The sequence below is a fragment of the Rattus norvegicus genome, chromosome 10 (genome assembly GCF_021556685.1).
Source record: "Rattus norvegicus strain SHRSP/BbbUtx chromosome 10, alternate assembly SHRSP_T2T, whole genome shotgun sequence".
Taxonomy (NCBI): domain Eukaryota; kingdom Metazoa; phylum Chordata; class Mammalia; order Rodentia; family Muridae; genus Rattus; species Rattus norvegicus.
Window position 1 is genome coordinate 22,673,531 of NC_141543.1, and position 143,155 is coordinate 22,816,685.

Consider the following 143,155-nt stretch of genomic DNA (forward strand, 5'->3'; position numbering starts at 1 on the left):
CATTCAGTTGACCGACACAGGAGAGACAGGAAAAGGTCTCCGAACGACGGAAGGCCATTGAGGGATATTGCTCCTCCTCTGGAAGCAGCTCTTCTGCAGGGATGCCACCAGGACTTTCTCCCTTCCTCCATTTAATTTGGTTCTGGATGGGCGTCATTCTCCGTTTATAAATATAGAAACCAAGACTCAGAATTAAGTCCTTTGCCTAAGGTTACAGAGTAGACAGTGAGCAGGGGCTACTTTCAGTCATTAGTGGGGAGCTCCTCCCCTACCCTCACCCCAACACCAAGACAGATCCAAATGGGAAAAACTGACACGTTCATAGGCTGGTGCCAAGCCTACCCATCGACTGTCCCCACAGGTCCACATTGAAGCTGATGCTTCTCTGTCCAGTCACAGGGAGTTGCAGCATGGTAAAGTGAATGAGGAGAGGCCACACAGTCAGAGAGAAGAGGCAGGCTGATTCTTTTTTTTTTTTTTTTCCGGAGCTGGGGACCGAACCCAGGGCCTTGCGCTTCCTAGGTAAGCGCTCTACCACTGAGCTAAATCCCCAACCCCCGCAGGCTGGTTCTTATCGCCCTGCACTGCCTCCACAGTTGCTTCTAAGCACACCTGGAATGGGGAAGCACTCAGGCCAGTGAGGCCTCTCCTACAGTTGACATCTACTGACTCACACTGTCCCGGGCCCTCAACAGCTAAGCCTCCAGTGCCAGCTGCTCACCTTCCAAGGCAGCAGGAGCCCATCTGGTTCCACCCCGCTCACCAGGGCATTCTCACTGCCTGGATTGGGACCTGCGGACGCTATACTTTTGCTCACTCTCTCTGAACAAGTGGACCATAGGGTAAGTCTCCTGTGGCACTTGGAGAGAGCTTTCTTTCAGCTGGGGCTCCAACCGATCCATGCCTCTAGGCGTCTCTCAAGACCCACCTGGCAGGATTCTCTAAGGTTCTGATGCCAGATTCTGAAACACACAGCACATGGGCCATGTGACCTAAGAATCACCGTGTTGGGAAGGGAAAACCAGAGAGTGGATGACTCATAGGAGGGGAAAGGTCTGGGTGTTCTGCCCCTTCTGCTTCGCAAGGGAATGCCACCAAGTCAGGCATGGTACCAACTGTACTGAAATTGCCTTGAAGGCTCATCTGAGAAGAGAATGCCTGGCTCCCCTACAGTCAAGTGGCTGCTGGTTCCTGCTCTCTGTGCCCCTGCTAGGAAGGAAAGAGAGCAGAACTCCACAGAGACCAGCAGACATCTGACTTCAGTGCCCAACCATGCCACTGTATTTGTATAAAAAGGTCTCTTTGAAGAGTTTGGGTAGAGAAGGGTATAATGAATGGCCTTGCAAAAACAAAAACAAAACAACAACAACGAAAAGGAAAAATTGCACTTGGTGTGTAGTTTGAAAAGGCAGCAGCTGTAACATTTTATGATTCAATGCAAAAAGTATGTCGAGGTCCTCAGCTGAATAAGTAAAATAAACAAATTTTTTTTTTCTTTCTGTGGCTGTTCTGAGAGGTAGGGAGGGCAGTGTTATCTGAAGATTTCTTTTAGGATCGTTGCTCAAAGGGATGTAAAAACGCCCTTTAAAAATAACGTGTCCCGAATTTCCAGAAGAATCTAGGCAGAACGCAAGTGCTAAGAGAGGCCAAAGCGGACGTTGCTGGGCAAAGACACATGGTGGCCAGTAAAACACCTCCCCTTGCAAAGAGGAAGAAACCGCAGAATGTTCCTGACTCGGCACCCCTGCGGAGTGGTGCAATGTTTATGTTTGTGTGTCCAACTCGGTGGTGTTGGCAGCAGGCTCACCGCCTACCCCGTAGTCATGGAGTTTTGGGGAAGGACACAGACATCGTTGGGGTCTTCCCAGGTGTGATGGGTACAGTTTGTTCCACAGAGTGGAGGATTCAAAGCTCTCAGTCCTGAGTCATTGGTGTGCTCAGCTTCTGTTCAGTAGAGTTGAAGAGCTAGGCATTAGTGAGGCGGGGACAGGAGGGTCTCTGTGAGTTCAAGGCCAGCCAGGGCTAAACAGCAAGACCTCTCTCAAACAAAACAAAAGAAAGTTGTGTTGGGGGGCAGAGGAGCAGTGGCTGGCAGCATCTTCTGATGCCTCGCGACGACAACGTGCTTGACGGTCCCTGGGCGGCGCTGTGGAGCTCTATCCAAGTCCCCCCCCCCCCCCCCCCCCGAAAATGTCAAACCTGGGCTCCACACCCGAATTTGCAACCCTCCTCCCTTTGCTCCAAGTAAGTCCTCTAGGGACCATCGTAGTTAAGATAACACTTCGGTGTGGGGGTTGTGGGGGGAGCTAACTGGAGACACTCCTTTGTCAGCGTAAAACTTTTAAAGTGAGATTCAAGAAGGACGTCTGGACTCTCGCTGTTTGTCCTCAGTATAGCCAGAGGGTTATAGACCGAGTTGGTCATCTCTCACTATCCACTTCCCTTTCCCGCTCTGCTCGCCGCGCCCACCACCCCAGCAGCCAGAGCGGGGCCAACTGAGACCGTGATCCCAGGAGTGGCCGCGCGCTCGTTAGAGACCCGGGCAGGGGAGCAGGGCAGGTGTCCCCGGGCGCGTCCTCAGGCCGAGCCTTCTGGCCACCCCGGCTGGCAGCGCGCCGTCCTGCCTGCGAGCTCGGAGGGCAGGAGGGTGGGGGCCCGGCCCGGAGCCAGCGCTCAAAGCCGACCCGCTCCCAGGCCGATGACGTCTTTGCTTTTGGCTTTGGTGGCGCCAAGCCCGGCAGGGCGGGTGACGTCACCACCCGGTCACGTGTCCGCCATTCAAACAAACAAACCGTTCCCCCCCTCCTCCTGTGCCGCGCCCGGGACCGCCCCCAAGAGGCCACATAAAACCGCGCTCCTCGGAACCAGCGCGCAGCAAAGGACTGGCGGGCGGGACGCGCGGTGAAGCCAGATTAGGATCAGCGAGCACTTGAGGACTTAGGGCCACAAAAAACCGCACAAGATCGACAGACTATTTCTGGAGAGCTGCAGAACGGGCACGCTGGGGTCGCTGGTGCTGGCCATGGTGATGGAGGTGGGCATCCTGGACGCCGGGGGGCTGCGCGCGCTGCTGCGAGAGCGCGCCGCTCAGTGCCTGCTTCTGGATTGTCGCTCCTTCTTCGCCTTCAACGCCGGCCACATCGTGGGCTCAGTGAACGTGCGCTTCAGCACCATCGTGCGGCGCCGCGCCAAGGGCGCCATGGGCCTGGAGCATATCGTGCCGAACACCGAACTGCGCGGCCGCCTGCTGGCCGGAGCCTATCACGCCGTAGTGCTGCTGGACGAACGCAGCGCCGCCCTGGACGGCGCCAAGCGCGACGGCACCCTGGCCCTGGCCGCGGGCGCGCTCTGCCGAGAAGCGCGCTCCACTCAAGTCTTCTTCCTCCAAGGTACGCGCAGGACTTCTGCCATCAGCTAAGGAAGGGGGGCGTCCCACCTGGAGTGTGAGAGCGCCTGTGTCCAGGGGCTTGTCACTGGCTTTGTTTGACTCCGGGAACAAAGACTTCCTAAACCTTCCTTGTAAACTCGCAGCCCCTGGTGGGTGGGTGACTTGTCTCCAGGTACTGCGTCGGCGGCGGCGTTAATGGGAAAATATGTACCTTTGTATTCTCAGGAGGATATGAAGCGTTTTCGGCTTCCTGCCCTGAGCTGTGCAGCAAACAGTCCACCCCCATGGGGCTCAGCCTCCCGCTGAGTACTAGTGTGCCTGACAGTGCAGAATCCGGATGCAGCTCCTGTAGCACCCCTCTCTACGACCAGGTTAGTAGGAGTCCGGGGTCTACGAGAGGCTGGGAGGTGGCAGAACTGGCAGAGCTCTGGGAAGCTTGTGCCAGGGAGAATAGAGAAAGCGGCTGTAGCTTTATTTATACTAGCGGGGACACGAGGATCTTCATTTCACCATGAAGCAATTGGATGGAGCTGAATTCTCCCAGTTGCTGGCACGGAAGAGCTTGTTGGCTCTGTCCCGGCCAACCGGCTCGATTCTTTACTATTATTTTCATATGTCAACAGCAGTACTGAGGTCACCGCTTTTCAGAAACTCCCTTTTTCAGTCGGGAGTTTTTGTGGGCGTGGGTCCTGGCGTGTTCACGCCGAACAAGCTTGATGAACGCTGGATTGTTTTGGATTTCAGGGGGGCCCAGTGGAGATCCTGTCCTTCCTGTACCTGGGCAGTGCTTACCATGCTTCCCGGAAAGATATGCTCGACGCCTTGGGTATCACTGCTTTGATCAACGTCTCGGCCAATTGTCCTAACCACTTTGAGGGTCACTACCAGTACAAGAGCATCCCTGTGGAGGACAACCACAAGGCAGACATCAGCTCCTGGTTCAACGAGGCGATTGACTTTATAGGTAAGTGGGATAGATGTCTGGGATCTCTGCGTTCTTCTCTACTGTAGCTGCTGAGCCCAACCTTCCTCCTCACTGAGACTTGAATAGTTGGACTGACTGTCTTGTCCAGGATTATACGTGCAGACACCCAATCTGGGTTTAAATCCCTTGCTATCCTTTGCACAGCATATGCACAGTCCCTATGATAGCATGAGGGCGTCTTTGATCGGGGCTCGGCTGTCCTCCTGAGTTTTTGAGTAAGCCATAACTTTGTTTTTCAGACTCCATCAAGGATGCTGGAGGAAGGGTGTTTGTGCACTGCCAGGCCGGCATCTCCAGGTCAGCCACCATCTGCCTTGCTTACCTCATGAGGACTAACCGAGTGAAGCTGGACGAGGCCTTTGAGTTCGTGAAGCAGAGGCGGAGTATTATCTCCCCCAACTTCAGCTTCATGGGCCAGCTGCTGCAATTTGAGTCCCAAGTACTGGCCCCTCACTGTTCTGCAGAAGCTGGGAGCCCGGCCATGGCTGTCCTTGACCGGGGCACCTCTACTACAACGGTCTTCAACTTCCCTGTCTCCATCCCTGTTCACCCCACGAACAGTGCCCTGAACTACCTTCAAAGCCCCATCACAACCTCTCCGAGCTGCTGAAGGGCCAGGGGAGGTGTGGAGTTTCACGTGCCACCGGGACGACACTCCTCCCATGGGAGGAGCAATGCAATAACTCTGGGAGAGGCTCATGTGAACTGGTCCTTATTTATTTAACACCCCCCCCCCCAACACCTCCCGAGTTCCACTGAGTTCCCAAGCAGTCATAACAATGACTTGACCGCAAGACATTTGCTGAACTCAGCCCGTTCGGGACCAATATATTGTGGGTACATCGAGCCCCTCTGACAAAACAGGGCAGAAGGGAAAGGACTCTGTTTGAGCCAGTTTCTTCCCTTGCCTGTTTTTTCTAGAAACTTCGTGCTTGACATACCTACCAGTATTAACCATTCCCGATGACATACGCGTATGAGAGTTTTACCTTATTTATTTTTGTGTGGGTGGGTGGTCTGCCCTCACAAATGTCATTGTCTACTCATAGAAGAACGAAATACCTCACTTTTTGTGTTTGCGTACTGTACTATCTTGTAAATAGACCCAGAGCAGGCTTTCAGCACTGATGGACGAAGCCAGTGTTGGTTGTTTGTAGCTTTTAGCTATCAACAGTTGTATGTTTGTTTATTTATGATCTGAAGTAATATATTTCTTCTTCTGAGAAGACATTTTGTTACTAGGATGACTTTTTTTTTATACAGCAGAATAAATTATGACATTTCTATTGAGTTCTCGGTGCTTTGTTTCTTTGGCGACCGCACTCTTGAGCAAGTGGCATAGTATGGGGCACTGAACCAGTGCCCCATCTTGGTTGACCCATGGGTTCCAAGGGAAGGATGCAGATGAAGCACTAGTTGCTGTCGCCCAGATCTTAGTAGGGGTCAAGGTGCAAACCTGTGTCCTTTGACAGTCACAGAAGCTACCATGTCACCTAGGGATCTTGAGTGTCTCCAGAAGCATTTGCCTGAATTACCTTCTTTTGTTAATATCTTCCTTGGGAATCGTGGACAAGATCGCCCCTCTCTGAGCTATTTGCAGAATGCCTGGATTAACGTGTTCTCAGGATTTACAGAGCATAGGAGTAGCCTGCTCTCAGAGAGGCTCAGGTGCTGTGCAGATGAGGATGGGAGGCCCGAAGTAGCTGAGCAGCTAAAGTAGGGAATTGGGAGCTGTAGTTTGCTTTCTAATTCTATGACCTCTAAACTTTGTCGCTTATCTATATCATGCGTGTGTGTGTGTGTGTGTGTGTGTGTGTGAGTGTGTGTGTGTGTGTGCCTCGAACAAGGCTTTTACATCTTTAAAAATAATGCATCAAATAAAAAGTCCATGCTCTGTATGCGTGTACATGGAAGAAATCACCTGCACTCCCTCTGCTAGTTTTTGGAGGGTTTGCACACGGACTTCTGCATAGAAACGTCGTTTTTTTTGGCAGCCGTCTCCTTCAGGTCGCTTGCTGCTCTCCGAGACTGTGTTAAAGAGACAGCAATTAAGTCACACTTGCTGTAGGGAAAACTGATTTTCACTAGTGTCAGCAGACTAACGCTGAGAAGGTATAGTTCACTACCGAGCCACAACCCGATCTGCAATATCAAATGAAATAACAGCAAAGACCTTGGGTCCCCAGTCTCTGGTTGCCTGCTCTTGGGTGCCATGCCCTTGGGTGCCTGCTCTCAGGTTACAGGCCCCTGAGTGCCTGCTCTTCTGTGGACTAAGTGCCGTGTGAAGTGGAAAAGGAAGCGACCTCGACTGGTGCCATGGTCCTCACCCAGCCCCATTGTTCAAGTCTTGACACAGAATCTGCCCTTGACCTCCCCCACTCCCCTGCCACGTGACATCCGGGTCTGAAGATCCTTGTGTTCTAAGACAGAAGAACTTGTCCAGGGCTGGCAAGCTCATATCCTTGGCTGGGTTTGGGGTGAGTGGATGAATGCTTTTCAAAACAAACAGCGTTTTTTGTTGTTGTTGTTGTTTTTTTTTTTTTATCAAGCCTAGATATTTGCCGTTGCGAGTTGTCCCCTTCGTGGAAAGGTACCACGGGGTCACTATTCCGTGGCAGATGCGGGGACTGCCTTTCCCGTGGGCCTGGGCCTCTGCTTTTTTGACTTGGCAGTCACTGGTTAAACCCAAATTAATCTCAAGTGTGAGCTAGTCAACGGAAAAGTACAGAGGCAGCCTCGGGGAGCCGCCAGTGAAAACAGTTGTGTCTCTTCACAGCCCAGACCAGGAGCAGTCCCTCTCATGGGTCACCTTTGCTTAGACGCTCCAGAAAACATCATGCTTGAGACGGAAGTCAGCATCTCAGGATTAAAAGAGACTGTTAAGACGTTTGTTTCCCAGAGACAATTGGCAGAGACACAACAATGTTTAAGACTCTTGTGACAGTCACAGCTGTCACAAGTTAAGGGGCTGCCACTGAGTTCTGGGGTCCGTTGAGGGTTTTGCCTGTGTTCACGATCTCTAACATCATGTCTGTTTTCCTGAGGAAGAGACAGGGCAGCTGAATCAGTGTCCCAGTTATTAGGTGGTCGCAGTGAAGCTTGATCCAAGATAGCTCGAGGGAGCAGCTAAACCCATGTTTTCTAGCCAGCTGTGTTCCCCACTATGCCAGACCTTTTGGGTAGGAATGCTCTACCCCTCAAGGCCTCAGTTTCCTCCTCTGTGTAACAAAGGCAATAAAAGCTGCTTCAGTGATTGGCATATTGACTGAGCTGTGGTGCAACAATTGGATCCCCTCGTCCCCAGCGAGGTCTAGTTTTCCCACCCTGTGAAATGACCGGTTTGCCCTGGATCTGAAGAGCCGGTTTCATCCTGGCTCTTTAATTCCAGGCTGTGGAAAAGGCATAGATGACGGTCCTGTGCTCTCCTGTAGTTTCCAGGCATCCATCGGATGAGACTTCAGCCCCCACCGCCTCCTCAACATCCTCTCCTTACTTTCCGGGGACTTTGCAACTCTTTGCAGCTCTCCTGTTTTGCACTAGCAGTCTCTGGCATCCACCCCCCCCCCCCCGCCTCCCATCTCAGCTTATCCAGAATGACATCATGGTGCCTACACCTTTAAGATTATATAAATCTGTGATCCCGCAATGGCCTCCATCCCCATGGTAACACTGAGGAGTTTCCCTTTTGTGAGGAAAGCTGTCATGTCACTTCCTGATGCTGACAAGTCAGTTTGGGAGATTAAAACGAAGTGGGGGGCGGGGTGCCTCTGAGAAGTGCTGGCTGCTTGGTTTCTGTTGCTGTATACAGAGGCAAACACTGTCAGCCGGCTGGCCCCGCCTGCCGTGTTGGAGCTGGCTTTCCCACACCCCCTAGCGGGGTGGATCCCAGTCACCTGGGGCTGTTTGTCTCCAAAGGCTGCATTCTGGGTAGCTGGTAGGAAGGCTGCCCACCTCTGGGGACTTTTTTTTTTCCTGGTGCTGTGCTGGGCAAGTTTGTTCAAGAACAGTCTGGTTGAGTGCAGCCTGGGCTCCCTCCTGTGTGTCAGCTCAGCGCTGGGTTTGTTCTCCGAAGAACAAAGGGTCCTCAAGGTATTGGCCTTGAGTGTTGTATTGCATAGAAGTTCTGTTCAGGAAAGTACCTTAAAACCCCCATCTTCTAATGAGTTTCTAAAACTAAGAGCCAGTCCCACTCCTTCCTCGCCTCCTTCATTGATCAACCAGGCAATAAGTATCCATGACTCCATGCCCTCTGTTTGGGGAAAGACAAAGCACTCGCTGGTAAGGGGCCCGCAAACCGGAATGTGTGTAAATAAGACTGTGGGATATGGATGGAACCATGAAGGTGGGTTAGTAATAGAGAATATTCCAGGCTAGTCAGCCTGGTTAGTCAGGCACGGGTTACTCAGAGGGGTCACCAGCCACATCGAGACCTGAATGGTGAGCTGGGAAAAGGGTTTCAGCCCAGAGGGCAGCAAAACCTGAGGCTTGAATGGTCCCTTAGTGGACAGGGCATAGTACACTTGAGTCAGTCAGACCCGTGTTTGAGTCCCAGATTTTGACAGTGGCTTGTCAAACTCTTGAAGTCTCAGTTTCCCCATCTTTTTTTTTTTGGTTCTTTTTTTTCGGAGCTGGGGACCGAACCCAGGGCCTTGCGCTTCCTAGGTAAGCGCTCTACCACTGAGCTAAATCCCCAGCCCCCAGTTTCCCCATCTTTAATGTGGTCCAATTGCCTCTTACTCTAAAGGTGGTTTTGATTCATGGCTTAACTTAATGAAAAAGCACATTATCGAGCTTGTGAGTCAGCTGGTCCCCATTCTGTCACAGCATTGATGCCCCTCCCTGAGCAGAGTGCCCTGGCAGAGGGAAGCAGGGGTGAGCTGTCCTGCTGCTGTCGTGACGCCAGCCTGCATTCACATAATGCCTGTCACTCAGCTTTGCCAGAAGAAGTGGCCTTGCTCTGAGATCACCCCGCCCTGCCCCACTGACCTAGGCCCGCTCAGAGACAGTTTCCTCATCCGTAAGAAGCACCTGAAGTGTCACCCAGCTTCCTTTCCTGTTCGACTCCTAGGTCTAACTCCCCTCCATCCTCAAGGCCAGGAACCTTGAAGTCCTGGGCTTCCTTCAGGCTGGTCTCAGAAAGTACAACTTAGAAGGCAGGTGTTTCTAAAGATGGCCCAGCGAGGGGACCTTTGAAAAGTGAATTGGTGTGATGGCTATGTTTTGATCCTCCTGAGAATGGGCTTCCCTAAAGAGTCTATGGAAGGAAGGTACCACCTGCCCCCAACTCCCAGGCCTGTCCTTGCTGTGCTCTGGACCACACCGTAAAGATGGGATTATAAATCACCACGACAACAGGCATCAGTCATTCATTCATCCCTTCAGTAAGTACGTACTAGTACTGATGGTTCTCCTTAAGCTTTCAAAGGATTAAGAAACGAGAAGGAATTCTGGGATTGATCTACCAGCTGGTATCTGACTGACCATGGAACACGTCTTTCCTCAAGGTCTCAGTCCTGGTATCTCTATAGGAGAGTCACCAGGGATTCGCTTCGGGTGGGTGCTAAGCAGACGTGGACTTGTGGAGAGTGTCACACATTAGCCCCTTTGACCGGTCCTGTTGTTAATGGCCGGTGAGAAAAAGATAGAGTATAGGAAGGCGCACTGACAGTCTCCAACTTTAACCTCTGTTCTAGGTGTTTGTCTAGATGTAGACGAAAGTACCAGTAGCTCCCTAGAAATAGTCACGCGCCTAAGAGGTGCCCAAACCCAGCAATTCCAAATGCACACCTGGGATTTGCCCCTAAGCCAGGCTCTGTCTGCAGGGCATCCTGCCTGGGACGACAGAGGCTCATGACATACTTAATTCAACAGCAAACTGAGACGGGGCTATCTTCAAAACATAAAAATCCCAAATAAACCAATCCTATCACTTCTAAAATGGCCTGTGTGGCGTGGCGTGGCATGGCTACCCTTGACCTTGCCTGAGTTGCGGAAGTAACCTGAGCTGTTTCCTGGGTTGTTCAGCCCAACTGTAAACACCCAGCTGGAAGTGAAGCTGGTCTCTGCCCCAGTTCCTGTCCCTGCAAACGTTTTTCTTCACCTTCCTTACTTTTTTTTTTAAACTTTTGGTTACTTTTGTCCTATGTTGGGCACCAGAATGTTGTGATAAATATTATTTGGGGGTTTCTATTCCACTTTGGATCATTTAATTCTCAAAGGCACAAAACCTTTATAATTATAATAATCCTTAAAGCATGAGAGCTGGGCAGATATGAACCCTCTAAGATATTTTCTCTACTTCCCATCAGTAACCCTGAGATATCGCTCACCATGTTCCGCCTGGGCTGTTCCTATTCCCACAGGTCAGCCCTCGTGGTCATGAGGACACGATCCATCTACCCATGTCCACTTCCTCCTTCCTCCTCCTCTCTCTTTCCCTCCCTAGTGGTCTCTGCCTCGGACCCCCAAGCCTTGGAATCAAAGCCCCGCCTACCTCTCTTCTGCCCAACAACAGACTGTAGGCATCTTTATGAATCAATCACAGTTTGGAGGACGAGGTTTATACTACAAAAGCTGGTATGTGTGAGGATCTGCGTGTCTTGGAACAGCCAGGTCTTGGTTTATCTTGGGATATTTAGCATTTGAATATCTAACAGCACTAGCCCACTACACAAGGATATTTCATTGAGCAAAAAATTCTGGATTTTGCTTTCTTCCTTTAATTACACTGAAGATATAGCCCACTACCTTTAGGCTGTCGTTGTCACAGTTGGGAAGTATGCTAATAACCCTACTTTCCTTCTTTCTTCTCTTAGATCTAGGGATTTACCTTTGTAAGAAATCTTACTCTAATGTGTCTCTGTAGGTTTCTATGCACATCGCTTTGACATGCCGTGCTCTGAGATCTGTCACTTAACGCTGTTTAATGTTCTGGGAAGTTCTTGTTATCGTTCTTCTATATTCTTTAGATACTAACATCGTTGTTTTATTTTACTGAGTGGCCAATAGCTCTCCTAGTCTTGCTGTGTTTCTCTCTCTCTGGAAATTAACCCAGGGCTTCGCGCATGCTAGGTGGGTGCTCGATCACTGGGCTATATCCCCAGGCTTCTTTTTTCATATTTTAAAATTTATTATTTTGAGAGAGTCTCACTAAATTTCCCAGACTGACCTTGGGCTTGTGTCTTCTGTTTCAGCCCAGCTTGCGCTCTCTCTCTCTCTCTCTCTCTCTCTCTCTCTCTCTCTCTCTCTCCATTCATCTGTCCATCTATCTATCTACCTATCTATCCATCTATCTATCCATCTATCTATCTATCTATCTATCTATCTATCTATCTATCTATCTATCTATCTATCTATCTATCTATCTAAGACAGGGTCTGTCTATGTACCTATCCTGGAACTCACAAAGATCCACCTGCCTCTGCTGACCGAATGCTAGGATTATAAGTATCCCCAGATTTGTAAAAAGTATTTATTATTGGTATGAGTGTGTGTGTGTGTGTGTGTGTGTGTGTGTGTGTGTGTTATAGGGGGAAGAGGTGGGTGTACAGGCCACACCTTTGAAGGTCAAAAGACTTTGGCTTCCAGCGGTTGAACTCAGGTCTCCAGGCTGGTGCATCGAGCCCCTTCCCCTGCCCCTCACCCCACTGCCTGTCCCTGCTTCTCAGCTGACTGAACCATCTCTCCATCCCTGTTTTTGATTTTGACCATGCTTCGTGTGTGTGTGTTTACTTTTGGCTCATGGGGTGTGAAAAATACTGGCCACCATTTGAGGCTTAGGGTGAGCCTCAAAAAACAGTGGACTTTGTCTCAGGGGTTTAAGCAGTTGGGGTAACCTTAATCCAGTCAGAGCATGAGATGACCTTGGTAACTTCGAGACGGCTTTGAGAGCCTGGGATGATCAGCTTGGTTGGAATCCGGGGAGTTAAATCGAGTTGGAGATCAGCTGAGAGCTTGGAGGGGGCTTAGCAGGCACCTCCTTGAGGAACTCTAGACTTTTATTCTTGTCTTGCTCGACATGTATGTCTCTACAAAGTGACACTTGACTTCTTAGCCTTCATTTTGTTTTCCACATTTCAAAGTTGGGAGATAATAGCTTAACTTCTTATAACCCAGTACTAGAGTTCATCCAGTTTTCCTTTTCATCAATGAGACTGTAGCAAAGGATTCGAGTTTCAAACCCCAGAAGGAATGGGATAGGGTAGGTGAACTTCAGGAGGCTCGGATCAAGAGGATATGGGCTGGGACTGCACAGCCAGGCCCTCCACACTGTGCATCTCTGAAGGGTTTTCTCTTAAGAAACAGTAACTGACTGAGGTGGCAGGTTATTTCATCTGATGTAAACATTACACATGTGTACGTGTACCAAAATACCACATGGTACCTATTAATGCACATAATTTCAGCATTTTCCGTATCATTAAAAGAAATTAGAAGCATGTACATCCAGAGAGAAACTTGCAGCATATCCGGTCACCGTCTCCTCAGAACATACCTGATCTTCTATCTAACCCACATTCAAGGACTTGGCTTCTCCTGTCCTTACTCCCTCAGGGACTCGCACCTGAACTTCCTGCCAACTCCTTGTTCCTTCAGTTCTCCTTTCAACAGCTGTGGAAAGACTGGCTACTCTTTGACTGTCACCAATTAAACTAGGCTGCTTCCCAACAATGGAAGGCCCTGTCTTTTCCTCGTCTCTCCTTTTTTCCCATGGTACCCATCACCTGACATTTGTTTAATGGTTCAGGGTCTGTGAGGACAGTGGCCACATCTCACTCACTTACCGCCCGACACCTGGTCTTACACTCCAGCCTGGCATGCTAAGGGTTCTACACACACACACACACACACACACACACACACACACACACACACACACACACACACGGTGAAGGGAGGAGCTTAAACAGGTCCCTTCCTCTCTGGGTAAGTCCTGGGCACCAGCATAGGGGAAGTGACTGTTTTGTGCTCAGCCATCTCTTTCCCTTCTACATGAGGCAATTTCCCTTGGAGACCTTCCCACAGTACTCAGTGGCATGCAAACAAAACAGAGCATCCGAAAGCACTGGTGAGCAGGAAGCAGGCGGCTTCCCTGGCCATACGGGACCTAGCTATGCTGGGGTTCTCCCACCCGGATCAGTGCTGGGTCAGGGGAGGCTTGCAGTGAGAGATCGACCTCAGGGACTTCACTCAGAGACCCTGTGTTCCACCACTTCCCCTTAGTTCCTCCCTCTTGCTCAGGAGAGAATTCCCCCCCGACTGCGGGCCTTTGCTGAGGTGGAGGGTAGTAACTGATTCACGGGGAAGTCAGCGGGGACGCTCCTGGCTCTGACTCACAACTTCTCATCTGGTAGGAAGGCTTAACATCCCACGTCGTCCTCTTGGAAATGTCCTTTGTTTAGTGGCCATTGGGGATTCTCCTCTGGCCTCCTATACGGCTCTTGGTCAACCTTCCTGGCATTCGGGACTCTTTGTCAGTTCCTCAATAAAGAGGAGAGTTGGTCTGTGTGGGTGCTGAGGGAAGGTGGTGAGAATGCCTCCCTCCCCCCCCCCCTTTTTTTTAGCTTCCACCCAAATGCTGGCTGTCACTGCGGCTGGAGGGCTGAAGGAGCATTTGGTAGAGTCTGGAGGCACCTCTGTCTACAGGGGGCACGTGCCATGCTTGTGGGGTGGGGGCAGGTGTTGGTGGTCTGCTGTGAATATTGCTGGAGACATGAGGGCAGGTACTTGACCGAGACAAGGACTCCATTCTTATCACCCACAGTTCAATCCAAAGAGCAACCCTTCCTGAGCGAGAAGTGCCATGCCTTCGGCTGGATGCTAGTGATAAAGATGGAGACACATGGGGGTGACTCTAACCTCTGGGTCTCTGCCATTAGTAAGTAGTCGAGACCACAGTGCTTCAGGGATAGGGACCCAGGGACCGAGAGTTGCCTGAGGAGAACCGACAAGAAGGATACACTGAGGAAGAGACCTGGAGACATGGCATAGGAAGGGCTTCTGGGTCCCGGAATGTGTAGAGAGTCTGAAGCCTTGGTTTTATGTAAGGAATAAGGGTTCCTGGAGTTGCTCCTGGACTCCTTCTCACCCCCACTTCTCCAGAGCCGCACCCCAGGAATTTCATGCACCTGTTCAGCTCTCTCAAAGGGTGGATCAGAGCCGTGTGTCTCTAACACTGGACACATCACAGAGTGGGCAGGTAGTGTCCTGAGAAGAAAGTTGAGCTGGTTAGTGCTGTGGTTTGCCCTGGAGTTATCTGTATTTTGATGGTAATTCCACTGCCCCAAGGACAGCTGACTAGTCACGAACTCAGAACTCTGGTGACTTCACCAACTCCCCATTGAATTTGTAAAATACAGGTGAGGGGCAGGTACAGGATAAAGGGAGGCCTGTCATTGGAGGAGAAGGAAGGATGGGTGGGAGGGAAGTTTGAAGGAAGAGGAGGAGACTGGAATGGAAAGGAGGAGAGGGGAGGAAGAGAGAGAAGCCATGGCAGAACAATATGGCGGGTGACATTAAGATTCCATGCTGTACCTTTACAGGTTGTTGCAAATGTTCTTAAGGGATGGATGGTACTGGGCTTTGTATGTTTAGGTGGGCAACTATATCTTATCAATTGGGTCAAAGATTATAGTGTTGTGTGTTCTTTTATGTGACGATTTGAGTGTAGCAAAGTGTGCGGCGGCAGGAATTGTGATGTGTTTCCGCCAAGATATCTAGCAGATATCTTGGGGCACCGTGGGCTGGACCTAGTGAGGTAAAAGACAACAATACTTTTTTTATTTTTTATATTTTTACAACAACAGATTAGGACTGTGGCCTCTGCTTCCTCTCGGGACTCTGTTAGTTGTTCTTTATACCATTTTGTCAGTGACTGAAACGATGGTGCTGCCACAGGCTTTGCTGGCCAGCCTCTTTTAGCTTATCCTTGTTTGACTTTTACTGGGAACACCTAAACAAATGTCTGTTCACCTTGGATAGGGCACTAATGACAGACCAAAGAAAGGATTTCACATACAGCTAGGTGAAACTGCTAGCTTGATTGGGGTTATTTACAGGGTATGAGAGACTCCATGGCAGTCGCATCATTGAAAAAGTATCAGTGGAATTGATAGGCAGCTAGAAAGAAAGTTTCCCTCTCCCCAGCAATTGCTGTTGCTTATATAACCTTGGGAAGGAACCTTGAGACTCTTATGAGTTTCAGGAGGTTCCTAAGCCTTGTAAGATGTACTTCCTGAAACTTAATAGAAGTCTGCCTCTTCCATTTAGGAAGAAACATTTGAGGAATTTCGTTCAATCTCCTAGCACGAACATGCACGTGTATACACACACACACACACACACACACACACACACACACACACACACACACAAAACCATGTACACTCATGGAGATTTAAAAATGTAATGTTAAGAATTCTGAGGAAATCGCTACATAACACACATCCTTATCCTCAGCAATTACCACTTTCTGAAGAGCTAGGACATGAGGGTTGTGCTCTAGCCCCAACTGTACCATTTTCTTGTTGTGTGACACTCAGCAAATCACATAACTTTTCTGGACTTCAGATTCTTAATCCTTAAATATCGAGTAGATGGGTTCACCATGGACCTTCATCATGGGCCTTCAGAGGTTGGAAAATATCCAATGCAGTTAAAATGGCCTTGTCCCCAGCCTAGAGAGAGCCATTAGGACTCACATGCCTTGGCTGTGACTGGCAGTGTCTGGCTGCTCCATGGACTGGCTCTGCTCATCTTTTCTATACGGCCTTCCTGCAGATAGTCTTAGCAAGACAGAACCTGATAGCCCAGTAGGGACATTGCTTGCCTAGCATGGTATCCAAGAGATTTGCTTCCAGTGTCATTGGCCTCTGTGTCTAACAGGGTGGAAGATATTCTTGCTGCTGTTGGCCCAACACATATACTTTCGATAGATCACGGTAAAGATGTGTCGCACTTGCAAGGGGTCTCCACAAAGAGGGCAGTGCTTTGCTTCTATCCAACAGATAGTGCCAGGAGCTGGGGCAGCAGCAATTGTGACCCATAACATGACACTGGGAATGACAACAGGACAATAAGACAGAAGGACGCTGGGTTGGTCACTGTGGACGACAGGAAACAATGAGTCTCCACAGTTTCTTATGCATCGTGACACATCCTGGAACTGTCTCTTCAAGGATGTTTGCAGGTGAAGAGCCTGGGCCAGATGTGTTTCCTACCAAGGACTAATACAGATAACTCCTTTCCCTGTAGTCCCAGGACTTGGGAGGCCAACGCAGGAGGGGCAGGAGTTAAAGAACAGCCTGGGCTATATAGCAAGATTCTATTCTAAGGAAAACCAAAACAATGGCTCTGGGTTTCTCCAATACAAATTAGGATAGGTTTGTCTCCTCAATTAAAGAGCTTCTATGGCTCAGTGGAGTAGTTCACCTGTAGAGGGTTTGGCCTAATGTTGCTTGAATCCCCAAAACTGTTAGCACAGAGAGTCTGCAGGAAGGCATTGAGGGACTCTGCCCCCAGTTTATTCTTATTGATAAGTAAAGATGCCAGCAGCCAATAACTGGGGAGACAAGACATAGGTGGGGTTTAGTTTTCCCCGGGCTTGGGACCAAGGGAAAAGAGCAGGGATCAGATAGCAGCCAGGCCTTAGAAGAGTACGCAAGAGAGAGACAGGGGTCACCTTGTCTTAGGGGAGTGTGCAGGAGAAGAGAAGGTGCCACCGTGGGTTAGTTGAATCAAAAATATGGCCATGTGGTCTGGCCATTTGGAGTTAGTAGCAGCCTAGATGAAACACAGAAACAGTGGGGTTAGGGATAGAAGGTAGAGTTTAACAGCATGGAGGGTAGGCAGCTGTCCAGCTATTGTGCTGCTTAGGGCTTATTTAAATATAAAGGGTGTGTGTGTGTGTATGTGTGTGTGTGTGTGTGTGTAGGTAGAAAGGAACCCTGCAACAGGATTTGTTAAAATATTCACACTACATTCACCCTTTTTAGCAGGGATGTGTTCAAGCCCGTCATATACAGATGTTGCTTTCTAAGACTTCCCCTTATATGAAGCGGTGAACTGTATGGGCACTATCTGAACGACACTGAAAACTATTCTATTTGTGTGTCCGTGCGTCTATGTGAGAGCACTCGGGTGCCTGTGGAGGCCAGAGGAAGGTGTTGGGTCCCTCGTGAGCCTGTTGATGCGGGTTCTGGGATCCAGACTCCAAGCTCCATGAGTGGCCAGCATGTGCCCCTGACCACAGAACTGCCTGTAGCTCTGAACTGTGTCTGTCTGTGCACTGTAAGTACCCACCCTTCCACTTACAAGAAGCCCATGACAGTGCCCCTGGCATGTGTGAATCGACAGCATCACGGAGCTCAGCTTGGGGGCATTCTTAACTGAAGTGTGGGGGACGCCACATACCATATAAGAACGTATGTAGAAGACTTCTGAGCAGGGGCGGCTAAACCGGACCCTGCACGTATGTAGTAGATGTACACCGGACCCTGTACATATTTAGCAGATGAACAGCTTGGTCTTCATGTGGGTCTCAAATGACAGGAGTATGGGCTGTCCCTGACTCTGTTGTCACCTGTGGATCTGGCTCCCCTAACTGTGCTCCCTTATTTGGCCTCAGTGGGAGAGGATGCGCCTAGTCCGCTGTGACTTAATGTGCCAGGGTGAGGTGATACCCAGGGGCGACCTCCTCTTCCTTAGAGAAGGAGAGGGGGAAGTAGAGAAGGAGCCTTGAAAGAGGGGACCAGGAGGAGAGACTATGATTGGAATATAAAGTAAATATAATAATAATAATAATAATAATAATAATAATAATAATAATAATATAAAAAATAAATAATTAAAGAGCTTACCAAGAATTAGCACACAGAAGGGAAATGTCACCCAGATAAAAGGGATTGGGTTGCTGTTAGGTCTCACCAGGTGGACACCGGTGTAGGGTGCTGACTGGATGGCTCGCAGATACACCGTTACATTGTTGCGGACTAAGTTTTGAAATGTGAGTTGTTATCCTCTCGGAACAAACAAGGATGTGGGGAGGATGTGATGGCCCAGTCTGCTTGCTGGAGTGAGAAACACTGCCTGCTACAGGAGCATGGCAGCTAAGGCCACAGCTGGGGCTTGTTATGGTTAACTTTGGGAGGAGACGATTGCTCAGAGGCAACACCAGCCTCCATCTGCACAGTCTGTCCTGAGACAGTGGCAACCTTGTTCTGAGGCTTGATCCATTAGCACAGCCTTCCTCCAAGTATGGTGTCCACCACCATGATGACTCTAAAATAACTAGGTGGTGGATGGCATGCACTGTAGGGATGCCCTGGACAGATGCAGCTGCAGTTAAGGAAGGGCTCCATTTTGTACCTCAGCTCCAGCACCGACTAAGGGGTAGCCACCTGGCTTTCTGCACGAGCCCCACGGAGATTAGGGTCTAGAGAACCTGCCCAGAACTGGAGCATGTGCTATGCACTGTGCTGTGAGTGGTCAAGTCCTTTGTCTCTCTCTGCCTTGAGAGTGCTGTGTCTTCTGCCAGCGCCTGAAACCAAAGCAGCCTCCGGCATCAGTGTGCAAATAGGGAAAGCGTGTTAGAGCATCATGCTTCTGACAAGGGCCCTATGAAACTGAGTCCTGTCATTAGTCCCAGTGACCCCCCTCGGTAACCTGGTAAAATAAAATTGCTCTCAGCAAACACATCTAGTGTCAGCTTTACAGTGTTGACAAATTTATAGTTTTATATATTTTTAAGATATCATTTATATATTTTGTTTTTTTCTTTTCTTTTTTTTTTATTAACTTGAGTATTTCTTATTTACATTTCGAGTGTTATTCCCTTTCCTGGTTTCTGGGCCAACATCCCCCTAACCCCTCCCCCTCCCCTTCTTTATGGGTGTTCCCCTCCCCATCCTCCCCCCATTGCCACCCTCCCCACAACAATCACGTTCACTGGGGGTTCAGTCTTAGCAGGACCCAGGGCTTCCCCTTACACTGGTGATCTTACTAGGATATTCAATGCTACCTATGAAGTCAGAGTCCAGGGTCAGTCCATGTATAGTCTTTAGATAGTGGCTTAGTCCCTGGAAGCTCTAGTTGCTTGGCATTGTTGTTCATATGGGGTCTCCAGCCCCTTCAAGCTTTCCAGTTCTTTTTCTGATTCCTTCAATGGGGGTCCTGTTCTCAGTTCAGTGGTTTGCTGCTGGCATTCGCCTCTGTATTTGCTGTATTCTGGCTGTGTCTCTCAGGAGAGATCTACATCCGGCTCCTGTCTGCCTGCACTTCTTTGCTTCATCCATCTTGTCTAATTGGGTGGCTGTATATGTATGGGCCACATGTGGGGCAGGCTCTGAATGGGTGTTCCTTCTGTCTCTGTTTTAATCTTTGCCTCTCTATTCCCTGCCAAGGGTATTCTTGTTCCCCCTTTTAAAGAAGGAGTGAAGCATTCACATTTTGATCATCCGTCTTGAGTTTCATTTGTTCTAGGCATCCAGGGTAATTCAAGCATTTGGGCTAATAGCCACTTATCAATGAGTGCATACCATGTGTGTTTTTCTGTGATTGGGTTACCTCACTCAGGATGATATTTTCCAGTTCCAACCATTTGCCTACGAATTTCATAAAGTCGTTGTTTTTGATAGCTGAGTAATATTCCATTGTGTAGATGTACCACATTTTCTGTATCCATTCCTCTGTTGAAGGGCATCTGGGTTCTTTCCAGCTTCTGGCTATTATAAATAAGGCTGCGATGAACATAGTGGAGCACGTGTCTTTTTTATATGTTGGGGCATCTTTTGGGTATATGCCCAAGAGAGGTATAGCTGGATCCTCAGCCAGTTCAATGTCCAATTTTCTGAGGAACCTCCAGACTGATTTCCAGAATGGTTGTACAAGTCTGCAATCCCATTTTGTTTTTTTCTTGTTTTTGTTTTTTGTGTTTTGTTTTGTTTTGAGATGAGGTTTTGTTTGTATAGCCTTGGAATTCCCTTTGTAGACCAGGCTGGCCTCAAACTCAGACACTCACCTGTCTCTGCCTCCTAAGTGCTGGGATCAAAGGTGTGCACCACCACACCTGGCTTTATTACTTTTAATAAAAACGGTTCTCAGCTGAGTGTTCATGTGAGGGCGTGTGTAAGCAAGTGCAGGTGCCCACAGGTGTCACATCTCTGTGGAGCTGGAGTTACGAGTGGTCCTGAGCCTCCTGTTATCGCTGAGGGAGCAGAACTCAGGTCCTCTTGTAAGAGCAGTAATCGCTCTTAGCCACTGAGCATCGTTCCAGCCCTTAGTTTGACATATTTTTGAGGTTTGAGAAATGCAGAATTTATTATTCCTGCCAACAAGCCTTTTTTAAAAAGGCCATATTTATACTTAAAATATCCATTCTCTGCACCCTTCCCCCCCATCTTAGCCATTCAGTGTCTCCTAGAGTTTTCTATCCTCATGCTAATACAGCATGTCCCCATGGTTGGGTGTTTTAGTCAATGCAATGTTTTAGACTAATCTACTTGCATTAGTAGATCTTTAAACACAATTTCATGGACTTAATTTCCAGAGTGCATTTAGATCCAGAATAACACTGCAGAGGGTGTGGTGGGCTCCCATATGTCCCAAGGTCCAAAGAGCCCGCCATCACTGCTTGGCAGAGAGGTGAATCTGCTGGGGGTTGACAGCTGGAGTTCATATCGGTGCTCACTCCTGTGAGTTCGCTGCCCTGGGGAGCGTAAGGGCTCTGGCTCCAGTTCCAGAGGGTACCCACAGGAACCTGAGGTGCATCTTCTCCGCTGTAGCCCCTCACCTGGCAGAGCCCATGCTCATCAGAGCCAGCACATGGTGTATGGGACCTGGAGTCCCAGTGTCACTACTCTGGGTGGCCTATATACATTAGAGAGACTGTTACAAACCAAACTGTAAAAAGGGGGTCGGGGCCATAGATCAGGGGCACAGTGCTTGATCAGAATATTTAAGGTTTAGGTTCAATACTTGGTGCCAGAAAAGGAAAAGCAGTTAAGAGCATTTACTGTTCTTTCTGAGGACCTAGGATGGATGCCCAGCAACCACATTAGGGAGCTCACAACTGCCTGCACTTTAGCTCCAGAGGATATAACGCCACCTACTGGCATCTGCGGGTACCTACATGCTCATGGTCTACACTAGCTCACACAGGCGCTCACATGCACACATAAACAAAATAAAATTATTTAACTAATAAGACTATCTTCTTAAAGGCCAGGTGGAAACTGGGTAAGGACCCACGTGGGGCACAGCCTTGGGGATGTAGACTGGAGAGCGAGGGTTACGCTCTGGGATGAATGTCGTGGGTGAGCAACTGTGGCTGGTGTATGTATATGGAAATGTGTTAAGGTCCGTGGCTAGGCGAGGAAGGTAAGGCTGTCCTGTGACTGCTCAGGCGTGAACTCGAGGCACAGCCCTGCTCTCTGAGTGGAGGAAAAGGCATGTCTGGTCTGAGGAAGCTGAGTGGAGCTTACCACCTGTGTATCCAGCCAGCTCGTCCAGAAGAGCTCTTGTTCATTTAAGGTGCTAGCTGGGGACAGGCACCTCATTAAGTGCAGGGCATCTGGGGCCCACATGGAGCGGGCCTTCCAGGGGGCAATGGAACTATTTTTAGTGGCCTGGGCTAACTCCCAAATCCTGACGACTATTTCTGGCACCAAAGATTGCCCTGAAGGATGTGGAAAATTTTTGTGTTAAGAACGTCTGGTCTCTCTGTGGCTAAGCAAGGACACTGTGCAGAGACCAGGACCGAGGGCCCAAGGGCTTCTGGGAGAAACAATAGCTCTGAGCATAAAACTGGGGCCTACTCCTGGCTGGGCTTTACCAGATCAGTCTGGTGAGGGCAACTATCTCACTGGTGTGCCAGGACTGTCCCGGGTTTAGCATCAGAGAGCCGTATTCAGGAAACCCTTTAGGGGTGGCTGGTCACCCTAGCTCTCCGTTAGTCCCTGTGTGTCTTAGAAGTTACTTTAGAACCAAGATTGATAGGTGTTTTCTCCAGGGCTCACAGTGGGTGTAGTAGGTGCTGTTACAGCTGCCATCTACAAGGAAACTGAGGCAGAGAGGAGCTCCACTGTGGGGAGGCCTGGGCTTGCTACTTCCTGCTTTTCAGGTGCCTGGGCTTCATTTTGCCCCATGGAGAAATAATGCCCTTGGTCCTAGGAAAGTCTAGATTCAGTCACTTAGTACCAAGGCCAAGTCCCCATCTCACCCCACTTGTTGGTAAAAGGTATCCTGCCAACATCTTTGGGGATGGCAGGCACCTGGCTATGAGATCCGTTCCCTGGAGTTGTCCTGAGGTTACCCTGGCAGGTGGCTTTCGGTCTCCTGCAGAGGGCAAGTAGGGTGGGCAGTCCCGGAGCCCAGCGTCCCCTACTGCCTTAGGCAGTGACAGTCCAGCGGCCCAGACGTTGGACCCAGCACTGGAACGCAGCTCCTCCGGAGGGCCATGCCTAGGGCAGGAAGGGCTGGCGCCTCCAGTTCTCACCAGCCTCAGGTCGGAAGCAGCTGAACAATAGAGTTACCCGAAGAGGAGGGGGCTGAGTTTGCACCCGAGGGACCAGGCAGGGGAGAGGGTGGGGTCCAGGATGCATGGAGATCTGGCCCTATGCCCTGGTGCTGCTCAGAGACAGTGACCCACCAGAAGAAGGGGTCTTGGTCATCATGCCTCTTTATAAGTAAACTGTATGTAACTAGACGGTGAGCGGGGGAGTTCTGTTAGATTCAGTCCTGCTTAGAAATGTGAAAGGGTGTAACAACATCGTTCTACTAACCCAGGACTTGAGGAAGCATTGGGCACCCGTGGCAGTTCTCACTCTAGAAAAATACAGCAGCATGTCACCTGAGCCTTGGCTGGGAGAACAAGAATACATCCCATCAGGGAGTCATATCACACAGGAATCCATCGGCCCCTTCCACTTCCCAACACTAGGCAGGAGCCACCACAAAGACGTGCCCCTGTCAGCAGGCATCAGATGTGGGCCCACGGGAAGGAGCTGGCGTGTGCCACAGAATTGCTGCAAGGGATGCGGTGACGACTTCAATAGAAAGGCCCCTAACAGATGAAAAGATCTTCAAGACACCTGAAGAAAGACCCCGGAATCTGTCTGGGGTTCGCCCATCTACTTTGAACTGAGTTTCCAGGTGGGATTTTTGGAGCCCAGCAGTTTGGAGACCCCTGACTTAGGGTGGGAGGGAACCAGTCAGGGCCATTGCCTCCCCTGACAGGTATGTCCTTGGCGTGTCAGGCAGTGTAGAAGGTGGAACAGAGAGGTAGGGTATCTTTTTTTACACTGAGGGTCATCTTTTTATAGTGTGTGCATTTTTTGGGTAGCCCTTCAGGATCTGACCTTTAATTCTGCCTGCCGATGTTTAAAATTAGAACTCTTGGCCAGGGCTGTTGTATTCTGCTGCCTGGGAACCAGCATAAACAACACGCACCTGCTGCCGGGACGAGGAACGTGTCCCTGATCCAGGGCAGCTGTGCACAGCTGGCCCTTGCCTTTGCTGGGGCTCAGCAGTGTGGCCCTGCCGCTTCTGATGGGCTTGGTTCCACCTGCCATGCTTCTGAGCGGATTCTCGCACACATCTGTGGGCACCTATGAGGGAATTTCTACAGGCACAGTGTCGGAGTACATCGGTTGGAGCTGGTCCTGAGAACAAGGTCAACCAGGGTTCGCAGCCAGTCAGCCAGGAATGATCTTGGCCTAGGCTTTTAATACAAGTGTGGATATGAACACAACTGGATGTTAGGGGAGAGCATCGAGAATTCCTGATGTCCAGGGAAGTGAATGAAGAGTCATTTAAGCCCTGCAATGCTAGGCATTTCCTATTGCCTCAGTGTTAGGGGGTGGAGACTTGTATCTTAGTACAGGGGATCAGAGAGGTGAAGTTTCTTCCCTCAGGGTGCATAGCTGGCAGTTGCAGAACTAAGCTTTGAGCTGAGTGAGTCGGAGCACAGAGCCATTGTCCTTTAAGTTCCACCACCCAGTAGGTGCGCGGATGGTCTGGATGGTTCCGTGCCCTCCTCTAGAGGGAGGCATTCACACCACAGCATGCAAGGTTACTGTGATGTGAGAATCGGGGGAAGACTTCTCAGAGGAGGAGGCAGCTGGGCAGGGCTCCACAGACTCAGTAAGAGTTTACTAGACAGGGTTCTGGTGGGACAAAGAATATTAAGGAAGGGGCTTCCCAGAGGAGAGGAGCCTGTTAAAGGCAAAGGGGTGGGTGACATAGGCAAAGTCTCCAGAGACCAGGGGTTCCCTATGATGTGTATAGGATAAGGGTTGGGGGACATGAGGGCTGGTTGGTAGCTACCAAGGTGGAGACACTGGAGACTCTCAAACTCACAGTATACACTCTAGTGTGTGGCAGGCAGGGAGGATTGGGCTCTGAGGCTTGCCTGTGGGGACATCCTGGCTGGTCAAGTGATCTTGGGGACAAAGGGACTATGATAAACTATGATAGAATGGTTCTTACCAAGGATGAATATGAATCCCTGAGCGCTACGCCTCCTCCATTGTGAGCAGGTCTGGCTCAGCCAGTCCGCCTGGAAGAGCTCGATGGATGTGCATGGGGTGTGAAGGGGTTGGGAGAGGACATACTGGCCTGGTTGGTTTGTTCCTGTGACAGCTGAGTGGCTCCTTTCCACTGGCCAGTTGGGTGGGGCAGGGCCATGGAGGTGGGCACTTGTTCCCTCTTGCTAGCCTGTACCCGGCCATCGGTCCCCTTTTACCTCTGAGCAGGCATGTGTTACACATAGGAGAACCACAGACCCAGTTTGCAGGCAAGAAACCTGCAGGCTTACTCAACTAACTGTGTGCAGAAGTTGGTGTTCTTTCTGCAAAGGTTCTATATAGCCTGCTCCGGAGAACGAGGAGATTGGGGCTGGCCTCACTGCCCCATTGGCTTAAGCACCTTCTATGCTTCAAGTGAAGCCAGTGCATAGAGAAAACGCCTTCTGGTCAACCTTCCCCCAAGGCTGCTTTAATAAGCACTTGTGTTTAGTGTTTGCTTTATTCCTACCTCACCACAGCAATGGAACCTTCCGGAGGTATGTTGACTAGCTTTTTGTCCACTGGACACAGGCCAGGGTCATCTGGGAAGAGGGAACCAGGATAGAAAACGTATAGCTTCTGTCAGATTGCCTTGTAGGCGAGTCTGTGGAGGCATTTTCTTGATTAAAGATCAATGGGGAAGGTCTCAGCCCACTGTGGGTGGTACCACCCCTAGGTATATAAGAAAGCAGATCGAGCAAGCCACGAGGAGCAAGCCAGTAAGCAGCCCCCTCTGTGGCTCCTGCATCAGCTCCTGCCTCCAGGTTCCCTCCTTGATGGTCCGTGAGCTGTAAGACGAAACACATTGTTCCCTCTCTAAGTTGTGGTCGGTCATCGAGTTTGTCACAGCAACAGAGACCAAACTAGGGCAAGAGGTATAAGCTCACAGAGGTATATGCACTGGCTTCACTTTAAGCAAAGAAGGTGCTTAAGCCAATGGGGCAGTGAGGCCAGTGACCCAGACTGATGCTTTCCAGACCCACAGGGCAGGGTTTGAACTGGTTTGGGGATTAAATTTTAAAAATCAAGTGTTTACTAAAAAAAAAAAAAAGGCACACAAACAAACCACAACAAACCCATGTGGTTCCTGGTAAATTTTTGTTAATTTGTACTTCACCGTTCCCCTGAAGTCTTAGGTTCATATTTGTCTCCTCATTTCAAAACTTTCACCACCATTGTCGTCGTCGTCGTCATCGTCATTTTTTTATTTTTTTATTTTTTGGTATTTAGAAGCTGGGTCTCACTATGCAAGCCTGGAACTCACTATGTAGACTAGGCTGACCTTAAACTCAGGGAGCTGCTTGCCTCTGTCTCCAGACTGAAGACATGCTCCACCAACATTTTTTTTTAAAGATTTATTTATTATATGTAAGTACACTGTAGCTGTCTTCAGACACACCAGAAGAGGACATCAGATCCCATTACAGATGGTTGTGAGCCACCATGTGGTTGCTGGGACTTGAACTCAGGACCTCAGGAAGAGCAGTCAGTGCTCTTAACCGCTGAGCCATCTCTTCAGCCCCCTCCACCAACATTTTACATCAGTTACGTTTTATACTACTGTGAACATCAGCAGCAGCAGCAGCAGCAGCAGCAGCAGCAGCAGCAGCAGCAGCAGCAGCAACGATGACAACAATAACAACGACGACGACGACAACAATGATAAAAAGCAAAAGAACTGTTAATTAAATCCTGGCCTTTGGCTGGGATAATTTCTTTCCGTTCACACTTTTATAAGAGAGATGGAGGTGGGGGAGGGAGGAGGAGAGGGAGAGGGAGAGAAATATTGATTTACTTATTTGATTTTTACATTATTGAGTGTTTCCTCTGCATGTGTGTATGTGCACCACATGTATGCCTGGTGCCAACACAGATCAGAAGAGTGTGCCGGGTCTACCAGATGGCTGTGAGGTGCCGTGTGTGTGTGTGTGTGTGTGTGTGTGTGTGTGTGTGTGTGTGTGTGTGTGTGTGTGTCACCTGCAGAGCCCTCTCTCCAGCCCCTGGGCTTGTTTCCTTAAGCTTTGAATGAATCACAATGGTAAAAATCGTCGGAAATGTTTAGCACTTGATTTAAATGCAAGTGTCAAGTGCCAACAGCCACAGTATCCACTGTCCTTTTGCTAGGAGAGAGGGACTTTCCTGCCAGCCAGTGCCCTCCTGCAGTAAGAGGATGGATGCCTCTCCTGCTCCCCTCGACTTGTCTCTTCTCTATCCAGCAGCCAGAGCTTTGAGAAAGAGAAGCTAGAGCAGACCCTGCTGCCCACCTGTGACTCCCTAAGGCTTCTGTACACAGAAGCTCAAGAAGACCCGGCCGTTCCTGAAGATGCTCCCCCGAGGCTGAATCCCAGCCTGCTCTGCTCTGGTGGTCTTCCTTGCCTCTAGCTGGCCACCATCACTGGTTCTCTTCCAGGCCCATTCCAGACACCACCCTCTCCCTAGTCCTTAGCTAGGCTGGAAGTTCTGAGTTCAGATGCTTTGGGGATGGGGGCAGGAGAATCATCCTAGGACTGTACAGAGATCAAGTCGACCCATGCAGCACAGTGTCTCCATAGAGCCTGAGCAACCCTCCTCTATTCTTTAAACCAGCTCTGCAAGACACACCACCCCTAACTCACTGCACATGTGTGGCAGATACCACACTGTATCGATGACGGAATGATGGTAAGAAAGACACATGTTTTCAGTATAGACGTAATTATTTTCGGAGGCAGCCTCTCTCACTCTTGTAGTCCAGGCTAGCCTCAAACTTGTCATCTTCCTGCCTCTACCTCCCCAGTGCTAGTATCGCAGGTATGGGCTACCTGCTTGACTCAGACACAGTTTAAAAAATCTACAGTTGACTGGGCCTGTGTGTGTAGCCACAGTGGTGCAGCCAGTGGGCAGTAACAGTGACTTTGATGTTTATTTGTCTGGGGTTCCTACATTTTTTGAGTCGTTTTGTTTTGTTTTCTACCTTCCCAAGAACTCTTTTGGGCACTTCTTCATCATTGGATGTCTGGCAATGAGGAGGCTGAGGATGCTTGCTGGTGTGTGTAAGTGTAGCCCAAGTATAGCAAGCCCATCGTCCCTGAGCAGCTGAAGGCCTCAGCTCCCCCTGCTCCTGGGTTGGCACTGAAACCTGAACACAACTGGCTGGGTTAGTCACCCTCTGTGCCTGGCAACGCTGGCAGCGAAGGCGTCTGTGCCCAAACACACCACAACAGGCCCACGTCACTAGGTTCCTGAGGCAGCCCAGGCATTTGGAGCTGGCTTTCCTGAGCAGAGAGGGGTTGAGGGAGGGGCCATGGCTGGCATGGACAGGGGGGCAAAGGGCAACGGACAGGGTCACCCAGACTGGAGACAGGCATCAGCCAGCAATATGGGGCTTCTGGGGTCCAGCATGAGTCTTGAGAAAAGCTGCCTCGCAGAATAGGCTCAAGACTGTTGAAAAACAGAAATGCCATTGGCAAACCAGAGCCACCGCTGGATTGTGAAACCAGCCTCTCTGTGGGCGCCTCCTTGGAAAGGGGGAATTCTCTAATTTCTTTCTTTTGGGTTTTATAACAGCTTCATTGAAAAAATTCACATGCCACATCATTCGCCCATGTAGAACGCAAGGTTCAGTGGGTTTCCATGTATTCACAGCTGTACTGGCCGGTCTATTGGCGATCGCTACGCTCCTCCTACACAGCCCCTGCCCACATCCCTCTCCTGGCCTTAGGCAGTGGGAATCTACCCTCCCTCTCTGGGGCTTGCCTATCCAGGACATTTCATAGAAATAAGCTTTCATAATATGGGGTCTTCAGGGGTGGGTTTCCTCAAATCTCTCTCTTGTCCAAGGTTCATACATGCTGTAGTATGTGTGGATGCTTTATTAACAATCATTATTTGTGATAGAATGGTAATATCCTATTACATGGCTGTGCACACACTGTTCCTCTCTGACTGATGCTGCCTCCGGGTTCTTTCCACTTGAGCTCCGATGAATCATGTCACCATGACCGTTCATGTTCAAGTCTTCATGTGGTTTCGTGTTCTCATTTCCCTTGGCTGCGCACCTAGGAGCCCAGTCAACTTTTAAGTTTCTTTTAAAGGGAAAAATAAGCTCCCCAAGTCAAACTATGCCCCGTGCAGAGTGGATTAAAATGCCAGCATGGTTATTGCTAGGACACGTGACCTTGGTGAAAGCAACAGCTGGGCCTGGAACATGCTAGAAGCTCAGTGAACAGAGGCCCAGACTTTCATTCTCATGTCCTCAGGGAAAGGTCCAGGGGTAGGAATGTCCTGACAGCAAATCTCTCTCCCTCACTCCTTCATTCATCCAATAGGTGCCTCAGGCTGCCGAGGGTACTTAGGTGCTGTCTGGGTGTCCTAGACACAGATGGAGAAGCCCACTCACCCCACACATCAGGAGCTCAGTCTAGAGGGGAAGACAAACATGAAACCCTTACATTGTGACCCAGAAGGAAGCAATGACATCCTTTCCCCTTACCCTGGGCATTTCCTTCTTGAAATACCTCACATGTGATGTCTCGTCCCCAGGACAAAGGGGACAGAGGGAAATGACTGTTCAGGGGACCTTGGACCTTCAAGGCCTATTCTTGGGGTTTCCTACTCTTCTCTTTTATATATTGAGGACTTAACTCACTTCTGGAGTAAAAAGCCCCGTGTCCTCTGCCCTTTATCATTGATCTATTTCCCATAGTCCCACAGTCCTCCTGAGCTCTGTCCAAGTAGAGCCGGGAGCCTAGATTGCAGAAATGAGCAAAGTTGTTCTATCTACTTTGACCTGGCAGGTAGACCACAGTGCCACTGGCAACGCAGGGCAGGGTATGGTGGGCACCAGAGACATCCTTAGGGTCCTGCATGGCGTGTGCCCCTCAGCTACTCCCAGCATGCTCTCTGGTCACAGTTGCAGTGACATCTTTTCTTTTTCTTTTTTCTATTTTTTTTATTTTTCGGAGCTGGGGACCGAACCCAGGGCCTTGCGTTTGCTAGGCAAGCGCTCTACCACTGAGCTAAATCCCCAACCCTTGACATCTTTATTTTTAAAGGCGGTGTTTACATTTATATATGTCCTCTACCAGATTCCAACTCCTCACACAGGGACACAGAGTGCTTCCCAGTCTCTCAGGACAGTCCACCGAGAGAATCCGAGGAGCCTTGCCTTTGGATGGATCAGGGACAATCGGGAGCCTTTCTATGTCACTCCGTCTTACTCACGATTTCTTATTTGAATACAGGTGCCGCACACACATGTGGGTGATTCTTAGTCACAAGTCATGTTCTGTTCCACCTAGCTTACGTGTGCAGATTCATATAATTACTTTTGCTTTCCAATGTTCAAGCTAAGGTATTTTAAGGTCAGGCGTTGGGACATGCACCTTTAATTCTAGCACACAGGAGGCCGAGGAAGGCAAGACTTTTGAGTTCAAGACCACCCTCGTGTACGTAGTGAGTTCCTGGCCCTGCCAGGTTTACCTAGTGAGAACCTGTCTCAAGAAAACAACTAACTCCAAATAAATAAACCCTGGTCCTCCTTCCTTGTGATTTGATAGTAGCTCTTGTCCAATGGGGAAAATGTATAAAAAGAAATCTAAATGCAGCTAGCTTGAGGCAGGAGCTGCTGTACACTGCAGTCTCTCCACTCATTCATCCCTGATGTCTGTCACATCATACTTTTCTCTAGGAGATGCCGTTGTCTGTGGATGTATAATGCTGTGGGAAGGGGTTGGGACTCAACAGGAGGAAGGGGTTCTAGAACATACCTTCTTCCTGGAAGAAACCTCCATTACCCTACTGTCGGGGGGGCCCCCTGAGCAGTGGTAAAGCCAGTGTTGGTGAGGCTTCTAGAGGATGGGCTGAGTCCAGTACCTGGCTGCTTTCCGGCCTGGGTATGAACAGAGGAGCAGATGTGTGAGCTCTGGTAGGAGGAAGGTTGGGCTGCCTATCCTCACACAGGTTCTAAGACAGGAATTGACTCTGCTATGTCAAGGAGGGTAGAAAAACCTGTGTGGCCTGGCGCCTCCACGGTGACTGCAGTTGGGTTGGGGTGCAAAGCAGCTAAGACCTACCTCAGCCTCCTGCCTGCCTTCTTCCCCCAGCATCTCTGAGATGCAGAAGAACTTGCCAGAGACAGCCATCCCAGCCTGAGAAGGAGTTTTCCTCAGTGAGTCACATGGAGAAGACATTAATTATGGATGGATGCTGTGAAGATTCTCATGGAGCCCCTATGACAGTCCCCACAAGTGTCATTGTCTCTACTATGGGGAAGTAGAAAGAAAGGCTTGGGACAGAGGGTGATTCTTGAGGTCTCACGGGATTAAGGACCTTTTGTGTACCATTTACAGCCCCGAACTGGGGGTAAAATGAAGTTGGGTCTGGATCCCACAGTACTTTATTGTGCGTGCACATGCGGGCACGTGTGTATGTGTGTGTGTGTGTGTGTGTGTGTGTGTGTGTGTGTGTATGCACATACATGTGTGTGAGTGACCAGGTAACTGGCCACTCTTCTCACTAGTGTACACACATGGACTTCATATGTGGCACAGAGTAAAAACATCAAAGACACCAAGTGGAGAGGCTGCTCCAGCAGTTGGCTCCTTGGAGGGACGTCCATCACTTGTCCCAGAATTCCCTGCTTCAGACTCACTAGGAACTGCTCTGTCTTCCTGGGGTCTGCCCATGAGCAGGGCTGAGTCTTGCCTCTGGGTTCTGGTGCTCTGTGTGTTTGGAATCCATGCTTACCTCTTGGTCTTGGCCCCCAGAGCTTATCCCCTCCATCTTCCTGTCAAACCCTCTCTATCCCTTCCTTCAGCCCTCAGTTCTAAACCATGAGCGGCCCTGACTCCCTGCTCTCCTCTCCACACTTGCCACATCCCCACCACTGTCTCCACCAGTAAAATGGAGAGATTTGGCCAGGTGGAAACTAAAGATAGGCCATCCTGGGCTACTGAAGATAGGCCATCCTGGGCTACTGAAGATAGGCCATCCTGGGCTACTGAAGATAGGCCATCCTGGGCTACTGAAGATAGGCCATCCTGGGCTACTAAAGATAGGCCATCCTGGGCTACTGAAGATAGGCCATCCTGGGCTACTGAAGATAGGCCATCCTGGGCTACTGAAGATAGGCCATCCTGGGCTACTGAAGATAGGCCATCCTGGGCTACTGAAGATAGGCCATCCTGGGCTACTGAAGATAGGCAACCCTGAACTCCAGGCCCTTCGGTTGTCAGAGATGATCTTCTAGGCGTTAGGCCATTTGAAGACTTATGTCTGTCTGCCTTTGAGAGTTGGAGCCCCTAGGACAGATGTGTGGAGCCTTTTGTGGTCAACAGAGGTTGAACCCCCCTCTTTCACTGGACAGTCTCCCTGGATCTGCAGTGCTGTCCCTTTCTGAAGGATGCAGGGGGAAGGGTACTTTCCAGAATGAGACCTTCTAATGTGGGGTTGGGATAAGACCACTGAGAACTTAGACCCATGAGGAAAATAGATACTTTTCCCAATACAGCCTTTGGGGTGGGGGATTGTCAGGAATAGGATCCTGGTCTTGACCTGACAACCCTTTGGTGTCAGGGAAGCTGGAGTCTACTGTGGGGACGGAGAAAGAGGGCAGACTGTTCCCAGCAGGGGTGAGGAGCATCTGTGTGTCCCATGGACTCAGGGCCATTTGACTGAATTGGTGCAGCTCATCGGGGATAGAACCAGAGGTCCTTGGTCTGCAGCTCCCTAACTCTGAAGTAGCCCTTACTGCACTAGACAACCTGGGTACCCAACACTGGCCCCCACCACTGTGTGTTCCTTCCTCAGTGTCAGTTCTCACAGTATGGTTCCCACATCACCAGCAGTGTTGTCACCCCAGGGCCCTCCTCAAGCCCAACTGACTCAGGAACTCTAAAGCGGGCCTGGTGTTCTGCGTTCAATCTTGGGTATTCTCAATACTTCCGGGATAAAGTGGGAGGCTCCTGACAAGCTTTGGAGGCCTTCCCCGCTGGCCCTGTGTCGTGTTTTCCCATCTGATACTGCTGGGATGCATGCCTTGGACCTGTTGCCTGGCATCCCTCCGGGTCAGCAGCCAGGGCAGACTCTATGCAGAATGCTCAGACAGTCGGAGGCTCAAAGGCTGGCCTCACTCTGGCTGTGTGAACCTCAACCCACTGAACCTCTATGCCCTCCATTCTCCAGGGAGGGCGGCCATGCATCTGCTTGGGTAGCTGTGAGGATGGCATGAGATCACCTGTGCAAGCTCACGCCGGGTCCGGGCAAACTCCTGGGGACAGGGCTTCAGAAGTCTGCGTCTCTCTGTTTTTAAAGGGAAACTCATTTATTACCTAACATATACGGTGAGGCACTCCCATAAATTAGCCTGCTGATAGGGTTGGGGATTTAACTCAGAGGTAGAGCGCTTGCCTAGCAAGCGCAAGGCCCTGGGTTCGATCCCCAGCTCCGAAAAAAAGAAAAAAGAGAAAAAAATTAGCCTGCTGATATTTCTATACTGAAGTGTATGAACACATAAAAGTAGAAGAAATAGGCTGTCAGCGACAAGCCCCACCAAGTCCCCCCGGACTTTATTCAGAAGGCAAGGGGGAGCTATGGAAGACTTTAAGACAGGGACGAGGCATGGTTTGGTGAATTCTATAAATGATGCCCAGATTCATGCATATCTCAGAATCCCCTGGGAGGCGGGTTAAACACATGCTGCTCCCTAACTCCATGATTGCTTGCACCCAATAAACCTGGTAAACGAGGTGTGGCCACACCCCCCACTTTACAGAAGACAGAATAGCTGGTGCTCAAGGAGACAGGACTTCACTGATAGTGAACAGTCAGGCCAGGGACCTCACCAAGGCCCTAGGGTGAAGTCAGTCAGGAACCTTTAAGTTTTCTAGGAACATTGGGAAAAGATCTGTGGTTGAGACACCCAGCCGCTTGTTGGACTTAGCAGAGACCGTGGCAGAGGTAAGAGCTCTGGCCTCAGTTTCCCCAGCAGTGAATCCAGACTATCCACTGTGGTGGATGAGAGCAGAGTCTCTGTGCTAGAGGGTACAGGGGGAGCCGGCTGGCTTGGCTCTAGTCTGGGACTGTCATGTGGTGCTCCAGAATTTCCCTGCCCCACCCCCAGCCCACACCCTGGCATGTCTGGGCCTGGGCTCCGGGAAGAAGAGCAATCTTCCAGTTCGTGTTGCCCAAATATTGCACAGGCCTGTTGATGTCTCTCCATGGCAACGGCGTTCCAAGCTGGATGGGGGCGAGGGAGCAGATCTGTGTCAGACATCCCGAGGTACTGTCACCATCCCTGAGATACTGAGGGAAGCGTCTGACCCAGTGAAGCCAACACCGCCAAGTAAAACAAGGTGGCCAGGCCACAGTGGGGAGTGTGCTTGCTGCTTGCTGTTCTGTCTTTTTTTTTTTTTTTTTTTTGGTTCTTTTTTTCGGAGCTGGGGACCAGGGAGAAGTTAACACTCAGGCCTGAATGCTGTGTATTCTGCCTCAGTGAGCTGGGGGCCTGTCTGACCAGGGTCCTTATCAGTGGGACAGGGGTGTCAACCCTGGCCTTCCAAGGTGACTAGTAGGAGTGCATGGGTCATGTGGAACCAGTCTGGGTTCTGTCATTTCCCCTGATTCTTGCCTGTGCTTGACCAGGGATGCTCCAGGGCTGGTAGACTGGTGGGTAATGGCTCCTGTATAAATCCAGGGCTGTATGTCCCATGCAGCTTCCTCCTGGCCCAGAAGTCAGCGCCAGGGCAAGGAATTGGCTGAGATTCTTCTGGTCACTCCGTACAAATATTCCTTTCAAAGTACAGTGAAATTGGGTGTCGGACAACAGCCTAGTACTTAGGTGGCTTAGGCAAGAGGGTTGATCTCTGAGTCCTAGGCTAGTCTGGGCTACATAGTGAGATCCTATCACAAGCAAAACAAAACAAAACAAAACAAAACAAAACAAAAGGCACAAATTAGACCTCGGAGCATATGTGGGAAGGAGAAGATTCCAAAGCCAAAGTTCTGGATTCAAATCAACAAGTGGTGTATAACTGTGGGCGGGCTACTTCACTATCTTGGCTTCTGTCCTCCTCTCCGAAAACAGCTGACTGTTCTAGTGTAGCACAGATGGGGACCTCAGAGGCACTCTTGACACTTTCTGTCTTTCACACCCAAATGTGAGCCGTCCTGGTTTGGTGTCCTAGTTAGGGTTTCTATGGCTGTGATGAAACACCATGACCAAAAAGCAAGTTGGGGAGAAGAGAGTTTATTTGGCTTACACCTCCATGCCACTGTTCATCATCGAAGGAAGTCAGGACAGGAGCTCAGACAGGGCAGGAACCTGAAGGCAGGAGCTGATACGGAAGCCATGGAAGAGTGCTGCTCACTGACTTGCTCACTATAACTTGGTTCACCCCCTTTTCTTATAGAACCCAGGACCACTAGCTCAGCAGTGGCCCCACCCACAACGGCCTGGGCCCTCCATCAATCCCTAATTAAGAAAATGCCTCACAGCCGGATCTTATGGAAGTATTTTCCCGACTGAGGTTCCCTCAGTTCAGATCACTCTAGCTTATGTCAAGCTGACGTTAAGACTGGACGGCACACCTGGCTTTCAAATATTATCCAAGTCAACCATTTTCCCCCAAGTCAGCCCTGCTCAGAGCCACCATTGTCGCTGGAGCCATGTCATGGTCTGGCTCTCGGTGCAGTACACTTCCTTCTACTGTTGTGATTCTGTCTCACTCATGGTTGGGGCAGGGGTCGTGTGTGTGTGTGTGTGTGTGTGTGTGTGTGTGTGTGTGTGTGTGTGTGTGGCGGGGGAATCCTGTGTGGCTTCTGGTAGAAACACTTGCCCAGTCGAATCCCTGCTTTGTCTCTTACGGTCTCTTGCCCATCCTCTCAGGCCATCCCCCACCCACCCTGGCATTCCTGGTCCTGCTTTGACACCTCCCACTGGCAATTCTCTGCCTGAATGATTATTTCCAGGCACAGCTGGCTGCTCTCTCAGCTTTGCTCATCTGTGCTGAAACGCCATCTAATTGGATCTGGTACTTAAAGAGCTCCCAGTTTCCCGGGTGAGCTCCCTCACTCTCCAGTTGGCACTATGGTCCATGGGCACTTGGCTCTGAACTCCCTTGCCTCCTTTCTGCTCAAACCTAAGCCTATCTTGCCACGCTGCCCTTCGGGGCCCGCCTTCTGTTTTCCTCTCCATCCTGGCTGACTCTTGATGCTGGCATGCCGGTTGGTGACATGGTCCATGCGGTGGTCCATTAATTGAGCCCAGGTGTAGATACAGATGTTGCCAACTTGGCCAACACCAACAGTTCAGCGTGCTCCACAGCCCTCTAGATAGCCACAGGCATGGTAAACTCACTGGGGGAGGAGCCCCCTCCTATTAGCCACTCTCATTACTCAGTACTACTTCCTGTGGGGTGGAGTGGATCTTTAAATCTGGATTCAGATGAATTGTAAAAGTTTCAAGACTCAATCTATAGATGTGTGCTTCTGCCCTTTACCAGGATCTGGTACTCAGTGGGGTCCCTCCAGGACATGGTCAGGGCATTTGAATAGTTGTAGCCAGAGGTGTGGCTGGCACCCAGTGGAAAGGGCAAGGCAAGCAGTCATTCCCACATCAGAGAACTGTCTGGGTCAAAGTGAGAACAGCAACTGATTGAGAAGCCCCTGCCCAGACCAGCCTTCCTTCCGTTTGTCTGGCTTGTCTCTGCCTCTGTCTTTGTCTTTGCTATGTCTCTTCTCTCTCTCCCTGTCTCCATATCTGTTTCTCTCTCATCTCTCTGTCTTTGTCTATCCATCTCTCCGTGTCTCTGTCTTCCTGTGAATTCTGTGTCTGTATCTGTGTCTTCTCTGTATCTCTCTGTGTTTCTGTGTCTCTCTCTCAGTGTCTCTTTATTTTATCTTTCTGTCTTTCTGTTTCTGTTCATATCTGCATTCCTATCTCTGACTCTCCGTTCTACACACACACACACACACTCACACACACACACACACACACACACACACACACACACACATGTATGCCCAGATATTGGTTTCTTTGTGTGTATGTGTATATGTGGTATAGGTGTATGTGTATGTTCACACATATGTGGTCACTTGCATATGTGTGTGGGGTGTTATACGCGTGTGTGTGTGTGTGTGTGTGTGTGTGTGTGAAAGCCCATAGCTGACACCAGGTGTCTTCCTCTGTCACTGTCTGATATGGCTTGGTTGCCCTTCTCAGAGCTGGCTGGGATTTCCGTCTCTGGCCTGAGTGCTGGGATTACCGGCAGCTACCACAGCTGCCTGGCTTCTGTGCACATGCTGGCCCTCATGCTTGCATGATGTGGCATCTCCCAGCCCTTGGGATCTAACTGCCAGATCTTAGTTTCTAACTGCCTCCCAATAAGAGAAGTCTCTGTACAGCGATTTCACAACCCTTGAGAAAAGCTATAGAGAACTGTTCACCCCTCCATATTTCAGTGCCCCCCGCTCAGCCACAGTGATGCTCACATCCTGACGACATTGGACAGTCTTTTATATATGTCCACTCTGGCATTGGGACCGGGCTGGGGTCAGATGGATTTCGCCTGTCACATACCTCCTCTCTGTTTAACCTGTAGCAGCTGCTTCCTCTAACCAGCTTGTCTCAGAACCTTGACATCTCTGTGGGACACAGGCACACTGTGTGTAGCACGACCTCAGTCAGCCTTGGCCAGGTTCTGCATTTCAAGTGGGGAAGCCCCAGAAGCTTCCAACCCAAGCTCTGGGTCAGGCTGGACCTGCCCGCTTTATCCATTGTGAAGTGAGGATGGCTTCATTCGTTCCAGGGCTCATATAGACACAGACGGCTGTGTTCTAACTGTGACCCTGACATGATCGCACCCAGTACCCACTGGAGGCAAGTGAACTCGTTCCCTGCTGAAAACGGTCTGTGTGTTTCCACTCCTGCACACCTCTGGCATTTATTTCTCTGCAAGGAAGGGCTTTCTCCTCCTGTTCTTCTTCTCCTTTTTCCATTTTGTCTTGATTGGGATGACTTCATGAACTGACATTTTTTGTGTGTGTGAGTGCAGGTGTGCAGTGTGTGAAGGTCAAAGGGCAGCCCAGGTGTCGATCTCCTTGACTTCCACCTTGTTTGAGACAGGGTCTTCTGTCTTGTTTGATGCTGCATTTCCCCAAGCCACCTAGCTCACAGCTTCCAGCGACGTTCCTGTCCCCATCCTGCCTTATAGGGACATTGGGATTACAGACCCAGCTTTTACACGGGCTTGGCGGATTTGAACTCAGGTCTTCATACTTACCCACAGGAACAAGAACTTTACCCACTGTGCCATCTCCCCAGCCCCACTCACTCAATGCATAACATTGTCATTTCAATTCACGCTTCCTCAGGATGTCAGGGAGCCTTGGCTGCCTAGATGCTGCCTGTGTACCTCTCATGTTTTAGCACTTCCAGATCCCTCCTGCTTCAGCTGCAGAAACCCCAGGTCCCTAGATGGGATTGGTTGTTGTGTTGGAGAAATGGCAGCTGGAGACCCAGGTCTAACCATTAAAGCCTTGGTGGCAATTGTTGCAGGTTGAACTGGGGAAGCCTCATGCATCTGAAGATGCTTAAGTCATGAGTTCCCAGGTTTTATTTCTGGTTCAGTTGCCTTTAGATTGAGGGCTGTGTGTGTGCATGTGCATGTGCATGTGCATGTATGTGTGTGTATGTGTGTGTGTGTATGTGTGTATGTGTGTGTGTGCATGTGCATGTATAAGTGTGAATGTGTGTATGTGTATGTATTTGTGATGTGTATGCATGTGCATATATGTGTGTGCATGTGCATGTATGTGTGTGTATGTGTTTATTTGTATATGTATGTGTATATATGTGTGTCTATGTGTTTATACATGTGTGTGCATGTGTGTGTATGTGTATATATATGTGTCTATGTGTTTATACATGTGTGTGCATGTGTGTGTATGTGTTTATGCGTGTATGTATGTGTATGTGTTTGTGTGTATGTGTGTGCATGTGCATGTATAAGTGTGTATTTGTGATGTGTGTGCATGTGCATGTATGTGTGTGTATATGTGTATGTGTTTATGTGTATATGTGTGTATGTGTATATATGTGTGTCTATGTGTTTATACATGTGTGTGTGTGTGTGTGTGTGTGTGCTGTCAGGCTGTGCTGACAGGACATGGCTGTAGCATCATCAGCCACAGTAGTGACTGATGGTCACTGTAGTCAGTTGCATGCTTTGGTCAGTGACAGGCCAGGTGAGCCACCACTGCCGATTTGATCACATCTCCTAGTTATGGCCTGAACATGTGCCCATGCAGTGGAAGATTAGTCCTGAGCCTGGCACTATATACATTGTGGAACCTGTAAGAGGAAGTGCCCATGGGAGGTCGAAGGCCACCAAGATCACGTTCTTGAAGAGCCCTGTGATTCCTTGTGCTCTTGCTCCCTCTCTCTGCACTTTCTACAGCCATGTGGTGTGCTGTGTGTTCCATCACACGCTCAGTCATGCTTTCGGTCACATACTCTGTCACGTGCTCCATCATGCACTCTGCCATGTGCTCCACTCTGCCACGCACTCCCACCATGATGGATACCTCAACACAGGCTCAACCCAACACGAGCTACCTACATCTTTCCTTTTCTCAGTTTCCTTTCTCTTGCTTGCTTCTTTACCAAACTGGAAGGCTTATCTAGGTGGTGATAGCTCAGCCTGCCTCAGTGAACTCTGCCTCCAAATGCCTCATGGCACAGTAGTGCATGGGTAGACGCAGCATGGGACATGGCAGGTCTCGTTGATTGAGTTTGACACCTTTCTTAATCCCCCTCTACCCCCTCACTCCCCCTCCATCAACAGCAGCACTTCTCAACCCATGGATTCTGAACCTCTATCTCCAAAATGACTTACATTATGATCCAGAACAGTGGCAAAATCACAGACACAAAGGAGCAACACAAATAACCCTATGATCAGGGGACGCTGTAACCCGAGGAACTGTATTAAAAGGGTTGGAGCATTAGGAAGGTTGAAAGCGACTGCTCGGCAGACACAACACCTTGTGCTAGAAGTAGGGGAGGGATGGAAGTGCTGTTGGCATGCACAGGGGCTGCTTCTGCTTCAGGGCCCCTCTGTGGGCTGTGCAGAGCAGAGACATTTTGACCTCAGACCCTTCATTAAAGAATGGCAAATCCCGCAATAAGTAATCCTTTCTTTCTTGGGACAAAGGTGCAGGCTGTTGAGACTGTGAATTTATGTCCTCTTACCCCTACCGATCTCCCCCTGTTTAGATAGTTAGCCCAGGCTGGTCTTAGTCTCCTTACGTAGCTGAGGCTAACCCTGAAATCCTGTTCTTCCTGCCTTCACTTCTTGAGTCCTGAGATTCCCGCTGTGTATCACAACTCCCAGTTTCTGTGGCTCCAGGGGTCCATCCAGGGCCTTGCGCATGCTAGGCAGGCACTCTACCAAACGAGCCCACATCCCCCAGTCCCTGGTAGTACTTTTTAATGAAGAGATGAAGCCACTGGCACAATTGTCGGAAGTCAACAGTACTCACACGGAAGACATGGCATTGCCACAGTTCAGATGCAGCTGTAAATTCATGTGCCTCAGTGTCTCTGTCTGTAAAATGGAGCTACAGCTTGACAGGGCTTTTGCTTGTTTGGTTTTTTTATTTTTGTTTTTGTTTTTGTGGTGTTGTTTGTTTGTTTGTTTGTTGTTTTGGAGACAGTGTTTCTCTGTGTAGCCCTTGCTGTCCCGGAATTCGCTCAGACCTTGAACTCACAGAAATCTGCCTGACTCTGCTTCCCTGGTGCTGGGATTATGGGAGTGCAGCACACACACACACACACACACACACACACACACCCCGGCTCACACATTAGCTCATGTCTGTAGAGGCCTGAGTACCAGCTATACTCATTAATCTAAGATTTATTCTATGTATAACAGGGGTGTCTCACCTGCGTGTATGTATGTGGTTATGTGCAAACCTAGTACCTGGGGACTCAGAAGAGGCCGTCAGATCCCTTGGAACAGGAGTTAGGATGGTTGTAAACCACCATGCGGGCCATGGGAATTGAACCCAGGTCCTCTGAAAAAGCAACAAGCGGTCCTAACCACTGAGCAAACCCTTCAGTCCGACATTTTTTGGGGAATTGCCATGGATGAGATGTGGTTCCAGTTTTCCACCAGGTGGGGGCGTGACACATCCTTTTGAGTCTTGGCTTCACAGACCCAATGAATAGCAAAGGTTAAGTCTTTAAGGAGTGTCCCACGGATGCAGTGGCAAAGGTTAGCAAAGCCCTCTGACACAGGCCTGTCTTTGGCAGTGATCCTCTGCCTGGAGGTCAAGATACAGAGAGGTCAATTACTGGCCCCAGATTGCATCCCAGTCTGGATGCACTTTGAATGTTTGACTCCAGAACCTGGAAAGGCCATTTTGCAGAGAGGAATACTGAGGCCCAGACACAAAAGGAGCTGGGCAGGAATTGCAGGGGGTCTGCACTGAATCAGGGACTGATTATGGAGCCGAGGTGCTGCTGAATAAGGCAGGGTGGGGTGATACACCCTTCTTGCCTCAGAGTGGCTTCACTGGTTTAGCTGGGATAGCCTGCTCTCCTTCCTCTCCCACAGTGGGGAAATGTCCCTTCTATCTTAACATTTCCTACACAGGTGGACCACAGGTGAGAGGACTGTGGGCTAGCCTTGGAACCACAGGAACCCAGAGGGTGGGGCTAGATGCTACCCTGAGGGCTTATGCTTGGCACTGTAGGGTCTTCATAGCCACTCTGGTAGAAACAGGGTGCTCTTGTTTTACAGACAGTGACACTGAGACCCAGATCTGTCCGTTGTCCTGCTCCAAGTAACCTAATGGAGGCAGAAATAGAGTTAAAACACAGGGGCTGTAGACACCGGGGCCTTTTAGCATCCACCCCTCTTCCACAGCTCGGAAGGCCTACAGGAAGCTATTGACACCACGACTCTTTTGGCTGGAATCACCTAACAGGTAACAGGCATTGGTTAGGGGCGATCATGTGACCCAAACTGTCCAAATCAGTCATATGATAAAACACTGTCCAATCAGAGAAACTACCCAGGGGCCCCTCATATGGATGCTGGGATCTGTCTCCTGCCCTGCAAGACAGGAGTTTTATGCTCTGTAGACGCTGTGGGTGTGTGGGGAGCCTCTGTACCCAGCAGACAGTGAACCCTGTTAGTGTGCAAGCTGGGGAGGAGTGGAGCGGGCCTTTCTCTTCCTTATAGGTGCTTGCGGTCTGTAACCCCAGACTTTTGGAGTTGAGAACTTGGCCCTTTTCCCTGGGATAATCCGCATTGTATGTCTACACCCATGTTCCCTGGGTTTTGCACTGTGGATGTCTCTCACCTGCTGCCTGTGCCTCACATGCTGGCCTTTCCCTGCTGTGCAGCCATTCAGTTGAATAATGCTAAGGCAGAACTCATGGCAAACTACAAAGTGTTCCTTCCATCCCTCCACCAAGAAAGGCGGAGATGCCAGGGTTCGGACTTGGTTCTAATGCTTTGTCTTAATTTGGCTCCCAAAGTTGGGAATCTGTGTGTCCAAACGCTGAAGGTGCCTGTCCCCAGTGAGTTTTTGGTAGTCAATAAAGAGCCAATGGCCAGGGTTGGGGATTTAGCTCAGTGGTAGAGCGCTTGCCTAGCAAGCGCAAAGCCCTGGGTTCGGTCCCCAGCTCCAAAAGAAAAAAGAAAAAAAAAAAAAAGAGCCAATGGCCAATGTCTGGACAGGGTGAAAGGCAGGACCTTTAGAATTCCTGAGCAAGGGATGAAGAGAAGGAGAGAGGAGGAGAATCGCTCTGACAGGGAAGCAGAGGGAACAGACGTTAAGAGCTGCAGGATGGAGGAGGGGAGGAGGAGGAGGGAGAAGGGAGGAAGGAGGAGGGAGGAGGGAGGGGGAGGAGGGAGGGAGTAGGAGGGAGGAGAGAGGAGGGAGGAAGGAGAGAGGAGGGAGATGGAGGAGGGGGATGGAGGAAGGAGGAGAGAGGACAGAGGAAAAAGGAGGATGGAGGAGGGAGGGAGGACGGAGGACGGAGGAGGGAGGGAGGAAGAGGGAGGGAGAAGGAGGGAGGGTGGAGGAGGGAGGAGGCAGGAGGGAGGGAATAGGAGGGAGGGAGTAGGAGGGAGGAGGCAGGAGGGAGGACGGAGGAGGGAGGGAGGAGGAGGGAGGAATTCCGGGGCCATCAGCCTAGGATGGAGCCTGCTGAACAGTCACAGTGAACAAGAGGCTGGAATGTCAGCTTGTGTCTAGGAAGGTCCCTGATCTCTGTGGGCTGTGTGGAGAACCAGCCCTGGAGTGTGCAGGGTTAGCTCCATAGGCCATGCACCCCGAGCCTCTGTCCTCTCAGAGTCCCTGGCATCGCTGGCTCACTCCTGAACCACCTGCGAGCACCTGTTACTAAGTGAAGACCAGGTCACTGGGTCACCTTGATCTGGTTCCCTAACAGAGCTCCCTGTTTTCTGGCTAGGGGCTCTCAGATGAGTACCTTCCCTTCTGGAAGTGTTAGCTTCCTCACCTGCACAGAGTAGGGCCCCACCTGCTTCAAGGACCACAGAGAGGCCAAGAATGCCCCAGCAAGTGACAATCCTCTGGGCTGTGCCCACACCTTGCTTGTGTAAGGCTGGTGTCTGTGCCCATTTTCCCATGGTCCCCATTAGTTCCTGGCTGAGTCAGACCCTCGCACACTTCACCATCTTGCTCAGAGCTCCAGGGACTCCACCCTCCCTACAGCCTAGAAGACGTTCCAGGTCACATCCTAGGCCTCACTCATCTCTACTCTGCACAGGAAACATTTCTAGGACTGCTAATGTCCTGTCCCCAGCACTAACCCTACCCAGACCCAGATGGCCCCATGCAGGAGGACTTGGCCTAGGTCGCAGCTGCCATTTTTTTCCTCTGACCTTTCTGTAGGTCAAGGTCCTGGCACGGGGTCAAGTAAAGGTCTCCAGTCCACAGAGCCCTTTCTCTATACATAGAGTGTTCATCTCTGGGTAGGAATGCCTAAGTGTTATCACTGTGGGGTGCAGGGGCAGGATTAAAGGTTGATTCATGGGCGTAGAGACTCCCATGAGGGTTCAGGTGCAGTCTGGTGGGGGAGACAGCATAAAGTGCTGATTTTAGATGTTTGTCACACGGTAGAGCCTTCCATGGAGAGGTAGCAGGCTTGGTGTGGTGCGGTCGGTGGCAGTGGTGGGAGGGGATAAAAAGCATTGCTACAGGACAGTGGAGCCCAGAGGGAGAAGAATCAGCTTGCTGGGTGATCAAGGGATCCCAAGAAGCTCTGGCAAGACGACCCACAGGGCCAGAGGAAGGAGAGGGTCTCCTGATAGCGCTGAGGTTTCCAGGACACAGGGCACTAGTTACTTCCATGGGGAAGCCTTAGGTGCAAGGCTCAGGTCTGCTATTCTCTGTGACCTAGGGCGTGTCACTCCCTTCTTAGACCCCCATTTCACCCCTTAATCTACATAAGGTGGCCTCTACAGCACAGCAGAGTATGCACAGGCTAAACACTGTCTTGTCTGTCTGTCTGTCTGTCTTTCTTTTTCTGGTGTCTCACAGCCTCTGCTTTGGCTGAAGGTCCTAGTTTCCTCCTCTGAGAACCCAGTATGTGCTCATCGGTGTTTGTGGCTACATGGGCTGCGGCAAGCTGATGCACCCTTTTGTACGCATCTTGGAAAAGCATGGCACCAGCCTCCTTGAATCCCCAAGACATCACTGGCTGCCCAAAGGCTTTTGAGTATAGCACCTCTGCCTGGCTTCCCTTGCCCTTGTCCACTTCCCTGCTCCTCCATGCTTCCTGCTGGTCACCCTGTCATGCCACCACAGACAGATGCTTGCCGGGGTCGGAAATGCCGTCCTTCCTTTATCGCTTGAGCTCTCCAGGAGACTCGTCTTGTATGTTGCATACTGGTCCTCCTGATGGCGCTGAGGTTTCAGGGACACAGGGCCCTAGGTACCTCCACAGGGAAGCCTCAGGTGCAAACAAGGCTCAGGTCTGCTGTGACCTGGGGCACGGAAAAGGACCTATGTATACATGTAATACACATAGGAATTACATGAGAGAGGAAGGGAGGAAAGAGGGGATGGAGAAGGTGAGAGAGTCTGGGATGAAGAGGTCTGTGGAGAGGCAGGAGGAGGGATATTCAGGGTGAGGCTCCCTCTGTTTCTTCCCACAGGGCTGACCTGGCAGCCTTGCTTGGGGGGTGGGGGGGAGTGCAGGAAGTATGGGCCTATGGGATTAGTGGGCAGGAAATCCTCCAGGAGACATTAACTTCTAAATCTAGTTCCTCACCACCAAAGGCATGAAACTCTGTAAGGGCTTGGGGGTGTAGCTCAGGGTGGAACGCCAGCCTCAAGTCTGGAAAAAAAAAAAAATCCCACAAAATCTATAAAACATTTCTTTGAGAGCAAGTGTCTGTGTGCCAATGAGGAGCCGATGCTGCCACCTGCTGGGCACTCAAGGAACGGGCTCTTAGGGTCACTCATGGACCTCCTTCCCTGGGTCTGGACGCCAATTTAAGTTGATGCTCTGTGAGATGCACTAGGGTCTTTAAAGATGCTAGGTCTTCATCAGTAACTGGGGTGTTCCTGAATTTTGTAGCATACCAGGGAACTCGGGCTCAGTGGAAAGATGGGCGTGGCCCAGGTCGCAGGTACCCGGATTCTAATCCAGGCCTCTCTGTCTCCAACGTGTGGCTCAGTGATGTCCTAGAGGAAAATGAAGGGGAACGGAGGAAGGCAGACAGCCCAGCGAGGGCCCAGCTGACCCCAAGGCAGCCCCGCTCCTGGGCTTTTCCCTCCCAGGTGCTTGCAGTCCCAGGGGCTCTGCCTTCCTAGGGGCATTTGTGGACCCGTCCACTCCATGACATCTTTCCCCCAGTATCAAGCTTGGAAATCCAGTCTCGTAGGGTGGAGAACCTAGACAGTGCCTTTCCAGGCGTGTGGGACAGAGGAAAGCAGGACTCCAGCCTTGGGTCTCAAGCAGTTTATTACAGAAAGGAGACCAGACTCGAGCCAAGTTGCTAGAGCCCATGTGGCCAAATTTGAAACCAGACAAGAGGGTCAGACTGGAGAATGGACCAGGAGACCTTCTATGGGGTAGAGGTGGGAAGGGCCCCCCTGAAACAACCACCTGCTAGGGTCAAGGGCATGACCTAATACTATCAGGGAGTGCTTCTAATGGAAGGCACACTCCCCATGTTAGTGCGGCCTGCCCTCTGCTTTGGACTCTGCCGGTCCTCGGCTCCATCATCCTAGGCTATCTCTTTCCCTCCTTTGGCCTTCTTATCACCCCATACAATGTGGTCAGTGGTATTTCTAACTTCTTCAGACTCAACTGAAACTCAAGATCAAACGTGCACCGAGCCACAGGCGCTTAGTAGGCCCTCCGAGCATGGGACAGGAAGGGCCCCACTAACACCCAAGAGTTGCCTCCAATGCTTCTTCAAAGCTGAAAAGCAGGCCTCGTGTCGTGATGCTTCTGTAGAACTGGGGAAACTGAGTCACTGGACCAGGAAGTGCCTGAGTCCAGGCTTCAGCCTGAGTCACAGCATAAATGCTGGAAAAGCTCCTCCTCCTTCTAGGCACCCCCGGAAATACTTCATGCCTCAGTGGCTGCCTTCTCTGCCTTACCAGCCAGATACTGGCAGTAGACAAAGGAAGTCGGGGCAGGCTCCACTCCAGGAGGGGCTTGGATCTTTCTTGAAGACAAAGTTCTCCTGTGGCTCCTTCAGTGAGGAGAAGGCTCACGGCTGACGGAGGGCTTCTCTCACACCTGATGGGTACCGTTGCTCCATCTGCATTGGCGATCCCATCCTATACACGAGGGAAGTGAGACTTGCAAGGTGTCTGCCCAGGTCCTACAGCTGTGTTGTGGCAGGACATGGGTTCACCCCTGCAGCACCCCACAGAGAAAGCTGAGTGGGCTCTCACAGGTCACCTCGGCTTCCTCAGAGCAGGCTGGCTCAGAGGCTCAGCAGGAAGCCCTTCCCATCCCATCTCCTCAGAACTGGGACAAGCTTTGACGTCAGCACGTCCACATTCCTGCCCTCTAGCTCTGGGTGGGGTGTTGATTTCCTCCCTCCAATGTTGGTATCACAAACAGGAAGCTGGGTCATATGGGCAGGCCTGAGCTGAGGGCTGAGGGAGGACAGGGCCACCCTTCGCGCCAGTTCTTTATTTCTACCAGGTGATCTACACTTCTGAGAGGTTGAGGGGGAAGAATCTGTTCTAATGTCACAGCAGGCCATACCGTCCCCAGAGCTACTTGGAGGGTGTTCAGTGACTACACTACCTGTCTTGGTCCTCAGAGGGCTTCTGCTGGCCATGTTACATAGCTTCCTGCTTCTGCTGTGGACAAACAAGAACTTTGCTGACAGATTGCTGACGCAGGCTGTGGGCTTCATACAGGTCCTTGAATTCTTATCATCAGAATTTCATGTCCGTTTACAGATTACACCACCGACACACTAATTGGTTAGGCCAATTGTCTGAGCTCCCACAACTGTGGGGTTGGGTGAGGCAGGGATCTGAACTTACAGAGTGTAGCCCAGAGCTAACCAGCACAGCCTCTCCCTCTTCCTCCTCAGCTCAGCCCCCCTCAGACTATGTTCTGGAAAATGCAAGCTTGATGGCACCTGTTTTGGGTTAACTTCCCCCATGGTTCCCTACTGCCCCGGGATTCGAAAACCGAGGTCTGAGGAGTCTAGGGCCTAACCTTTGCTACTCCACATCTAGCTCGATTCCCCCTTCAGATGTACCAAGCTAGTCTGATTCCTGAATCCAACTCCTTCACCTGCCAGGACTACCTTCTGAAGAGAGGAATCTCAGGGTATAGAGGGGCAAGCTTTGGAACCGGCCACACATCTGTTTAGCCTGAAGCCTTCTATGGACGCAGAAGTTCCCAGTGTTGGGCTGCACCGGGTATAGCAGGTTTTGCCCTGGGAGTTTCCCAGGTCCCACCTGGAGGTGAGGGATTTGACCCTCATGTGTGTTCATCTTTCGAGTGTACTTCCCAAATCCCAGAGAGGGCTGATACAGTGCAGCGACTCTCGTGGCTGTCCACGCAACAGAGCATGGACCGCTTGGTCCATCTAGGCCCTAGTCTTGGGCAAGTACAGACGCTGCCACTGCTGCCCTGGCGACCACACTTTGAGAATCGGCTGGTGTGGAGGAAGCCGGGTTGCAGGGTTGGTAGTTGGACAGGGGAAGGACGGATGGAAGCCTCTAACTCTGCTGGATTCTGCCTTGCCTCAGCTTTCTTACTCTCAAATGGGAAGAACTGCGGGTGTGATAAGGACTGCAGAGCACAGGGGGGATCAGAACTCTCTTGTCACCAGCTCTTTCCACAGATGTTTGCTGAGTTAGCACTGTACCCCTTCCCCAGTTCCTATGGGTGGCATGAATGGGAGGTAGCATGGGAGGGGCCACGCCATGGCTTGCTCCCCCTGGAGGAGCTCAGTTGGCTCTCTGGTTATCAAGTGCGTTTAACCTTGAAGGAGGAGACCTCAGGAGCCTAGTTTCCCCTGATTGTAGAACCCTTTCAACTCCAAGTAGACTCTATTCCTTACCTACAGTTACTATAGTCAGAAAGCAGCACGTAACAGCAGCGTATTGGAATCTCAGACTAGCCCACTCTGCCCCACTTGGGATAAGACTCATCTCTTGGCTGAGTTCTACACTGTGAGCTGTGCTCGACAGTTACTGAGTCCCGGCATTCAGATCAACTGTGCATCCTGATAGAGCTCCGAGGCTGTGAGTTGGAAGCCTCACGGAGGGTTGTGGAGAGCTTCCTTCAAGTGGAAAGGCACAGTAGGGAAAAAGACAGTCTGAGGTTGCTAAGGTTCCTCGAGAAGAAATCCACTTGTCAAGTTTCAAAGGAGGAAAAGGAATTTCTGGCTAACCATGTCAAATTTGTAAAGGTTCTGCCCACAGTGTGTGCAGGGATGGGAAAGGGGTGCACACTTGTGCTGCAAACTCGTCAGTACAGTCAGGGCTTTCCAGCGCCACTCACTGTGGATTTTGGACTGTCACCTGCCAGAGAGGGTGCGACTGTGAAGGCAATCAGCTGGGAGATTTCCCGTGTCGCAGCGCCCTCTGGTGGGCTGAACGGTGTATGGTCTCCGTGACTCAAGGCTGTGGCAGCTAGACAGAACCGGAGAGGGTGTGTGGGGCAAGGCTTGGCAGGGAAGAGGATGGGTACACACAAGGGAGGGACAGTTTGCTCCCCCTGGAGGAGCTCAGTTGGCTTCCAGGCAACGGCCCCAGTTTAATGTACCCTGGACAGGGCCTCTCCAGGTCGGGAGAGGTTTGGAAGTGGAGGTGGCTGTTGTGGCAGAGGCAAGGGTCTTACTATGAGAGAAACTGCTGAGGAGATGAGCCAGGGCCAGTTCTGGGACCCAGTTATATGGCCATGTAGGTGAGATCTAGGTCTGAGTGTGGCTCCTTAGTTCATAGGCTGGAGCGTGTGCCCTAGCATAGCCCTGACCGAGCTGAGACCTTTGGTGTTCTGTGAGGGTCATAGAGACCCTTGATTAGCACCAATGTCAATGCCACTTGGGCTGAGTGTGTGTGAGCATGCGCACCCACCAATTATCATGTTCTTACCGATCAATGACACCTCGAAAAACCCCGGCAAAGGCCCAGGAGAAAGGATCGTAGAAACAAAGCCGCCATAGCACACAGGGAAGACTAGTTTGCTAGTGGCCTGGGACACACTGTAGCAGCAACAGAGCAGTGAATGATAACCAGTCTGTTCATTGGCTGGAAAAAAGTAACTACTGCTACATTGCTGGAGAAGTTGCAAATTGTTTCAATCTTTTGTGGAATGTTCCGGGCATACATCTCAGCCCTTTTAGACCTTTGCATTGTGTGTGTGTGTGTGTGTGTGTGTGTGTGTGTGTGTGTGTGTGTTTGTGTGTCTGTGTGTGTGTGTCTGTGTGTCTGTGTGCGAGAGAGAGACAGAGAGAGAGAGAGAGACAGAGAGACAGAGACAGAGACAGAGACAGAGTTGTATGTATGGAATATGTGTTCTGGGATATGGTCTCACCCTGTAGCTCAGGTTGGCTCAGCATCCATGATTGCCCTGCCCTAGTGCCTGGCCATCTTCGTGTGTCTTTAAACTACCAGTTCTTTTCAGGTTTTAACCTATGCAAACGGTTGAGCTACGTAGAAGGACAGCTTCAGGCATCCATATGGTGGCAGCAGCATTCTAGATGGCTGAGATGTTTTGTATACAACGATAGTGCTTATTATCAGGGATGGTGACTGAGGTATGGGGTGTCCAATGTTCGGCTACTGTGTATAATAAGAATGAATGATGAAATGATACGGCAGCGACCCAGAACACGCTGTGCAACCCGGACACCGCAGTTCCAGAGGAGGTGGAGGAGCTCACTGAAGCCCTCTCTTCGGAAGGCACTGGGGGAGTCCATCTCATCTCTTAGCTTGGCCAGCTTTCCCGGGGCTTCCAGCCTTACACCATGCTGCCTACACGGCTCACACCGTGCTGCAGGTACAACAGTTCACACCATGCTGGAGTCACAGCAACTCACACCATGCTGCAGTCAGAGCAGCTCACACCAGGCTGCAGGCATAGCAGCTCATACCATGTTGCTGACACAGTAGTTCATACCATGCTCAGCAAACCTGCCCATCTCTTCCTGCCCTCTTTACTCTCTCCCTCTTTCTTTTCTTTCTCACCTACAAACGTCCGTCACCCATGCACCATCCCCCAGTTATATACATATACACACCCTACTGACTTACATGCTCAGTCCCTCACACATGCACTCTCCCCTCAGTTACACTGACTTACACATTCCTTACCCACTTACACACCTTACTCCTTACAAACCCTAGTCTCTCATACAGAAACATACTCTGTAATCATACTCTACACACACACACACACACACACACACACACACACCCCTCATTCACACATATATATTCTTTTTTTTTTTTTTTTTCGGAGCTGGGGACCAAACCCAGGACCTTGCGCTTGCTAGGCAAGTGCTCTACCACTGAGCTAAATCCCCAACCCCACACATATATATTCTATTGTTATGGATACCCACATACATACAGCCCACAGTGTGCCCTTTGTCACCTACATGCTCCTTCCATACTCACTTTCCTTTCACACATACTAACCTTCAATTACACACTCACGACTGAACAATCTTGACCACCTTCCATACCTGCTCACGCGCTGTTACTCACCCGTACCCATAATTTACATCCTTCACTTGCTCATCCTTGATCCCCACATGAGATGTATCCCCAGGCTCTCTCTCATGCCTTCTGCTTGTAGAGCCAACACACAGCAGCCCACCTTCTCCAGGCAGGTGATCTGAGAGGTTCTTGTGAGCCCTAGCCTTCTGAGGGCTGCCTTGGAGATGTGGCATCCCTGTCTCTTAGAATGGAACGTATTTCTCCCTCACCCAGAACTGGTTTTACAAATTGCAGTCCCTTTTTTGGTTCCCTCCCCCATGTCCCTCTGATTCTGCAGCCAGGGCCATTCTGTTGTATACACAACTCAGAAACTGCCTCACCTTTGACTCCAAGTACCCACATCTCTACCAGCATTTCCTGCCCAGGACTGCAGAGGACGCACTTTCTCCCCTCCCCTTCCCACAGCTCATCTCCCCTCCCCTCCATCATTTGCTGCCCTCCCTGTCTACTCCCCTCTAAGTGGTGCACACTCTTCACTCTGCCACTGACTTCTGCCATCTCATTTGTCTGCAGATCCTCAGGCTGGATGAGCTCACCCACTTTGTCCTTTCGACTTACAACAACTGCTGCCAAGGGCAAAAGGGACCCTTCATCCATTGCTGGTGAGAATGGAAAGCAGTTCATCCATTGGGGGACCAGTACGGGGGTAATTCAAGAACCTACAAACAGACCACATGCTCTCTCACTCCAAGGAACCCCAAGTCAACACGTCACAGAGCATCGTTCACAGCAGATTGGTTCTCATGGACGGAAACTCAGTGCCCAACAACAGAAAAATGAATAAGGTTGTATGCACATAAGGAATCCCTCTCCCTCCCCCCCCTGTGTGTGTGTGTGTGTGTGTGTGTGTGTGTGTGTGTGTGTGTGTGTAGACGAGAGGTTCATGGTATAAGTCTTTCTCAGTTGTTCTTTATCTTACACTTTTGAGATGGGATCTCTCACCGGATCTGGATCCTATTTGACTAGACTGCCTTGCAGATTATAGGTATGTGCCGCCATGCCTGGTGTTTGTGTGGGTGCTGGAGATCCAAACTCAGGTTATTATGTGTATGTGGCAAGCACTTTGCCAACTGAGCCATCCCCCAGTCTCACAGTGATACATTTCAGAGAAAGAAGAGTGACTTTGTATCATTTTCAGGACAATGGATACAGCTGGAGATAACCATAGTAAGTGAATTAGTATGTTTCAGCAGAACAAATATTTCTCTCATTTGTGCTTCTAAGTTCAATGATACAAAGATGATACACGGATGGATGACACAACTGCCTGAGCTGTAAGAGCAGCCGATGGGAGGGGGAGGACTGACCAGAGGGAGGGGTGTGGGGAACAAGGTGAGGCTTGAAGTAATTATGTGATTGCATGAAAATGAACGTATGTGATCCTCTCTCAAATAATTTTTAAAAATTAAAGACACCAACAGAATCATCGGCATCTCCATCAACATTATGAAGACACTGTTCACAAAACTAGAAAAAGTAATATCCACCTGTAAATGGAAGCATAAAAGACCCAGAATGGCTAATATGATTGTGTGTTGGAGTACAATGTTATATGCATCACAAGATCTGATTTCAAATTACACTACAGAGCTATAGTAACAAAGACAACACAGCAGGACCAGACAAACAAGCAAGCAAGCAAGCAAGCAAACAAACAAAAAAACAAATAACAGACAGGTATACAGAACAGTGGAATAGAGCAGAGCCTTCACAAGAAAACCCACACAACTAAAATTGTCTTTTTTTAAAGGTGCCCAAAACACACATTACAGGGGGGAAAATACTTAAACAGGTGATGCGGGGAAACTGGATATCCCCATGTAGAAGAATGAGTCAGGATCCTCTCCTCTTGCTTTATGTAAAGACCAACACAAAGTGGATCAAATCTTTAACATAAGACCTGAAACTTTGAAACCACTAGCAGAAAACATCCCAGGACACAGTCACAGACGATGACCCTGGACTCTAGTTGGCCAGAGAATAATGAGGACTGACACGTGAGACCACATCAAATTAAAAGTTTTAGTACAGCAAGAGAAGTCCTTCCCCCAGGGAGGGGCAGCCGGCAAAATGGAGAAAGCCTTTGCTAGCTATCCGCCTGGTGGTGGACTAGTATCTAGAATACACAAAGAAGCAGAGAAACCAAACACAAAGTAACAGATAATCTAATCAATGAATGGGCAAATGAACCAAATAGACACTTTAAAAAAGAAGAGATATAACCAGGGGTGGTGGCAAATGCCTTTAATTCCAGGCAGAGAGAGGAGGGTCTCTTGAATTTGAGGTCAGCTTGGTCTACACAGTGAGACCTTGTTTAAGAAAAGAAGAAAGAGAAAAGGGGGAGGAGGAAAGGAGGAAGACAAGGAAGAGATACAGGTAGAAAATAGGAACATGAAGAAAGAGAAACCAGAATCTTTAGCCGTCAAGGAAATGCAAGCCAGAACTCCATGGGAAAGCCACCTCCTGTCTATCAGGGTGTCTACCATCAAGCCAACCAACAATACTATTGAGGCTGCGTGGCCCAGGCACTGCTCATACATTGCTCCTGGGAATGTAAGTTAGTTTAGCCACTCTGCAAATCAGTATGGAATTTTCTGTAAAGCTACAGCTGGAGTTTTCATGTGATCCATCTTTGTCACTTGAGGATATGCCCTCAAGAACCAAGGTGAGGTGCAGCAGAGGAGTCACAGGCCCATGGTACTGCAGCACAGCACTGTAACCAAGGCGTGGGCTCAGCACAGGTGCCCATCAGTGGATGCGTATGGATAAAGTATGTTGTTTTGGAGCATGTGTATGTGAGTGCATGCCTTTAAATCTCAGCACTCAGGAGGCAGAGACAGGTGGATCTCTGTGAGTTGGAGGCCAGCCTGGTCTACAGAGTGAGTTCCAGGACAGCCAGGACTGCACAAAGAAACCCTGTCTAGAAAAGCAAAAACAAATTGCTAAATAAACAAAACAATAGAAAGCATGTAAGAGAGAAAGAATATAAGTTGTAAGAGTGATGTGTGAGGGCTGGAGAGATGGCTCAATGGTTAAGAGCACTGACTGCTCTTCCAAAGGTCCTGAGTTCAAATCCCAGCAACCACATGGTGGCTCACAATCATCTGTAACTAGATCTGATGCCCTCTTCTGGTGTGACTGACAACTACAGTGTACTTATAAATAATAAATTAATTAATTAAAAAAAAGAGTGATATGTGAGCTGACATAGGGGCTCAGGTCTGTGATTCCAGCCCATGGGTGAGGACATTGAGGTGGGCAGACTGTTGCAATTTTTTTTTTTTGGTTCTTTTTTTTGGAGCTGGGGACCGAACCCAGGGCCTTGCGCTTCCTAGGCAAGCGCTCTACCACTGAGCTAAATCCCCAATCCCAGACTGTTGCAATTTTGAAGTTAGTCTGGGTTGCATAGTGCATTCCAGGGTAACCTGGGTTACAGAGTATCTTGCCTCAAGAAACCAAACCAAGAGCTGAAGAGATGGCTGAGCCCCTTGCTATTCTTGCAGAGGACCCACATTTGGTTCCCAGCACGTCCATGGGAGCTTACATTTATCTGTAACTCCAGTTCCAAGGGTTCTAATACCCTCTTCTGGCCTCTTCAGGCATGTCCATTGCACTTACATGCACATGGAAAAAACATACACATAGGAAAAAAAAACCAAAACACACACATAGAAAAAACAAAAAAACAAAGAAAACCAACCAATTGGCTAATTAGCCAATAACAACCAAACCAAGTTCACTAAGGAAGAAAAGGATAAAAACTAGAAAGAAGACAGTGGAGTCTTACTCAATTATCAATAATAACAAAACATGTCCCTTCCAGTCAAATAGGTGGGACCAAAGAGGCCAACCCAGAAGATAGCCATCACATGCTCTAGTTACTTTTCTCACTGCAACAAAATATCCAACAGAGGCAACAGTAGGAAGGAAGGGTTTATTTTGGCTCACAGTCTGAGGATGCAGTCCATCATGGCGGGAGAGTGGGAGGACAAGAGCAGCTCTAAGTTGTGGCTGCAGGAGTGTGAGGCAGCTGGTGACAATTTTTGCAGCTGGCAAGCAGAGAAAGTTGAATGCTGGTGACCCATCCCCACTTCCTTTTTATTCAATTGAGTCGCCTGCCTCTAGCCCTTAGGAAATGCCTTGCAAGCTTAGATGGGTCTCTAAATTCAGTTAAGTGTCTAGGAAACACCCTCACAGACACAACCAGAGGTGTGTGTCCTAGGTGATTTGAAGTCCATTTCAGTCTGGAATAAGGGTAACCATTCTAGCTGATGTGTTTTCTCTCATATGCAGCATCGAGAAGAAGAAACAGAAACAGAAGCCAGGCTGTTTGGAAGAAGAAAGGAACTACCAGTGTGGAGGAAGGAATCCATGGGTGATGACACTCGCACCGTCACAGTACTGAGAACCAGGTGTAGGCCTGCAAGGTTTAAGAGAGAACACATACTCAGGTCATTCACATTACGAGAATGCCAAAGTTTTACTGAGGTTCACAGGATATACACCCCAAGCCTACAGTGTGGAAGCACAGTGGAAAAATGAGTTTACATTCTCAGCAGGAAAACAGAAACTGAAACCAAAAGCTGACATCAAAGATGTTAGTGCCCAGGTGTCCCTCCCCCACCCCCATGGCCAAACAGAAAGGCCAGGGTGTTCCTTCAAAAGAACAAAGGCTTTCACATGCATCAGCAAGGCTCAGCAGGGGTAAACATTGTCAAAACCAAGAGGGTCTGATAAGTTCCCCTTTATTAATTTTTAAAATAGCATCTGTTTTAGGACACTTGGGGGAGCAAACTCCTGCCTGTCTCTGGGAAACTTTGCCAGTCTTAAAGCCCCTGTCTTAGGTGGGAATTGGTCCCAAAGAGTTGCCAATCTTTGGCTAACTAATTGTTGTAAAAAGGCTTAGTCAGATTTGGGCAGAGGGATTGTCTCCTGCCGAGGAGAGCAACACCTGCTTAGCTGCTGCCCAGGACTGTGCATGTGATAAGAAGCAAATGCTGTGGCATTGAGGGCTAACACCAAGGGCCATAACAAGCTATTCCTGTAAAAGCACTGACTGTTGATTTAAATTTAGAATTCTCAATTGTCAGCAACTTTTCCTGAAAGTTTATCCACTGTGCTTGTCTTAACATCAGATTGGGAGAGGGCAATCCTAGACACTGTAGCCACAGTGGCTGCAGCAGCAATGGCTGCTACAATAGCAGCGATGATGTCAAAGTCTCTCTCATGATGGTTCAGGATCATCGGACCCTCTCCTGAACAACCAGCAGAAAACGGAACCATGCTTGAGATCCGCACAACCAGGGCAGAGTTCCCTGGTCCCCAACAACTTCACATAGATGGCACTCCTGTGAAGAATAGACAACACTATCTCCAGCATTAGCCCCATACAAGTAATACCAAGATCATCAATCTATTGTTCCAAATGTATAAATCTTCTTGAATACTCAAAACATTAACATTTTTGCTAAATGAATAACAAAAAGTAACTGTCTTAACTTCTTTGGTATAGCTACAGGAGGAGAAGGGAGCAAGCTGGGTAGGTCTCATAGGCATCATAGTTTTGTTAATTTCTCTTAAATCTTATAATAATTTCCACTTTCTAACAAAAATGGGTGTATTTTCAAGGGGAAGTGGAAGGAACAATATCCTGTGCTAATTGATGAGCTGTCTCCAATTTTTCCTTGGACAGGGGCCACTGTGGAATCCACACCTGATCATTTAACTTCCAGGTGATGGGCAAAGGTTTAATGCAAGGAGGCTTATTAACAGTGACCCTTAGGATAAATTTCCCAAGTCTGTTTTATCATTTTAATGTTAATTATTTTTAATGTTTAATTATTTTTAGCTTTTTATTTACACTAGAAGGTTTGTCTTGTAAATTTTTGTCTAATCCTCTCCCTGGGACGAAGCCTCGTTTCTTCATCGTGTTTTGTATAGGCAGAGTTGTTGGCACAGCTCTCCTATCATGGAGTACATCTCGTCCCCACAAGTTGGTAGGTATTTGTTCTAAAACAAAAGGCAGAAACCACCCCTCACGTCCTTCCTCATCTCTCCATGTAAGAATATTGTTGCTTTTTTTTTTTTTTTGAGGAACTGTAGCTGTCCCCGCTCCTTGTAAAGTACATAACAACTAATGACCTTTTTAGTTGCTTCTCCTGTTAAAGCAATTGCAACAAGAAAGTCTGAAAAAAGTGTCAATAGTCACAAATAAATATTTTAATTTTCCCAAACCAGAAATGAGTAACATCTATTTTCCATAATAAGGTATAAGTCCTTGAGGATTAACACTATTATGTGATACAGGAAGAAATTGAGGACACTGAGGACTTGTATTTACAAATTATTGTCTCCCGCTATTACTGTTTTGATGCTATAAAGAATGAGATTGTCTAATTGTTCCTATGTAAGGCCCAAAATTTGCCTGGTATATAAATCTATTGTGGCATTGCCCTCACTAAGGAGTCCAGGCAATCCAGTCTGAGTTCTTAAATGGTCTAAAAAAGGAACACTGCATTCTCTTAAATCAGTTATATTAGCATAAATAATTGTAAAATTTGAGGCTTAGCAGTATCTAAAAAGGAAAAATTTTAATCAATTGTAAACCATGAGCTACACATAGGCTATCAGTATACAAATTGAAAGCTTGATCTGATAGACATGGTGGGTGGGGGGGCTGGAGAGATAGCTCAGTGGTTAAGAGCACTGACTGCTCTTCCAGAGGTCCTGAGTTCAAATCCCAGGAACCACATGGTGGATCACAACCACCTGTAATGGGATCTGATGCCCTCTTCTGGTGTGTCTCACATACATTAAAAACAGTGGCTACAGCATGTAATTCAATAATCTGTGCTGAAGCAAGGGGAAACTCAAGAGACTAAACATGTGATACAATTATATGTTACCTTCTCATTAGATGAACTATCTATAAATACAGTTAAGTACATTCTCTATGGGCTACATGCGTAAATTTACAGGAAATACAAAAGCATGCATAGAGGAAAATGATCAATTTTGCCTGAAAAGTTTGTATATATAATAGGCCAAATATCAGTATTATGTAATAACCAATTATGTAGTAACCAATTTAATTGCTGTTTGGAATAAGGTATGTTCATGAGGTTCTTTTTCAAAATACTTCCATGGCTCTATCCTACAATTCTGTATTAGTACAATAGCAGCTTCGTAACAGGACGCTAAAACTTTTACTTGGAGAGGAAAAATGAGTTCATATTAATGATCTTTTTTGCCAAGAGACTACTGTGGGTATAAATAACCAACAATTGATCATAGTCTCTATAATTAATGTATCTCGATTGACACATAGCTTTCTTTACTTTCTGTTAAGCTATTCAGTCCCTCCTCAGTTAATTGCCTAGAGGAATAGAATTTGCATCTCCCTTGGGGATATCAAACAAAGGCTTAAGTCCTCCGGTGGTGAACTTAAGGTGAGGTCTTAGCCGATTAACATATCTTAGAAGCCTTAAAAAATAATTTAAAGTAAACTATCTTGGGGCTGGGGATTTAGCTCAGTGGTAGAGCCCTTACCTAGGAATCGCAAGGCCCTGGGTTCGGTCCCCAGCTCCGAAAAAAAGAACCAAAAAAAAAAAAAATGTAAACTATCTTTTTTTACTTGAATTTTCTGTGCCACAATTTATTTAGGATATAACTGATGTCTCAAATATTATAAAGGATATTATCTTTGAATCTTTTCTAGAACAACGACAACTCCCCAAACTTTAAAAGCTCGTTGTATAAGAGTGAAGGCTTGTAGTAAAACTCCTTCAGAGGGACCAGCTAATAAAATGTCTATATAATGAATAATGTACACTGGAAGATTCAAAGTCCTAACTTCTTGTATTGAAGCAGCAACAAAATTTTTACATAATGTAGGGCCATCAGCCATTCCTTTGTAAAACTTTCCAATGATATCACTTCATGGGCTCTCCAAAATTATAAGCAAGCCCACTAAACAAAAACCTTTTACAACCACTAGAATGTAAAGAATAAAAACAATCTTTTAAATCTATAATAATTCTACATGTATTTCTTGAAATAGCAGTTGGAGTAAGCAAACCGGGCTGGAATGCTCTCACAAATTTCATGGCCTCATCAACCCTTCGTAAATCCTCCAACAAGCTCCACCTGTTTGATTTTTTTCTTAATTACAAATATGTGTGAGTTAAAATCCTGAGCCTGTCTGTGATTGAACTGCAAACTGTAGCCAATGCAACACTGGCAATTTTTAACCACAATCTTCACGTTTTCCTTGTAACACCAGAGCACAACCACAACTTTGGAAAGCAAAACTCAACCTCCAACAAACAGTCTAGTCTCTAAAATCCAGTCTCTCCAAAATACCACCTCTCAGGCGACAAAGTTTGACTGCCAATACCTGCATACGAACGCACGATGATGCAGGCTCTAATACCTCAAAAGAAAGACATTGTTCTAAATTATTTTATAAGTCTGGTTTCTAGGGTAAGTATTACATAAAAACATCTCAATTTAGACCTGTTTCCCTGGGTTGGCTCATGCCACGTGTTGTCTAGAATGACTCCATCTGAATTACCAGTTTTAAGCCAACTTTCCGTTACCAATGTTACAAATTTTCAACCACACCCAATAACTTAAAAGCCAATTAAGACATGTAGAGCATATCTATACATTTAAAACTAATCAGAAACAAAAAATGAAGTGGTTATACATATCTTTAATAGACCAAACACAATTTTTACTTTTTCTAGTTATAATTTTAAGAGAAACACCTTGTCATCTGCTAAATCCAATAATTACAGTCAGATTTTTTTAAAGAGAAACAGCCATCAGCTCCTTTACCACAGAAGCTGAGAAGTTGCTGGAGCCTTTAAGATCAGCTCCTGCAGGCGCTCAGCCCCTGGGGGAACGTCTCCAGCTGACCTAGGCTTCTAGCTACAGGTGCGGGGCTCTGAAAGCCAATTGAAACTGCTTTTTAATTATTTGTTTCTTTCTTGAAATGAGTTAAAACTAAATCAAGGGGTAAACAACCAGCATTTAAAGTTTTAACCATTTTTTTTCTTTTAAACATGAAATACAAAACATTCAAGCAACAAAAAGCAAAAAGCAGACATAAACTGATAGACATGGACAGCTTGGTGTATCAAGGACAGACAATGGACAAAGAGGGAGAGAACTAGATGGTGTCCCACCAAAGGGACCCAGATATCCTACCTAAAGGACCCACATATCCTACGTAAAGGACCCAGAACCAGAAATAAACATTTCCCTAATAGGAGCCAGCAAGGAGGCAGGACGTCTCCGACTGCCTTCTGTCCCTAGGAGAGATCTGAAAAAGCTTAAGCTCGTTTTACCTTCTCCTTTGCCAAAGCATCTCCAGAGATGAGTCTGGGAGGACTGTTTTTCTCAAACCCATTCTCTCCCATTGAAGGGTTAAAATTTCTAAAAGTTAGTCATGAACAAAGCCCAGACATGCCTGAGAGAATTTGAGATAGGGCTCACTGGCCCGACTATCAACTCCCAAGGACACTGGCCATCTGGAGCCACCCCCTCCCCTTCCTTCACTCCCTGAGGATGGGTCATCCCCCTGCTGCAGTGAGATGAGTTGCCCTGCCCACATTGCTGAGATGCTAGATTACACGTATGCTTTGTTGATGTAACTCCGTGCCAAAAGTAACTGTGCACCCTTTGTATTAGCCAATTATGTGTATTCACACGAAACCCCTGGTTTTCCCTATATAAGCTCCTGCCTAGAGAGGCTCAGGGCTTGACTCAATCTCCTGTGTGAGATACGTGTCAGCCCGAGATCTCGTAATTAAAACTGCCTCTTGTTGATTACATCAAGACCGGCTTCTCGTGTTTCCTGGGGGTACCTCAACCCGTGACTGGAGCGAGAGTCTCCCCAAGTCTGGGGGTCTTTCACCATGTCTAGGGTATAAACTGTCTCTAGTCAGGGTCCAAAGACTAAAAGCATCTATGAAAATTGACTTTGCTTCTCTAGATTTTAGCATAACTCTAAAAGAACACATACACAAAACCACTTTATCATTACCCTGTCCTTTTTTTTTTTTTTAAAACAAGGTTTACTCACTGCTAGCCCAAATCTTTATTTTCTTTTGCACATGCTTTCAATTCCCGCCATGTCCTTCTGTATCCTGCTTACTGGGTCTCTAACTTCATGGCCCATTTACCCAATACGATCCTTCTGATTCGATGGCCAGCTCCTGGAACGACCTGGTCAGGGATTCCTCACTACCTGATCTCGGTGGCCTTCAAGGTTTAAGAGAAAACACATACTTGGGTCATTCGTGTTACGAGAATGCCTAAGCTTTACTGAGGTTCACAGAATATATATCCCAAGCCCACGGAGTGGAAGCACAATGGAAAAATGAGTTTACATTCTCAGCAGGAAGACAGAAACCGAAACCAAAAGCTGACATCAAAGATGTTTGTGTCCAGGTGTTACCCCCCATGGCCAAACAGAAAGACCAGGATGTTCCTTCAAAAGAACAAAGGCCTTCACATGCATCAACAAGGCTCAGCAGGGGGTAAACACTGTCAAACCCAAGAGGGTCCAACACATGGGGGCTTTAGGGGTGAGCACAGTGTGTGCTGTGTATGCACATAAAAATGTCACAACGAAATCCAGCATTCGACACAGGCCCCAGATGTCAACAAAACCAGCAGACCCTCAACTCTCAAAGCATAATAGCTTGTCAGCTGAGCATTAGTTGTTGGGAACAGTTTGGGAACGCCCAAATGTCTTTGGGGGATGGGGGTGACTCCCACTTGTCTCTGTCTTTAGGGTTCTGAGTGCACTTATTGGGAGGAGCCATGTATCTTAAATATTTGATACTACATGGAAGGTCACTGTGTTGACTCTCATTATCTCCAACACCAGTGTCTTCTGTCATTATGGTCAATCAGTCAGTCATACAGGAAACCTCCGAACACCATGGATCTCCAACCACCACCCGTTTCTCCTTTCAGCAACCCAGGAGAGAATGTGTTTCCATCTTTGTCCCCTCACCCCCAGTCGCTCTGCAGGACACTTGGGCATCAAGTCCAGCTATTAGCTCCCCAGAGCCCTTGCCATTGCCGGTTCCCCAACCCCATCTCCCTCAGCAGCAGCATCTTCAATACAGGCTTCTTCACTCTCATGTCTCCTGGATGCCACGCAGTCTGCTTGATCTCTCAATCACGAGGCTCCTTTTGTCACGAGCTCCCATCTGTCTGTCTGTCTGTCTGCCCTTTTTTGGATCTGACACAATCCATGAATTTTTGAATTTATTTATTTTATATATGTGAGCACACCGTCGCTCTCTTCAGACACACCAGACGAGGGCATCAGATCCCATTACAGATGGTTGTGAGCCACCATGTGGTGGCTGAGAATTGAACTCAGGACCTCTGGAAGAGCAGTCAGTGCTCTTAACCACTGAGCCATCTCTCCAGCCCACAATCCATGATTATTAAATACCTATCACAAATTGTTGCCCTCACCTGTGTATCTTGGCTGTAAAACTTTCCTGGCTCCAGACCATAGAAAGAATGAGTGTCCCATGGGTGTCTCATGGTTCTCTGCCACCCCCAGGCTACTGGCATGGCCATCTACTCAGGGTCTCAGGTTGGACATTTAGGGCTCATAGTTGAGTCCTTCCCCATGCAATCCTCCCAGCCCATTTTGTTATTTCTGCCTCAGAACACAAATTCCTAGCTATTATCTGAGTGTCTGCACCCTCCACATGGCCTCACATTCTGAAATTCAAACCCCCAAGGAAAGAGGATATTATGCAGACTTTGTCTGCTGCTTCTGCTGTGAAAGTGGAGCCTTCAAGAATGGGAATTAATGTTCGATTCAATGCTTTATTAAAGGGAAAGGAACACATGGGGAGCGTTCCCTACGCCCTCTAGCATGTCAGGGCACACAAAAGGGTCTGCAGGCAACTCAGTCTTGGACTTCCTAACCCCAGAGCTGCAAGAAATAAACTCCTCTCTTGGTAAGCCACACAGGGCAGAGCGCACTCCCTCACTCTCAGTCTTGCTGGGGGATGGGGGTGGTGTTAGTCACAGGACTCTGGAAGACACTGAAATCCTAGATGCTCACATACCTTTTACAAACAGCGAGGGATTTGTGTATGCTCTATGTACATCCTCCTGGATATCAGCTCCTCTTCGCGGATTCTTCCCCAATACAATGTAAACGCTTTGCAAACAATCGAGAGACTATATTCTTTAGGGAATAACCCGATAAGGAAAAGAAAAGGGAGGGGTCTTTAAATGCTAAGCATAGGTGTGAACCAACTTAATCAGAGCAGCCAGAAGTGACTGACCTTTCTTCTGCCTACTCGTGCCTGTTAACTCTGCTCCGAGTGCAGCCTTTGAACCTCTGTCGTGGACCCCAGGAGTCTTCAATGAAGATGGACCAGGTGCTGGGCACAAAATGTAGACGAGACCCACCTGTCCCTGCCTTCCATCTTCTAATGGGGTAGGCTTGAAAGACCCAGTGACAGAAGGGAAAGGTTGTGAAGGGACACAAGGCTGCTGGCGTGGTCATGAGGTGACTCTGAAACAGCTGTGCTTAGACTGAGGTGTTAATACAAATGGTGCAGGCTACACCCCGAGATCTTCCGGTTTAGTTTAGGAAATCTGGCAAGGATGACAAGTCTAGGAGTTTCTATAATTTGCTTCAAATGTGAAGAAATCCCCTTCTATTGCTAGGTGGACAATGATTTAGGAAGGACTCAGAGGACACAAGCAGCACAGTTAGGCCAAGCCATGTGCTCAGCCCTCAGCCTGCATGGGTGAGTCACCAGGCAGGATTGGGAGGCGGCGTCCCTGAGAACACTGAGTGAGACTTTGAATTTGTGTTTACTGTGGCAATCGAAAGTGTGGGAAGTAAAACTGTAGATAAGGAGGGAACTACCATGCGAGCATTCCAGGATGGCTTAAGGTATACAGGCAGGTGTGTCAACGCTGTCCTGACCTCTTGGCATCCCCAGGTGTCCTGGGGTGGCTCTCCCTCCAGGAGCCTAGGGGCACTTGTCCTATGCAGACCAAGAATATAAAAGAGCTATTCACACTTGGGGTAGTTATCGAATGGGAGCTAACACAGGGGCATTGATGACAACTCTCTTCCCTTCCTGGATTCAGGAGGGTGCACACTAAAAGGCAGGAACTATGTGTCAGGGCTTCTCAAGGAGAGAACGCTTACAAAGCTGTGCTCTAGGTGTCCCAGTCTGAGACGCTGTCCCCTGCCCTCCTCAGCGGAATCAGACCCCCAGACCTCCAGAGAAAATTAAGCAGTGTTGACATGGTGTACTTCTCAGTCACTGTGAAGGGACCCGACATCCAACTTCTCCCATCCTTAGAGACTTCTGGACTCAGCAAATTCTCTCCCTTAGGCCCAGGTAGCATGTCTCCCATGGTCTCCCCCACAGAATCCTCGCAGAGTGGAGGGAGGAGCGGGACAGGGACAGGTGGTAGAGCCTGTGCTCTCACGTCACAGGGCCGGAAGTCCGTTTCTGTGATGATGTGACGTCCTTCTTGGATCTCACCCCAGTCTCTGTCTTCCTCACCTACCGTGTAGTCATCTATTAAGCTGAGGAGATGATTGTGTGGTACCTACTGAGTGCCAGCACTGTTTGCACATCAGAGGCCTCGGCAGCAAATTAACTATGGTCCTTGCTCCTGAGGAGCAGGAGCCACATGATTACAGGTTAACCAGGCCTGATGGGGTGGGTAGGCTGGAGCCTGCCAGGGAGACCTTCCAGAAGTCACATGGGAATGGGGGTAAGGGAAGTGAGCGAGTGGGGGTGATCCAAGTAGTAAGCATCTCTCTCTCTCTCTCTCTCTCTCTCTCTCTCTCTCTCTCTCTCTCTCTGTGTGTGTGTGTGTGTGTGTGTGTGTGTGTGTGTGTGTGTGTCTGATTCTCTCTGTGTCTGTCTCTCTGTGTGTTGGTATGTCTATGTCTGGTGTCTGTGTTTCTCTGTGTATATGTGTGTCTGTCTGTGTGTCTATCTCTGTCTCTGTCTCTCTGTCTGTCTCTCCCCCCACCCCCAACACCCCCGTGTGTGTGTGTGTGTGTGTGTGTGTGTGTGTGTGTGTGTGTGTGTGTGCCTGGAATGGGTGAGGACATTCCAAACTGAGAGGAGCATGTGGGCAAACAGGTACGACTCTTGATCCACAAAACTCCTGCATGGCATGAACTTCTTTCTGTGGCTTACTTCCTGTTCTGAGATCCCCTTCCACCAGGGTTCTCTCCCTCTTCACAAGGTCACAGCTAAGGGCTCAGTCCAAAGTGTTGATGAGAAGCCTGCACAGAACCAGGAGCCCATTTCTTACGACATCTGTTGCCATGGCAATTCAGACTAGTGGTCCCTACCCACCCATGCACACACACACTTCCTATTTGCGCCCTGCCCTGGGGCATCTTTCCGTGGCACTGAGAGGGAGCGATTCCAGGTAAGGAGGAAATGACAGCCTTTAGCACTGCAGTAGTGGCTCACTCCAGGTGGGCACAGTGAGATGCAGCCTGGTCCAGCCGAGGGGGAGTACAAGGGAGGTCGGGACTCAGCACATCGGGCTACAGAACTTGAATGTCCTGTGCACAGGAGACTAGATTTGACCTTGACTCCAGAAGTAGCTGTCCACACTTCAAAAATGGCCCAAAGCCATAGGGAGCACTGTGTACTCAGTTCTCACAGCCCCTGCCTTCTTTCTTACCTGTGAAATGGGGGCTCAGGCTCCTTCCCACCATTGGGGACTCTCACAATTTCACTGTGGCCAGACCATGCATTGAGAGGTGGTCTAAGTGCCTTACTGTTCTGCTGCTGAAGAAGCCAAGGACAGGAGGTGCCATGGCTGCCGGTATCATGTAGACTCCAGAACCAGGCTCTCACCTACACCCCAGGGTATGCTTCTGCTTCTCTGTGGACCAGTGGGGATGGGTGACGGGGATTCTCCTCCTTTAAGTTGATGGACTGTCTTAGCATTGGCAGGCCACAGCTCAGGAGGAGGCCTCTCTTATGGGTCAGAGCCTTTTCTTGTTTAGGTTAGAGGGGAGGGCAATACAAAGGAACTATTTAAAAGGAAGTGTTCCAAAGCTATGCCCAGGGGCTTCAACCTCTTCTCCAAAGCAATTTTTTCTTATATTCTCCTTTTTTGGGGGTGTGTGTGGCTGGGTAGAGCCTGCCTCTGGGGCTTTGCATAGGCCGTGCCATCTGTCTGGCACACCCTTCCTCCTTGTCTCTCTGTGGACCAACTGCTCACACTCCAAGAAGCACTTCGAGGCCCCTCTGGAAGCTTCCTGTGACTCACTCAGGTGAGGTCAGGGCTCCCTCTACGTCCTACGCTTGTCCCAGCCACAGCACTATCTTCTCTGGTAATATTTGTTTCATCTGTCCTCGCCCTGAAGATAGAATGCCGTTTCGAGAGCTAAGCCGTTGTATGTGGTCCTGGAGATGGACCCTCGGACCTCACACAGATTAGGCAAGTGTACTTGTGAGCCACACTTCTTTACAAGAGATCCCTTGTTAGCCGTGTCTTCATCCCCGTCTAGAACCTTCTCAACTCTTATCCAGGTGCATTAAGAATGCATTTCTTCCTTTATTTTTTTTAAGATTTATTTATTTATTTTATGAGTATACACCAGAAAAGGGCATCAGATCTCATTGCAGATGGCTGTGAGCCACCATGTGGTTGCTGGGATTTGAACTCAGGGCCTCTGGAAGAGCAGTCAGTGCTCTTAACCACTGAGCCACCTCTCTAGCCCGCATTTCTTTATTTTATCAGGGTGTTGGGGATCAAATTCGGGGCTTCCTGTGTGCTGAGCACATCGCTTCCCAGAGCTGCATCGCCACCTCTGTTTATCTACTTTATTTTGGTTTTTAATTAATATAATATTTATTTTAGCAACATCATATCACACAGATGCTTTTGTGACTTTTTTTTCTTGCTTGGTGTGTCTGTTCTGTGAGTGAATCTCAGACCTGTCACTGAAATGTTGGAGACAGAGGCCCTTGTCCTGATGTTTGGAGGATATGGTGTAGGCTTTAATTTTTCAAAACCTACTTTTAATGCTGGTTCTTAAATGCTTTAAACCTCCCTTCTACCACACTGCCCACTAGAGGTAGAGGAAAAGAAAGGTTATTAGGATAAGGAGAAAGTGGACCTGTTAGAAATGGTTCTTTGGGGCAAATCTCATCTGTGTTGTCAGGAAATCAGCAGATCAGTTCACCGGTCAGCAACGGCAGATCGATCCACTCACAAACACTTCACAGATACACCAGCAGTCCAGTTCAGTAGCGTTAGAACAGCACAACCAAGCAGGAACAGCCAGGCCTCAGCGGCACGAGTCAGCAGGAGAACCAGGACCACCAGGGACGTCAGGAGAAGTTCTTGTCTGTGCCTCTCTCAATGAACTGAAGATATGCCATTAGACAAGAGACCAAGCAGCATTGCACAAATAGGTCTACAAACAAGCGCGTGTCACTCCATTGGGTCCTATTTAGGCTCCACGGGTTTTGCCTCGACATGTGAGTCTGTCTTAGCAGAGCTCCGAGTGAGTCTGTATCAGCTGATATCACTCTGCCAATTAGCCCAGAGTACACGGAAGCAGCAATAAGCCACCAGTACACCCCCAGAAGTTTTCCGGAGTGTTTCTCTCTATGGGGTCCCAACAAACAATGATAAGGCATACCAATACCAATACCAATACCATCCAGTACCATCCACTGTCTGCTGGGTCCTTCTTAACAGCATGAGTCCTTGGTCACGTTTGCTTTAGTGAAATGTTCGTTCACGAGTCTGCCTTAGCGAAACATCCTCTCCCCTGTGTCTGCTTCAAAACATTCCTTCAGGTGTCTGCCCCGGTAAAACACCATCTGACACAACTCACTTTCCAAAGAAACCAGAAGCTTCCGCTTCAATATGGCCTAACTGCCCAAGGGCCACTGTGTCCCTGAGAGGGCAGGCTGGCATTATTGCTGCTGCCACCGTTCAGTCTGGCTCCGGGTGGGGCTTTGCAGCCCCATTCTAATTGGTGTTAGCCATGCCTGCTGGGCTCCAATTATCGCCCTGAAAAGTAATTGGCTTTACGACCCAGAGACTTGCCGCACATTAGACCGGGCCTCTGAGTCACTGGGTCACGAATTCCTCAAGTTCTGCGACATTCATATTCCAGTAGCTAAAGCTATACTTTCAGTACCCTTTCTCTGACTATGTCTGTGCTCCCATGGCGTCTTCAAGGTTCCTGGCCTAGGTTGGCTAGATGAATTCAAGTGCGCCTGAGACAGTGGTCTGAGGCAAGGGTCAGGTGCAAGACTCACCTCCTGGTCCTTCAGGGTGTGGTAATCCTGGGGTCTCAGCTCCTCCAGTAGGCTCCCACCACTGTGCTAGGCCATCCAAAAACAGCCCCAATGTCACCCTGACAGTTCCATATCCTGTTAACACCAGCCTGCAAAGTCAACCACCGGGTTTCCACTTTCCTGGTTTCTGGGTGTCACCTGGAGGGTGCTGGGTCGGGTGGAAGTGAATCGACGGGAGGGGCAGCTTATGTGAGTTGGAGGGGTGCCACACTCCATCATGACCACTAGGCGGCGATGATGTTCCATCTTCCCAAAACAGCCCCAGTTGCTTCTCTTCGAAAAGCCAAAACCCCTTCCAACTTCAACTTTATGACTTTCTGGAGGCCTACGTGTGGGCTGTCCCTGAGGAGGAAGCCTGCTTAAGAGCCACCACGGAAATGGCATCCGGGGACATTGCCCCAGCCACAGCGGTGTGCCAACCTGCTGACCTCTGCTCCTTGGCCAGGCAGCCCCTTTCTGCTGGTGGGGCTCAGGACAGCATCTCTGCTGGCCGACAGCTGCCTACCTCTAGTACCTGGCTTTTCTGAAACCTCAGAAGAGAGTAACCTGAGCCTAGGCCTCTGAGTAGCTGCTACAGCAGCTAAAACAACGCCCCTGTGGAAAGGTATACCCGTTTGTCAGGGGACAGCCAAAGGGGGCCCAAGTGGAGGTGAGATTGGCACAGAGAGGGAGGAGTCTGAGAGGGAGCCGGAGGAGGGGCGGGAGGTGGTCTGAAGTGTTCTCTTCGAGCAACTTCAGACATCTATCCTGTGCTGGATCAGGAAACCTTCCCCGAGGCCCATTTCCGCCCCACTGAGGTGGGCAGGCTGTCCCTGTGGGCACTGCAGAGGCTGGAAGCAATGACTGGGTTTCAGGCAGCTCCAGCGCCTTCGCTAGGGAAGGCCTGGCCCTTCCCACGCCTCCCCTGGAATGCGAGACTGCTCCTGGGAGTTGAGCGAAGTGTGACTTTCCCTCTAGAGTCAGAAGGTTAGCCTCCCAGGCCTGGACCAGCATTCTTGACCAGGAACCAAAACAAACAAGGGGCACGGGGCCAGGGCAAGCTCGGAAGCAGGTCTGGTTAGCCCCTGTCTCAGCACTCGGTTTTCATTCCTTGTGGGAAGGAGGTGTGCTAAATTCAGAGATCCAGTTCGGTGGAGGTGGGATGGAACTCAATAGCGCCACCATGTGGTGGTAGACGGCAGGGAGCAGCTGCCTAGTCTCCTAATTAATCCATAAGAGACATCTTCTAACACACCGAGGGGGCAAATCCAAGCATTGCGCTGCAAGCACCTTCCTCGCCGCCTGCGGCATTCAGACACTCTGCGGTTCCTATCTGGGCACTGCCTTCAGTTCACTGCTTCCACCTTGGGCCATTATGATGTACGTAAGGGCTACTCAGCTAGAGCCCTGCCCTACCTATCAGGACAACAGTTCTGACAAGCCAGTTAATTTCACTGTGAAGACAGGCTGGGTAGCATATACATTGTGGACACTTAGAAGAATGTGCAGTTTAAGCTGTGGGTCATTTATTGACAGAATGTTCCAAGGTTAATTGTGGGTAAACCATAGAAAGAAAATCAGGATAAAAGAAAGTCCTATACTTAGCATTGACTATGTGATGTCACTGTGTCACAAGGTGGGAGATTCCTCTCTCTCTTCAGAGATCCAACAAGGCCCAGAGAGGGAAGGGGTCTCACTCAGCAGCAGGCCTGGACCGGTCTCTGTATTCATGCTCCCTCACCCACGGTGCTGGATCTCATCGGACCCCCAGAGCCCCTGTGCTAGCTCACAAGAGTCACAGGCTGTATGCACACCTGAGAAGATGGACTTTAGGGAGGGGCCACCGTGCACAGACGGCTCCAGGGTGCAGTCATGTGCAGAGTGATTTTTGAGATGCTGGCGAGGGTCTCAGTCAGGAGGTGAGTGGAGCAGTGTGTGGGTTTCGAGCCTGTGGAGCAACCCTGGAGCTGACCCTGTGCTGAGGGTAATGGGCCTCAGGTAAAGTCTGTGGAAAGATGTCTAGGCCTAGGCAGGCCACATCTGGGACAGCAGGCAGAGAAGGGAACTGGGGCTGGTACCTCCTTTCAGAGGTTTCTGGAGGCTTCTCTCTGGGTATATTTAATAGTCAAGATCAAGTTCTGTTTCCAGAGCTGGATGCCTGGAATACTTGAGTTTTCCACATCCTCATGTAGGAGCCAAAACAATGTCCAAGACCAGGCTGAACCTCTAAGAAGCCTATGTAAGATCCTGGCTCTGGGAGGGCATAAGGGTACCCCGTGGTCCAGATATGGCCTTTGCTGCTCTTTACCCATCTGTGTTCCAAACTGATCAGGGGTCTTTTTTCTTGTCTTTTTCTCCCTTCTCTTCCCCCACCTCTTCACTCCCTTCCTGTCTACTGGAGATTTATCCACAGATCAGCTGGGTTGTAACAAAAGAGCCAGCCTACCTCACAGCTCACCCGGAGCACCTGCCCTCTTCCCCACCCCCTCCCCCTCCTCTCCCCCCTCCCCCCTCCTTCTCCTCTTCCATACAGGGCCAGAACACCTGGGGAGGTGGGTGAGGATTGTGATGAAATTCCTTTGAAAAATGCATTTGCCTTGGAAAAATCACAGGGATTAGATGCTGGGGCAGAATGATGAAGCCAGAGGGACTTTGGCTACACAGTAAGGCAGAGAATTCCTGGTGTCTTCAGTCCTGATGTTCCTTTCTATCAAATGCAAGTGACAGTGAGGCCTACTCCAGAGTTTTTGTGAGGACCTATGGATACAATGGAAGCCGTTCTCATGTAGGAAGTGCTAAATGACCTCTTATTGTTAGCTCTGTGTGCTACACGGTGTGCAGAATTGTACAGAAAGAAAGAGAAGCTGTATGCATGTAATATGGCCAAACTCAAGGTTGGCTCAGCGTCTGGCTGCAGGAGTGGTGGGGGCCAGGGTGCTGGCTTTGTACACTCGAAGAGAAATGGGACAGGGCAGGGACAAGTGTACAAGACCAGGAGAGGGGGGAACCCTGAGGACTTCTTTGTATTGTTGATAAAGTGTTGTGTTGCTTTGTAAAGTGATAAAACCACCATGACCAAAAGCAACTTGAGGGGGAAAAGAGTTGATTTCATTTTACAATGCACAGTCCACGGTGAAGGGAAATCAGGGCAGGAACCCAAGGCAGGAACCTGGAGGATGGAGCTGAACTAGAGACAGTGGAGGAACACTGCTATTGGCTTGTTCCCCATGTCTTGCTTTGTTCCACTGGTCCAGGGAGAGCACTGCTCACATCACATGTGACAGAGACTGGTTCAGGGACTGGGCTATTGGTCCATTGGGTCAAAGAAAAATTTGAGGCTTTTCTAGAAATTTCTATACAGTCACTATGCCAATATTAACCATCAACCTGGTGGGACCTAGGATTACACTGGAGATAAGACCGAAGAGATTAGTTACCGAAGTGGGAAGACTGAAGTGTGTTACCGAAGTGGCACACTGGATAAAAAGAGGAAAGCAAGAGGTGTGCTAGCATTCATCTGTTTATCTGCTTTCTGATTGGATTAGTGTGACTTGCCACCATTGTCCCTGCCACGATGGACTGGAAATTGAAGCCAATACTGGATGTTGGTACCAAGAAGTGGAGCTGTTGCCATGAGGAGCCTGACCAAGTGGCTCTTAGGCCTTTGGAAGGGTTTTTGCAGGAAGAGCATGGAAACATTAGGAACTTTGAGCTCGAGAAGCCCTTGAGAGCCTGGCAGGCTGATTTGCGAGAGTAGGGAAGTCTGGGGTTGTGAGAGAAATGCTAACAGCAGAGGCCCTGCTCATGAGGTGTCAACTTTGCTGACAACTGGGCCAGAGGCAGCTTGTATGATAGCCTGACAGAGTCTGGCTGTATTTTCCCTAAGTGCTGAGATCTTGAGCAGTTGCTAAGGTCGAGCCCCCAGAGCCCCTTCCCTATTGTCCGGGTGCAGCAGGAAGTCTCCTTACAATTGCAGCCACTTCTGCGGTGTGCACCTTGTCTGCAACTTTAAACGTACCCAAGATCTCTCCTTCAGCAAATTGGACTCGCACATATCTTTTCTTCTCCCTTTTGCTCTCCCCTCACCCGAAGTAGACCCGGATGAGAGTACTGGGCAATAACCTCGCCACGGCACGAGTGGGATCCTACCTAGGAATTGCTTGCACCAAGCAAATGACTCCCTACTCCTGATGCTGCCCGCCAAATGTTCTAAACCGTGAAATGCAATTTCATTGGCGAGGCGAGAGCCTAGACTGAAGGGGTAGCTGCCCCCGAGAGGCAAAGGCCAGTGGAAGTGGCTTCTCGGGGTCAGCATACAGACAAGATGCAGTTGTGCTGTAAGGGAGGTGGGGGGGCAAGCTCCATCCCCAGCTGGTGTCAGAGTTTTGTAGCATCATTCACACGGCAGATTTGAGGTTGAGGGGGTGGTCGTGGAGTCTTGTACTGTGTTTCCAGAGAGCTGCTGGGAAGCAGATAATGGGTGTCAGGATCGGAGTTCCTGCAAAGAGACCCCAAGAAACCATTGCATGAAACCGTGGGGGTAAAAACCCAAGCTGCAGTGAAGATGCTAGAACCATGGAAGATCCACTGAAGAATGCCGGAGTGGAGTAGAGAGGCAGCTCAAGAGGGAGTTTGGGTCTACTGCAAGGAGGGAGGCTGGGAGGGTGGGTCCGAGCAACCCCGTGGGAACACACACTTGCACCATGAGCTCCAGATGACAGGAGGAGCTGCAGGGTTTGGTCTTCGCCCTTCCGGGTTTTGCTCCTGCTTGGGTCCAGTCGTTCTTTGCTCTGTCCCAGTTTCCCCGCCCCCTTTGAAACAGGAACATTCGTTCTGTTCTATTGTGTGCTGGAAGAATAGAAGGTTTTTTAAAGTCTTATTTTATTTTTATCGGAACTCACAGCGAAGTGATTAGCTTGAGTCTCAACGAGACTTGGGCTTTTAAAAAGTGTTGTACCATGAAAGGCTACGGGGACCTTTGAGGTTGGATGGGATGTATGTCACATTGTAAGACGTCCGAGAGCATATAGGCACAATGGGGTTAAAGACCGGGGCGTAAAGAGCGTTGTTTGGGCATCAAGCTGACAAGGGATTGGGATGATTAATATTGACTTTCCACCTGACAGGGTGTAAGATCACTTAGGAGACGAAGCTTTGGACGTGCCTAGGAGAGATTTCTTAAAATTAGTTTCACTGAGCTAGGGAGATGGCATAGAAAACAAAAGAGCAAGCCAAGCACCAGCGTTCATTGCTCTCTGCTTCCTGTGTACTGCAGCCAGCCCTCGCTCACTACTTCTTCATCCCTAGACCCACGAGCTTAAAGCAAACCATTCTTTCCATAGATGCTTTCGTTGGGTATTTTGTCTCTACGATGGGGGCAGATTTCTAACACATTTACTAAGATGGTATGACACATTAGTGCCGCTGGGACCACCTTTATCGCCACAGGCAAACCTGTTTAGTGTGACACTAGCCTAGAAGAAAACACAGGCAGATGTATGAACGGCTGGGGCCAGGTATTCCTCAATGAGCTAGAATTGGCTGGTTCGCTGTGTTAAGTCAAGAAAGTTTCCTTTCCTCCTTAAGTTGGGCGCTCTCTCTCTCTCTCTCTCTCTCTCTCTCTCTCTCTCTCTCTCTCTCTCTCTCTCTCTCTTCCTCTCACCCTTGGAGTCCTTGGTCTCTTCCCCTGTAGATGAGAACCTGAAGAAGCTTTGTGGAGGGGGATCCTGTGGATGTTGTGCTTTCTGTGGCTGGGGCATTTCTCTTGCCGCCCTGTTCCTAATGCAGTGGCCCGGGTGGTCCTGACGGGGTGGGAAGAACAGGCCTGTACGCTTCCCTCACCTTCCCTATTTTATTTCTGGTGCTGTTGCAAGCCTGGCCCAGTCATCTGGGCCCTAAACCCTGGAACTACAGGAAGTCAAAGTCAACCAGTCAGCCTGGCCTTATCTCACCATGAATAAATGCAGATCTTAAACTCACATACTGGCTGCCTGGCCATTCCAATAAATTCCAGTTACTCTTGGTGGTTTCACGGAACTGGAAAGTACTTTTCACTCTAACCCAAAGATTAAATGGACAGCCAGCCATACCTGCTTGCCGCAGAAAGGCGAGAACCTCAGGCAGCAGTCACCATACAGTCACTGCTCAGTGCAGCCCACTCTGGTGAGTTTTCTGTGCTGGCTGTGATGTTTGGCCAGCAGCATTGAGCCGCCACACCGGTCAGGTCAGACCATGTGTGCGTTTTTTGTTGTCGTTGTGTTTTTTTGAGACAAGCTTTCTCTGTGTAGCCTTGGTCATCCTGAAACTCACTCTGTAGACCAGGCTGCCCTCAAACTCAGAGACCCGCCTGCCTCTGCCTCCTAGTGCTGGGATTAATGGCGTCCAGCGCCTTTCCCCAGTTCATTATATGTTTTTTTCCCCCTTGGATGACCTGGAACTTGGACTCCTCCTGTCCTCATGCCTTGTTAACATTCACACCAAGTTCCTGTTGTGAACACCTATCATTTGTTGTGCATTGCGAGTGCTGGGTTCTAGTGTCCAGAGCATCTCCAAGCATCCATCAGTCTGTCTGTCACTCCTTCACTCTCCAATATTCCTGGGGAAAGGGAATACCCACTTGACAGGACCCAGGAAAAGGCCAAGGCAGTTCCTGGGGCTGGCCAATCAGGATGCACACTGCCTCGGTCTTAGGGATTGGTTCAGGAAGGGACACCATGCAGGTCGGTTCACTTAGGGATGAAGGAAGGCAGGCTGCAGGCTGGGCAGACCGGCAGTTTTGAGACTCTGCCTGGAAAGGGAGAGAGGACAAAGGAAGGTGAGGCAGGACACAGAGCAATCTTCTCAGTGGAGATGGCTGTGCTATGCCTCTCTGACGCTCTGTTCTTCCTGCCTTAGGAACTCTGTTACTTAAAAGTCAAGGCAGCACCCTGTGTGCTGCACACTCCCCGGGTCTTGGTTTCCTGCCACAGTAACTGATGCCAACACAGCCACTATCAGAGCTCACCGTAATGAAAGATTTTTGCAATAATTTTTGCAGATATGGGATGATGTGATGAAAACAAGAGGCCATCACACAGCAGCCATAGCACAGTGGCCATCACACTAGGCATTAGGCACTAGCTATGACTCAGTTGCCATATTGTGGCCATCAGACAGTGGACATGACACAGTGGACATCATGCAGTGGACATGACACAGTGGCCATCACAGAGTGGACATCACATAGTGGATATCACGTAGTGGTCATCACAGAATGGACATCATGCAGTAGACATCACAGAGTGGATATCACACAGTGGCCATCAGAGAGTGGTCACCACAGAGTGGACATCACACAGTGGCCACCACAGAGTGGACATCATCAGTCAACATCGCGAAGTGGCCATTGGAGAGTGGTCATCAGAGAGTGGTTATCACACAGTGGCCATCACACAGTGAACATCATGCAGTACACATATTGCAGTGGAAGCAGGTAGTGGACATCAGAGAGTGGTCATTACAGTGGTCATCACATACTGGACATCACACAATGGCCATCACACAGTCGTCCTCACACTGGCCATTATACAAGGCTCTGCAGACACAGTGTTTAAAGGCTGGTAGGATTTAAAGCCCCTCCACCCCCTGCCAACATGACATTCTGTATGATTTAAAAAAACAAATACTTAAGAATTTTTTTTTGTACCAAGCCAAAGTTTTATTTGTTTTCAAACAGGAAAGTTATGTTAATATAAAACAGATAAAAACAGACAAATATCAGAACACACAACACACAAAGACCAGCGCAAACCCTTCCCAAGCTCACTCCCCAAGCTCTCAGGCCTTTAGTACAGTTCCCCAAAGAGTAGACAGTATTGGAGAGCCACAGTATTGAACCAGAAAGGACAGACATGTTTCAAAGGGTCTGTACACAGCTAGTGGGGATGGGTGGGGATGAATACTTTCAGTCCAACCGCAATCCGCAAGAGGGTCTCAGGGACTCCCTGCTGATGTCTGGAGCCCAACCGCATCTGCTAGCTTCTTGTCCACATTGAAGGGTTGCACTTTAAAGGATAAAAGTGCACACACACAGACACAGACACACACACACACTCACTTCCATAAGGCACAGACAGATTGTCATATGGGTAGTTCCATTGGGGACTTGGGTGAAACAGTGAGACACTAAAATATTAAACACTGGGAGGCTGAGTGTTCCTGAGCCGCGTCCCCAGCCAGGGCAAGATGGACAGAGCAGTTACCCCTCCCCGTGCTCCAAGGCTGCACGATGCCGTTCGCAGCTCTTGTGGACCCCCCAGAGCCTGGACGTAGCAGGGAGTTATCTCCCCAGAGACTCCCTGTAGGACCTGAAGGTGGTCATTAACTTGTGGGGTCTTGGTTGTTTGCCAAGAGCTCACCACAAAAAACACCCTTAATGTGGGTGCGGGAAGCTCTGTGGGCATTTAACTAGATGGATCCAAGGCAACAGAATGGTCAAGAAAGCCCACGTGCTCCACCCTGTCTTGTTGACGGCACCACTCAGGCATCAGGGCTGGGCGCTTGCTCTCTGTGCCCCCTTACAGCAGCTGACATCCTGAGGGCACTCAGCAAACGTTTTTAAATGACTTTGTGTCCATGTGTATGGGAGGCTACTTCACTAACCACTCCTAACCAGGCTCCTGGTCTGAGTACCTACTATGTGCTAGCATAAGCCCCAACTCCAGAGTGATCAAAACAGTTAATGATCTGGCCTCTGGCCTAAGAGCTGCCCACGGGCCTTGTCTTTTGTCCCAGTCTTCAACATCATGTCCTGATCACGAGCCAGGCTGGTGAGCGGATGTTGAACAAGTGAAAAAGTGTGTCGAAGCCTGGGCAGGACAGCTGCCCCAAGATGGTCAACCAATAAGAGGAGGAGTCCACTTAGCCCAGGAAACAACTCTTTTCCAGAAAGTTTCAGTGGACAGGGGTATGGCTGCCATGGATGGGAGGCCACTTGGCCTCCCCATCCTACTCTTGGCTTTTGAGGTTCACAGGGCACAATGGGCAGTGAGCCTGGAAACCGGGCTGGGGTGCTGCCTGAGAAGGGAGTGGCCCAAGGTCCCAGAAAGGGGTGGCCTAAAGTCTCTGTCCAAAGCATGACGCCCCAGTGCAGATGGGCAGCGAGCGCATGAGCCTTGGAGGACATCTGTCTCCTCGGGACTGTGGCCCGGAACCTTCTACACAGGTGTGGGGTTCCAGGTGAGTCTCCAGAAAGAAGACTCAGGCAGTGTTGAGCTTCCTGAGAAGTAGGGCAGGCAGGCCCAGGCTAGGTGTGGGGACTGGAATCCCAGCCCTGCCACTTCCTGTTTTGTGATCCTTAAGAGTCTCACAAGATCTCAGAGCTCACTTGCCAAACGAGAACAACGCTGTATTTCATGGACCCTAGTACCTGTGTCCCGCAGCTGACCTGGAAGCTGCATCCCAGCATCCTGAGGCTAAGGTGGGTGTGACTTTCGCAGCTGCCCATAAGATGGTGAGCCCTCTAACCAGCCAAGTCTCCGATGGGACTCAATATGGCACTAAAACCTATACACAGGGTCTTATACAAAGGTGTCTCTTTAACTCAGTGCCCAGGCACGTGAATGGTATGAAAGACACTGGCTTCTTTTCCCTCCTGCCCCTTGTTGAGATGAAACACACACACACACACACACACACACACACACACACACACACACACACACACACACACACTGCCCCTAGGGCAAATACCGGACTTTTAGAACAGAAACACCCCCCTTTGCTTTATGGGAAATAGCAAAACAGGTTAAACAGGTCTGTCCTGGTTTCTGTCCTAGTAACAGGTCACCAGGGGCAGGCCTGGTCCACCCCTGCGTCTAGGACCTCAGCTGTTGACGTCCTGGTGGTGGCTATGGGTGACCCCTGCTGCAACTCAAGGGTCTAACTGTGAGGGCAAGAAGCGAAGGAGAGCTTGTTCCCCTTCCACTGAAACTGTGGCAGTTACAGATTAGAGTCAGACAGGGCCAGTGGCTGCCCAGAAAGCCGGTCATCACCGGCGATGAGGAGGGTCTACCCAAGCCCAGCACGTGTAGAAGCTATAAGGTTGGCTGTGGAAATTGTGCTGTGATTCTCAGACTCTCACTGAGGCAAACAAGCGTTTCGGTAGCTCCTTAAAGGATTCAGCTGCACCAGGGCAGTGGTGGTGCACTCCCAGCACTCGGGAGGCAGAAGCAGGCAGATCTCTGAGTTTGAGGCCAGCCTGGTCTACAGAGTGAATTTCAGGAAAAACCAAAACGACAACAAACCAAGAAACTAAAAACAAACAAAAAAATTCACCCTAGAGTGAAAAGGTGGTCATGTGTCCTGGTGTCTCCAAGGAAAACCAAGCTCTCAGAGACTCTTGCTGAGAGAGGAAGACGGAAGCTATTCTTCCCCTCTCTTCCCTCTGTCACAGGAAGAGAGGGCCAGATTAGGAGCTGTGAGGAAAACCGTTGCTCCTGGCAAGGTGTCTCAAGCTTCCTCTAAAAAACCTGAGCAGGTCTCGCCAGTGCCCTGGCACCAGGCTTCCAAGTAGGAACAGAGAAGAGAGAGACCAAGGACTCCTCTGAAGGTACAGCTCAGGGTAGGTGGACGTACATCCAGTACAACCCACGGCTCTTCAGAAGGGAGGGGTGGCACGCACAACCACAGCATCAACAATGGCAAGCCTACAGAAACAAGTCTGACCCAGGGAGAGGGTGACAGGGCCGGGGCCAGGGAAATGCCGGCAAACAGGCCCAGGAGTGGGGAACATTTTCAGTCCTCTCCTCATGAGTAACCAGTGTAGTTAACACCATAATCACCAACAGGAAAATGAGAGGGTCAGGACAAGGACTAGAGGGGGTCTGGGTCTTCTAGCTTCTGACAGCTGGTCACCGGGACATGCCCAAAGCTTTTATTTCTACCACGGGAGATATGGTGTTGTCCCCAAGAACAGGAGGGACATCACAAAACTCCAGAGCATGTAGGGACGGGGCTGAGGTGTTCTACTGGCTGGGGATGAAGGAATCTAGATGCTAGAGCTTGGGCACCTGTCCTCAGGGCCATGGGAAGACCACTCCTAGTCTGAGTAAGAAGCAAAAGCCACTTGTTCTCTGATGTTCTCCGCCCACCTCCTCCCCTCAGCAGGAGCTGCTGCTTGGAGCTGTAAACAGTGAGTTATTTTTGCTTTCCCTTAGAAAATCTGAGTGCCACCCAGGGAGCTCTGTGTAGGTTCAGGCCTTGTGTGTTCAAAGCTAGCTCATTGCAGAAAACCAAATCCCCAGAAAGTGGACAACCATCACATTAACATTTGGGCCCAGATTGCACATTCCTTAGTGTTAAATACCCTCCAGGAGACGGATCCCTGCATAAAACACTCACACACTCTCTCTCTCTCTCACACATTCTCTGTGCTGTCTCCGCCCCCCACCCCACACACACACACACACTCAACCCAACCCCAAAGAAGCATTGCACAGACAGAGGGTACCCTTTCCCAGCTGAAGGTCACCAAGAGGCAGGTGATCTGCCAGGCAGTTCCTGAGCTGAATCCTGGGACAGGCTTTTGGGGGCAACGTATGTTTGAGACAGACGAAACAAAGCTCGCCTGGCCTCTGGCCCCCAGGGCCTCATCTCCACACCTGTCCTGCCTTGCTCATCACTGCGGAGTGGCAGACAAGAGATGGCTCCTGACCCCGGGCTCCCTGGTAGCCATGGTGTCGCCCACCTAGCAGGGGCTTCAGAAAGGTGACCTCGCTTTGGCCGAGCCAGCTGCACGGCTACGGCCTATAGATCTTGATAACATCCTTGATGGGCCGACGGCAGATAGGACAGCAGGCCCGTGCCTGCCTTCGGAGCCGCAGGCCGCAGCTGTGGCACAGGCACATGTGTCCACACGTGTAGATGACCGTGTCCACCTCGCTGTCGAAGCACACCGTGCACTCTCCATTCCTGCTGCCGGCCGGCTCGGGTGCAGAGAAGGCCGGGGACACTGGGGGACTCAGTGGGGAGCTGGGGGCTGTCACTGCCGGGAGGGAGATAGGATATCATTAGTGAAGTGACTCTCAGAAGGACTCTCTCCGGATGCAGTGTTCCCTCGGTGGCCATGGGCACAGGTCCCGTCTTGGTTTTCATTTTGAGTTTTACCCATTTTCGATAGTGCTGTTCCCACAAAGCACAAAGGGAAACTGCCTTTGGGTTTCTGATTCTCTCTATGCTCCCACTGAGCTCGGCAGAAAGGAGCAGGTGCAATGGCAAACAAAGCAGGCCTGCTTTGGCCAGCCAAAGGACCCCATGCCCTGAGGAAGTCCCGCCCCTCGGGCTGAGGGGAGGAGTCTGTGCTTCCTTACCCAGAGACGATTCTGATGCTGATGACGACTGGTTGACCCCGAAGGTCATGTCCGAATCGCTGTCATCCTGAGAGCCACTGAAGGACCCTGATGGAGTTGTGGCCTCAGGACCGGACTGTACGGTGCCTAGTAGTCAAATAGACTCTATTAGTGTATGAGAGAGGCACAGGCTAGATCCTGCTTCCCATCCCTCTGCACCCCTCCTGTCTAGCAATGGATGAGGTGACTGTCCAGGGTTCTGCCAATGTGGTGGCTGTCTGCTTTGCCTGCTCAACCTCCGTTCCTATTTAGGTGCTTTCACAGTGGTATGGCTATAGTGCCATAATAATATATTAATATATTATGTTATTATAACTATATATTAATAATATATTTTATCAATATAATACATTAGTTATGATTTATATATTATATAATACACTATTTTACACACACACACACATACACACACACATATATATATATATATGCATGGTCTGGTATAGCTTCTATTTCAAAAATAGCCTTGGGATAGGAGGTCAGACCCTTCCACCCTTTAATCACACTGTGATTCAAGGAAGGGCATATGACCCTAGCAAGGCCACCATGCTGCTGCGGTTAGAACTTTGGTAAAGGAAAGGTTCGTGCCGCTGACGGCAGCCTGACACGGGAGAAGCCTCTCTGTGGCATGGCCTAACCGAGACTGGAGCCAATAGAGGCTTATCCTGGGGGGGGGGGTGTTCATCATCGAGACCTAGCTTTTCCTGAGTCCATCTAAGAGAGTTCCAGACTTCTGAGCTACTCTGTGCTTGGGGCACTTAGAATGGGGTTTTGTCACAGCTACAGGATTGCAGACTATATGTCTCATCTTAGGAAGACAAGAAAAAAAAGAGGTGCTTCTTTTACTCTCTTTGAAGAAAGGTCAACTACCGTTGCCTACCCTACACTTGGAAAACTTGTCTCAGGCCCAAATCTTAAATTAGGTGGTTCGACAACAACACTGACCTGTAAAAAGCTCAAAATACCCTAGCCAGGCCCCTCAGACGCCTGCTTCTCCTCTGCCCCCTTCAGAGACCCAGGCTGCGGTGTTAAGGCACCCTGTGTCCACCTGCTGGGGCCATTTCATCCCATGGCAACCTCACTCTCTTCCACCCAGGAGGTTACTGACCCCAGGAGAGTGGGATCTTCCCTGCCCTTCACGGCTGTGTGACTCTTGGGTTGTGAGACCGGCCTTTCTGTGGTCTTGTCTGTAGATAGTCACGTGGGTTCACAGGCCAGCGGGAGCATCCAGGCCAACATGGCTATTTCTGCTATAAGCTGGACTCTGAGGGTGGCGCTGTGCCCTCCTGACTTCCCTGACCATGGCACTCTGTCCCCCAAACTTGGAAGGTAGCCCCTTTGCTACAGCAAAAGTCACACCATGCAGCTGTCCCTATCAGCCCGTCACATGCAGCCTGTCCTCTGCTGGCCTGGCCTACTGCTTCTGGCCTCTTCGTCTATTTCTGCTAAGAGCAAAGGTAAGAATCGTCTCAAAACAGGATGGCTCACTCTGCACGTGCGCGGCTTCTCTTGCATATGTTAGTGAATTTCCCTTGTCTTTTACATTATGCATTTTCTTAAAAAAATCCTACTAAAATAATGGGAATAAAACAAACAAACAAATAAATAATAAAGGAAATAAAAACCACACCTTCCAGGCAAGCCTTGACAGTAGCTCGCTGCTACAGAGAGCTCTTACTGGGGACCCTGGTGCACACTCACCCAGGAGACGCAGCTGACCCGCCACACCACCGCGCACAGCGAAGAAGGCCCAGAGCGCCTGCGAGGTGTCCACGCACAGCAAGCGTCCCCGCGGGCGCCCGTTCACCGCCAGCAGGACGTCGCCGCCCGGTCGCAGCGTGAAGCTGAGTGCGTCGCCTCCGCTGGGCACGGGCCCGGCGCGCGCCACCACCCAGTATTCCTTGCGGTCCAGCAGCGCAGCGGGATCGGCGGGCAGCTCGGATGGCCGCAGCGCGCCAGGATCGCAGGACGTGATGCCGAAGGCCACAGCTGCGGGCGCCGCCAGCCCCGGGCGCCCCACTTCCACGCACAGGCTCTCCCCGGGCCGCAGCGGCCGCTCGGAGAACACGAGCGTGCGGCCGCCGTCGGGGCGGGGCGCGCAGGCTAGCCTGCGGTCCGCAGACAGGCTCACGTCGGGGCCGCGCGTGGCGTGGAAGCGCAGCTCAGCGTCCAGCAGCGCGGGTGAGGAGGCGGGCCTCGCGCGTTCGCGGGCCACGCACGGGACGGCGGCGTCCGGACGGCCGAGAGCCAGGTGACCCAGCTTGGCTACCACCTGGTTATTCTCCAGCTCGTTATTATCGAAGTTGGCAGCATCGTGGCTGCCCGGAGGCGGGCAGGCGCTGAGGCGGGCCTGGCCCAGGCGCAGCGGGGTCAGCGTGTCTGCGAAGGTGCTTTCTGTGGGACAGAGGAGAGGTGTCAGGAGGCCACTGGCAACCAGGATCTCAGACCTCAGAACCAGTCCCTTAAGCCTTAAGGGCCCAGGACTCTAGTTGCCCCTGACCTCCAACATCAGATCCTGCACCCCACCCAGATCCACTGATTTCCAACCTCAGGTCTAAAATCCTGCACCCTAGATTTTCTCGGCACACTCCTGAACTCCCACACCTCATAACTTGGAGTTTACATCGCCAAGCCCTACAACCTCAGACGTGAGACTCTAGACTCCAGCTCCTTTAGATCTCTTATCTCAGACTTCAGGCCTCACTCAGACCGCAGGCGGGTCAGGCAGAACTCCACTGCCCTAAATGTAAGGCCCATCCCCCAGATGTGCCTGACTTCTGACCCTAGCTCCTTGGGCCTCACCCAATATCTTCCTGACCTCAGACTCTGGGTGCCAGGTCCTTATGGCTGCCTGGATTAAGTGCTATCTGAGCCTCCAGTCCTTGCTGCAACCAACCTTCTACTGCTTTGGAAGGGCCTTCTTTCTCTTCCATCTCCACCCTGCTTCCTCTTTTCTTCCTCCTGCTCCCCCCCCCTCCCCCGCTGTTCTTGAACTTGTGCTCTTTTGTCTTAGTGTTCCAAATCCTGGAGTTCATGTTCCATGCCCAACTTCTTGCCTCTTTTCCTTTGTCCTTTTCACTCTCTCCTTCCAGAGGTTTTAATACGTTTGCACAGCTGGGCCTTTGAGGTTCCTTTATTATTTCCCTAGTTAAAGCAAAACATCAGCCCAAGGAGCAGATCCTACACTGGGGCCCTAGCGGGCTAACCTGAGCTCATGGATCTCATTTAATACAGCAACGGACAGGCACAAACTATCCACTGCCATTTAGCATGCGAACTGAGGCACAGAGCCCAAGCTGCCTTGTCTAGATTCAGGGTTCTTCACCACAGTGCCACCAGGAACAGAAAGTACAGGACACATGACAGAACGGAGGTGAGGGAGGAAAGAGGAAGGAGGATGCCAGTGTCTGGAGTAGGAGGTGCTGTTTGCTGACAGTGGGGTACTGGGAGAACAAGAGATGGGGGAGAGTCAGGAGTCCCATCTAGCGGGCTCAGTGCAAGTCTGGGTTGTCAGAGAGAGGCAGGTAGTCAGCAGGAGGATGGAGTGCACATCTGGAAATTCTAGACTTTGCAAAAAGTCCCCCCAGGGGCTCCTGGGTTGGGAGCAAGATTAAGAGGTAGTGCAGGTTCTGAGAGGCAGGGCTCTGTGCGCGCCACTGGAGGTGCTGGTCCCCAAGGGTAGATGCATGGCCAAAGAGTAACTCAGTCCTGTGAGAACCTCAGGTTGTCAGGAAGAGAGCTTGCCTGACCACCGACTCTCTGGCTTCTGGTCTCACTAGGGTATGTTTCCTGATGCTCCGGTTGCCCTGATGGCAGCTCCCAGAGGCCCTGCCTGATCTGGTCTTTCAACCTGCACAACATGCTAAACAGACTTTTGGTGAAGCCTCGGGTATTTTGTTACAGCAGATGGAAGCACGACTAACACTGAAGCCAACAGTTCAGAGGTGGCGTTCAAGTCCTGCTGATGCTTTGAGATCAGTAGGACTGGTCTTAGATCAGTAGGACTGGTCTTAGATCAGTAGGACTGGTCTTAGATCAGTAGGACTGGTCTTAGATCAGTAGGACTGGTCTTAGATCAGTAGGACTGGTCTTAGATCAGTAGGACTGGTCTTGCTTTATGAGAGCTTGTTCAAGTCTACAGCTGTTTATACGTACGCACACACACCTATCTTCATGTTACACACACACACACACACACACACACACACACAAAACCACACCCTGGGTACCTCTAAAGGCTGAATACATATTTAAAATATGTTTATATGTACTTCAAAAACATTTTTGTTGGTTTTATGATACCTGGTGCCCACAGAAGCCAGAAGAGGGCATTGGATCCCCTTATTTGTGAGCCCCCATGTGGGCGCTAAGAATAGAACCCAGGTTCTCTGGAAGAGCAGCAAGAGCTCTTAACTGCTTGAGCAGTTCCTTCAGCCCCATGTGCACTGTTTTTGATGTGTGTTTTATGTATTCTGTCCTACACAACTTAAGAGAGTGAGTGCACCCAGCACAGAACCCAGGGCCCTCTGTCTCAGTAGTAGAGGACGTGTGGTCTTTCCGGTCAGGTACGAGATACCTTGCACGGCCTATGAGGACTGCTGCTCTGGCTTCTGCACCCGCACCCAGGTTTCCTTGAAGAGAATAACCCATCTTCACTGCTGTCACCTGAGGAGAGGGAGGTCTCTCCACCTGGCCGGCCACTACTACCCCACCCACTGCCTATAGCCACAAGTCAAGAGATGTGTGAACCATAATACATGGATGGTGCTTGAGGCCAGGAAGTCTCGAGACCTCGAAAAGCAGCTGCTGGGACATAGGACTGCCACAGCGGGTGACCCTTTGTTTGGCCCACAGGATAGCCAAGCTGAGGAGGAAGCCTGCAGAATACAGCAGAGGGAGAAATGAAGATGGCTCCCCAGGCTCCAACCTTTGCCTGGGAGAGGCTCACTGCTGTGTCCCTCTCCCCCTTAAATGATATTGAAGCAACTGAGTATTTCAGACTGTCTAGTCTGCGATGCCCTGGCTTTGGTGTGGTACCTGTTTAGTCTGACCCAGACACTGGGCAGAGGAAGGATGGGAGACCCTTTGTGCCAGGAAGAGGGATGGATCTCCTCCAGCCAGCATCTCTGGAACCCTGCAATGTTCTGGAATGCAGGTGTAAGTTAGCAGTTGTGAGCCTCAATTTCCTTATCTGCAGGGTGCACTAATCCCTCGGGCCTGGCATATGTGGTCACTAATATAACGAGATCTGAAGGAATCTAAGTGACCAGTGGGGAGGGGCAGGCACCCAATGCAAAGGGCTTCCTGAGAATCACAGCAGAGCCTGGCTGCAGGCTGTGCCACCTGAGAGAGCCTTGGGTACGCTGGGTGCTGGGAGCCAGCCCTGCTGTCATTGGCTTAGGTGCAGCCTAAACAGAGACTTTCCAGATCTCCCAGGGGACTCTGTGTACAGCCAGGGCTGAGCGAGAGCTGCAGAGCCAAATACAGACAAATCTGGCCTTGCAGACCAGGAGCCTGAATTCAGGACTGGTCACTTTTCCTTCTCAGAACCTGACTTCTCACCTCAGTGGGGAACTGTACCCTGGACCTAGCTCACCCAGTGTGGTAGCTGGATCTACTGCAGAAGGTGCAGGGCCATGTACCTCTACCAGGCCAAGAGCTGTGTGCGGCCTGTAGGGCCCTTCGACGAGTTCTGGGGCAGTGAAGGCAGTCCCAAAGATGGAGACCGTATTTCCCAGGCCTGTGGTGCCAGATGAGCTAAAGTGGGGACACACTGGAATTTTAGATAAACAAATTTGGGGATGGGGGAAGGGCAGGTATGAGCATGTCCCCACCAAACTGCCACAGGACCTACTCGTACTAAGTTTTCTGTTTTGTTTATCTTAAATTCAAATCTAAGTAGACAGTCTGGGTTTTTATTGCTGCATTTGACAGCCCCACCCCAATGCCATCTCTGGGTCTTGTTTCTCAGACTCTAGTCCATGGGTATGAGGAGAGGGGGCGATGAGGGGGTACCGGGTGTTGTTTATTAGGGGGTGGATTTCATGGCTGAGAATTTTAAAGCTATAAATCACCTCCCCAGACGTCTAGGGTACAAAGGCCAAAACACACACTGGCTGCTGTGAGCTATCCACCCCTGTGTCCCGGGGTACCTCTCTCCCCAAGCCAAGTTTTCCCAGGGATCCCTCAGGATTGCACGTTACGGCATCACCTCGGGGTTGTAGGTTACAGCGGTCATCCCACACCTGCTGCCTGTTCCAAATATTCAGTCTTGGTGGCTCGATATCCATTTATTTACTGGTATTTTTTTTTTAATTTTATTCAGTGCTAGAGATCAAAACTGGGGCCTTGCATGCTGGGAAGTGCTCTGTCATGGAGCAAGATCCACAACGGAGACGTCTTGTTATGTAGCTCTGGCTGACCCGGGACTCTTCTATGTGGATCAGGCTGCCCTTGAACTCACAGAGATCCACCTGCCTCTGCCTCTGCCCCTGCCCCTGCCTCTGCCCCTGCCCCTGCCCCTGCCTCCTGGATGCTGGGGCTAAAGGCATATAGTAACACACCAGGGTCATCTTCTTTTAATAGCCCCCCAAACCCCTCAAACATTAACTTTGGAGGAGAAAAGAAAGAAGACAGCACACAGATTATTACTAAGCCCTAGCTACTCTGGGGCATTGCCTGGGCATTTTGTGACCGAGAGAATTTCTGGGATGGTGTGTCCACCCCCAGAAATGGTAGGTCTCTAAAACCCCTTGATTTCCTCATTCTCCTTTTACTCAGATGTGACCATTTCCAACTTGCTTTCCCCCATGGGATGGGGGAAAACACCACTCAGGAGCCAGAAGCTTCCCTTGCATAAATAACCCTGGTTATTATGGTTTTGATGCTCTTTCTCACTGTGCATGGGGCTGGGGTGGAGAGATAGCTCAGTGGTTAGTAGCACTTGCTGCTCTTGCAGAGAACCAGGTTCAGTTCCCAGCATCCACGGGGTGGCTCATAACTGCCTGTAACTCCAGTTCCTGGTGATCTGACGCCCTCTTCTGGTCTCCACCACATGCACACATGTGATGTATATAGTACACACGTTCAGGCATGCCCTCATACATATGAAGAAAAAAAAGCAACACAATTGCATGCACACACAGGAAGGGAAATACGCCCATGACCCACATCTCAGACCCAGAGCTCCCCAGCGCTCGCTGTCCCATCACACGATTGTGTGATCACCTTTCTGTGCCGAGGGCATCTCATCTCAGGGATGGCTCAGAAATAAGGAAACTGAGGCTCAGGTTTGCTTTGTTACATGGTGGGCTCTGTTCCATTCTCCCTAAGAGTCACAGAATATGGTGGTAGTGGTGGCGGCGATGATGTTGATGTTGATGGTGGTGGTGGTGATGTTGATGGTGGTGGTGGTAGTGGTGGTGGTGGTAGTGATGTTGATGATGGTGGTGGTAGTGATGTTGATGATGGTGGTGGTGGTGGTGGTGATGATGATGGCGATGGTGGTGGTGGTGTGGTGATGGTTGTTGTTGGTGGTGATGGTGGTGGGGTGATGGTGGTGGTGATGATGTTGATGGTGATGGTGGTGGTGATGGTGATGGTGGTGGTGGTGGTGATGATGTTGATGGTGATGTTGATGATGATAGTGGTGGTGTGGTGTGGGTTTTCATGCATGTTTGCTGACTGAGAAAATGAGAGGGGAAGGGTCCCTGTGTCCCCTAGGTGTATCCAGACTCATTTAGTCACCAAGGCCAGCCGCCGATCTATATTTTTAAAAAATCCTGACACGCTTGTACTGTTCGCGTGTGGCTGTGGTTTCCGGTCTGCTCACAGAGATGTGGGTTGGAGAGCCAGGTGTGATTGCTCCCCAGTTCTACAGGGATAAAGGGTGGTGGGAGATTTGGGGGGCGTAGGAAAGCTGTGGTTTCTGGAACCTTCATGGAAAATCTTTAAGGGAAAAGAGTGGGTAGGGGCCTGGTTAATGCTCTAGTGAGGTCCCAGCATGGAGCAGTGCTCCTCACAATCTGATTTGCCTGAACCCAGGACGCAGGCCCTGCCCACACGAAAGCCAGCAGATCCTGGCTTTCCGCGGCTGCTCAAGGGTCCGTGCCTCAGGTCGCCCACCCCCACAGACACCATTTCCGGTAACCCTGCCAATGATCCCAGGAAGTGAGCGCTACCACGAACCTGCTTTATAGTTGAAAGGGACAGAAGCAGGGAGGGTCTAGCTCTGCAGGGAGGGTCTAGCTCTGCATCGAGGCCTCACAAACGGCCTGTGGAGAGCTGGCCCTAGGTAATAGTCTCAGAGACTCTCATGTCCCTGCCTGTACTGACCACTTAAAACTTCTGTGGCTTCTTTATTTCTGTGGAGAGAGGAGAGTCATCTCCTGGACACTAAGTCTGCCCAGTGGTGGGGTGGGGGTGGGGCCCAAAACCAGAAACCAGCCCAAACATTTAGCTATTTAAGCCATCTATCTTCCCATAGCAAACAAAGCAAGCAGGGAGGAGGTGCCTCAGTGTGGAAAGCTTCAGGCTACAGGCAGGTGGATAAATCTGTCTATCTGTCCATCCCCTCACTTTGCCCCTGTGTACTTCCGTGCAGGCAGATTACATGCAGGGGTGTGTACAGCTTCCCTTGAGAAACCCACTCTCTTCACACCTCCCAAGTCTAAGTTCGGTCGTTTCAAGTGCAGACTGCAGGCTCAACAAAGAATAAATGACTACCGTCTACTGGGGGTAGGAGAGGTCAGAGAATGGCCTCCCTAACCCACCCTGAGCCCCTTCACAGTTAGCCTGGCTCTTGCTGCTGCGTCTGACTGCCCACTGGCATAGGTTCACGAATGAGTGAGAGCCAGCAGAGACAATGCATGCTGGGATTGGGGGAGGCGCAACATGAACAAAGGAATGGAAAGAGGGAGTGAATGGATGCATAATGGTCTAAGAGTGATAAGGCTCACCGACTCTGGGGCCAGCCCACATGGGTTCCCTCCCAGTCCAATAACAAAAGTAACTCTCTAAGCCTCGGTTTCCTTTAGAAATTGGACACCGTTGCTTGTGTGAGCATCAAGACACACCAGGCAGCTGGGTGACTCAGGTGAGCCAAGCTTATTGGGCTGTGAACACTGGGGATGTGCAGGCTGTGCCAACCGACCTACCCAGCAGCTGCACCTCGTCCGTGATGCCATAGACGTCGATGAGTGCCCAGAGTGGGCCTCCCACGGCCACGCCGCAGTGGAACAGCACTGGTTCGCCATCATTGACACTATAGAAGACGCGACCGTGACGATCAGCCCAGTAGGCCAGCACCGTGTCCCGCAGCGCCAGGTTCTCCGGCAGCGCCTTGGCCCAGTATCCAGGTCGTGTGACCAGGTCGGGGCAGGCGTACTTGGGGATATCCTGTGCGCTCATGAGCGACGGGTCGTGCGCAGTGAAGCCGAAGCGCAGCGCGCCGCTCCAGCCAGGACGCACAGCCACCAGGCGCAACCGCACCTGCTCGTACAGGCGAATGGGCCGCTGCGTGAAGGTGACTCCGTTGCAGAAGCTGTTCCGTCGCGTGGCCCTGCGCGAGTGACCGTCTAGACGCACGTTCTTGCCCTTGGCCTGCGCGTGGAAGCGTGGCGCCTCGCCCAGGACCGCTCGCCTCTCCGGGCCCGGGCCGTAGCAAGGCCGGGTGGCCAGGAGGCGTGCAGGAGGGCTGGAGTCTGTGGGGAGAGAGGCGGCAGGTCAGCGCTTAGAAGTCCTGTGGCCAGGGATTGTACTAACCACTTCCATAAATTCCACCTTAGATTTGGCATGGACACATTTTAGATTCTAAAATTTAGAAAGTTCTGGGCTAAACCTAGGGAGCTCTTTCACCCCTGCCCCTAACCATGGCAAGTCACTGTACACAGATGAGCAAGTCAAAGCTTGATGCTGGGTGTGCACTAAAGAGCTCCCTCGGTTCCACATCCAGTTTATCACCACCTGGCCTGGGGTCAGATGACCTCTTCATCCTCAGCAAACTCTCCCAAGTCTAGAAGCTTCCTCCTAGGATCACCTCTGAGCTGCAGAGTGCTTGGACTCCTGAGGATCAGTGGGGACGGCTAGCTGTTTTTCTTAAAATGTATGTTCACATCGAGGTGGGGATCTGGGGAGCACACATTCCGTTGGGATCCCTATGTCAGCCGGCACTCCCAGCCTCTGGTCTCTGCAGCTGGACCACAGTGGCAACCCTGTCACACTCCCCACCTGATTTCCTGGACTGCAAGTGGGTGCAGTAAACTCCCATCGTGACTGAAAGGCAGCGTGGATCACATCCCTACATATGAGGGGACACCTAGTGTCTGTGGTGGTCCGCTGGTAACCTCACGATCTCTCTGTAGCTCCGTCCTAACCAGGATTCTGGCTTGCCCTCTTCTTTTGATGGTGATAAAATTAGCTTTTCTAGAATGTACCTTCTGGGGGATTATTTTTAGGGAGATTCTCTGAGGGGCTTCTCAGAGAACCTGGCCACTGGTAGGAGCTATCCTCCTGTCTTTTCTCATTTCACTCTGAGGGAAGCGGTAGGTGGGAGGTCAGCGCAGGGAGGAGTTCTGACTTACTATAACAGCAGAGGCCATTTTCAAAGGGACAGGGCACCGAGGGGACAGCTCCTCCTATGCTCACTCCTGCGTGCGTGTCTAGTTGACTCTAAGGCTGGCAGACTAAGGGAGAATAACAATCCGGCTCCTCTAAAACCTGAGGAGGGAAGCAGGCTTCTTCAGACAGAAGGCTCCCACCTGTGAAGACAATGCCGGACCAAGGAGCAAGACAAAGTCCCTCTTTAGGGAGACAGAGAAAAGCCTCAGGGACTGTAGTCAACCAGGTACACATCAATCAGGGGCTACCACTCCTCAGACAGCCTGCTATGCAGTGAAGAGACAACTGTCCCAAGAGACAAAGATCCCCCTCTGATGAGCTGACAGCCCAGGGACTAAAGTCTGACTACAAATGAGGTATCTGTGTTGGTGGGGTGCACTGCAGAGAGCAGTGTGCTGAGCTGGAGCCGAGACCCTGCCCTGGGGCTTTCATGGAGAGCGTCCCTGATGGGTGACTGGAGGCAGAACCCTAAAGGAAGGGAAGGAGTGAGCTATGCAGGTCTAGGGAGGATGCCAGGCTGGGGCAGCAGTGCAAAGACCCTGAGGAAAGGAAGCATCGATGCAGCTGAGCCGGTGTGGAACCGGTATGAGGAAGCCGGGGAGTAGGTTCCGGGTGAGCCCAGGGCTGGGGGAGCCGGAGGGGTGGGGACCTTATAGATCCTTGCCTTACTTTAACAGCTTTACTCTGAGGGAGCCTCATTACTGGATGCACAGAGCTGAGAGGAAGGCTACGCTGGACACTGGGGCAGGATGGGCTGGTGGGAGAGCCATTGCTTGAACAGGCCTGCTGGATCACAAGGCTTGGATGAGAGAGAGGCCAGTAGGTGGCGGGAGGGGTCAGAATCTGGGTGTGTCTTCACGGCAGAGGAGATAAAAAGATTCTAATAAAATTTCCACAGGGTGGGGGAAAACCCACAAGAGATATTTGATTTGAACGTTTAAGCAATACTCAGTGAATAGAACCCCTTTTTAACAAGGGGATTGTTTCTTTTGTGTGTATTTGAAGGGGAAGCAGAGAGAAGAGGTAGGAATAGGCTTGTGGCAAGTGCGGCCCAGGGGTGGGGCTTCCATTACACACACACACACACACACACACACACACACACACACACACACACCCGTGCCCAGTAAAGGCCCGGCTACACCAGGTCCTTGATAAAGACTAGCTGATGCCTGATAGCCTAGACCTTAGCTACACAGCCTGTTTGCAGATAGGGAAATGGGCCAGTGGAGGGGCTGCAAGCTTAGGTCAGTCCCTTCTGTGGACTCTACTAGGTTGCTCAAGTGCAGCCATGCAAATGTCAGGGCCACTATTGCTCCGGGTGGATCAGGCACAGCTTCTAGGTCTGGGTAGCAGCAAGACTGAATCCATCCATCTCCACATACCCTCCAGTCAGTCCTGTCTGCTTACTGTGGTCTTTCTTCCCCATCACTATGTCGGGTTGCTGGGGAGACCGCACTCAAATCCAGAAGCTGGGGTGTAAGCGTGGTGGTTAACCAGTACAGACCTTTCTGCTTCTCCCGCAGTCTCCCTTCCATTCTCTCAATAAAGCAGCAAGGGCCTGGGTGGGAGGGCCGAGGGAAGTTCTCACAGGAGGCCCTGGATTCACACCAGAGAGTGGCAGGCTCTGTTCCTTCCACTGCTCGTTCAAGTCTTTCATTTATCCACCCGCCCGTGCTCTCTGCAGACCCCACACAGTGACTGGCACCTCTCCAAAGGAGCATAAAGAAGGCCACCTCATGCCCCAGCACCCAGGACCGGTGACGTCCACAGAGACAAGTCTTGAAAGATCAGAGGGGAGTGCTGTGAGCAGAGCAGGAACTGGCCGCTGTGGGAAAAGAGAGGACTGTGGTAGTGGGGGACTCAGGGTGCAAGGCTGCTGCTGTGACGGTTTGTCATATGTGCCGTCAGTGCTCTGGGACTCAGCTGAATGGCCCTAAATGCCAAGCCAAGAGGCTCAGCCCGGGTGGCAGGACCCAGCAGACCAGCCTGTGGCCAGCCAGTATTGCCAGTGATAAGAACTACCAAGAACTACAGAAGTTCAGAAGATAAAGCCCTAGCAAGCAGGATGCCCAGTGTCAGCCATGAGCAGGGTCAGCATTCATAAGCAGCCTTGGGACTATGGCTTTCACCAGTGCCCAAAACTAAGGTGCCTTCGTCTGCCGAATTCTCCAGGAAGTAACAATGGTACTACAAGTCAAAGCCTTCAGAGTGGGTTGACTCCGCTTCTCTCCTGGCCCCAAGCTCTGCGCACCAGTCTGTTCATCACAGACCCCTCACCAAGCATCCCTGGAGCCCCAGAAGGTGTTTCGGGAGCCCAGTCTGGGCAGGGAGCTGGGGAGAGACATGGGGAGATGCAGCTTCTGCAACTTTCAGGCAAGTTCCCTGCAGACACCACTGTGCTTTTGGACAGTGCGCATCCAAAGGCCCCAGGCTGACATGTTTGTTTCATTTTGATTACACAGCCCAGCTTCCTTCAGGGAATGAGAGATAAACACTCTGCTTCCCGCCCCTCCTCCCACCACTACACACTGAGGCCAGAGACCCGGTGTGAGGCAAAGAAAACCAGAGTGATGGACAGGACGGAGTGCTATTGTGCTCTTAGACACTTAAGATAAAGGCCAACAGGTGTCCTGAGGTGCACCCCCAACACCTGCTTTGGTGGGCACAAGGACAGGGGACACTCAAGCTATCCGGAGAGCCAAGGCTCTGGGCACAGCAGTGGGAAACTGAATCCAGTCACTTCAACAAGGGCAACAACCGCGGTGTTACAGAAAGCTGGGGGAAGAGGCGAATCCTGTCAGCCAAAACCCACTGCCCTGTTCATCTCTGCGCTGGTCCTACCGCAACCCAATGCCCTCGACTCTGCAACCCCATGCCGGATGTTTTTATCATGCCTGTTGCTGGCTTTTAAGATGAGCCCTCACTTGTAAGATTACTGCACCCACTTCTGGTAGATAAGCAAGCTCTGGGCAGCCATAGCTCACAATGCATGGCATGGGAGGTATGGCATGAGCCACAGGTTGCCGACCTCTTCCGTGCAGCAGCTTGAGGACTCAGTCGTTTCCCAGCCTTGCTAAGGCTCTCTTGGTATATATCCCATCCTGCCGCGGCTCGAGCCTTCCTGGCATTTCATGGCGGAATGTCCCATCACGGCTGCTGAGCTACAGCCATGAGCACAGAAGTTCCCGGCTGCTGCCACCAGGACTGGATTCAGAACACCATCATCACAAGAAAGTTCAGCCTAGGATGAGGCTTCCAAATCACACTAGGACAAACCCATGTCCCTTTGCTCACACACATAGTCAAGGCCCCAGGCTGGGGAGGCCCGTCCAGGAAATGTGAGACCCAGTCTGTAGGAATTTCCAGAGGTGGGACAGAGCGGACCTCAACAGTTACCCTTGTTAACAACTTGGGGAGTCTCTGCCTGAACCTCATAGCCAGTAGTGCTGGCCCCACCCAGAGGTGTGTTTATTTCTAGAGTTCACCTAGAGGAACAATGCCTGACACGAAACCGTGGCAGATTCAGGGCTGGAGAGGGTAGATTGGGCATCTCCAACGCCCAGTCCTGGACAAGCCTGTGAATAAGCCTCCTTAGGTGGTTCCTGCTGTGTGGCTCTGGGTTCAGCCTGTGCTTTGCAGCTAATCTGCCTGAGAACCCTTGCACCTTTGCCTCTCAAATGGTGGATGACCTTGGATGACCTTAGATGCCATCCGCAAATGGTGGATGACCTTAGATCTCCACCTTGGGGTGCTTGGCAGGGATGGTGAGAATATCCACAGATGCCTCCCTAAGTTTTGTCCCTTAAGCAGAAAGGTAGCAAGTGTCACTCACGACCTCCATCAAGGTGCAACCATGGGCAAGTCCCTCCTCCAACTAGATCTCCATGTGGCTCCAGAAGGCATGGCCCTGTAGCCCGACAGCCTCAGCTCAAACCAGGGCTGTATGTTTGCTGTGTGACCTTAAACTCCACGCTTAACATCTCTGAGTCTCAGGCAGACCTAGAAGACTAGTGGAAGTCATGCCTACCTTCTGAGGTCGTTTGGTGGATGACACAAGCTCACGTGATACGCACTCAGTGCACACAGTGGATATCTGTGAGACATTCAGCCCTTTAATCAGTGTATGAGGGATACAGTTTCTCCCAGAAGGCCCATGAGTTTGGCCGGGAAATGCCACCTCAAACCCTTCTGGCTACTTCCACAGACAGGCCTGTTCTTAAGCCATCGTGTGCCAGGCACAGGTATGTTATGCTAATGGTCCCCAGTCCTCATGCCATTGACCCTTTGATCTATGTCAAGCTGAGGAGACAGTACTCGCTACCAGGCATGCTGGAAGCTTCCACAGTGCTGGTAGCAATGATAGCATTCTGGCTTCACCCAGAAGCAGAGCTTGCCCACCTTTGAAAAGAGCAAGTCCTTTTTTGGGAATCCCTGCCGAGCTCCTAAGATGTGCTGGACACAGGCCTTCACACTCTGACTGAAGCCGGAAACACCCCTGTGGAGTCACTAGCTTCCATTTCCAACAGGGAAGAGAAACTGAGGCTGTGAGGCCAGACACAGGGCCTTCCTCCTACCCGTCTATCTTCAGGACAGCTGGTTAAATGCATGGGTAAAGGGTAGTGTGGGGTCACAGGCTTCACGGAGAGCAATGAAGAGTGTACAGCCTTCTCTCCTAGAGACACCCCCGTGCCCCATGCACACAACCTGGCATTTACTTCAGAGGCTTCCTGAACCCTTGGGTCACCCATCCTTAGATTGTAGACCTTGAATGGGAAATATCTGGTTCAAGAAATGGTTGCTCACGTTCGAAAGGCAAACCAGCTCTGTGGGCAGCACAAAATACCACGGAGTGTGTGTGTGTGTGTGTGTGTGTGTGTGTGTGTGTGTGTGTGTGTGTGTGTGTGTGTGTGTAGGGCAAGCTTCAGAGATAAGAAACACACACACACCACACTCACTCACGAGGCTTCCCGCCATACCAAAGGGCAAGGACTTGGGTGCCCTTGGCAGCAGAGGAGACCGTTTCCATTGGTGGGTTTGAAGTGGTTAGAAAACTACAAACTCGCCCTGGCTCCCCTGCCAAACACAGCAACAGGCCCACAGGGGACTTTGTTCTTGGCCTCACAGGCCTGGCTGGCCAGCACCCTGGGTGGACGAGGGCCAGCCCGCGCTGGAAACTGCCACTGGCTGCCTTCTCTTTGCTCTGCAAACAGCTATCAACACTCAACAGCTGTGGGGGTCTGGGGGTCCCTCAGGGCAGCTGGGGAGAAAGTCGTGTCTGTTCTCGGGGGCCTGTGCAGTGTCACAGCCCCCTGGCTTCGAAGGGAGCCCAGGCAGAGTGTAATCTTGCTGTCCCTCCAACTGTACGGGCTGCTTGGCCAGGTTTACTTTTGATGAAAGGACTCAGGAAACGCCAGCCTTACGGGGTGGCAGCTTCGGGGTTTTTTTGGGCTCTAGAGCTGTGAAGGCCAGAGAGAATGTCCCTCGTTCCTTAGCGCATCACTTCCTCCTCCGTCTGACAGCTCCGTAGCATCCATTCTGTGCCAGTGCCTGTGTGGGATGTGGGGTACACGTCCCCATGAGTCACATAGAGGACTCCCCTGCTGTCTCCTTTCCTCTAGGAGGTAGACTTAGAGCTAAAAGCAGCAGGAAGGACGCACAGACAAACAGCACAGGGGAGGCCCATCAGACAGAAGAAGGGCTGGGAGGTGAGGTTCAAACCAGGGGACTGGCAGCAGAAAAACCCTGGAAAGGAGACTAAGCGGACTGCACTGGGAACTCTGGAGGGGCAGCAGGAAGCAAAGGAGTCAGGGGCTGCATCATAAAGGGTGTTAAAGCCCAGGCAAGAAAGCTCAGGGCTGTTCAAGGACTGGACAGTGCTCCCAGTGGAGCTCCCTCTCCACAGAGTGAGGTTCAAACTGGGAACCTTCTTTTCTCCTCTACCTGCCCAAATGGCCCAGCAGAACAAGCCTGAGAAAAGCAGCCAAGATTTTGAACATCGAGTCTAACCGCCGTGCACTCCTGCCTGGTCCAGCCCCACCCTCACCCCCTCCCCAGTGGCGTTTCTCCAGGCAGCCCTGGCAACTGCTCGCTGATAAGCTGGCTAGAGCTGCCCAGGCCTGTGTTTCCCTCTCTTTTTGCCTCGCAGACAGCCACTCCCCCAACCTGGTGCCTCAAGCAGAGGCTTTGTGCCCTGTGAGCACCTACAGGTACTCCTGAGAGTTGGGTGTTCGTGCCAACCGACACACTCAGCGTCTTGAAGGGCGGACACGGGGCAGAGGCAGGCTTCTCCGGCATACTCCCCTTCCCAGACACACACTGCCCAGCATGTCCACCGCAGGTCTCTAACATCCCAACCTGCAAGGAAGACGTACCCAAGGCCATTGTGGAACTTGGCACGGAAAGGGATTCTGGCTGGGGCAGGCAGAATGGCAGTGGAAGCCATCAATCAGCTGGTCCACAGCCTCAAAAAAGGTCACCGTTTGGCGGAACTTGGGATGAACAAAAGCAAAGTATCTAAAAAAGGAAATCAGTGACTGTGGGGGAGGGGAGCTCCAAGGGCCGGCAACCCTGAAGGGAGCTAGAAGGACACTTGCTGGAAGGCAGATCCCTGGGACCCAGGCCCACCACCCCAGACGAGGGGGCTGCTACAAGCCCCACCCAAGAAGAAGAGGGACTAGGAGAGGCAGGGGAACTGTCAAAAGCACAGCAGACTGAGGTGGGCTGACAGTGGGGTTCTGAGCAACCGGCCAAGTAAAAAGGGATCAAGATGCTGTGACCACAACCTGTGAGGAGTGTTGGAGACAACACTTAGCACATAGTAGGCCAGGGTGTGCTTAGTTCTGCACCCCAGGCTAGCTCTTCTAGTGTCTCACAGGCCTCCGGGACAGCCCCTTAAGAGGCGAAGGCCTGTGAGAGCCTCCTTCATACTGGGATCAGGCTCCCTGCAGCCAATCTATAGGTCAAAACCCATTTCACAGATGGGAAGATCAGGCCTAGAGATGGCGAGGGGCTGGCCACAGCCAGGGCAAAGGTAAACCACACTGGAGCGAAAGCCCACACTTGCTTCCATGGCACATGAAGATGTTGGGTGTGACTGGGCAACTTGGTCTTAGTCCCTCATCTCAGCAAATCTGGGTGTGCAGATTCTTTGCCTCCATGCACAAAGGCCACACTTGGAGCCCTACTGTGTGCAGGTGTCTAACTTACATCTGTCTTTCACTCCCAGAGCCATCGTCATCCTCATCTGAAAGTTGACATGGAAGAGAGGATTGAAGCTCAGAGTGGGAACCGGCTTGCCCGAGGACACACAGCTTAGAGGAGGCAGGACAGAGATGTGAACTACCCATTGCCTCCAAGCCCAGGGTTCTTTCAAGTACCTCTCTTGGAATTCTAGCCAAAGTCCAACTGTAATTGCTGCAAAACCCTGGGCCCGGCTCCAGACCTCAGTGCCCAAGTCTGACAAGATGGGGACAGAGCAAGATGGTGCGGAGCTCCCTGGTTCTTGAGAACACAGCCCCCATCTACCGGGACAGAGTCCTATGCCACAACCCAGACAAATGGAAGTTCTACTCCTTTATCTTCTGCCCTGGAGCACCAAGAACCCTGAAGGACAGGAAGCTCCCTTGAGGCCCAAGGAGTGGTTGTCTACAGTGGAAAGTTACTGAGCCCAGCTTTGGAGGCACAAGGTGGAGCGTGTGCCTCCCCATCTCATAAATCTATCATCCTGGGGGGCCAAGGGGAAGAGAGCACATGCCCAAGGGCCATAACTGTGTTATAAACTGGGTGGTGTTGAGGGTGTAAACAAAATGCCCTGGGCCCTCTGCCAGCCCACAGCCAGATGCCCCCGTCTATCCACTTCCCCAAATGGCTTACTCATTAAAGAGCTTTCCCCATCAGTGGGAGGTAAGGTCTGAGGTAGGGTGCTACTAGGCCAGTGTCATCCCTGTGAGAAGGAATGAGGAAGGATTAGGATGTTTGGCGGCTGTTCACAAACACCCGACGTTGAGCTGAACTATATAGAGGCTGGCTGATTTAGCTGGAGCGAGTGGCTTTCCATCACCTCAGTGTCCTGATCTGTGAAATGGGTCTAACTCCTGCAGACCCCTTGGGGACATAAGTGCAAGGGCAAGAGAGAAAGCATCCCTGGCTCACCAGGGAAATCCCTTCCCAAGATTCCAGAACAGACTGTCCTCCCAGGATCCATGCCACATACGGCTATGCCAAGCCACTCCAGTCACAGGCATTCCCTCACTCTTGCACCAGGGGCCCTGACTTGTGGAAGTCCTTCAGAACTAAAATCTGTCTTTCTGGACACAGCAGACCTCTGCCCACATTATCCTGCCTGTCATGTCTGAAAGTGGCTCACAGGTCCTGGAGGTCCTGAGATGCTAATGGGGACACTTCCAATGGAATGGCCTCTTCCCAGCTGTGCTGCTCAGAAAGCCCCAGGACAGTGTCTGTCTTCTGACTGGCTTTGGCAAAGGCTGGAATATATACGTCAGATATGGAGGATCCTCAGGTGGGAGCCCATAGCGAACCCACAGCCCACCTGGAGCATGCCCAGCCTACCAATCCTGCCGGTGGGATTCGGGACAACCAAGCAAAGAATGCAGAACTGCGGAGTTCACCTGCAGAGGGCACCCTCCTCAACCCAGCAGTGAGCCCTCAGGAGCAGTCCTGCCCTCCAACCCTCAGAAGCTGTGTGCCCCAGGGCAGGGGTCTATTTCTCTTAGTAAGAGTCTCTCACCAGTTACATGTGACCAACAGCGTGGCTATGTGCCAAGGGTTAAACAAGTTTGGTGTTTGGGCTGCGGGATACACATAAGCAGTTGTCATTACTCTGTGTCCCTCTCCTCTGAGAGCACCCGACCCAGGCTCACTGTGGGGCAGCCGGCTGGCTGGGTGGATTCATGACTCTAAGGCACGAGATGAACACTCTTCTGGTCCAGAGTTTAGCACACCTGGATGCTATCATTACCTCAAGGTGCCAGGAGAGGGTGCGGCTTGGAAGATCGCGCTACCTAACTGAAGGGGATACAGAACACAGATGCACAGAACCCTGGCCTTCTTGTCAGTGATAGCCAGAGTGGGGACAAGATGCTCTTGCCTGGCATCCAGCCTCTCAGCTTTGCCCACGGAGCTCGGGTTAGCCGTGGCCTGGGGTACGCAGGTTCCACTGAGCAGGCACATGCACCCCTCGAAAGAGACCAGCGTACAGCCACACCCACCTTTGTGGAGGCAGAGCCAAGGGTGCTGGGAGGGGATGTTTTGCCAAAGGCAACTGGGATATGGATGAGTCACCTTCAGAAGACAAAGAAGGTGTGTCCCAGGATGCTTAGGATGAGGACAAGGGGCAGCCACTTGATGGCCAAGGCTGCTGAGGACAGGCCTGAGGTTGAGTTGCTCACCTGCCACTTCTCAGTCACCTGACCCAGGGCAGGTTTTATTACTGCTCTGAGTCTGTCTCCTGGTCTTGCCCCTTAGTCTCTGCTCTCACTGTCAGCCTCTAGGCTTCTATTTTACACCCCCAGAGCGCAGCACTAAATACAGACAGTAAGTACAGAGTCGCCCCTTTCCACCCACGGAAGATTAAACAGCCTGGCCCTGGCCCTGATAGGGAAACTAGGGAACAAACTGCACTCTGTCTGTAAAACCCTCCTACCATCACGACCCTCCCCATCACCCCATAAGTACCGGCCCCCAAGAGCTCTGCAGTTCTGCTCCTGTCTTCTCCCCGGACCTGGGGTCTTTGACCTTGAGCACTCTGCTTTCTCCCCAGGATGAAGTACACCTCCTCCAGGAAGCCCTCCTGGAATGGCCCTCAGGTCTCTTTCTCTCACTCACCATCACTACCGTGTCATTGCTAGTGTCCTCCACCAGAGCCTGACTCCCTAAAAGCAGGCTATGGTCCCTGTCCCAGTGGACCATGCCAACCGCCCTCTCAAAAGCCACCTGCCAGCCAGTCCTTCCGGCCCCCAAAGGCAGGACTGACACCTTCTTTCCTCAGTGACAGCCAAGATCATGATGGTCTTTTGTCTTGCTTACTGCTTCCATATCCTACTCAATTCACACTGCCTGCCTGGGAGCTGTCCCTCATGTTCCCGCTTCCTGCTGAGGGTCTGGGGTGCAGTGTGGTCTCAGTCTAAGGTCTGGTGGGCTCCTGGCTTTGCCTTCACCTCCCCTGCAGCCAAGTGGCCTCCGTCCACAAAGGCTGTACCCATCAGAGATACATTTGACTTGTGACACGGACATGAGCTGACAGCCTAGCACTCAGGAAGCAGAGGACTGCTGGCTTCAGGGCCAGTCTAGATCATACAGAGTGAGAGCCTGTCTCCAAAGAGTCCTCTTGGACCGTAGAGATGGCTCCCTGGTTATGAGAGAGCCATTTCTACTCTGGCAGAGGACCAGCGTTTGGGTCCTAGCACCCAAAACGGGAGGCTTATAACTCCATATAACGTCAGCCTCAAGGGATCTGAACGTTCTTCAGACTTCTGCAGGCACTATGCATGCACGCACGCACACACGCATGTATACACACACAGGTAAATAAAACAAATCTTTAGCAAGCACTGGAGAGACTGCTCAGTGATTAAGAGCATTTGCTGTTCCTCTAGAGGACCCGAGTTTGGTTCCCAGCGTCTACATCAGTCAGTCTACAATCATGACGATTCCAGTTCCAGGGAATCTGACATCTCTGACTTCCAAGGACATCTGCACAAATGTGCATGGTCTCACACACATACGCACACACGTGATTAAAATAATAAGACATATCTTTAAAAATAATCCTTTTATAATGGGTGCACACTAGTACATGTCCTATGCTGTGTCCCTAAAGAGATTTCAGTAGTTGGAGCTGACCCAGAACAGACAGGCACTTTGGTGGCCCAGCTTGGCTTGGGGATGGGGAGCACTAAGCTGGTCCTACTCTACAGGAAGCATGCTGCCTTTCTGGTCATGACATTCAGGCCTGCACCTCATGCTGACCACATGACGGATGTTGTTGGCCACACAGCAACTAAGGCACAAAGCCACAGAAGACCCTAGAAGCAAGCAGGCACTCAGCTGGACTTCCTTTTAGAGGTAACCTCTTCCAGGAAGCCTTCCTAATCACCCACAGGGAGGGAGGGGCAGAATGAACCAGATGGGATGGAGCAGAAGGAGCCTAACTTGTCTGCCCAGAACATAGACCATTTCTCCACCATGCATCCACCCACACAGGACAGACCCCAGGTCCTCTCCCTATATCCTACAGCACAACCCTCGACATCCTTGCAGGACCTCACCAAAGGGAACTTGCCCAGGCTACATGGCAGCATGCAGGTCTCAGGGCAGGTGAAGGAGCTGCTGTGGCTTTGAGAGGCTCAGCTCAGATAGAAAAGAAAACTTCAATGGCCTGAGGGAGAAAGGGGTCTCTATGGCCAAGAGGACAAAGAAAGCTCGGCTCAGCTCCACACTGCCTCTGAGAGAAGAGGGTGTGAGGGGAAAAGCACCTGTCACTTGTTGGCCTTTGACTGGCTACTGCAGGGTGACCAAGACTGCTACTTTCGCAGGGCACCAGCAGCTACTTGCTCGGGGAGCGTCATCTCAGTGGTCACACAGGCTGCTCTGCAGCAGAGTGGCCAAGCATCTAAAAGGCTTTGCCCAGGTTTGCTTTGTCTAGGAGGGTATTGTTCGGGTGCACCTTGTTTAAGATGGTCACGTCTAGGAGGGACCTTGTTTGAGGCTGATTGGAAGAGGGGCTCTGTGGGAAGGTCATTTAAGACAGGTGTGAGTACACCCCATCCGCAAGCTATGTGGTAGGTTAGAGATACTCAGTCTCTCTCTGTCTCTGTCTCTCTATCTCTGTCTCTGTCTGTCTGTCTGTCTCTGTCTCTCTGTCTCTGTCTCTCTCTGCCTGTTTCTCTGTCTCTGTCTGTCTCTCTATCTCTGTCTGTCTCTCTATCTCTGTCTCTCTCTGTCTCTGTCTGTCTCTCTGTCTCTCTGTCTCTGTCTCTCTCTGCCTGTCTCTCTGTCTCTGTTTCTCTCTGTCTCTGTCTCTGTCTCTGTCTCTGTCTCTCTCTCTCTCTCTCTCTCTCTGTCTTTATATCTGTCTCTGTTTGTCTTCCCATGTATAGTGCTTCTGCCCTTGACCTTTCTGAGCCTTCACTTTTTATCTGTGAAATCAAAGCTAGCCCTTTTGAACACACACACACACACACACACACACACACACACACACACACACACACACACACACACACACAGAGTGAAGGTCTGGCCCAGCCTGCCTACGGCAGCCCAGTATAGATTCAGCATACCTCCTCAACCAAAACTCCAAGATAACTGGCTATTGAGCAGACACTGAAAGCCATTGGCTTGGCCAAGCACCGGGCAACTTAATGATTAAACCCAGTCTACAGTTTGAATTCAGTATTTCCTCCAAACTGTGCTACAGGTGAGCCCCAGAGGTGCACAGGGAAAGGGCTAGAATGTTCTGGTTGGGAGAAAGGGAGAGGACTCTTCCTCCCACCCACCCCCTCCTGGAATGCTACCTCCTCGACTTCTACCTGTTTATTTTTTCCTTATAAAGTCCAGGGCAAAGCCAGGGAGAGAACAATACAGCATGGCATTAGGAACCTGATGGATCCCAGTCAGCCAAGTCCCAGCTTGGATGGAGCCTGTGTGAGCTGGACGTGCCCAGTCTTTCTGTGTGCCCACTTCTGAACTAGAGAGCCTAATACCTTATGTTGCAGGGTAGAACTGCACCTGAGAAGGGAAGCCGAAACACACAGTAGGAGTTGCACCTGAGAAGGGAGACCGAAACACACAGTAGGAGCTCGGCAGATGCAACATCTCCCGCTGACCCTTGCTCTCTGGGTCAAGGGTCTACATCATAATGTGTTGGTGCAGTCTGAGAGAGATGCCAAGGCTATGAACACCAACCAAAGGCCACTTCCCTTTCTTTGGCACTTCCTTATTGTGCCCCATCCATAGCACGCCATGTGCACAGTACCCAATAAACATTATCTAGACCATGGTAGCCCTTAATAAGTGTTATCCGAGCCTCGATTGAGAGATAATGCCTGTCAGGGAAAGAGAAGGAGGACTTTGGAGCTAAATAAACCTGGATTTCAATTCTGGCGCTGCCAATGAGAGGACCTCTGTAGGCAAGGAGGAGCCATTTGACCTCGGTGGGTCTTGGGGTCCCCCCTCATCCATTAAATGGGAGTGATGACTCTGCTGGAGGATTAAACGCATTCATTCATTCCCCAACTATCCAAACATCTACTATGCCCTAGCCCCTACTCAACATACAACGGTGACTATGCTCAGGAGAGCCATAGCAAAGAAAGGGGCTTAGGAGGGAATGACAAAGTCAAGACCCAGTCTAGAACAGGGGCCTGAGGGAAGGGGAGGGGAGGGGAGGGGAGGGAAAGAGAAGGCATGGGGAGCTTGCAGGTCAGAGTGGAACTTCCAAGCAGCCTGATCAGAGTGTGATCAGAATGAAGCAGCCTTAAGAATGGTGCTTGGTTTATGGCTGCAGCCACGTTCGCAGGGAGCCCAGCATGGAATGAATCCAGGTGCTCGGCAAATGCCAGCCGCCTATCTCCAGCCCTGTGGAATGAACCCCACCCTATGCACGTGTCCCTTCCCTGAGAAGGAAAGCACAGGCTTCCTCAGGGCAAGCCTGAGCCAAGTATTCCTCCAGCCAAAGATGCAGGCTCCATGTGTCCTCCACCACCCGGTTCTGAGCCTGCGCCAGGCACTAAGGTTCTGGGATGGGCAAGCTGGGAAACAAGACAACCAAGGCATAGGAACCTGTCCTCATGGAACCCCTAGAGAGTCGCAGGAAGACACGGTGACAGTGCAGCACGGTCATATGAACACACAGTCTTGTGAAGGTGTCCCCCACTGGGCAGAACAGTGTGAGGAGATGAGCATAGAGGTGCAAGAAGCTAATGAGAGGTAGGTCTGAGGTCTTTACGTTTTTGGCACCTGCTGTCTGATGTGCCTCCTTTTCCTCTCACTTGGTACGAGCATTAGTTCCTGAGGGTAGGAAGTTCCCACACTGCAATGGGGTGACCTGCCTTGACCCTGAGGCCCCAGCATAGAGTGCTCCACCCACAGACAGCATCAGGTCCAGGGAAATGGGTCATCCCAGCAACATGTGACCACCTGCTGAGACTGCCTGTCCCTTGCCTTTCTCCAAGTGTGACCCACAGGTGGCAGAATGGCTTTTGAAAAGCCAACCAGAACAGCACAGGCGTTCCAGTTGAGTATGGAGTGGTGTCCCAGTCATGATCTTCTGTGGCTGCCATCTCTGATGAGACCTCAGCTTTCTCCAGATTGGTGGCCGGGTCTTATCCTAGCAATGGCCATGTGTACAAGAAGCAGCTGTCACTCGGTCTAGTAGGGACCCAGGTTTTAAGGCCACCTCTGAAGCTCACCAGCCTGTGACTCCACCTGGCTGACCTTAGGAATGATGCAGTGAAAGCCACCCACGGGCTTGTTAGTAGAAGGGGCTGTCTCCCTCCCCAGCCGCCTCCTCCCCAGCAGTGCTTGGGCCTCAGGTTGGCCCAATCCCTTCCAGGGGAGGAGACAACCCTATTCGGGTAACTGCTGGAGGAATGACTGTGGGGGTGTCAGAGCAGAGAAAGGGTGTCCGCTGGGCTGCACTGAATCTGACCTACAGCCAACTTGCTTCTTCTCTGAACTACCCTCCCCCAACACACACACACACACACACACACACACACACACACACACACACACACACACACACACACACCACACTCAGCCTTTGCCCAAGGATGCTGTAAATATCCAGCCTTATGCCCAAATACTTGTGAAGACTTGGAGCAGTGGGGGTGAGGGGCGGGGCAGACAGGCTGACAGGGCCCGTGCAGTCTCCCACCACTGCCCTGTCATCAGGTCATTTCTCCGGTTCTGAGCTTCAACTTGTGTAAAATCGGGGTGCCTTTTCTTAGGAACACGCTTCTTTGCAAACAGGCAGTGACAGCCTCGGCGCGCTGACCTGTTCCACAATCACTAGGTATTTTCAACGAGGCGTGGCGTCCCCGGCCTCCGCACGCCCGCCCCACGCCCCTCGCCCACCGTGGCCTTTCTCCGGTCTGGGAAATTCTAGGGCGCTTATAACTAGGGGGCGGTGCGCTCCGCAGCAGCGGCTCTGATGGGGCTTGGAGGGCCCCCAGCTGAGCGGACACCCGAGCGGGGTGCAGCCCGGCGCGCGTGGGAACGCCGCCAAGAAGTAGCACGTGTGGCGGGGGCGCATGCGGGCTGTACGAGGAGACCCGGGACACCCGCGCCCGGCGGCCCCCCTGAAGGCTCCGGCCCGGGGAAGCCCCGATGCCCCACTCCGGTTCGCTCATCAGCGACCTCCGGCTGTAACAAAGGCACGGGGCGCACGGCCAAGGCCAGGAGAACCAGGCGGGGTCCCCACGGCCCCGCAGGGGTGCGGCTCCGGGGATCAGGCTCGGGCAGCCAGGCTCTGGCTTGCACCCGGGCTCCGCGGCTGCGGCGACCCGGGGAGTACCAGGCGCTCCGCGCCACCTCGGGGCGCGGCTCCGGGCGTACCTGGCAGGGTCCGGTGCACCGTGTTGCCCATCGCTGCTCCGAGAGTCGCGGCGCGGGGCTAGCTGGGCGGGCCGGGGGCCGAGGCCGGGCTGCGGGGCATTGCCGCTGCACCGGCGACCGGCGGGCGGCAGATGGGCGGCGCGGGCGGCGGCGGGAGGAGGCGGAGCCACGGGCCCGGGCGCGCCCGCCCCGCCCCCGCGCCCGCCGCCAACCGTGCCGGGGCGGGGCCGTGGCCGCCGCCGCGTCTTTTGAAAGTTTGCACCGGTAGCGCACTGGAGAGGCGGGGCTGGCCTCCCGCCCTCGCCGTTCCCGCGCGGACAGCGCTGGCTCCTTCTGCCACACGGGAGGGGCCACAGGGCACAGAGGCCTCCTCCAGGCACTGGGCCACTTTGGGTGGTGCCTGGACTCCGGGACGGAGAGCACACATGCAGGTCACCCTGGACAGTGACAGGGGCTCCATGACAGTCCATCCAGGGTGAGATGGGGAGGGGTGGGAACTTCTCCATTCCCTAGGCCACATACCTAGGAGGAGTGACTTCAGTGTGTATAAGCGGGGTAGTGGGGGGAAACCCAGACTTCAGCGCACCCTGCCTTCTTCATTAAAGTACTGCCCACACCCTCAGCCCCGTGTGGCACAGTCCACTGCTCTTAAGGATGGAACAGGAAAAATTAGCAATTAAGATCACACAGTGGGGTTGGGGATTTAGCTCAGTGGTAGAGTGCCTGCCTAGAAAGCGCAAGGCCCTGGGTTCGGTCCTCAGCTCCAGAAAGAAAGAAAGAGAGAGAGAGAGAGAGAGAGAGAGAGAGAGAGAGAGAGAGAGAGAGAGAGAGAGAGAGAGAGAGAAATCACACAGTGATCAAAGCCAACGATAACATTTAGAGTGTCAGGTAGCACTGGCTGAACGTTTTCGAGAGAATTGGGGTGCTGTGTGAGGTGGGTTGTGTTGTGTGTGGTGGGGGGAGGTTCGACCATTCCCCACTGTACTGGTCTTTTCTCAGTACCTTCCGGCCTTGGCTACTCTCCTGTGCTGAAGCCATATGGCTCATGCCACCCCTGTCCCAACTCACAGGCTGACACACCAAAATGGGGGGCTGACACACCAAGATGGGGGAGGTGTGATAATTCGTCTGAGGAGACCCAGTCCCTAACTATTACTTTCAGCCTCCCATACTCTGTATTTTCATCAGCTTAGGAAGCAAGGTTATCACCTCCACGGCAGGGACAGGGTAAACTGAGGCTCGGTGGGTGGAAGAGATTCCCAAACCGATCTCCCAGTTACTGAGGGCCTTCGCTCTGGATGACCCTGGGGTACTTACAGAGGTCGCCATTGCTATAAAAGGAATTGAGGAATTTCACTCAGATAAAATGACTCAGGGCAAAAGGACGTTGTGGCGGCAGGGTGGGGAAGCTGCCGTTCACCCGGCGTTTAAAAGGCCATTTTCAGAGCATTCCAGCAAGTGGCTGTGTTTCGGTCACTTCCCGGGATGCTCACCTGCAGCCTCTGAACCCACCCCACTCCCGACTGTCCTGGTGTGTGTGTGTGGGGGGGGGTGGGATTTGAAAGGCTGAGGTTGAGCCCCGAGCAGATGTGCTGTGGGGAAATGCTGCATCTTCCACATCAGTGACACGACAGCAAACCACGCAGGGGAGAATCGGGATCAGAGAGTTTCTTGAAGGTCTGGAGTTTAAAATTAGAGTGTTAAATAACACGCGTTTGAAGTGGTTTCCAGTGGCGTTGATATCGCCCGGTGCAACGGTGATAATTCGGTGGGGTGGAGGTGATAAGCCTGTGCCGGTGAGATAAATTAACCTTATAGGTGAACATCTGACTGCCCCTCTCTCTCTTCCCCATCTTGTCTTTTTGGACTCTCTAGCTTGACATGCCTGAGCGCTGGGGAAGGATAGAGGTTGTCCTTGCGTCTACAGTCTAGGTAGATTCTAGACTGTCTCTTATTTGGGTATGTATGGTAATTGCTCCGTCACTGAGGTCCCCCCCGCCCCCGCACCTCGTCCTGTCCTTCAGCTACACCCTTACTGCAGCTGCTGCCTTCCTGTCCTTCCCACTCCAAAGGGACACATTCATCCCTGCCTCCCCACCTACGGCTGGCCCGCTCGGTGCAGATTGAATAAAATACCTGCAGAGAGGGCTGGCTCTGACTGGCAGAGGACAGAAAAGAAGAAAGGAGGCAAAAGAGAAAGAAGAGGGAGGGAAGGATTGGGAAGGAAGGAGCTGTAGTGACAGTAGTCCCGCCTACTCATCTTGAGTGACAGGTGTGGGCAAAATAAGCAAACAGAATAAGCAGTGCCTTAAAACATAAACCGGGGCTGTGGCCACTCCTTTACAGGCTGATTTGCTCATTCTAGAAGTCGCTTTGGCTCTGGAGCTCACCTCTGAGAAAAAAGCTAAACTGTTGAATAAGGGTGGGGTCAGTGGCGTAGGCACATAGGGAGGCCCCTGGGGCAGGAGTAAGAAACAGCTAGGGGGTTGGGGATTTAGCTCAGTGGTAGAGCGTTTGCCTAGCAAGCGCAAGGCCCTGGGTTCGGTCCCCAGCTCCAAAAAAAAAAAAAAAAAAAAAAGGAAAAAAAAAAACAGCTAGGAACATTGCTGTGAGGGCTTCTAGGTTCCACAGATTTCTAGAATTCAAAGAGAGGCAGGAGTACACTGTAGTGGGTCATTCTAGAGTCCCAGGCTAGAAGAACCAGAGAGAGCATTCCCCTGATCCAGCCTGAGCTCCTGTGGTCCTGCTTCTGTCCTCCCAACCAACCTTTCTCCTGAGCAGGGCCAGCCGAGAAAGCATGAAACTCCCATCTGCATGGTTAGGAGACCTGGGACCGGGTCTGGGGAAGAAGCATGGAAAGACGGGAGCAATGTTAGCCCCTGCTCATGGGCTGCGCCTGGGGCTCTGTGACCATAGATACATCCCATGACCCTCTCCTGCCTCTGCGACACCAAAGCAGACAGCTTGTAAATTCAGCTGTAGACACGGAGCCTCAGAAAGTGGAGTTCCTTGCCTCAGGCATCCAGCAGCTAAGAGACTGGAGATGGGTACCGAGGTCGAACCATCTCCAGTGTGCCTCGTAAGTGAGAAAAGAGAGGCCTTACCAGGGCCCAGGGCACTGGAGCTTAGAGGAGTAGTTGGCAGGTCAGAAGTGTCCCCACAGGGTCCAGGGAACAGGGCAAGTGGGATATCATCAGACTTTGGCCAGAGCCTTCAGTTTTATCTGTTCCTGCACAGAGCCACTTGCCTCAGCCAGCACAGAGACTAGACTGCCACCTTCGTTTGGTACCAGCCCCACAAGAGCTGTAGGCCCTGTGTGAACGTCACTGTAGTTATTCAATGCCAGGAGCCTGTAGAGCAGGAGGCAATGAGACGCTGGCTCTGCTTCTGTGGGACCAGCTCTGACAGCTCTAGCCCTGGCAGCAAAGACTCACCTGAGCTGGGGGTGCCCACACCCAAAAGCTCGGGAAGTCAGAATCCAGGCTGCAGTTGGATTACAAAGGTGTTTTAAAGTTGCCACAGGAAGGTTGCAGAAGGACCGTGAGTCCTGGTGAGTTTGGGCTTCAGAGCAAAGCTCTTGTCTCAGAACACCAGGGGATATACTTGTGAGACAGGGTACTTGGCCTGAAATGCACAAGACCCTGGTTCTTGTTGAAGAAAAAGCCTCAATTTTCGAATGCCAAGGTCATAACTTCTCATCTTATTAATCGCTGTGTACAAAGTTCCAGCAACTGGGGAACAGGTACCTGGCACCACTGAGTCCTCACCACTAGCCTGCCAAGGTGACCATGAACCTCCCAGGAAAGGAACCAGCTTTAGGGATGAAGTGGAATCGCTGTCAGGCTCTCCCGGTCGGGAAAAGGTAGAATGCAGAAGGGTCTCATTTCTCTACAGAGGAAGAAGCAGGCTCAGAGCGTTGAAGCCACCCAACCCAGCCTTAAACAGAGGGGCGGGGGGGAGGTGTCTGAATTTCTCCTGCTCCAGGATTCACTCCTGCTGCATGGCCCTCAATGACCAAATCAGTTCGGTCTGGCACAGAAGCCAGCAGCCACACACCCGGCAGCCAAGGGGGAAAGGAAGAGCAAGCCTCGTGCCGTGCCGTGGTTTTCCTCATTTACTTACGGATGCACGGCCGATCCTGAAGGTGGCTGTAGCGTGAGCTAATCTCAGGGCCACAAGAAGGTCGTTTTTATCCAAAGACGTATCAACTGTGTTCAGATGGTTGTAGACATCAAGGTGGGAATGTACCTAAAACCCGATGGAGGTCTCTGTGCCAGAACCTGAGGCATGCGTGTCCAGACTCAATGTTTCCACGACCCAAGGCCAGTGTGGAGGTGACCTGACTCACTCTGTTGGCACACGGCAGAAGCCTGAGGCAGGGCGAACTGGAGTCAGTCCACGATCCTAGCTTTCACTGGCTGTAGAAGTACTGGGGTGGTTACACCACGAAGGTGGCCCACGCTGCGTGAGTGGTGTGAGCAGTGGGCCCTCCAAAGCCCTGTGCACATGCTACCACGGCAATAGTGGGAGGAGGAAGTTTGACCAAGGTCTCTGTTTTTCTAGATGGGGAAGTGGAAGCCCAGCATGTGTGGGTAGCTTGCTTGTGGTCCTCCAGGAAGAGACATTGAACAATCTGGGCTCTGGTCTGTTAATCCCCAGGGTAACTCTTATAGGGAGGTAAAAAACAAATTAATGAATGAATTAAAACAAAATAAAATGAAAGGAGCCGAGGGTCACAGACTTGTTTTGAAGCCCCATCTTGGTCACCTCCTTTAATCCTTGTCTCCTTCAGCAAGGCAGGTGCAGCAATCAGCTCTGCTCTATCCCGGGAGGCTCAGAGCAGCAGAGAAACTTATCTAACGCCACTCAGCCAGCTGGGGCACACGTGGGCCTGAAACCCAGCCCAGTCTGACCCCCAGAGTCTGTGCTTTTTTTTTATCTTGGACCCCAAGTGGCTGAGCGTTTACAGAGAGACCATCCTGAACTCCTGGAGCAGCCAGAGTTCTGATGACTTCCTGGAGTTGTAGAAAACTCGCCCTGGGCATATGGAATTTTGACAAAAACAAGAAGGAAGGGTTGTGGGGTGCTTTAAGAGACCAGATTCAACCAGAGCTTTGCCCTAACTGACCAGAGGACCCTGGGTGGGTCACCTGCCCCTGTCTGCCTTGTTTCTGGGTCTGTGTAGTGGAGATGACCAGGGCACACCTGCCTCTCCGTACTGAGTAACGGCTCATCAGCCAGCCACAGGAGCCACAGCACAGGAAGCATCCTGTGTACTCAGGACGCTAGCCACCCCTGAACCTGTCACTATGTGCCTGCTGCACGCTGTGGCATGCTCTATTGCGAGGTCCAGCTTGGTCAAGCAGGATGGTTTGAGTCCACATTCTGCTCTCTTCTGTTTGGCGTTGGCTTTGGGACTGCATCCCTCTAGCAGGAGGCCTTGGCTTTCAGTATGAGCCTCAGTGGCAGCAAGATCTCCCACTTTGTCAAGTAGCAGTTCCCTCGAGAACTACTCTACGGACGGTGCTAAGAGGACTCTAAATGGGCTAAAACAAATGAAGGGCACATGCTATTCACAGCCTGCTTGGCTCAGTGTTTTAAAGGAGTCAGCTTCAAGTTGATTGACAGATCCAATGCCACCCTAACACTGGCAGGTGGTGTGTGTGTGTGTGTGTGTGTGTGTGTGTGTGTGGTGTGAACATAGATTCAGAAGAACTAGAAACAGGATAGAAGACAGTTATTTACAATGAAGGAGAGGAGGAGAAAGGAGAATGAAATCAGAGCTTCTTTGGTGGGTACCTTTCCGTTTGTGCAATTTTTTAATTAGCATACAAGGTAACAGGTTTCGTAATGGCGTATACCTGCTTTGCTCTGGTTGAGTCTCCCTCATCTTCTCCTTCTCCCCCTTCTCCACCTCCCCCATGTCTGCAGCCCTTTACTGGATATTAATGCCAATCATAAGGCTAACTAAAACACTGTGGCATTGTGTTTGGATAAATGACCAGACCTGTTGGGTAGAAGACAGAAAACAGACACAAACAGGCAATGTGCTCTGTGCCAAACACAGGATAAAGACAGTCTTTAATGACTGGTGTTAGCCCAGCTGACTGTCCGTACAGGAGCAGAACCCTGCCCATGTCATCACAATGGTGGCAGAAGGATCTAGGTTAAAGGCAAGAATGCCATGGAAGAATGTCTTCAGGGACAGAGTGCAGGTCAGTCTGCAAAGTGCTTGCCTAGCATGTACAAAGCTTCAAGTTCAAACCCCAACACCTCATAAACTGGGCATGGCCACGCACACCCACAATCCCAGTGCCAACACTTGGGAGGCGGAGGCAAGAGGATGAGAAGTTCAATGTCACCCTTGACTCTACACGGAGTCTGATTGTCAGCCTGGGTGATGTGAGATCCTATCCCTCCCTCTCGCAAAAACAAAAACTGTACAGGTGGGCACAAAAGGAATATCTTCACGCCAGGCGTGGCATACACCTGCAATCCCACATTTAGGGGGTAGAGACAGGAGTCTGCTGCAGAGGGCATTCCCAAACAATGACAGTAATACCAAACAAAAAATGCTTCCTCAAAAGAAAAGTACGGCTGGGCATGGTGACTCAGGTCTCTAATTCCAGAACTAGGGAGGCTGAAGCAGAAGGATTGCCACAAGTTCAAGACCAGCCTAGGCTACGTGAGCCTTTGTCCTGAAAGTCTTATTATGTATGTATTGTGGAGAGGGCTTGGTGTGTAAACTGACTACCATTCAAGCATAAGGGCCCGAGTTTGAATTCCCAGAGCCCGTGTAAAAGGGGGAGCATGGCGCCAGGTTCTGTAACCTTGGCAGTGGGATACGGGGCATGGGGTACAGCTTTAGGTTCAGTGAGAGGCCCTGTCTCACAAAATAAAGTGGAGAGATTGAGGAAAGGCGCCCGGCAATGACCTCTAGGCTCCAAAAATATGTATACACCCAGACTAATGAGTACATAATGCACATATGGAGAAGTTAATGCAGTATAAAAGGGGGGCAAAATCCAGATATTTCACAAGGATATCTTCGTGGCCGATGGGCACGAAGGTACCAAATCTCATCAATGATAAGAGAAACAAAAGTCAGAGTTACAAAGAGATAGCCAACTGACTGGCTAAAACTTAGAATGTTGGTAATACTAGATGGTGACTAAACTGTGGAAAACCAGGAAATCTTATGTGGCCAATGGGGTATACAGTAACTATACACTTTGGGGAGCCATTTAGCAATATGTTACATATTGAACTATTTCTACCGAGTGTTTCCTTGCGTCTGTCTGCTCAGCGTGCATTTCTGTGTATCCTCTAGGTATCCATTGGACCGTATCATCTACTGTTACTAAGCCTGTCTCCATGAGGCCGGAGTCACACTGAACACTGTACCTGGTCATGCTGTGGGTCAAGCCAAGCTGACAGAACAGACAGCCTCGATCAAGGAGGAGTGGCGTGAGGTGGTGGTCACCTGGACATGGTGTGGTGGTCAAGGCCCGACCAAGGCGGGGGGTGGGGGGCTTGAAAGTTTGTTGCCTTTTAGAGGAATCTCATTGCAGTCTCCCGAGCTGTGGTATCACAGCGTTGAATTCCACAGGGAAAATATTCAGAGTAAAGATTCTCCCAGCAGCCAGATAACTGCCAGAGAGATGCAAGGCAATCTCACAGAGTCAGAGCTGGGGCTGAGGGGAGCTGTGGCAAGCTGCATGGTCCTCTTGTCTCGCACCTTCCAGGCCAAGGTGGAAGGTAGGGCCCTGGAGTGTGGCAGAGGAGTTTTCTGTGAAGAAACAAATCCAAGCCCCAGGAGGCTCATGGTGTGTGTGAAGTCCATTCCCTGCAAACCGGCTCAGGGGACTATTCGTCTTTATACTGAATGGTTCATTCACATCCTGCTACAAATGTCTGTGTTCTCCAAGTCTCAGGGGGCTGCAGGACCCCAAAGACTCCTGCAAGTGAGAGGAGGTGTCCACAAGGCACTCCGGGGCTAGATAACCTGGCAAAGGTGGCAGCTCTGTTTGCTGCAGAGGAGAACAGCAGAGAGTCGCCTTGGGAGTTGAGGCCACAGAGTCTGTGGGAGGAGCTCTTTGAGGAACAGGTGGCCCAAGGAGAGTGGCAGAGAGCAAAGAAAGAGGTATCTCCGGTCTGCCACTCTGTGAGGCTTCCCTCTTGAAGAGGCCCAACGGAGCAGCCTTCCCCCCATAGCAGCTGCCTGGAGAGGCCCAGGCCTGTCTGTGTCTCCTCAGACTGCCACAGTTTCCCAGTGACACAGGCCTGTCTGAATCAGATCAGTGGCAGGTATAGACAGAGAGGGTCAGAGAGGGAAGAAAGGAGGGAAGGAAGAGAGAGGGAGAGGCTGGGTCGTAGAGAAAAGAGCCAGAGTTTGACAGACAACTGTGGGTGCCAGCTCTGCTGTGTAACTGTGGAGAAATTCCTTGTCTCCCTGAAGCTCACTTCCACAGCTGCTAAATAAAGGCTAGGGATAACGGTACCAATATCAGGACACCCCATGATGTGAGTCTCCCCAATAGTAACTGTCCTATCATGGAGGAAAGAGTACACTGGGGCTACCTCCTCCCATGAGCGGAGCTGAAGTTCCTAAGGGAGGTCCCCGCTAGTGGGCGACAGGAAAACTGGAAGCAGGTAATGTAACCCCAGGGTGGTGAGTTGGGTAAGGGAACTATGGGTGTTATCAGGCCAAGGGGCTACTACTGGGACTGCTCCCTGGGGTCCAGGCATTGCCTTTAGCTCACGTGGGAATTCCCTTTGCTTGTTTGTCTGTTGAGATGGGGCTCTCAGCGTGTGGCCCATGACTGTCCTGGAACTCCCTGTGTAAGCCACCCTTGCCTCAAATGCTACTGCCGCCTCTCAAATGCTGGAACTGAAGGTGTGTACCACCACACCTGGCTTACACGGTGTTCTTATGAAGAGAACAATTCAAAAAGGCACAGAAATCAGTTCAAGGACACACGGGGCCCCGGGGACAGACTAAGAGGTTCCGGCTGGTCCTTCTGGCCTTCAAGACCTGGACCCCGAGGTATCCTGGCCAAAGGCTAAATGGCATGCTGTCCCAAAAGGAATTAATGCCCCCTCACCCCTAGAGTCCTCGAAGGGCAGCAACCATCGGTTCAGGAGCCGCCCCACAGGGCATCCTTCATGGTGCAAAGACAAGGCCTGCCCTGCGCTGGATCCCAAAGAGGCTCTTTCAACCACCAGGTCACCCTAGGTCACTCTCTGGTCCATCTAAGGGCAAAGCACTCCCAGGTTTAGTCTCCCATACAGTGAGGGCCTAGTATAGATCCTAGATCAGGCCTGAGAGCAGTTGCTGGATTTTAAGGAGACAGGCGTGGCTAGGAGGAGGAGCTCCATGGCCTAAGGGCACCCAGGCAGACAGGTGGAGTTTGCCAGGCCAAGGGAGAGCCAAGGGAAAGTCAAGGGAAGAGTGTCAGGCTCTGCAGAATTTTTTTTCTCACAAGAAAGAGAGAGAGAGAGAGAGAGAGAGAGAGAGAGAGAGAGAGAGAGAGAGAGAGAGAGAGAGAGAGATGTGTATTGATTGTATGAAGTAACAGGCCCCACAGGATATCTTTGTAATCTCGGTGTTAAGTTTTTTTTTTTGTTTTTTTTTTTTGGTTCCAGGGCCTTGCGCTTCCTAGGTAAGCGCTCTACCACTGAACTAAATCCCCAGCCCGGTGTTAAGTTTTTTGATCACAGCCACCGGTCCCCTTTCTTGGGCCCAACATTTTAGAGATGCTTCCTTGCTCCACAGTTACGCCTGCAGACACCCAGGGGCTCCTAAAAGTGGGCATTGCAGTCTGGTCCCCAGCCTCTGAAGCCAACCAAGGTTACCCAGGAAGACAGAATCCAGAGTCGGGCTGGAGCCCGGGTTTAGATGCCATTACCCTGGCCTCCCTCCCATAAGCACCCGGGATGGGCACACACCAACCTAGTGATTCAGGAAGCAAAACCCTGGGGTCCCGGTTGTCACCAAGCCAGGCTTGCCAGGAGCCGGCTCAGTCACACAGCCCGAGCTGCTGCTGAGGAAGAAGGGAAGAGGCGGTATTTTTGGGACCCATCACATGAAGCAGGCTGAGCTCCCCCCTATTTTTAGCAACCAAACTGCAGGTACCTGCTTCTCCCCCACTGGGAGAAAAACCTTCAACAAACATCCGTTCACACTAGCCCAATAAATTCCTTAAATAAAGCAGCTACATTTTGGCATCCCCTGCACTAGAAACACACGCTCCCTGGGTTTTTAATATCACACGCGTGGCCTGCATAATTTTAACCTGAGTGCATGGTTGCCGTCTTGTTCCGTGAGTCACTGTTTGGGGTGTCAGGATATGGGGGTGAGATGGGCGGGCTCGGTGGATGTGTAGGTCATGTGCACCGCAGGTGGTCCGCCTCAGGGAATGGGCTCTCCTGATCCTTAGAAGAGGAAAGGCAGTTACAGGGAGGCCTGGAGGCCACTGTGCTACATTTCCTGACTTCAGACCACGAGGCAGACTCGTCTCCACAGCCTCTTCTGTGGTGTCAGTGGGTAAAGACCGCCTTCCCACCTACCCATTGCCTGACTCTGGGGGACTTCCATAAGCTCAACCCCTCCATGGCTGTGCTCAGCAGGCACGCTGAGCCTTTTGTAGCTGTCGTCCCCCACCCTAGAGTGTCCCTTTCTCCTGCCATCTTGACTAGGCTGGTGCAATCTGTTCCATCCTCTCCTGAGAGCTTGGGGTTGAGAGGGAGAGGGAATGGTGGTGGTGGTGGTGGTGGTGGGGTCTCTCTTGACTTCATTTCATACCAGGCTCTCAGTCACACACTGACAGGTTGCTTTCTAGCTGCCTTCCTTTCCCCTTGAACCTAACATGGTCAAGGAGGGCCTTTCCCCTTCACTGTCCTCCGGAATTGCGCCTTAAGTAGATGCTCAACAAATATCCACTGGACGAATGAACAAGCAACTCCTCCTAACTCCCAGAAAAGCTCTTCCCTACTTCAGAGATGAAGAGGCTGAGGTTCAGAAAGGTCGATGACTTGCCCAGGGTCACATAACCTGCATGGAGGGACCCAGAGTGAGTTCAGGACTGGGACTGACCCCCAGCAATGGGCCCGGTATCTCTTTTTCTCCTCTGTGGATAGGATGAACATCCCTTTGCAGGGCAGGCAGGGAGAGGCCAAGTAACATCATTAGTCAGACAAGTTGGGAGCTGGACAGTGAGGACATGTGTTCAGTCGTAGTCTGCAGGGAGCAGGCAAGGAACCCATCCATAAGGAGTATGTCACTGTGACCATTAACTCTGACTATCTGTCCACTGGTTTATTGTAAAACCAGCTTACGCTGAGTACCATTGGCACCTTAAAGAGCTCAGGAACGGAGAGGTCATTTAGAACACAGTAAGGTGACCCCAAAAGTCTGCCATCAGCTCCATGGAAGGCCGCTCCTTCCATTCAGAAGTTCTTCTACTTGTCCCTCCTCTTGCTGCCCCAAACCCATGGCCTATGACACCGCCACCATGAAGCCCACTCTGGTCTCAGGCACATGGGAGTGAGGACCAGTGAGCACAGAGTGCATTCACTTACAAATGGGGCACTGAGGTGCAGAGGCCCAGTGAGGGCTATCATGGGGACTTCATTGCTTCTGCTCTGCCCATTGTCTCCGTGGCGCTGCTGTCTCTACCTGGGCTGCCACCTGCTAGTCAGCTGCCCATCTACTGTTTCTCTTCCCCAGGAGCTACTGCAACCTTGCCACAGCCTTCCCCACTTGGCTCTGTAGGTAGGTCTGTAGGATGTGTGTGACTGGGAACAGGAATTGTAAAGGCATCAGGGATGGGCTTATTCCCTCCTGTCTGTCAGCAGAGGAACAGATGGAATTATCCTGGTAGTCTGTGGCCTCAGTGGATGTTAGCACCATGAGGGGCCAGAAAGGTGGGCCTTTGGAACTTCTTGTTCTGCTGGCCTGAGGCGGGGTCTGGTTCCTCATCTCACCCTGCCCAGGGATTCTGCTGTGGGACATTGAAAGAGTTGCTTTGAGCTAATCCCATGGCTGCCCCAAAGTCAGTTAAAACTGGTGTAGTAGTGAATCATGAAACAGGGACAAGATAATGCTCACCTGTGTGGTCCAGGTGTTTAGAGAAGAAACCCTTCCTGGCTGAGGGATGGCTTGACCCCAGACAGTTCATGTCATACCCAGGTGCTGCTGGAGAGGTGAGGTCACAGTGAACAGAGCAAGTCCCACCATTCATCGTGTGGTCTCCCAATGGTCAATAGAAAAAGGGATAGCTGGTCTTGCCTGTAGGGTTGTCCTCCACAGATTCTTAAATTTCGCTTGACACGACCTAGGGTAGGGAGGGAGTGGGGCACGCTGAGGGAGCCCTGCATGTGGGCTCTGGCTGTTCCTCTAGGGAATCCTCTGAGGGCAACAGAGAGATGTGGAGGGCTCTGCACACATAGTGTGTGACAGTGAGCAAACCTGCACTCAACCCAGCCACCAGGGAAGGGAAGAAGGTCCCACCGTTGGACCCCACCACCAGGGAAGGTCCTACCGTTGGAGCCACAGCCTGCTAAAGCTGGGGAATGGCGACTTTGTCAGGTATGTGTAAGCACCCTTCCTTCTTGTTCATCCCAGAAGCCCAGGTTTATGTCACTGCTGGCAGAGAAGCCCAAAGGAGCACGTATTTTGGGATGCCCCTCTTTTCTTCCTCTTTTCAAGGTTCTATTCTACCTTACCTCTCCCAATGCTCAGTTTTCTTCCAGCCAGCTCTCTGGAAGCTTTGCTGGGGGTAACAGCAGCAGGCTAACTCCTGAGGGGTGCCCGCCTTGCTGGGAATGGCACGGCTTTCTAGTAACGCTGCTTCACAAGGAGACCGAGAGAGAAGCACACAGATACACAAGACGCCCACATCAGGAACATCCCTGGTGACACAGTCTAGCCATGTTCCTGGTAGACCTTCTCTTGATGGCCTTTCCCTCAGGCACACATCTGGTGAGCTTTGTGTAAGGAACAGGCTGCACCTAGCCATGACCCTCTTTCTGTCATCTTGGATCCAGGGGTCAAAACGCGTTTCCTTCTTAGAGCCTGGTAACTTGACTTCCATTCTCTACACTCATCTTTGTGAGGCAGCATTGGGGCAGCCCCAGCTTCTCAGGCTGACCCAAGGAAGACACAAGAAAAGCCACACCTGCAAGAAGGGCAAGTGGCCTGTAAGGACCCTGAGCCCTGGAAGAAACGATGGGTGTCAGGGCAGACTGTGATCAATGTGGGTGTGGAAATTCGGGGATCCTTTTTCTCTTCTCTCCCCTCCCATGACACATGTGTTGAGCCATTTGATTCGTATCCTTGTAAATTACATTCGTGGGTCTGGGACCGTAGCTCAGTGGCAGGTGCTTACACAACTCCTTGCCTTCAATCTCCAGCGCAGCAAACAAAGGGAAGTTATCGTTGCATTTCATTGTGGGTAATTTCTGCTTCTCTGTCTTCGAGGTCACTAACAACTGGAGGCCTGCTGTGGATCCAGCCCCGCTCAACCTGCCGGGTGCTCTCCCACTGCACTGAGCCAGATCCTCAGAGGCCTCGCTTCCAGGTTAGTCTTGAACCTTCTCTCCTGTGTCCTAACACGTTGGGGCTTTCTTCTCTAGAACTAGTGGGGCGGGGCGCTTGTCGAGATTCGTTTTTTGAAAAACGAACCTGACAAAAACGCTGCATCCATGTGTGGCATTTTTCGGGTGTTCTGAGAGACACGTGCGCTGTGGTGGGAGCGCAGCGGAGGCAAACCCGCCAACAGCCAGTTATCTCCCACACTTGCTCTTTTATTTTGGTGATGAACACTTACGACCTCCCCTTTGCCTCTTCACACGCACAATACTGATATTAACGTTTTGTCTGCGAAACTGACTCCTCTGACCTTTTCAGACTCCACACATGAGACCACACACAACTGCCTCTCCATGTCTGGTTTGTTACACTTAACACCATGTCCCCGCAGGCTTATCCATGGTGTTGCTGGTGGTGGGTGTTCCCTCTGTTTTCAGGGCAGAGTTGTACTCCACTGGCACGCAGACTGACTCCACGATGTGGCTGTTCAGTGCTCAGTCAGCACAGAGGGCTGCCATCTCTCCAGGACACCAATCTCTGGCCTTCTGGGAGGAACCAGTGCACACAGGATCCTTCTGTTTTCGATGTACCCATGCTGTCGATGAAGCAAAGCAACCTTTTGCTCTCATGCCAGGGTCTCTGTGGAGCTGTAGTGATGATAGATTGCATGGTCCTTAGAGCATCTCCTGGTAAGGGTGAGGCTGAATATCTCATATGGTTGGACTCACCCCTTGGAATAGTCCATTGTCTCATTCAATAAAAAGGACCTGGCACGTGAATTATGTGGACATTTTGCCAAATACACGATTCTACTAACCCAGAGAGAACACAGAGAACAACATAACAAAACTAACACTCAAGTCAACAGATAAGCCCATGTAGAGGTTTGGATAAGAACAGGCCCCAGAGGCTCATAGGTTGAATGCTTTGTCATTGGGGAGTGGCACTGTTTGAGAGGGATGAGGAGGTGTGGCCTTGTTGAAGGAAGTGTGTCACTCACTGGGGTTGGGCTTTGGGGTGGGCTTTGGGGTTTCTAAAGTTTAAGCTATGCTGACTCTATATCTTCTTCCTGCCTGAGGATCTGGGCTTAGAACTCTCCAGGACCATGTCTGCCTGGATGCTGCCATGCTCCCCGCCATGATGGTAATGGATGAAACCTCTGAAACTATGTCAGCCCCAATGAAATCTTTTCCTTTATAGTTGCTGTGGTCATGGTGTCTCTTCACAGCACACTGACCAAGGCAGTCCATAGGGAAGCATTTATGAGGTCCCAATGATGCCACACCCAGGCAGCAGCTGAGTGTGTCTCTCTAGCCTTTGCTGGAGCTGTACAGGGGGTGGGAGGGGAATGGCAGCAAGGAGCTAATTCTTGAATGGTCACAGGAGGCAAGGATGGCCAGTGGAAGGTGGTAGGCCTTTATCCTCACCTTCCAGAGGCCCTACCTAGATGCCACCATGCTGCTGTTTCCTGGGGGTATCCAGATACCCCCCACTACCCAGGTGTGTGGGCGGATTTGCTGTCAGCTATGTATTTGCAAAACCTATCTTCCTGCAGCCTCCCACAAGATTGTTGCCCCATGCCAGCTGACCAGCCCCAAGCTTGCCTCCTGGCCACTACCATTCTGCTGGATTCGAAGCTTCCTTACAGCACCAGCACCAGAATCTGATTACTGGACAGGTCGGTCAAAGTCAGTCATCCACCGTTAAGACCATACATACTGTGAGGTTAGATATGAGTGACCAGGCTCCAGGTTCACAGATTTCTGAGATCCTTAATGTCTACGCCCATGCCAGCATCGCTGAATTGATCCATCTATCGAAAGCCACCAACATGTTCCCAAAGGAGCTTGGTCTTGGCTTATCACAGTGAGCTGCTTTCAGCCCCGCCCGCGGTGCAGCCCGGCACTATGTGTTGTCTTCCTTCCCTTAGAATGAATTCCCCACAGCAAGCTGGCACATCACCGCATAACACAGCCAGAGGCACAGTGAGCAGAGCCAGCTTCAGAGGGTACTACCACCTATCAGACCATCAGCCCGCAGGGAGTGACAGCTGCTTGTCTGGCCCCACCCTCCAACGAGCCAGCGCTCCTTTGTGTCCTCCCTCAATGATAGCTCCTTGCTGTGTTCTTGCCGTGCTCTGCCCATTCTGCATCAGGTTTTAAGCTGCAGCAAAAACAGCCATCGGGAACCTTCAGTCTGAGGGGGGCCCCCGAAATCACATTGTTCAGGAGATTTGGGAGTCCTGGCTTATAGCCAGCTTCATTCATCGATGAGAACAGACTGGAGAGCTGATCTTTCCTCATAGTGCCTGACTTTTCCCAGAAGACACCTGGCAGTGTTGCTCAAGCCCGTATTGTCAAGGCCACCACACCCTCTGTGCCGTCACCAGCCTCCTACCTTTGTCTCAGGCAAAACCGCCTGGCACTGGTGCTGCAGCCACTTGGCATGCTGCGGGAGATGGCACTGCCTGAGAGTTGGGTGGGAGAAGCATAATCAGGCAGCAGCTGGGAAAGTGATCGTCGCACAGATATAAGGCCCTGAGTTTGAATTCCCCAGCATCCATATAATTCCCAGTAACCAGGCATGGCGATGCACATTTGTAACCCCATTGCTGGGGTAGTCAGTAGAAAGGGGAAGCAGAGACAGGAGGAGTCCTGTTGCTCGTTGGCTGGCCCTCTTAGTGGAATGAATGATGTTCAGTAAGAGACCGTGTCTCAAAATCAAACAGAGCAAAAATCTCGAGAGTCATGGCGGAAGGCATCTGACCCCTGGCTTCCACATGCAGGCACACACTCAAACATAGACACTTCCACATGAACATCTACACACACTGTGAATACGCATATGTGCCACATGGCTTGGGGGAGGGGCTCTGCTCTCAGCAGCTGTGTGACCTTGGACAAGTTAGATCACCTGCCTGAGCCTCAATGCCTTTACAAAATGTGACCGCCAGGGCTTCTGATTGTACAGCCCGTGGGAGACCAAGTAAGCACTGAGTGATTAGGCCAGGGCCTGGTACTCAGGGTATGTGACAACTGGCCTCCGTCACTGTCCCTCTGCAGGAGCATACTGAGCCACATGCCCCTTGCACCTGATCTCCCAGGTCTCTTCCAGCCCTCTGATTTGGATCAGTGTGGTCACCACAAACCTCACACAGCCAGTTCCAAACAGTCTTGAGAAGGGCTGGCCACCTAGGACCTCTCACTCCACAGCATTCTTCTGACCAAACACAACCATTCATGTTCAGAACATAGTTACAGGTTTTCTCCAACATCCTGGTCTCTTCCTCCTTGTGTGTGTGGGATGGCACTGTGAAGGGGGCTCCTGCCTCCTTCCCTTCTTCCAAATCAGTAGCCTTGGCCTGAGATGCTTCCTGAGGTTTCCAACAGATAGCCTTCCTTTCCTTCATCCATCTATTACCTACCCACGACCCATCCACCCAGCACCCACTCATCACCCACCTATACCATCCTTCCATCAATCGCCTGTCACCACCCATCTACCACCCATCTCTTTTTTTTTTTTTTTGGTTCTTTTTTTCGGAGCTGGGGACCGAACCCAGGGCCTTGCGCTTCCTAGGTATCCTAGGTAAGCGCTCTACCACTGAGCTAAATCCCCAGCCCCTACCACCCATCTCTTATTCAACCATCCATCCATCCATCCATCCATCCATCCATCGCCTGTCACCCACCCATCTATCACCCATTTCTTATTCAACCATCCATCCATTCATCCATCCATCTACTCAGTCATCCATCCATCCATCCACCCACCCATCCATTCACCCACACATCCATCCACCCACCCATCCATCCATCCATCCATCTATCCATCCATCCATCTATCCATCCATCCATCCATCCATCGCCTGTCACCCACCCATCTACCACACCTCTTATTCATCCATCCATCCATCCACTCAGTCATCCATCCATCCATCCATCCACTCAGTCATCCATCCATCCATCCATCCATCCATCCATCCACCCACCCACCCATCCATCCATCCACTCAGTCATCCATCTTGCCCATCCATTCATGCATCCATTCTTCTAACAAGTTGATGAGTCAGGTCTGCTCTCTACTCTACAACACAGTCACTGAAAAACACACTTTCCAGGGAAGCTAACGTCAAGGAAATGAACCAGCACACCGAGTCAGACCCTTCCCCTCATGATCTGGCCTCTGGCCTCCCTTCTCTTCCCCCCTCCTACCATCATCCAGAAACTCAGTGAGAACTGCCCTCAGCAGGGAAAGTTTGCCTCGGACCATTCCTGGGAGTTCCTTTTCATTGTTTAGTATGCAGGCTGCCTCTAGTGTGCGACCTAAAGATGGGTTTGTTGACTAAGGAAACATCTGACTAGTGCACCCACCAAGAGGAGTCATGAGCAAAGGTACTAGAAAGACAGTTGTCCACCTTCCTCCTGGATACTCTACATCTGGGAACGGAGGCATAGCCATGGGGACTCTGGCTGAAGGCCTTAGCCTGTGACCCTCACAGTCTTGCCATCCTCTAAGCGCCTTTGGCTTCCTGTGTGTCAGCTGTAGTCCCTATAGAAGCTCAAGTCCTTACGATCCTCCTCCCTGCTCTGTTCAACCAAGTTCCTCCTGCCCTTTAACCAAGAACTGCCTCAGCCCCCAAGAGCCACCTGAAGGTCACCTGGGGGTCGCCTGAGGTCAGTTTTACACATCCCCTGTGCTCTCTGACTCTCTCTACTCTGTATCTCAAAATAAATCTCCTTCCCAGTTCTAGGCTCAAGTGTAATGATGCCTTTGAGTGGCTGTGTTCACTTGGACCCAAACAGCAGAAATGGCCTCTAAACTTGATGTTTTTGTAAAGATTCCCCCCAAGGTCTCGGGCTACCTTTACACTCTGGGTGCTTTTCTGGATGTCTGGGGCTTGGAAAGGGGCAGGAGCTTTGCTCTCTCTGATTCCTCAGGGGAGGAGGGCAGGAAGCTTGCTTCTTCCTCCCCCACGTCTCCCAGGCCCTCCTCCCCCAGGCCCATCCCTCACTGCTGTTCCAAGGAGGAGGAAGAATGTCGTAGATGCTGTAGCTGTTTTTCTGGAAGACTGTGAAGGCGCATTAAAATATGTGGTCCGTGGGCGTGAGCTGGGCTGGGGCCTCACAGCTCCATGATGGGGAAAAGCACCAAGGAGATGCGGTTGGGAGGGAGGCAGGAGAGAGAGAGAGAGAGAGAGAGAGAGAGAGAGAGAGAGAGAGAGAGAGAGAGAGAGAGAGAATGCTCTGAGGGTCTGGCCCTAGCATGGCCTCTGCCTCTGGTTTTTCAGTTCTGGACACAGATTTACGAGGGTTTATCCTAAGCGCCTACAGTTTGAGGCTGTAGATATACACCGTGGTTATTTTGAGGAGTAGCAGGGAGCTCTGCTCATGGAAACTGCCTGCCTGGCCTCTCTGTCCCCTCCCTATGCCCTATTCGCTGTTTCTCTCTAAGGAACAGGCAGGATACAGGCAGAGACGGTTCACACACAGACTCTTGGTTCTGGTGTGAGCCCCAGCTGGGTAGGCCAGTCTGTTTGTTGGGGATAGCCTGGCCTATGAAGGGCTACTGGGCATGATGGAGTTGGGGCATGATGGAGAAATCCGGAGAGCTCATGGAAGCAGTGATCTGAGAGAGCAGAAGGAGAAAAAAATATTAGCGGGGCACGATGGAGCTCCACCCAGATCTGCGTCCCCATCCTGTACTCTGTGACCACAGGGCATGAGGCTAAACAGTGGCTGGTGACCATTCCCTGTCCCTGATCCACCAGGAGCAGAAGAGGTTTGAGGAAGACTGTATCCTTTAGGTGTGGGTTCCATCCTCCTCTGGTGATGGAGGTCACAGTCACAGCAGTCAGGTGACTGGGCTCCAAGGGACTGGGGAGGTCAGAGGGCACTGAGGCAGACTCGGGGAAGAGAGGCTAACCCATAGGCTTCAATCAGTCCAGCCACCCAGGTGTAGTCCTGTACAGAAAAGGTCCTAGAGAAGGCCTGGTCTGCCTCTCCTTCCATAGGTAGGAGCACAGATGCCCTTTTATCTATGTCAGGTAGCTAACATGGTTTACTAAGAAAAGGGGAGTGGTAACCCCCCCCAAGTGCTGATGAGTCCTCTCCATTGCTCCACATCCCATCCCGTTATGCTGGTCTTGGTGTAACTATGATATCCCTGCACCCAGCAACATGCTATTACTTCCCACACCCGCCACAGCCCCACATAACACCAAAGGCCAATGTCCTTCCAACTCTGGCTTGGTTCTGGGGTCTTTGGGCCTGGCCCCCTGGCCATGGTGATTTGCTCCAAGGAGTAAGCAGCATGAATCTCTCCAGTCACAAAGTATGGGGTCTGTGGGCGGCACTAGGGCGACCACACTTGCTCTCCCTCTGGAAGTTTTCAGACCACAATCTCCGTGACAGATGCCAGAAGCCACATGACCACATGTGGAAACTCGGTGTGGGCACAGGAAGGAGAGCCGTCCTCAGCACAGGTAGAGTGAAGCAGAATAGAGTCTTGGTCCAGCCTCACCTGATGCCCATGCTACCCAAGCGTAGGTTGATACTTTTATTTTTCGAAACAGGGTCTTGCTGTGTAGACCAGGCTGACTCAGACTCTCAGTTCTGTCTCTCAGCCTCTTGAGCAGTGGTTCTCAACCTTCGTAGTGCTGTGACCCTTTAAATACAGTTCCTCATGCTGTGGTGACTCCCCAACCATAAAGTTATTTTTGTTGCTACTTCATAACTGTAATTTTGCTACTGTTACGAATCGCAGTGCAGATATCCAATACGTAGGATATCTAATATGCAACCCCTGTGAAAGAGTTGTTTGAACCCCCAAAGGGTTCACAACCCACAGATTGAGAACCACTATTCTTGGGACTGCATCACCTAACCCATAACTACTCTGTCAGTCATCTGTAACTGACAGGAAAAGTAAGAGGGTCAGGCAGTAGCCTTAGTTATGGAAGATTCGGTGACCAGGTCCCCTTTCCCAGACCCTTTTCTCATATACATGTTGCCTCCAGTCCCCTCTCTGTTAGCTAAAGGCAGGCAATATGGCTGCCCTTCTAGTTCTGCTGGCTCTCGTCTTCCCTCCAGAAGCCCATGCCCTTGACTTGCCCTTGGTGTTTGTTCAGGCGCTTGTTTCTGGGCTTCTAAGTGGAACCACTGAACTCTTTTACCATGGCCCTACAGCAGGGGGTTGGGGGCCCTTACAGAGTAAGGGCTGGGTGCAGATGTAACTTCTCTGCCTCACTGCAATGAGAACTTGGCTCACTGCCCCTGATAGTGGAAGGCAAAGTCTCTCAGAGCACCACAGGTGAGAGAGGTGGGTGACATCTTCCCAGGCGTCCCTAGCTCTGCAGTCATCCACAGACATGTACTCATCTTGGTACAGCTCCATTTTTTAAAACCAGATTTATTGACATACAACTTGCGTATCATAAATCTACCCAGTCCAAGTGCAGTTCATTGGCTGTTGGTCTCATTAGCTTCATAATTATCACTGTCACCAGTCTCAGAACCTCAAAATGAAAACTGGATTTTAGCCGGCAACCCACACTCTCACCATGGCCTCTGCTTGTAGGCTGTCCTGTGCCTGCCCCGTAGAGCCCACAGACACTTCATAGGAACACCCATGGTCACTGGTCAATGGACTTCACTTGACAGCACATTCCCCGGTACCAATACTACAGTCCTTTTCATGGCTGAATAATATTCTATTGTATGGACAGACCACATGCTATTTGCCTTCCTTCAGGAGTGAGGTTTAGCTGGATTCCACACTGTCAGTGAGCATCAAGGTAGTGACTTCTATGTGGACCTCTACCTTTCTGTCATTTTTCAAAAACTTCATTGGCATTAACATTTTTGTTTTCTTTTTCTTTCCCTGGGAGTGGACTGACTGGGGTGTGTGGCTTTGGAGGGACTGCCCTGCTGCAGTGCTCAGCACCCTTTCACTAGCTCCTCCCCTCTGCCCCATATTTATTCTCTGCCCTCTGGGTCATGATCATCCCAGATGAAGAGGAGTGGGGTCTTACTTTTTCACTAGCAGGCCGACTCTGCACTCACTACCTTGGGGGCTTCTCTCTGTCTTAGACCCATTTTAATCATTTGTCTTATAGTCCGCTAAGATGTGTGCCCTGCCCCCTCACTCCCCTGATGATGGAAATTCATATGATTCCTGCCATGGACTGAAACACACACACACACACACACACACACACGTACACACACACGCCATGGCATGGGGGTGGGGTACTACTACTCCCTGTAGGGTTTCCTGACCAGGTTCTGTCCAGATTTGCTGTGTGACCTTAGGTCAACCACAGAACTTCTCTGGGCTCTTTCCCAATTCTCTGCTTTCCTTCCTACCACCTCCCTGCCTGTTTCTCCTCCAACTGCCCTCAGCAACTGCATTAAAAACACGTCTCTTGTGACCTCTCCCACAAGCCACTGCTCTGGTCCTTAGATGTCTTTCTGCCCCTGAAATCTTGATACCAGACACTCAGAGGAGATAAGCAGCCAGATCATGGACTCCTAGAGGGTAGGCCCATGCCTCTGGCCCAAGACTTCCATCCTAGTGTCAGTGGCTCCATTAGTGACCTTGAGTGTCAGGCTTTGCTCTTCCAGCCTCAGTGACCCCTCCTAAGGACAGGCAGGTAATAGCTGGAGCCCTGCTTGCCCTTCAGACCCTCTCCCTCCTTCCCCTCCCCTCCCCCTCTTTCTCCCCACTCTGAGCTCCGAGGGCATGGTCACTATGGCACCATCCAGGCTTCTGAACCCTCTGACCATGGAAAGGTTGATCAACAGGATGAGTCCATGGTGCCTGGAGAGGTGAGAGGGAGGAGGGAGGAGGGAGGAGGGGGTGTCTCAGCTCCCCAAGCAGCTCTAACAGTGCTTAAAGGACTCCCAGGCTCCAGGAAGGACAGCCTGATACACCCAGCCACTGTACCCCAGCTTGCCTGGCTGCTTCCGGTGGTCACCAGCCCAGGGCTCTCTGGGGACCCTTTGCTTCCCTCAGGCTTTTCTCACAGAGCTCAACTGCCTCAGCCCACAAGGAAATGCTGTAACAATGGAGCTGATGCTGCAGAAATCAGAAAAGAGGGTTACATATCCTTGTTCTGGAGGCTGAGAAGAACCGTAGACCATGTCTGCTGTGTCACCACATGGCCAAGAGCAGTATGTACAACACACACACACACACACACACACAGAGAGAGAGAGAGAGAGAGAGAGAGAGAGAGAGAGAGAGAGAACACACACACACACACACACACACACACAAAGATACCCCACACACATACACACACAGCGCACATGCACACAGACACAGAATACACACAAACACAGACACAGAGAGAACACACACAGACACACACAGATTCATGCAGAGAGAACACACACAAACACACACACACAGAGCACACATGCACTCAGACACAGAACACAGACAAACACAAACACACATAGACACACACAGAGAACACACACGCACAGAGCACATACACACTCAGACACAGAACACAAAGGCAGACATTCACAGACACAGAACACACACAAACACACACAAAGGAAGAGAAATAGACAAACACACAGAAACGGAGGCACATATACAGAGACAGAACACACACAAACACAGGAAGACACACACAGAGAGACAACAGACAAACACACCAGAAACAGACACATACACAGACACCCAGGAGTCATCCACAGACACACACAGTGACACAGTCTCTCATTTGTCCCCAGTTCTTCCTTACTGGCTTGATCCACTAATTCTGACAGCCCCACATGCCACCGCCACCACACACTGAGGATTAAGCTTCCAACTTCCAATTAAGTTAGGGGACAGTCAGACCCCAAGAAGCAGGACAAACAAATGACATCTGTGTGCTTACCCTCCAAGGCTGTGTGCTTGTTCTCCTCTGCCTCTGCCTTTTTGCATGAAGGGTCTAGGGGAAGAAGCTTCAGCCTAGCGGGGACCAAGGCACAGACTTGTCTTAGCCACAGGAAATGACCAAGGGAAGGGGTCTGCTCTAGAGAAGCAGGGCTTGGGCAGGTGACATGCATGTGACCCCCCACACACACCAAATGCTTCAAGCCTGGTCAATATGGATAACCAGGCCACACAGAGGTCATGAACAGTAGGTGAGCCATAACTACACACTTGAAGGACTCTGTGCAGGCCGGGGACACAGGCACCACCACTCTCAGTCTGTAGACAAGGAAGTTAACAAGCTCCTGCTGGCTGCAAGCTGGTGAGCTGCCATGAGCTCCTGACGCGTCAACACTTGTGTCTTTGCAACCCGAGGACACTGTGGCCTTGGCTCAAGTGTGGTCCCTCCAAACTCAAATTGGAGTCTGACTGGCTAACCACAGATGAGAGAGAACAGTAGAAGGAGTTTTAAATCCTACCCTTCCAGAGATGAGTCCATTACAGATTAGAGCATCCTGGTCCCTCATTAAAAAGGGGGAACTGAGGACCAGAGACGCTGAGTGCCAGAATTGCAGTTAGATCACAGAACTCATTTCTTTGGGTTTTGACTCTTCCTCTCTCCCCTTCTCCATTTTCACCCCTTACCTTCCCCTTCCTCTGTCTGCTGGGGCTCGAACCTGAGGCTTCATGTATGCTAGGCAGACATTCTAGCTTTCTCTACTGTTAGGCTCTCTTTCATTTTGAACCCATGGATGTGCTAGCGTTGGGAAGATCCTGAAGCAAAGCTCAGAGAGGTGAAGTCCTCTACCCAGCACCACACAGCAAGAGGATAACAGAGTTAAGGTAGAGACCTAAATCCATTCGTCCCAGTGCAGTTCTCTGTGCATTAAGAAGTCTCCGTTGGCTGTAAAGTGGTGCTCACATCAAAGAATGGGAGAGATTGGCTGAAAATAGCACTTTCCCCGGGATTCTGCTTTATCTGTGGCTCCATTCTGACCCAAGCCCTGTCCAAGTATGGCTAATGGCTGCCCACCCGCCATTCCTGCCCCTTGAATCTGGGCTCATGCAACTTCAGAAGCCTCCCAGGATGCAGGAGATGGCAGCTATTTGCCTTCTGTCCACACAGGCCGATTCTGAGCAGGAAAGCATTTTCCTCTCTCCGTCTAGCTTTAAAGGGATAGAGAGTGCTGTGGGGGATGGAGAGACCATGCACAGGCCGGCCACAGCAGACGGGGCTGGGGGTGGGGGAAGGTCCAGTGACAATGCAAAATCATACCCAGCAGTGCCAATCCCTCGCTCGGACATGTGGTAAGCACGTCAACACACAAGCAAAACAACCCTAGCTCCAGGTTTGCAACTAGAGCAAAAGCAAATTCAAACTCTACCAAGACTAATAGGACAAATGAGGTGGTTGGGGAGAGCAAGAGAGTTTACTGCGGGGACTGCTTCTAGAGGGACAGACATGTCATGATCCTGTAGAAATAGACCAGGGCTGCTAGACAGCCTACTTGTCAATCAAAACCAGAAATCGAGCTTCTGTGAGAACTGTATCTGTTGTTGGCATCTGCTTCAATCTATAGATCTAGTAAGTTCTCCCTCACAGGAGTAGTCAGCTCAGCACACAGTTGTGCATGGATACAGCACTAGCTAGCAGACAGAAAGAATAAGAAACTGGATGGCAAGCCTCAAGTGCCAGGGAGACTGAGAAGTCTGGTGCCACAGGGCTAGTGTCAGCACCATGGGACTGCCTGAAGGCCAAGGAAAAAGCTGTGTAGATCCAAGAGCCAAATGCTTTGAAATTTAGCCAGATATAGCCAAGCTCATGTGTACACACACACACACACACACACACACACACACACACACACACACCCCAAACAACAGTTACGAAATGAGTCCATTCTGACTGTGCAGTAGTGCATACAGAGTAGTAAAGATTAGAGCCGTGGGCAGGTAAAACAGAATAAATGCATGCAAAATAGACTTCTCCTTGGCCGTGCAGAGCAGTGAGGTTCCTCTGAGGGAATGATCACAGCCATGAAGAGCTAATGCATTTTGAAGAGACAAAAGCACGCTGCCACGCTTCCTGCCGCGATGATAATGGACTGAACCTCTGAAACTGTAAGCCAGCCACGATTAAACATTTTCCTTTATAAGACTTGCCTTGGTCATGTTGTCTCTTCACAGCAATGAAACTCTAAGATAGTAAGGGATTTAATGAGCTAGAAAACTCTTCACTGGGTGCCTTAGACTAAGATGGTAAAAATGTAACTAGTTTCCACCTGCGGTCCACTGGGTCACACCCAGAGACACCGCTACACAAGGCAGCGCCATGGCCCCTCTGGGAAGGATGAGGTATGGAGTAATTTGAGAGCTTTCATAAATGTTTCTAGACAAGGAAGAAGACAGCTGCTGGAGACAGACAGAAAGAATAAGGAAAGAATAATAAGAAAGAATAAGGGTCCCGTTTCCCTTGCGCGTGGGCCGTGCAGATGCGCACAGTGGGAAGGGAAACACTTCTTTGACTTCCTGTTGGGTAGGCTCGCTCATGCCACCCCAACAGTCCTGGGTCAGCTCACTGGTGTCACTGGTTCACTGCCCCTGAACACTTCCCACTTGGACTCAGACCCCTGCCCGAATGGGATCTTCGGCAGTCAGGCCTGGCCTTCTTCTCCTGCTCCTGGCAGATTTCAGTGGTCCCTTGGCTGACCACATAGGACCTCCTGACCCTGGCTTTCCACCACACACCCTTGGCTAGCAGATTTTCCGGATTCCTGTTCCCTGAACTACAACCAAGACATCCCCCTAAGGACAAGACAATTGCAGCACCTCATCAGGGATATCCTTAGTCAGTCAAAGGCCCTGGCACCGCGCCATCCCTCCTGGGCTCTAGCAGGAGAGTTCTGTCTCCATATGGAGCCGTTTGGTCTGTCAGGCAGTTCTCCGGTATATCAGAGATCCTCATGATGCCCACCTGTGTCTTCTGTCTGTGTGTAAATCAATCCAGATGCCTGGACAGTGACTAGCTAGGATCAGAACCCACGCGGCCATCCTCTACATCCTCCACACCTTCCACAGTTTGGAAGAGTGGTTCCCAAAGTCTCACGTCTTCACACTGAGTGACAATCCTGAGAAATAAAAGAACCTCAAGGAGGTAGGACTCGTGGAAGGAAGTCACATGATTGGTTGGGATTTGCTCTCAACAGAGATGTCGAGGTCTCAGTTACATCTCTCTCTCTCTCTCTCTCTCTCTCTCTCTCTCTCTCTCTCTCTCAGTTCTTTGGTCAGCATGGGAATAAGTCTCACCTGCCAGATTGTCTCAACAGAACATAACCTTACATGGACTGTGACAATGGGGACAGCCATCCACCCATGGACTGGTACCTCTAAGACCACAAATAAGCATTATGGAGTTGATTACATCAGGTATTTGTCATGCGGACTCTCTCCAGCTGCCCACGACAGTGGAGTGGAGTTGGACAAACCCAGACACAACCCTAGCTCCACTCATTCATGGGTGAAGTGGTGATCCTTCACAGCTCTGGAGAGGGCTAACTGGGCCATGAGCTTAAAGCACCCAGCATAGCACCTGGCACACAGCAGCTCCTCCATTGGTGACAGCTTGGTGGGTTCTATCGGAGCTGATAGAAACTTCTAGAACCAAACAGCAAGGTTTATGCATATATTTAATGTCACTGAACCGAACTGTACACTTTCAAATGGCTACCAGGTTGGTTTGCACAGTGTGTACTTGACAGCCATCCCACTTATCCACAGTAGTGCTTCCTGCCGGTTGCCAGGGTTCCCTCTCCACAGCACTGCCCAGGTCTAATCCTCAGACTCCACTTCCTTTCCTCTGGCGGACACTCCTCAAGCTGACCCTGAAGCTGACTAATAATGCTTGTTTTTTCCTCTTTTTGGAAGACTGGGTCCCCCAGAGACCACGCACAGGGCCAGGTCGGCCTAAGGAGGGACCAGAGAGACAGAGCTGACTGTCCTCTGATACTTAGCCCTTAATGACGCTTGGCAGCCTGGGTCAGAGGACCCACCCAGCCCAGAAAGTTTGAAAGGCACCCCTTGTCTTTCTGGGGTAGTAATGTGAGCAATGGAATCCACTTGGAATCTACAGTGAACCATGAGCTGATGCCTTCTCCAGCCACAACTCCGGGTAGTCAGCTTGAACTGGCTTCCTTTAGCATTGTGCCCCCCTCCCCATCTTCCTCCTCGGCAGTGCTGTAGGCTAGGCTGACTGGCCCACTCAAATGAACTCTCATTTTTGCTCGGGGCCACATTTCCATTCATTCAGCCTGGTCTAAACCAGAGAGCCATAGCCCATGCTCACTCAGATAGATTCAGGACTCCAGTCTCTGCCTGTGGACCCACACAGCACTGGCAGGAGACTCAGTAGAGTTACAAGACAGGTTCCTGGTATGGGGGAGACAGATCTGGGGTACAGAGAGCAGGGGCGGAAGGCAAGCAGGGCACTGCCCTCTCCCTGGGCTGACCTTCCTGCCTAAGGCCTGCCCTTAGCAGAGTCTCCTGTCAGTTCCTTGGGCAGGCGGTCCCTCGATTATCACACCACCTCTACTATGCTTGCCCTGGTGTGGAGCCAGGCTTACCTGCAGTTGGATGACACCTGTGGGGACCCTTGCTAAGAAAGCGGGACATGGTAGTAATGTCCACCACACCCCCTTTCTCTTCCAGGTAAGACAGGTTCATACTTTGACTTCCTCAGAAACCAGTCCCTTCCTGCCAAGTCTGTCTCTCCAGGCAGCCTCACCTACCTGCCATCCTCCACTCACAGCCCAAACGAACCCTCTAGAACACAAGCTCTCTTGTTGCTGGCTCATTCTAGAGACTCCCCATTGCTCTCTGGGAAGTGATCAGGCTCTTGAGGGATCCTGCTGACCTTCCTTGCTTCTCCCCATACAGCTGGTCTCACGTTCCCACTGCAACGTCCAGGGCGGGCCATCTGTGCACCTGTTAGGACCTAGAAGTGAATCTTCTCTAGACAGCTCCGTGAGAGGAGGCAAGTGTCCACACAGAGGCACCGTGCTCATTGATGGACTCAGGTACAGATCCTCAAGTGTTCCAGTGTGTCCCGGAACAAGGCACTTGACCCTCCTGGATCTCTGTCCTTGACAGCAGAGGGGGGGGCCTAAAGGTACTGCTTGCTCCAATGTGATATAACATTCACATGAGATGATGTATTCTGGGACTTGCCTTACCGGTGACCATGGCCCCAAGCTGTACCCCATTACTATATTTTATGTTAAGCTTTACATTTAGTTATTGTGCACGCTCATGCCTGTGTGTTTATGTACTATGTATGACATGTTCATAGAGATCAGAGGGCCACTTGCAGGAGTTGGTTCTTTCTAGGGTCCCAGGGACAAACACAGGTTGTCAGGCTCCAAGGCAAGTGCTTCGCCCACTGGGCCACCCTCCTAGGCAACTCTCACACTCATTTTTCCACATCCAGAAGAGTCAGTAGGTGGGCTCCTAGGTGTGCCGGGGAAGGCCTGGGCCAGGGTGGAGCCCAGGGAGCAGGACTGCGCATGAGTGGGCGAAGTCAGCCGGTGCCCAGGCTGAGCACTGCATAACTAGATGTTGCAAAGAGAGCAGGGTTATGTACAGAAAACACCCAGTGTGTTAGAGTGGTCGCCTCTAGCTGATGCAAGCTTTTAATGGTATTTAAAATATTATTAAAGATGCCTCCTCACCCCCTCACTGTTATTTTTTTCATGCTCCCTCCAGATGCATGTTGATCAACCCAAAAGCTAGGCTGGGATCATAATCCTGGGCTCTGATTAGGTTGCCCAACAAGATGAACACACATAAGCGCACACACATACACACACGCACACCAATAACGAAGAGACCCAGCCTCTGAAAATCATGGTACCCCAGGTAAATAATACAGCTAGTGAATCTTAATTGAATACCAGAAAGGACCCAAACTTAAATTTGAGAAAGATTATGGGAGAGGGAGGAAGGAGAGGCAGGAGGGGCCATCTGTCAGTGGCCTGGGAAGAAAGACACCCCCAGACCCATCCAGGGAGGGCTTGAGATGGCTGCTGGACTAAGTTTCTGAACAGAAAGTTCTGCCTCCTGAACAAATCATCTGCCCGAGGTGGAATCCATCTTTACCTCTGTCCCGTCTCCCCATTGAGCGCTCCGGCCAGTGTGGCTCGCTCACCACCACCCGCCACTCAGCTCTGAAGCTGTTGTCAGGAAGGTAGGCACGAAATTATCTGTCCTTGGGGACAACCACGCCATCACACCAGAGTCAACATGGCCTTGACACATACCCAGCTTCTTGTCCTTGTGACCAAGTTACACCCTGTCATTGGTAAGACCTTCAGGCTGCTTCTAGCCTAGAACACAGGTCAGACCATGCAGCGCCCTTTAAATGTCTTCCCAGGTACCTCAGCCCTGATACAGCATTGGGAGCCATTTCTCCACAATGCCTCAGCACCTCAGGTCTGTGCCTAGTGTGCCCACCCTCCCTACACTGCCAAGCTGCTCGGGCCTCTTGGTCGGGAGTGGAGGGGGATGGGCCGGAATGTCTCCATTCTCCTTAGCTGGTGAGGACTCTCTGCAGCAGGGGTAGAAGCAGCAGGTGTCTTCTGTTCCTCTGGTGACCTTCTTAGCCTTGAAGAATGACAGGAAGCGCCCTGGGACCCGCTAATGAGTGCTGGATGTCTCCCCTCAGCCCTGGCAGAGCAGTGAGGATTCGGAGCCTCCTTCTCAGATACTTTGGCCCTTCTCTCTTCTCCACGCCTCTTTCCTTTTCCTTCTCCAAGAACCATGAGATGCCGTGACCAGACCCAGCCAGTGAGGGGAAGCCAGGCAGAGAGGCCTGTTTGTCCTGATCAGGCTGGGTTTCCGTCAACAGCTTTTGTTTTTCCTGGTTAAGCAAGTGGTCATGTGGTGGAAGAAGGTTTTCAGGGCACCTTGGCTTGGTCAGGGCTTCCTCACTCCTAAGCTCAGTGGAGATGAGTGAAGAGGGTGGGAAGCGAGGACACGGTGGAAGGGAAGGGACTTCCCAGACTCAGGACGACAGCCAGCAGATCCAAGGCCAGCCTGTTGATGTCCCTTTATGTCCCCAGCCCCTCTTTACCATTCTGCACACTTCTTTGGTTCTGCCGGGAATATCGTTTCCACATCAGGGTCTTCAAATGGCCATTCCGAAATGGCAGCTTTTGTTAACAACTCTCCTAGACCCCCCAAGTCTCCCTGATGAACGCAACATCTTCATGTCTAATAAAACACACGGCAAACTCTTGGAAGCCCAAAGACCAAGGCCTTGGAGCAAAGCATTAGTTCTCAACCTTCCTAAGGTTGGAGGCCACCACCTTTAATACAGTTCCTTGTGTGGTGCTGACCTCCAACCATAAGATTATTTTCCTTGTTATTTCATAACTATAATTTTGCTACGGCTACGAATCCTAATGCAACTAGCTGTGTTTTCCTATGGTCTTAGGCAACCCCATGAAAGAGTTGAATGATACCCACCACAGGCTGGGAACTGCTGGTCTAGGGTGTCCATGTAGGCTCTCCTTTCTGATTCTCAGAGAAACCTGCAATCAGGTTTTCTTATTATCTTTACTTAGGAAAAAAGCAGCCAAGGAAATACGATTCTTGGACCCCTGGCTTATAGGCAGGAAAGGACTTGGCTCCAAGGCCCTCACCCTGATATGCTTTTCCTGACTCAGTTCTGGGACGGTGCTTTCCAGATCAGATGTATCTTTCTAGCCCACTCAGCAATGGGAAGAGGGAGGAGCTGGGTGTTATGCCCCATAATACTCCAGAAGGGCACATGCTTTCCCGGAGAGCACAGGCCTCTGCCCATGTAGAGCTTCTGCTCAGGGCTCTTGCATAGGCTAGGTGGTGAACTCTGGCGGTGGGCAGCCATGATGTCCCATCACGGCAGCCCAGTTGCCTATTAATCCTGAGTCCACAGAGTTGCCCACCATCCTTCCAAGGTACCCGGCCATGAAACTTGCATCCCGGAAGGCATCTTTCAAAACTAGCAGAATGAACCACATGTGGACTAGGGACTTCAACCCTGTTTCTTTGCCCTCACTGGCTTGGTGAACAGCATGCATAACCACTACACCCAGTTCCTAGAATTCCTGTTTAAGGGCTTAGAGGGGCTCCCTGAGGAGACAAGAGTCCCTCAAAGGTCCTGGTTCTACACATCTGCGTTATGGAACCCACTGGTTCAAAATCTCCCGGAGAAGCCCTTTTCTTGGGCCTCCTTTCCTGGCTCGGGCCGGGGTGGAAATGCTTTTCTTTCAGGCTGTTTTCCTCTATCGGTGTGGTTTAAAATACAACCCCAGATCTTTGCACAGGCTCTGGGAAGAAAGTAAATATTGAAAACACGGGTAGGAGACTACACTAAGTATTTTGACCTTGTTCTGTGACACTGGGGGTCAAGACTGCGGTTTGAGATACATAAATGACTCAAACTTAGGAAGCAGCTCGTGGGCACATGAGCGCCTTTGATGGCAGGGAGGTGGCTTGGGCTTGCTCTGAGCACAGAATCTGGGCTTCTCTCAGCTGCCTGGCACCGGGTGCGTTCTTCCTTAACTTCTGGGTGTGCTGCTGGACTTGGCTACCCTTTGTTTACTTTTGAAGGGCATTCATTGCTATAAAGGATGAACAGTATTGTTGAGAATGTTCTGCTGGTTTGTCCTTTACCATTTGTGTCAAGCAAAAATAAAGGTCTGGGGGCTGGGGATTTAGCTCAGTGGTAGAGCGCTTACCTAGGAAGCTCAAGGCCCTGGGTTCGGTCCCCAGCTCCGAAAAAAAGAACCAAAATAAAATAAAATAAAATAAAAAGGTCTGATCATCCCACCTCTCTTTCCCCTCGGCCAATAATGAGGGACCTGGCTTTGTCTCCCCAAAGCCCCTTGTTCCTCCCACCCTCTGTGTACCTTCCCACTGGCTGGTTCTGAGGGCAGCACCTGGCAGGAGGAGAGGAGGTAGGGACTAGCCTTAACTTCCCTGTCTCCTCAGGACCATTTGGCTCTGGGCAGAGGTCTTGGGAGGGGTCTTTGTGCTTCCTAGAGCTACAAACCACGCTATGAGAGCCTGCACTGCCTGCTTGCAGCATCTTGCCACTTGACTTTCTCCTCCCTCTCAGGAAAGTTCCAGTGTGTCTAGGACCAGAAAGTAGACAGTTGGGAAAACACACATCGGCCTCCTAGGATACACTTCAGACTGAAGTGGGTGCTAGAGATGGAGTTGAACGAGCCATTTCTGCCCCTTGGCTTGAGCGCCTTTGTCTCTCTTAGCTTTTGCCTTCCCTGCCTGTTAGGGGAGGATGGCACATGGGTGTTCAGGGAAAGCGACTCCCTTTTCCTTGACCCTCTCAAGCTCTTTCCTGCACTTTACCAATGCGGGACACAATAGCATTAGCACAGGCTTAGGGACTCTGTAGTAAGCTGTGTGACCTTAGGGAAGCCAGATAACATCTCTGAATCCTTGCCACTAGAGGATTCGGCAGAAGGCAGACATGCTTTCTATGCCCTACCCTGCTGCTTTTGGTGATCACGCCCCGTGCTTACCAAAGACCCTGCTGAGACCGGAAAGCCATGGGTTCCAGCCAGGGACACAGAACACTGGGGTTCTCTGTTCCCTGGATGTCCCTGGGGATGAGTGTTACAAGGACATGAGCCTCTGGAATTCCCCTGCCAGTGGCCTCTGTCACTGTCTGTGTTGCTGTCACTGATGAGACTGCAAAGCAGGATGCTCATGGTTTGAGCGTTGGGCGCGGGCTGGCCCTGGACAGATGCTGAGCTTGTGCTCAGGTTCCATAAGGAAAGGCTGAGGAGGGAGGAAAGCCTGGTAACCCCGGCTTTGCAAGATGCCCAGCTTTTTAGATCTCTCTGCACAGGGCACCGTAAGTGTTTGAGTTTCAGAGTGCATGTAGGGGTTAAAACCCGGGGCTGGGGTTCCTGCTTGGAGAGGTGACACTGTAGCATCTCCCACTTACACAGCTGGGCACAAAGCACAAGTTTCTCTTGCATCGCTGGGTCTCCTGGTTGGGGGGTTGTCCCTGTGGGACAGCAGCTGGAGCAGATGTATGACCACAGCAGATGGCAGGTGCTGTGTCCTGAGAGGAACTCATGGCCGCAGCATCTGCTCACCATTGTGCTTTCGGCAGCACAAGGCTGCCAGCCTTCACCCCATTCTCACAGCGACCCTCCTCACGGTGATGCCTGCTTCTCCACCAAGCTGAGAAGGGACCAGATGGAAACCAGGAAGGAAGCTGATGCTGAAAGTCACAGAGCAGGCATGGGAGTGGGGCTGGGACTCAGACCTGAGCCCGAATGACCATCCTCCTTAGCACACGTGCTGGAGAAGACATCACCTGACACTTCCCACAGAGCATGAGGAGGTGGCTGGGCTTGGTAGATCCTCTGCTAGCTGGTTCCTAATCATACAGAGTTGGAGAATTCAGTAGGGAACATAGGCTCGGCCCTGCCCACTGTAGGTCTGGGGTCCATGAGGTCTTGTACAAAGAGGACTGAGCCACTGAGCCCCCCTAATCCTAGACCCAACTCCTGGCTCAAGCCAGGTCAGAGAGAGCTCAGTTCTGTAGGCTGCTGCACTTTCTGGCTAAGTGACAGAGATGGATGGGTCCACCCCTCCTTTCTCTCCCCTCTTCTCTCCCCCAGACTGCCTTCTTCACTGACTTTGTATTCTGTTTCCTTCCCCCTCTGCCCTGAGTCTTGGGAACTTCATTTTGAGGCTCTACAGAGACCCAGTCCCCCCCTCAGGCACACACTGAAGTTCTCAGTCAGAGATGACTCCCAACCCACCTTCAGAGGGGAGGGGGAGGGGCGGTCCCTGGGGACCCCTCCCAGGTGCTTTGCAGACCACAGAGGCCACCTTCCAGCAGGGCCAGAAAAAGCAGGACTCCCAATCCCTACAGACTGAGCCTAGCAACGGTCGGGGTTCCCATGGCAACCTGTGGTTTATTTTTAGTCACACTTTAACATTAACATGATGAGAGGGGATCTGAGAGTTACATTACTCTTTTAACAGCACGAGAAAAGGGGGAGGGAGGAGAGGAAAATGGCTCTTTGCGACTCCTGGGCAGGGAAGGGAGGTGTCTGCAAGGGCCTGGTGTCAGTGGGTCCCTTAATCAGCCAGTCTCTAGGATGTTCTTCCATTCCGGAACTACGGAGGAAAGGGGCTAGGGCCCTCAGGTGGGCGGGAGAGAGGCCTGGGATGGGGATGGCATGGGGGCAGGAGACACCTAAAACAGCCCAGACACTTTATGAAGTGCCACTGGATCTCTAATGGAGGACTAATGGAGGAGTAAGGGGGAGGGGAGAGAGGGAAAGGAAGGAAGGAGAGAAGAGAGCAGACAAAAAGAGGAAGAAGGGAGGGAGAGGAAGGAAGGTAAGAGGAGGGAGGGGAAGGATAAGCCATGGAGATCCTTGGAACAGAGGCAGATGTGTGCACAGCCTTGTACTGTGCCCAGGCTGGCTGCCTTAATGCCATCCAAGATGCACAAGTGTGGAGTTGGTAGCCCGGAGAAGCCTGGGATGAACACAGAGGGGGATGGTGTTGGAACAAAGTATAATGTGGGGGGAGGCTCCTAGGCTAACAAGGAAAGAGCCGACTCCTCAGGGACACAACTGGGTGTCTCAATCTTCCTAGGGCTCCTCAGGCTTCCGGCTGATGTATATACTCGGTCCCCAGCCAACGTGATTGGGTTAAGGAATTGACACATGACCCAAGGAAGACCAATCAGAGCCCTTCCCCAGTGTGCCCTTCCGAGCCGGGGTCCTAGAGAGGCACCCACCGTACTGACAAAGCTGGGCAAAGCCTATTGGTTTTTCCTGGGAGTTAGTTTGATTTGGCGTCCGTCCCTGACCAGCTTGACTAACTCCGTCAGTATCTGTGGTTTGGCGAATATGAGGGAACACGGTACCTTCTAAAGGGAGATAGAAGTAAGTTCTGCTTTCTGCTCCTGCTGTGAAGTACCGCCTGACTGGAGGACTACGCTTTTCAGAGACGGTCACAACCATCTTGGATGCGGGGACTGACCACAGAGAGACACAGGCATTCAGGGCATTCAGTCAGAGACCACACTGGCCTAGCAGCGAATTTAACTGACTCCTCCTGGCCCCTCCCAAGGTACCAGGCTAGAGTGGCCAAGAATCCCAAGCTCATATCCCAGACTGCCCTCCTGAGATGCATGAGTATAAAATCCAGCTCCTGGCCAGCCTTCTGAGAGCTCTTCTCAACCCTGTAACTCCCCTCCCCCAACAGTAACTACCCTCCATAGGCCTCGGCCACAGGCACCTGGCCCCATTCTGCCCTGGTCCTCACAGCATCCTTTCTACCCCCACACTTCTCATCTTGCCACACTTCTCATCTTGCCCTGTCCCCAGACAGGAGTCAGAGGAAGACAGCCCCCAGAACAGAACAGTGTGCAATCCACATGACTGCCCCACTTGTGACACTCCATTCTTAGTGTCGTGCCTATTTTTCTTTTCAATAATTTATTACAGCTGTG

General features: G+C 51.0%; 2 protein-coding genes and 2 long non-coding RNA genes across 4 annotated transcripts; 3 read left to right on the forward strand and 1 right to left on the reverse strand.

The window, feature by feature from the left end:
- The first annotated feature begins 2,871 nt into the window (after positions 1–2,871).
- Positions 2,872–5,663, forward strand: Dusp1 (dual specificity phosphatase 1). The gene is given in 4 exon segments (NM_053769.4): positions 2,872–3,389; positions 3,614–3,759; positions 4,133–4,352; positions 4,613–5,663. Coding segments are annotated over 4 exon segments (1,104 nt in total). The 5' UTR covers positions 2,872–3,022; the 3' UTR covers positions 4,984–5,663.
- A 1,087-nt stretch (positions 5,664–6,750) lies between these two features.
- Positions 6,751–57,401, forward strand: LOC148002803 (uncharacterized). Its single transcript, XR_015631145.1, has 3 exons — positions 6,751–6,850; positions 51,680–51,951; positions 55,460–57,401. It is a non-coding gene; the product is annotated as an uncharacterized LOC148002803 (long non-coding RNA).
- An 18,778-nt stretch (positions 57,402–76,179) lies between these two features.
- On the reverse strand, positions 76,180–107,227 carry Neurl1b (neuralized E3 ubiquitin protein ligase 1B). Its single transcript, NM_001142652.3, is given in 5 exon segments — positions 76,180–80,530; positions 80,856–80,981; positions 82,596–83,288; positions 90,050–90,595; positions 107,091–107,227. Coding segments are annotated over 5 exon segments (1,641 nt in total). The 5' UTR covers positions 107,122–107,227; the 3' UTR covers positions 76,180–80,285.
- Positions 107,228–130,895: 23,668 nt separating this feature from the next.
- LOC148002804 (uncharacterized) lies at positions 130,896–136,347 on the forward strand. Its single transcript, XR_015631146.1, has 4 exons — positions 130,896–132,735; positions 133,622–133,768; positions 133,891–134,040; positions 135,547–136,347. It is a non-coding gene; the product is annotated as an uncharacterized LOC148002804 (long non-coding RNA).
- Positions 136,348–143,155: the final 6,808 nt, after the last annotated feature.